This window comes from Gasterosteus aculeatus, chromosome 12 (assembly GCF_964276395.1).
Source record: "Gasterosteus aculeatus chromosome 12, fGasAcu3.hap1.1, whole genome shotgun sequence".
Taxonomy (NCBI): domain Eukaryota; kingdom Metazoa; phylum Chordata; class Actinopteri; order Perciformes; family Gasterosteidae; genus Gasterosteus; species Gasterosteus aculeatus.
The window spans coordinates 18,199,540-18,343,718 of NC_135700.1; the positions used below are offsets into that span (position 1 = coordinate 18,199,540).

Sequence of the window (144,179 nt, forward strand, 5' to 3'; positions counted from 1 at the left end):
GTGTTTTTTTTTACAGAAAATGCTATTGCACAGAAAACACAACAACTTTTCAAAGTTCGGAAAAGTTGAACAAACTGCTGTTTGAGATGGTGCTCTCAAACACCCGTAGGTATTTTTTGAAACCCATATCAGATGAATTTTGGTTGCTAGAGAAGTGACATCAGTTTTGCAACAACAGCCTAAGGGAAGGGGAATGGGAGGAGAGGGTGTGTGCATGTATATGTACCACAAATTCACACACAACATTTATATTACCATTACTGAGTTGTGCGATAGTATTACAATTTTCTGCAGGACTGTGGTGCAATTTAAATGGGCACATCAGCCATACTTTCAATCTCAACAAGCACTTGCATACACTGTCTACCCACCACCAATTTATATATATATATATACATATATATAAATATTTTATATATATATATATATAACGTTTGTTTTTACATAATTATAAGATGACCTCATTGGCCTGGAGAAAGCAGATTTTACGAGCTGCAGAACAAGTTGAGGAATAACCAAAAAGATCATTTTAATCAACCGGCAACAAAGCTATAGTAATACTTAGTTATTACGTAAGTATGTTATAGTACAAATACATAATCATCTACAGTTAACACCAAAACAAACCAGCAACAGCAATGTAAGTAAAGAAGTAATGCCCGTGCAACATTTCTCAAGGGAGGCCTGCACAGAGTATTCTGGGATTCATTAGCTGCCAGAAAGCGGATGACTCATTGTGCTCACCCTGACCTCTTCTTTGTTTTTCCCTCATTTATTCACCACCTCGCATAACTAGTTAACTTAAAAATGCAGCGAGAGGCCTCTTATCATTCAACATAACATCAACAGCGGCATAAACACAATCTCCCTCATAAAGGGAAAATAGAGATGCAATCCGCCTTCTGAAAACGAGAACGTGCAAAACTAAAAATACTAAAATCATTGTTCAGGACTACACCAACAATCACTCACGCAATTTATCTGCAGCAAAAAGGCAAATGAACTGGCAAGAAATTGTATTTTAAGAATAGTTATGGCTCCTGTGTGAGTGGTTCTACATTTTGCGGTATGTTATAGGGGAGGCGGCAGAAGGGGAGGTGGGAGGGGGGCGCAGGGGACCCCTCCCTCAGGCAGAGGCTGGTTCGATGCTGCTCTGGTATTAACATATACACTCACGGATTCACAAAAAAAATACTGTCACACCTCATACTGGTTGTGCCATGAATATCAATGGATGCTCCCCTTTTGGACTCCACAAAACAGACAGTGAGAAATGTTCATGCATGACTACGTTCCACCTGGCCCACTCCATATATCCAGTTTAATGGGATAATGAACACACAGTATAAAGGAATTGTGCATGACACCAAGCTGCTTTGCACAATGTATGACTTATGTCACTGATTTTTCTCCTTCAAGGGACTATATTTTTGGGAGCCGTTTCAAGTGGTGTGTCTGTGACACTCCAACAAGTCACCTTGACAGTGCTGTGAATAATTTTGGTAATAAAACATGGATTTGGCACTCGCTCAGGACTACAGTTATACTGTGAGAAATACTGAGGGTAAATATTTTTTTGCATTAGTCCAGAAAGGATTTTGTTGACACATTTACCGTGTTAAGGCCCCCTCCTGATTCCAATCCAAGTTGGCCTGTCGAGGGAAAAATCATCAGATACAGTTTCCATCCAGAGGTAAAAAGAAAATAATTTGAAGGGAAATGTGTCTCTAGGTGTGCAAGACCCTTAAGGGACGTCTATTCAGGCGTTATGTTCTTCTTGCAAGTTCATACCCACTTCACAAACACAGCTGGAACTATTCTGACTTCTCTCTTGTCTGAAAGGAGAGCAATCGTCAGAGGTGCCCTGTTCACCCATCCAGGTGCTGAGCTTGGCACAGACAAGAAGAAGAACCCTGTCAACCTTTCTGATACGCTTGCCTGTGTTCGAACAAAGAGGAATGCTTACAGACAGGCATAATTGAAGAGATCATGCGGTACCTGCATATCCTCCTGCCAGGCAGTCTCCAAATCTTCACAGCTGTGCAGGAGAACTATCCTGCAGAGAAACGACAAAAGCAAGGAAACTGAAATCGCAAAGCCAATAAGCGGCTCTGAAGCTAAATTAGCTATGTATTTGTGGGAAAGAAAGCCCCTGATGGTATTGACAAGGGAGACCTGTTGTGTTTTTACTCCCCATTCAGAGCAGTAAACTCTGCAGGATTTTTTTAAGATGGTCTACAAAGACATGATTAAATAGAAAATGAATATTCATAACAAAGCCAATGCAGTGCCAGATGCTTCTGTTAGTTGCTGTTATAATACAACCATCCCCAAAGAGCTTTTACTCTGACAGGAATCACGGGTGAACATGAACACACACACACACACACACATCTGTAAACAAACAACGAACAGCTCATAATCCATCAAAGATGTCTTCTAACCTACGTAGTGACCAAAAAAGTTGGATACACAGCAATAAAAACGTGCTTGTGATACTGTTCAATATTTTTGAAAAAGGTGTCCAGCCCATTTTCTTCCAAAGTGGATTCCTTTGATAACATGACCTGTTCAGCTCAATTACTGAGTCATGGGAGATTTGAATTTTGGTGAAGTGGTTTTGATAGATATTTTCAGTCATTTAATAAAATAAATGTAGAATAAAGTACTCTTAATTTGCACACAAATAGGCAGCCAGACCGATAGATGCAAAGATTAATGTATAGATGCACAGAAGGATCCAAAGATAGAAACATGAATTGATTATTGTGAGGCAGTTGGATTTTTCTAATTAGACGGAGCAACAGAACACAATAATCATTACTATTTAATTACGTATCTTTGCTGGCCAATTAATTCTGACCTAACAGAGGTGAGGCATGTTGGTTAAAAGCTTTTTAAAACTGGTCATGCCGTTTTCTTGCAATCTTCCCATATCTACAAGAGGATCAGAGGTCATGCTCAGTTACAGAACAACACGTCTGGAGCTGTCAGACACTCTATGTCTCAAAAAGGGGATATCCTATTACTACATATGCGAGTGTGTAGCCCTTATTAACAATTCTCACGTTGAATTCTCCACATGCAATCGATCAGTGACACACAATCCACATAAATGCAGTCATATCAAGCATAATTACTCATATCAGTGTAGATCTGACTGCCCTTGTATTGATGTTACGTTCCCATCTGCACTAATTAGACTTTTCTGTGTGCGAGTAATGTAACACTGGCAGTGCACAAGAGTGGCGTGTGAAGTAAGGGACAGCTATGTTTGGAAATTGTGCACAGCAGATAGATGGAGAGGGCATAGAGGAAGTTCTGTTGAAATTGTAGCCCCAACAATCTTTTGTGCGCTCTCTGAATGGCAGTGTTGATTCAGCACCACGGACAGCGACAAAAGGCAGCTGCGAATCCTGAGGGCTGAGCGGACATAATTTCAAACCACCTTTTACCCCTTTCTCTACTTATTTGTCTCTGTTTAAAATCTCCTCTTGAAGTGTAGCCAGATCAGCCAAAGTTAAATGATGCTTCACTCAAAAGACGGCCGCATGTTGCATTACCATCATGCTGCGATCTTTTTAATTATTCACCTGAATAGGCCTTTGATCCCAAAACCTGACCAAGCTTCAAATTTATTTCCAAATCATCATTTTAAATTAAATAACCCGGGGGTTGAAAAAAAAACAAATACATGTATGCTCTGAAAAGTAACATTGAACAAACTTCCCACTGATACGTTGAAGAAAAAAACATCAAAGAAATGTATATACTGTATACATATACACACAGAAAAGAAGATGGTTCTTAAATGGTTCTTTAGAAGGCAGTGTTGTTCTACAAAGAACCATCACCTTCTTAACAACACTTTAACCTATTAGATGGTTCCATGTGTTTTTCATATGGTTCTTTGCGATATTAAAGGGTTCAAAATTAATGGTTGAGTTGTTGAATAGTGGGGGATGGGAAAAAACACCTCCGTGCGGTGATCTGTTAGCTAGTTAACTGCCAGTTGATACATACATACATACATACACACACACACACACACACACACACACACACACACACACACACACACACACACACACACACACACACACACACACACACACACACACATCCACACACACATACATACATACATACATACATACATACATACATACATACATACATACATACATACATACATACATACATACATACAGTGGGAAAGGGGAAAGTCATGAATGACAACATAAACCACCACGCACGACCAAAATATAACTGTCCGCCCGTCTACTTCCATGACACACTCGTCCATCTCGACTGACCGACGTGTTTTCAAACCAGTAACCCCCGCTAACAGCAGTCTGTTTAAGGTAAGTGTTTTCACATTTCACAATATCGATTACTCAAATAACCACGAAGAACCTTTTTGAAAAAGGTTATTTAAAGGAACTTTTCTTCTTCAGGTTCTTCAAAGAACCAGAAATAGTACTTCAGAGAACCATTATTCAAAGGTTCTTGGAGGTACCTTTGTTCTTTGGCTTCTTTAAAGAACCGTGGTCTGAAAGGTTCTTTGTAGAACCAAAAATGGGTCCCGTATGGCATCACCTCGAAGAAACTATTTTTGGTTCCAGTTAGCGCCTTTTTTTCCCTGTGAGAATAGTCCTTCTCACCACGAAGCCCTAAACTTCTGTTTTTACTTTGTGAAGGGACAGTATGGCAGATGATTGTCCAGCAGCACTAGAAGTGTTCTGACGGCAAGACAATATAAATCCCCAGAAATAAGTGATACTTCCTTTAGGTGCACAGTTTAAAATTCACATTGTTATTCGCCACTCGAGAATCACATGGGCTGCAATTACAAAGGCACCATTCCCAGAAAAAAAGAAACCACGTTTTGCCTGCTTGCTAAAACAAAACTAATTGACCTGCTTAAGCAGAACATAAAACATAGCGAAAAAACTGCCTTTACCTTGTTTATATGCCCTAAGCTTTTCCCTCTAAATAAATGTTTGCTTATTCCACCCGGTGGGACCTCGCTCATCCTTCTCTGTCATTGGTCCGGGCCGCTCTCGTTATGCAAATTGGACCGTGGGCGTGGTCGTTTGATGAGAAGGAGTTTAAGTTTAGGGAAGACGGCTGGACGAGAGGGGGGTATGAAAACACAAAAAGCATAAGAAAATATAAATATGATTGATTCCAAAGAAGGAGGGCGGAAAGAGAAGTAGAGTGAGTAGGGAGGGGGAAAACGGAGGAGTTGGGCCGATATAACAGGGGCAGCGGGGGTGAGGGAGGGAGGGGGGGACTATGTGCAGTTGTCTAGAGAGAGAGAGTGAGAGTGAGAGAGGAGAGTGAAAGAGGGAAGCGAGAGAGCGTGTGTGCGTGTGATAGAGAGAGCGAGAGAGAGAGAGCGCAGCTCGCCGGCCCATTGAGGAAAGATGGCTACAGTCACTGCAAACGGAGTGCAGCAGGAGAATGGATTCAGCACCACGAACAGCGCCGGCAGGATGAACGGGCTCACCATCGGCCAGAACACCATTCCGATGAAGGACCACGACGCCATCAAGCTTTTCATCGGGCAGATTCCTAGGAACCTGGAGGAAAAAGACCTGAAACCCCTGTTTGAGGAATTCGGAAAGATATACGAACTCACTGTACTGAAAGACAGATTTACGGGAATGCATAAAGGTTGGTTGTTTTTCTTCAGTAAATGTACTTTTTGTTCCTTGAAAAAGGAGAGAGAATGAGAGAGAGGGAGAGAGAGGAGGAAGCGGGGGTGGGGGTGGGGGGGGGACAAATAAAAAGAGCGTCCCAATTCAGTTGTGCATGGAAAGTGTGTTAATTTGCAGATGTGCGTGACAGAGGGGGGGGGCACCGGTAGAACCTTCACAAAAAACACATTCACCCGCAAAACACACCCGCACCCATGCACGTGTACTGTACAGCGCGATACGTAGAAGTTCAGGGGCTCCGAAGTGGAGAGTTGATTGTTCCAGCGTGCAGCCAATCCACGTGAATCCTGCAGCCGAAAACGCCTTTGTGTGTTTACATCGACTCTCGTGGCGCCGAGCATCCCGGTATGAGGGGGCGGGACGGGGGGGGGGCGCGCGCGCGCCCGGTGCCGTGTTATTGCAGAAAGATCTCCACAACTAAAGAAGATAAAGAAGAAAAAGAAGAAGAGAGAATTGGTCTGTTCCTCGTCACAGATCGATGTGCAGCATATTTGGCGGAGATAAATGAATGCTTTCAGGGGAGCGGAAAGTGCAAACCATTATCAGGCAATCGGCATCCGTGATTAACGTTGGTGCCGGCACGCTGCTTTGACCTTTCAGCCGGATAATCTGCAGCCTAGTTTTCGGACATTATTATCTGTGGGGAAAGAAAAAAAAAACCCTATTTACACGGCAGCTGTATCGTGATACTGCTCCGTGGGCGGGTGGCAGTCGGGAAGTACAAAGCCGGGTAATAGTAGAGGCTGAGATCCAGCATGCATCGTCTTCTCGCTTGTTCTCTTCTCACCCTCATTGTCCGAAAGGAGCGGGATCTGTCCTCACTTGGTAATTAGTCATAGATCGGCAAGTTGTAATGATAGTGATGATGGTGGAAGCCGCGGAGCCGTTTGCGAGGAGGGTGTTTTAGTCACAAATAAAAAGTCAGAGTCCGGTTTAAACACAACGTTCATGATCTCTTTTTTAATTTTTTTTAATTTTTTATTATTTGTAGATTTGATGTAGAAGCAAATACTATGAAACAAACCAAATTTTGAAACGGTTAATTCCGTTTTGCATTTGATTTTCATCTTGTTTAATTTTTGTAATACTAACCATGAATTTCAACAGCCTTTTAAATAATACACGTTATTATTATAACCACTATTGTTTTCATTTCATGGTTTGTTGAGTTTGGCAATGTTTTAAGTATTCATTTTATTTAAAATGATCATTATTTTATGGTAATGAAAAACAAACACACTTCCAGCACCATCATTGTCAACCGAGAAGACTGTATGACAGTTTATTATTAACTAAAGTAGAGTATTATTATGTCCGTGCTACTGCTTTCTAATCTATATTATTGCATAGTTGATCGTTTTGTTTTAGTTTATATATATTATATAGATATATAAATCATTTTAATTTACACACACACACACGCATACACATACATGCATCAGTCATCAGTTCACTCTCTAAAAATAATCTATTCACAAGGCGGGTACATTATGTGCAATATGTTACTCCGTGGCTACAGTTCATGATCTTATTGATCACCGCAAGTCAAGCTCGGGAGAAATGAGCGTGGGCTCAGCACTGCTTTCCTCTGTGCGCAGCCCTGAAGGTCTCCATGCACCACCTGTTCCCCCGTCCACCAGTCGCCGGTGCTCAACCTGCTCCTTCGCTGCGCGTTGTCTCTCTTTGGAGCCCAGTGATCGATTAAAACAATATTTCTGATGTTCGTGTTGTTTACGCCTGTCCTCGACCATCCCTGAATGTCAACACTCCAGAGGATGGTCGCCCCCGGACGGATAATCCTGTTCCAAAGGCAGACCGTATTCCCGTTCAAATCATCCCCAAGGCCACTCTGATGTATGCATTATGCCCACTTCATCCTGCATGACATTCAAAGTCACTTTGAGAGCACAAGCGTGCACTTTTAATAAGATTCCACCAATGCATTATATGGATGAGTTTTTCTCATTGGCCACTTACCGAAAGCATGTTCATGCCTGGTGCTGCGTCGATGTGCGATACCTCTAGAACGAAGCAAGGGAGAATCAGAGTAGGAAAATGGGATTAGTATTGTGAACAAAACAAAAGTATGTTGTGTATCATGGGCTGTGTCACTCAAGGAGAGCGGTCCGTAGCACTGAATGACTGCCCACTCTGAAAACAGGAAAAGCTTTTGCAGGGTAATTAAAGGTAAATGTATTACTTGACGGTATAAGTCCTTGGGATTCTCCAAACTGACTTTGGTTTGTAAACAACACACCAAAGTCGGCACAGCAGTCTTCTATATCAGTATACTTAATACGAATCATTGTGTTGTCGTTACCTTAGAATGAGTCGTTCATATCTAGCAGGTATTCACACAGGTACAAAATGTCAACTTTAGAGAAATCAAGTGACCAAACGGAAACATTGAGTTCTTGAAAGTGAAGCTGATACAGAACTTCCTTAGACGCCTTCAAACGGCCAGCAGGGGGCGCTCCTCCGGCTGCAAAAATAAATCAGATTGTTTATAAATTGACAAAAAAATGATCCTTATTCTCTCTTAACGAATTACTGAAGTGAACTTTGTAAACAGAACTTCTTATTCTGAGTTGACAGTTTTGAGATTTCATCAATACAGCATGTTTACCTTTTCAGTCCACGAGTTAAATGTGACATTTTAATGCTCAATGTCAGCTAGATTTGTGAATAAACAACTGTTTGCCAGAACATTTCTGAAATCAACTTAATGGGCGACAGTATGGTGTGTTCAGCTTGTTTTTGGAGGTTCAAAAAAGTTCTCTAAAGAGGGAAATTATTCTAGTTTTCTGCTCCTTTAGTCCACATTCAGTTTGTCAAAAATACCAATTGGACAAAAAAAATGCAGATTAAGCTGAAATTGAATTACTGTATCCTTTGAACTGTAGTTAAAAAAAAAACTATTTTCATTATTTTAAGGTGAGGCCTCGACCTTTGAACTTTGAAACCTTTGAAATCTCACTGTCTGGCACCTTGCAGAAATCCCTCAACTTCACACATTATACAACGGAAACTCCACTGGATGCTTTCATTTGAGCCTGAGGACGTATTGCCTGGATGAATACTTATGCAATAAAAGGTCTTGAAAAGACTGTTGTTAAAGTAAATGTATTCCACAGCAGTTTCAAAAGTGGTTTGTGTTGTGTTTGTTTCTCAAAAATGCATTATATACCAATAAATAGAGGCCCTAAAGGGCTGTAAAACTTGTAACATCAATCCACATTTTTATCATAAACAATAAATCAAATTATTTTAAAGAAGACTTAAGAGGATTTATTCAGCTTGGCTAAAAACATAAAGTTCATAAATATTTAGTGCAGTGCCATGTATTTAGTTTCTGCTGCTTTGAAATCCCTCTTTGAGCTTAGTTTGTGGTTGAGAGAGATCTGATTTGTTTCGGATAGAGGATGTATATGGCTCTTGGCATCAGCTAGTAAACCGTACCTAATGGAGGATTTGCAGCACTACATTTTTTTCACAGCCAAAGTCCTGTGACAAAGAAGTGCACAATAATTATGGATTTAAGGACAGATCAAAATATGTCATGTTTGCTCATGATTAATTCATGCGGAATGCACTGCACCGCTTTGAACAGATGTTTTGGGCTTTTTGAATTCTGACATTGGGCATGGGGGAGTTCTCCGGGGACTCCGAATATCTGGGGAATTTTGTAATTCATATCTACCTATACGCTTTCCTCACAGGATTACAGTTTTTGCATGCAGATGTCCACTCAGGTGATACCGGATGATTATGTCCTTTCCGTAGTTGTTAAACACACTTGCCATTGATGTCGATGTGGTAGTTTTTTGTGTCGTCGGGGAGCCTTGTGCAGCATGTGGGATGACTTGACACTATTGCCGTGCGTGGCGCCTGTCGTGTGTCGTGCAGCCAGGTCGTGCTGTTTAACATCCATCATTTCGCTGAGGACTGCATTATCATGATACTTAGTGTCAGTGCCAGAACGCATGCATTGTTCAGACATGCTGAATGTCGGTGGGGGGCAAATCTTTTGCTTGAGTAGCGTTATCCATCAATCCGTCTGTGATGCTGAGAGCAGGGACTCTGAGTTGCACCACACAGCCAGGAGGAAGAGATACAAAGAGATGTTAAATATCCTCATCTATTCTCCTCTCTGTAGGTCCATGCAGTGTAATTGACTAAAAATAGCCTGCAAAATTGACACTAACCTCAGTACGGCACTAATATCTAATTGCAATTTTTTTTTGACTGTCCGTGAAGTTCAATTCTGTTGCTTTAAAAGTAAAGGTTTTGAGACTTTTAGTAACAGCCACAAGGTGTTACAGCTCCTGGGTTCTATCTCCAGTATGAGCGTGGTAGGGGAGGGGTTGGACAGTGATTGACAGTTTGTGTGAGTTGAGTGGCAGGTGCGGCGTAAGTCTACAGATGACCTCTTTGATCATTAGAATGGGGGCTACGTGTGAAGCAGACAGCTAACCAGTCGGAACAACCCGCTCGGAATGTAGATCGGCCGAAAGATGGAGAGACTCTCGGGCAGGTAATAGCGTGGTTAACGCAGAAACATGAAGCGCTTGATGAATCCTCACATCGTATTTGTCTCAGTGCCCATGAGAGGGTCAGGCTGTCACATTCAACAGCATCCAGTTGTTTTACATAATTTCTTTTTGCGCCTGTATGTTCTTTGGAAAAGGAATTTGCATTATTTTCCCACTTTAATGAACATTCTTGGATCAGACAGATTTGAGGGGACTGGAGGAGAGCAAATTGCCCATGATTCATGAATTCTCTAATTCGCTAATGAATTGAAATTTTATACAAATTTGTTTGGGAGTTGTTTCAATTACAGATACCTGATGCCTTAAAAAAGCACAATTTACCCTTAATGCCTGGATGCATGCAATTGGAAGTGCACGCTAATTTCCATTTTCAAACAAACTTTCAGAAGCATGGGGGGGGGGGGGGGGGGGGCTTTCTTTAAGTAATTACTTCAAACGTGTCTTGCAATCGCAAAAACCCATTTTATGGTTTTCCTTTGAACTGGTTTACAGGGTTTAGTTTTTCCTTTGCCTTCAATATAATTTGTTGAACTTTTGCCCCTCACTGAAATTATAGTGTGGTAAATTGTATTTGATTACCAAAGTATTATTTTCACCCCACTTAACCTGCTCATCACAGGAAGCCACCAGTCCTTCGGTTGCCACCATCGGGGCCACGTTCTCCGACTCTCGTTCTTCCCATTTAATGCTTACACCCCCCCCCCCCCCCCCCCAGTCTTAAGTTAAAGATTGAGTCAATTCAAACTTTAATTCACAAGGTTTTGAATGTCATACAAGTTGGTGCTGAAAATGAATACCACATCTAAAGTACCAGGACGGCGTGATAAGCACTGAAGTAACAAACCAGTATTTATTTGATATTTGATCCTAAATTGACATTACTGGTAAATACTTACAAAGGCTCAAGACTCAAGTTTCTTGGGTAATACATCACAGTGAACACAGTGTCTGCAGTTAATGTCCATGTTTGATTTTTTTTTGTGGAAATATTGTGTAGACAGTTTAAATAAATATGTACGTTCTGCTGCATTACCACCGAACAATGACATTTGTATGTTTTTAAAGCTCCATTTCATGCCACATACTACCAGGACGTTAACAACGGGGGAATGTATGTATGTCATCCTACGCCTATTAGTCAACTTAAAATGTTAAACTGGCAGCCCTAACCTGCTACCATCTGCTAGATCCTTGTTACCTCCCCTCAAAAGGTATCATTGTGTCCCTCCTCACGCTCTCCAAGCTCAATGCTCATCTGCTCCACAACTGGCCTTCTTAGTCACACTCCTTTGGGCTTAAGATGTCCCCTGAGCCAGCACTGTTGGATATGAAGCTTTTCCTAAAGCCACCCGGCGGTTCTCCACCACCACGAGGAAGCCGGAGCAGCCACGCAGCTGGCCTGGATATTAAAGGCTACACTGTACAAAAAGTCCAGTCCAACTAATAGTATCACAAGCTACTTTCTTTAAGTATCTAGAAAAATAAAGGAGTAAGGAGAGATGGCTTCACTTGTTTCTGATGCAGTTTTACTTGCTATAAGCATGTTTCTGAAAACAACTCAACAAAGGTCTGTAGATCTCAGGTTTACATCATTTGATCATGCAACGCACAATAAAAGCGTCCCATTACTATGCAGTATGGTGCACACGTTTTGCTTTCTAGTAGTTAAGTCCATGTTACAATGTTTTGTAGTAGTAGTATATAACTGTATTATTGATTACCTTTTACACGTTGTACAACAAGTAAACTACAGCTGCGTCAGAATTGTACTTATATCACTGAACTATTTTGAAGTAATGACACAAAGTAAAAACAGTTTAGACAAATAATATACATTTTTATTGGTGAATTAAGGAGTTTCTTTAAGTTTAAGTTCATGGCTCAGTGGTTAAAACATATTTTCCTGAGAAGAAAATGAAACAATACAAATTTAATGCTAAACTGCAAAATATAGCAAAGTGACACGGTGAAAAATACCAAAACGGTCGAGGCACTGGAAGTGGAGTCAGCAACAACCTGCAATTCCCTACAATTCCCATAAACCCTTACTGGGACTGGCTCCCGAGGGAGGCCCCCGGCCCATGTCCCACAGTTTTGTATTGTCACAAAGGATGAAGAGTGTTTCCCCAGGCTCGAAAACTTTTCTGCTCTGCTGTATGGCATGCTGTTTCATCAGCGTCGTTTAGGTGATTTTTCCTCTTGAGTAACTGCCTTAGTTGTGGAGGTGGGTGAAGGTTGTTGTGAAAGGGAGCTCTCTTGGCCGGGAGCCAGAGTGTGTTGCCGGGTTTTGGTGTTATGTGCTGCATGCGGGCTATAATCTGTATGTGTGTGTGTGTGTGTGTGTGTGTGTGTGTGTGTGTGTGTGTGTGTGTGTGTGTGTGTGTGCGTGTGTCTCGTTTCTCCCATGAGAATCCTTGGCAGCAGGTGTGACAAGCAGTAATGGGAAATTATGCTGCACAGTGCAAAACCTCTTTTGAACGGGGTCACCCACTGTCAGTTCTGCCAAGCGCATAACAGAGCAACCACTCACCCTTTAATGAAAGCTGTCACATTTTTGCAAAGGAATTATTTATTGATGCATATTCATTCTGTTTTCTTGAATTTTCAAACTTGAAAGGCACATTTCCAGCTCATCACCAGAGGATTTCAATGATTTAGCAGCTAAAAAAAAATACCGTTTTACCTTTTTCCTCGAACTAGGAAACCATTCCTTGGACAGTATGGATATTATTTTAGAAATTAAATAAAAAAACAACAATGCCTGGGGGACTTTCCGATATCCACCGAATGGAACACATTGGTTTTTCAACGTGTATGTTGAACGGAAAGTAGATCATGAATTCCATTCGAGTTGAATGCATGTTTTTGGGAATAGCTTGTACGGTCTTAGAGTATGGCTTGCGTAGATTGTAACTACTTCTCAAGTCATAAATCTCTGGGTCCATTTGGAAAGGTGCTGCGTGGTTTTTGGAAGTCGACTATAATGATGCCTATAATCTATGAACAAACATCAATGGAAAAGTGTTACACATGATCCGTTTGAAAATACACTTTGTGTAGTTTACATAAAGTTTAGGGAGAAAACCAAAGTGTATGTGTTTTTTTTCTCTTCATGATTGGTATTTTACAGGTTGTACATATTTTACAGGTGCAAAAGGCTGAAGTCCCGAGATGATTAAAATCACTACATGTTTTGAGTGTCATGTTTTGTCGTCTACTATAAAGTCCTTACCGAGCATCCAACCAACACAGCACGGCGTGTGCTCTTCCTTTCAACAACGCAATACGGCCTCTGTCCCTTTAACAGTTTCACTTCTTTTTTGGTCGTAAATGGTGGCTCATTGTGGATTAAACCCGTCTCTCTCCTGTCTCCCCGATAATGCAGGATGTGCCTTTCTAACATACTGTGCCAGAGAGTCAGCACTGAAGGCCCAGAGCGCCCTCCATGAACAGAAGACTCTGCCAGGGGTAAGTGCCCCCGATCTGCCCTCTGTCATAGGCTAAAGCCCCCCGGGGGCATCCAGCCTGGCATGGGATCCTACATTAACATAGGGATTATATCACACTTGAATACACCCACACACACGCGCACAGGCAGAGTCACATGGGGACACAGTATACATTAACACACTTATTCAGGCACACGCGTGGATCTGGAAAACAGCTTGAAAGAGTCGCTAGTACTTTCCCAGCCTCTTTTTCCTGCTCGCTATCTGGCACATTCTTTCTTGCTCACTTACCTACACACACCTGCACACACACACACACACACACACACACACACACACACACACACACACACACACACACACACTAAAAGAGTGTGAGTGGCCTATCTCACCTTGCAGTGTCTTATTACACTAATCACCCCGGCGGAGATATTTGATAAGCGCTCCTTCTAACAGCCTGTGCCGTCCTTCCCCTGTCCTCTCACAATATGGCTGCCGCAGACACTAATTGCCTCGAGGAATCCCACTCTCATTATCACATATAATCAAACAGTAAGTATAAACAATCATTTTTACCATGTATATCACCATCTGGTGTTTTTGGTTTTTAATTTTCTCCAATTTAATTTTTTTTCGTTCGCCTTTTGCGAGCCGGTAACTTTTTCAATTAAAATAATGGCCTCTTCAAACAACACAGGTAAAGCCTACCCAGGAGTGGGCTCTTAAGCCCACCCAGGGGGAGACCCTCAATCTGGGCTCAGCATGAGCTAGTAGTGTGTACCCGCACTTGACGTGCGTGAGGGGGGATTTGACTCTCACATTACCAACGTGAAACTGCTCTGGTGCCCAGCACCCCCCACGGCAGCCCCCCAGTTCCTTTCACCATGAACCAAGACACCCTCCTAGGGTGAGGCTTTAATCAGAGCCTCTGGATTTTCATCCAAATCTCTTGGGAGGGAGGAAGGTACAGAGGAACAAAATGAGATCGGAGGGGAAGTATGGAAAAAAGAGAGGAAGGAAGTAGGGAAAGGGATTGGTTCCAGGTTGAAGGTGGTGGTGGAGGGGGGGGGGGGGGGGGGCTTTATACTATTTCCCATTATTGAGATAATCAGTTGTTTTCACTGAACGTTATGCACACAGGTACACTGCGGAGAGTGAGCCCCTGGGTGAGCGGGATCCCTGGCTTGTTACGGCCTCCCGCAGCTTCATAATGAGATGGTTGTCATCATGGTCCCGGATAGGTGCTCCCGTCTTTATTGCCCCCATGGAGGGAGGTTTTTGTTTGTATTCTATCTAGAAAGAGGTTAATGGCATATTCTGTGGGGTTTGGGCAAACATTTCCACAGTACATCCCACAGCAAGGGGTCAGTCCTGCAATCTCTGGCTGAGCTGCGCCTGCATACAGGGGGCTAATGAAGATGTGCTTTCTCTTCTGTGTGTGTGTGTGTGGCCGTCGATGCGTGTGTGAGACATGCACACATGTATGTACAGAGAGACAGAGAGGAGGATAGAGAGGCAAAAAGGGTATATGTATATATGTTTCAAGTCTATCTCTCAAATGATGATACCTGAAACAAAATCAAGTCAACAATAAAGTGCTGGACGAAATGAAGGATTTGACACTAGAATTACATTTTTAATAGCAGTAGGTTGAACAGTCCTCGGGCAGTTTCATCATGTTTATCCAGCACGAAGTTCTTGGCTTCCTCACTTTGGCATATGCCAATGCATCGTTTTAGAAAGCTGCACAGAGAAGGCTGGATTTTACTGATTCATAACATTTTTGGAAAGATTTCTTCAAGAAGAGCGTACAGATGCGGCTGGTACATAAACAACAGAATAATCAAAGGGATGGAAGAAGGAGATGTGTGCATGAGAATTGGATGAACCGTTGTCTCGGTCACCATTTAGTCTGTGACAGACAAAGCTGAAGCTTAGTTAGCTGAAACAAGGAGACAGGTTAGAGTACTGTGCCTTAGTTATCAGACATATGGGAGAAATATAGGCGGAATATAATAAAGGCCTGGCCTCGAGGCTTAATATGTTTGAGTGTGCAGACAGCTGAAGCGGGGAATGTGAACTCCCAATGTCTTTTGATAAAACATGATATGTGACTGGTGTGGTATGAAAACTGCTGTGAATCACCAATTGCCTTCTCTTCTAGTGTTTGTACCTGCATGAAGGTATTATTTACAAATCCGCTAACAGTTGATACCTTCAGAATTTATACTGTAAAACATTTGGGGCCAAATTGTGAAGTAAAAAATTCAGATTTAGGTTCAGATTGTCTCTCACTGAGCCCTGATCATCACAGCTTCATCAGTGTCTCAGTCCGTGCCGTCTTTCTACTCCTTCCTTCATGTAGTACTTTAATTGTTACAAAGTGTCACTTTTTGTGCACAGTGATCATGTCATACAACGCTGTGTGCATTTGACCAAAGGAAGAGAGCAAAGGCTTAACCGTGTGGCAGAAAGGAGGTGGATATATCTGCGCGTGTAGTCTCAGCAGGAAGCCACCACTCTTACATCATCTCCAGATCGGCTGTGAATCTTGCATTTTTCCAGAAGTCTTGTACTGACTGCATCTACGGCATTCAACTTTCCACCGGAGAATTTGGCTTTGTGTGCCGTGGCTATGGCGAGCAGTGTTTACATTGTTTCATTAATTGCATGTATAATGAGCTTGTGATGTCTCATACACCCGAGCCTACTGCCACAAGTTTGTGCAGTAAATGTAATCAGAGATTCAGCCTCTTGCCCTTGGTGAGCCAGGGCTGTTGTGTTTACGTGCACATGCAGCATATCCCCCGATGTAGGGCAGCGCGGCGCCGCGCGGGGACTGGTTAGGTCATGCATGTGAATGATTTCTCCGTGATATGATTAATTCCTAGGGCGCTCACACACCGACTTGAGCTTGAGAATTGTCTGTGCATAATGATCTGACATTTCCTTTCTACATCAATTTGAGTTGATCCAGGTAAGTTGTTGATCTCTATGGACATCTGTCTTTTTCTCAACATCATCTGGCAATAAAAAAAATCTGAGAAACAAATGAATGAATTATAGTTTCTGTTGATGCATCAAAATATTTTTTTATTTAAATTTTTATTTTTTACAACTCTGCGCCAAGACGCCTCCCAATATACTTCCATTGGAGCCGGGAACCTTCAAATGAATCCTGGTTTTTCTTTCCAGGGCCACACCACTTTATCCTCGCAGGCCAATTAGCTCCTGGTGTTCACATGTAACAGGCATGCTAATTGGGTGCTACTGAAGCCCCAAAAGCCAATTAAAATCATCTTGGAAAAAATATCCAGTTTCTCTTTGTCTCTCATTTACTGGTGCTCTCTTCCTACCCTCCCCCAATGCCTTCTCCTGCCTAATCATCTTCCCGCAACTTGTATTGTCCCATGCTCTTTTTTTGACACTTTCTCAATGGAAGTGTTGAATTTCAATTGGCACCCCAACCTTACAACCTCACATTTTGGGGTTTTGGGAGTATGAGCGGCATCTGGCCCGTGAATTGATGACGAAGCAGCCAAGCATAACAGATAAGAGAGGGGAAAAAAAGTTACAAACTCCTACTTTCTGAAGTGTTTTTCTTCATATTTGACAGTGTGAGCTTGAAGATATCAGCTTCCCCCAAATTGAGTAGCAAAAGCTTTGGGCTTCTCTCATTCTTTTCTTTTTCTTCAGTGCGTGAAAAGTGCAGAAAATTGACTTGAATTGACTGAATGGGTCAGGGGAATATTGTGCAATGCCGGTATTATGTCTCAATAAGCACACTGACACGACCCAATGCATCCATGTTCCTGACACTCTTCCTGCATCACACCACACATGGCAGCCGTCAACCTACTATTTTTCTCTTTCTGTGAGTCAGAAATTGCTCAAAATAAGCAACCAGCATTTTTTTACTTTTGGTATTTTCACAGTTTGGCAGTGAGTGTTAACACAAAACAAAGAGTACCTTAAGTACTTGTTCCCCAAGTTTCATTCTAGTCGTTTTTAAAGCATTATTTTGTTCATGGAAAGGTGACTTCTGGGGGATGTATGAGCCGAGCACTAAAGAGACGCAAGCTTATAAACACATAAACACTCGCACTCAAGTGCAACACGCCTAATCCCTCTCCCTTATTACCATGTATTGAACTAAAGAGTAGTAGTAGCAGTATAGACTTTGTGTGGAGCTTTCCAGATGAGAGTTGTGTGTTGCAGTGTCAGGGCGTCATAAAAGGACACGCTGAGCCCCACTCCAGCGGGTCCACTCCCGGACAGACATGCTGCAGTTTAAACTAATTACCCAGGCCACACAGGGCCTTTACCCATTCTTTTAAGGGACAAATTGTGTTCTGTTGCTGATCAATTTGTCCTCAGCGCCAGATTTGTCAGCCTCCAGTGCCCCTGAGCCGTTGCCATTATGAAGCAAAAGAAAAAAGAACAGCCTGGGCACTGGACGTGAGGCCTCTGTTAAAGCTCCCGCTGCTCTCCTCATCATCAATTATGTCTATATCATTTTCTTTCTGCTGCCCGTTTTAGAAAAGAAATTAAAAAGGGCCATTGTTTTTCTAATCCCCTTGGGATGAAAGCATTTACTACGCTGCTGCACCGTGCACGGCCATCCTGCCGATTAGGAAGTGAATGGAACCACAATCGTGGGATGCACTCTGCATTGTCTCCTATTACGCGGTTGGTGCCCCTGAATATTGTGCAAAAATTAATTTTGTTCCATCTGATGGGATTTTCAACCTTGGAAAGTGTGAAATGAACTGAACCGTCAGGATTAACCTGACGGGCAAGCGGATGGACCTGGTGGAACGATGTGGACGGGGCGAAAACACAGATGTTGGTGAGAGAGCCCATAAGCAGCCCATGAGGACGGAAGGCCAGAGGCGCCAGACAAATGAGCAGGAGAGGTGGGGCTCGGGAGTTTGGGTGTTCAGGGGATGACAACCAGGCCCATTTGTCCTCTCGATCTTGAACTTAAACTGCGATATAGTACAGCAACCCTTTGCCCAGGTTACTCAAGTGAGAATCCCAGCAACTCAATTTATTGAAAGATGAATTCATGAACAAAGCTATTTGGAACATTTACTTCAAAATGAGATTCATGGTTTTTAAAAGTGCATTTGACTCGCACAGCGGAAGCAGTGTATCCGTGTGCCGTATCATTCTATATTGATTAAAAGGAGACAATTGAGCTCTTTTTTTTCCCCTAAATAACTTGCGATTATCTCGTCGGACAGAAAAATCGAGAGGCAATGGTTGCCAAAGAAGCTCCAGTAAAAATTAAATACGTACCTAAAAGATAATGACATGATATACTGCTGGATGTTTTACCCAACCGAGACCTCATCTCTCAGTCATTGTATTTTAATTGTGACACACAGATGAACACTCTGAAAAGGGTCATTATGAGAAAGAAGGTTCCTGGCAATGAGTAAATATTGCGAGTTAACAAATACATACTCAAAATGTCGTTACTTTACATCCTCCATAAGTATATCTTACTTATTTATTTTCTGCGCAAAACAAAAACGTCTTAAAGCAGCAAGCTGAATGTTTTAACATGACAAGTACACAAATTAAGAAAATTAATAAATACATTCTTTAACGATTGATATATTAGCATCATCCACGTTGGAAGTATTTTGTTTGAATATGTGTAGAAAGCCCAGTAGTTCCTTCACACATTTCCTCCACGTTGACATTCACTATCTTTCCCTGGCTGACAGGTGGAGTCAGACCCCGCCATGCGTGCTCTCCTGAGCTAATTTATACACTTCTATAGCTGTAATGAGGCAGAACTAGTGAATGTGGGGACACCATTGTTAACATTGCTGCTTGACTGAGGAAGAGGAGAAGACTGAAAAATAGCAAAGAAGGATGGAAATGAGGATCAGGGCGCTGTCATACCTACAAGAATATATACTGTTTTTACTCTAGCTGGGTGGGACCACTGTCTTTTAGTCAGGCTGCACCCTGGAATTTGACATTTTCCAAACCAATTAAAAATCATATTTTACTTTGGATGCAGAGCCGGTTGTCTGGCAATAACAATCGAGCACAAATACGGATAACAAACCAACAAATAGATAAGATATTTTTTTTCCAAATGATCAAAACGTTTTGTGGATTCTGCTAATTAACTTTTCAGAAGAGATCAATTTGAGAAGATCAAGGCTCGAATCTACGTTCAAAGTGTTGTAATATTCAAATGGCGCCTCCGCCTAGTTTACTTCTGATGTCTCAATAGGAACAGGTGTTGGAACCGTACAACAAGTTACTAATAATTATAGGTTGTTATCCTTTACTAAAACAGCTGCATGGGAAACTGAACAATTATTTAAGTTTGTACTTGTTTTCAATGTTCCCCTGCTAGTTTGTACCCTTTTCCTCTTTTTTTCTTCTCTCTCCTCCATGTCAAAGTTAAATAGTAGCCTTTCATTGCCACTCACGGAAGACATCTGGGCAATCTGCGCATATTTGTTTAAAGAAAAAACAACACCATGTTGAGTTCAGCAAATGAGGCGAGAAGCTCCAATAATTAAACACGTTAGTCAAACACGTCGACAAGTGTAAACTTTATTCTCAGTTGAAAATGATCTCCATGCAGACCGACAAATACTCACAGGGAGGTGCTTGCATGCGCCTCTACGGGCTTGTGATGTAAATGGAAATCTAACATATTTGGGAGGGTACAGCAACACTGGGGAAATGGGTGTAAGAAAGACCTGGGGTACAAGGAAGAGAGAGACAAAGAGGAAAAAGATGATGAGTCACCATGAGAGAGAGAGAGAGAGAGAGAGAGGGGAGATGCATCCTTGCATAATTAACACCCGAGCATCACCAGGACAAACTCCTCCATCAGCGTGTCCAAAGGATTAACTACGCCACGCTCCTCTTATCTCCCCCATTTCGTTTAAGAAAGAAAATGACCTTGCGCTTGTTTACATGCTGATTAAAGACAGGGAGGAGGGAAGGAGACATCGAGAAAGTCAAACTGTAATCAGAGGAGTTTGTTAGGTGAAGTATTTTTTGGGGGGGGGTTACTCACAGCAGCCGCACTGTGTCACGGCAGCAGCGCAAAAAAAAGGGAAAAAATACAACCGAGAGAAAAACAGCCGATGTAGCTGCAGCAAACGAGCAACGAGTGGGCCGGGACAAAAAGAGCGCGTGCACGTGCGCGTGTTTATTTGTGAAGGTGGTGTGTGATAAAAAGTACTTGGTGTGTGGGTGGTTCCATTAGTTGGTCTGCCTGTTTTTCGTTGCACTGGGAACAACTGCTGTTTCTAGGTCTCCTATGACTCAGTCAGTCTGTATATTATGAACTACTATCTGTGTGTATTTGTGAAGTGCATCTGAGTGCACTTGTATTTATTTTCTTTGAAGAACCATGTTAGAATTTTTGACTTCTGAAGTAAGGTAATTTGTGTTTGGCTTCATCAAGGCAGCTTGGGGTTCTTTTCTGCTTTGGTTTTAAGACAGCTTTTCTTTTTTTTAGATGTATTCCATCAACAGCTGAGACTGTGATTGAGATTCTCAAGTCTCTTAATCTGGGTTTTGCTATGGCAAGTGTTTCTCAAATTGAAAGCCACATTTCCTGTAACCGCTCCTGTGTTTTATCCTTCCCCTCAAAGGTTTTTTTATTTTGCTTTACAACAGGCTTACTAACAATATATTACAATTTAGTACTGGAACAGTTAACACCCTAAATCTCAGTCAGTGTGAATACAGTACAGACGCACTAGAGGGTATCAGTACTTTTGGCGATGAACTATCACCAGCGACTCAAAGGTGAAGCAAAGATGAGCAGAATCAAAATGTATTTGGTGGGATGATGTTATGGTTAGGACTAGTTTTAGACCTGGTCCTCCCATTTAATCAGTCATTAGAAAGGCTTATGTTCGGTAATCTGTGGCGAATACAACAAACATATTTTTTCATGTGGGTCTTAAAGATATTTTTTCTCTTCTTTCCTTTCCTCTCTCCCTTATTGCCTCGTCCTTTGTCACCCGTCTCCTTTCTTGTGTGTCACTTACATAATGGTCCTTTATTCTCGGCAGACTCTGACTCACCCGGACAGAAAAAGAAAGTTCAGCTGGGTGAGAAGGAAAAAAAAAGAAAACTGTGCATTATGAACATACAGATTATGAATCACAAGGTTTTATCCTTATCTTTCGCACGCTGTTTGTCCTGCATGTCTTAAGTGCTTGTTAAACGTACACTGAGCACAAATTGAATTACAGCAAAAAGAGATGGAACGCTGCTTGACAGGAACAACTAGAACAACATCAACCTTTTACCAACCCGTGCCTTGGTTCCACAAAATCAGATACAAAGATACCTAATGATCCAACTCAAAATGGTAATTTTCTCTTTTATTGTTGTAATAATATGCAATGCCGTACGCAGTTTGTGGGCGTAGTATTTCTCCTTTGGCCATCGAGAGTCAGGATTTTTATTATTCAAGGGAAAATAAATCATCCATATTTACAGGGCTCAATGATTGGGCTTAACAAGATATTAAAATGAAAAAGCACATTATTGTAACTAATAAGTACTCAGTAGCTCCAGTAAATTAATTATATTTTATGATATATCTACTATGCCTTACGTTAACATTACATGAATTCAATACATTTATTCAAAGGTAAAGTTCCCATATTGCAAGTGCATTTGTAAATGTGCGAAAGACAAGGAAAAGACAAGGAAAATGAGATGGCAAGATGGCGAAGCAGAGGAGGGAAAGGGGAAATGGGAGCGCACGGGCCCCCCGCTCATTTCTGTTTAGTCTGAACAGCTACGGCAGAGCAAAGCTCTGACAGTGAGGTGTTGGAAACAGCACCAAGGCTCACACCTCAGCTCTAGCTTATTAATTCGTCGCTCTCATAGACGCCTATCACACACACAAACAAACAATGCACAGCTTAGTCACTTGTACAGGAGGCTGATGAGCACATCTCTCGCCTCAACATATATACACACCTATGCAGGGACACAAGACACACACACACACACACACACACACACATACACCACATTGTCAGATCAATATTGCATTACTGCGGTATGTTCTCCTCTGTGAGGTTACAGTGATAGGTGTGGGGTGTGGGTAAAAAAACAACAAAAGAAAGCCTTCTCTTCTGTCTGTACAGTGGCCAGGCACATAGGGCAGATCTGAGGAGACTTCACATCTCTGACAGCCACTCTCACCTCCTGGCTCTCCTCCACAGCTCTACCTCGGGACTATGATCATCCACACAGCGTGTGTGGAGTGTGCTTCTGTGTTGGAATTTGGGAAATGTCATTTTGGGCTTTTAAATCCATTTCCGTACACGTCCCGTGACAACTACAACTGCATCGTTTCTTTTGAAGGGGCATTAATTTGTTTTAGCACGGCATTAACACAATATATTTACATTATATACAGGTAGATTTGGATTCATGATCTCGCCTATATTCTTTAGTACAAACCAGCAGAGTCCTTGGTGCAGCGTGAAGCTCCAGCTTTTCCATTTAAACTGTATCATTAAAACGGGCAGACAGGCGAGGGAGACGGCCCTTCCACACCTCATAAAGTGTGAGTGCCGTGCCAGGCGAAGTGCCACGCACTGCTGCGTTTACAGCCAGCCAAACGCACTTTTTTTTACACACCTTGCCCGCTCTCCCTTTCTCCCCAAAACGCTTTCACGGCTATCTGTATATGATATTACTCACTCTCTGCTTTCCTACCTTTTTTGGTTTTCCCCTGTTAAGTATTGACCGGTATTTCAACCCCCCCTGCCCCCCCCCCTTTTTCCTGTCAAATTTTCTCCAACAAGGAGTTGGAGCGTAACATTGAAAGGGTATAATCAATGGAAAAGCACCACTTAGGGAGCAGGTTTGATGCATACTGTAGGGCAGAGTTGATTCAAGGGTGTAGATTGAGTCAAGCCTCATTTTGTATCCTCCCCAATTAGTCATCCAGCTTGTGCCCTCTATAACCCCCTTTTCTCGAGAAGCACCAAGCCAGACGGTCTCTCGTTTCACACTAAACTATGGATGACTTTTTTTTTTTTTTACCCTCTCTCTCCCAGAGTTTTTTCTACAAGATTGAGCCATATCATTTTTCTTTTTTACAATCTCACCTAGCTCTCTCCTGCCGCTTCCCACCTTTGCTTGGATAAGCCGAGGCAGAACTCCCCCACCCTCCCTCTCCCTTAACCTCTGCAACTCTTGTTCCTCCTCCTCCTCGGGCTCGCACCTCTCCAACTTGTACACCCATCCGCCCATTTTCGCTCCACAATAAATCCCTACCCAAATCCTATTTAAACCCACATCAGCTGCTGTCCTTAAAACTCCATTATCCACAATTACTTCAGCATTAAGGAGCAAGAGCACACCTGCCCCCACACAAAAGTTGCCTTGCCTAAAAATGATTAAACTTGACCAAAAGGGATTTGTTCTATTGTATTTTCTCCTCATTTTGTCAGGCCTGCAGTGCAGCTGCCCTAATGGCAAGGCTTGTGAACCAAAAATGTCAGCAGTCTGGATTAGTGCTCCTGATCAGTGGGTGGGTGTTTGAGTGTAGGCTGTGTGCACCGTTTTTGCATGGTTGGGTTTTCCAACACGATCCCAGGTGGGAGGTCGCTGGGCCTCCCTGATTGGAGCTGAGCGTGTGTTCATTTGCGTGGCTGCCGTTGCCGTGCTGTTGTACATGCATGTGTCAACTCAGTTGACCAAACATTGAGAAGTGCTACTTCGAGAATATATTTCTCTATATGGTCCAGTATCAATCCAAAAACAGGCTCATTATATATATTATATCCCAAATGGGTTAGGAAAATGTACATTGCACAGTAATGCACCAATACAGATCAAACATATTATCTATATTAAAATCACTTGGAATTCAACCTTTAGTCTCTCAACTCAAAATGTCCCTCATCAAAATAATTCATTTTGCCATGAAACATATCGTCTGTTCATGTAGTTTTCTCGTTGAACTCTGGATTACAACAAAACGTGATGATACATTATATGTTGTTATAGTGAATATTGATATATCAACCAAAGCTAAATTTGTATTGCTCTTAATCTTTCTTCCTTATTGACCGATAAATTGCAAACTTGTTTCCATTGGAGAACTGCTGGTAATCACAAAAGAGCTTATGCCTGGTGCAATTCTCGATGCTGAATTACTGCTGCACTTTGGCTCTGTTCCCTTGAGGAAAATTCTAATCAAAATGAAATTTCACCCTGTTTTTTTCCAAGAGCTTGTACACAAACCGATCTGGTAATTAGCTGGTAAGGACGCGGAGTTTAGTGGTCGAACATGCTAATCAGGTTCTTACATATTAATCCAATTGAAGTGCACAGGTGTCCACCAAATGCCAGCGTTGAGGGCTTCTTCTTGTGGCTCTGGAGTTTGTATGTGTACTCGCGCATGTATGTTAGACGTGTGAAAAGTGCCGCGGGCCGGGGAAGGTGTGTTTTGCGAGTGTTGGTAATAAACATGTAGGGAAGCAAGGTTGGCGGCGGCGACGGGAGGAGGAGGAGGAGGAGGGCGTTTCGAGCAGACTCAGCTGTAGGTAGCCTGATCTGCTCTGATTGACAGCGATGGCAGATAAGATGCTTGTGGAGAAGGGAATGTGAGCGGACCTGCGGGCGAAGATAAGGGACGAGATTAGCACCTTGCCACGTCACACACAGAGAGACAAGAGAGGCAGAGAGTCCGGCAGAGATTGAAAAAGATTGAGATGTCGCATTGGAAAGGTATTGTCTAAGGTGAATACAATAGGCCACCATGAGTTTCTCTTGTGTGTGCGTGTGTCTTTGAATGAATATTCGGTATACGTGTGTGTGTGATATTGTTCATCAGACCGAGGCAGCATGCCCACACCCTGTTGTGAGAACAACTCGGTTCGGGGGGGGGGTTCAAGGAGGAGTGCCGCTAATCAGCTCATAATCCAAGCGGCTGCCGTTTCCAAGGCAACGCTGCCGTACATTCATGCGTAGCAAACACATGCACTCTATTACTTATTTCTGGATCTCTCTTTATGTTTGCTTTATTCTTTCCCTTTCCCTCTATCTCTCATGCTATTCCTCTTTCTTTATACTCTTCAGGCACTTCCTGTCAGTAAAGACTGATTTTCACTCCTAACTCCTTTCCTTCCCCTCTCGATCTCAGTGTCTCTTTATAGCCTTTTTCCATTTTCTTTTCTTTTCTCGTACAAACACACTCGGCTTTTGCTCTCTCACTCTATTCCCCTGTTTTTGACTCTTCCTAATTTTGGCCCCCAACTAACCCTTTAAAACCCTTACATCTATCTTAACTAATTTCCCTGTCAAAATAACTGTTCTTCCATTATCCATTACTTGTCTTTCACTTGTTTTGTATACTTTACTCCTGTCCTCCTTTTTACCCTCATCGAGTTCCCGCTCCTGTAAACACACTCTCTCTTTCAGATGTTTTAATTCTGTTTTCGCTTCTCTTCTTATTCTCTCTCTCACTTCATGTTCTCTTGTCTTCACCCCTCCTCCCTCCCATCACGCCGGGGGTCCAAGGTTGGTGTATTTGTGCAGTGATGTTGGAGGCCTTGATGAGGCCTTGATGATCCCTCATTGGGAGATGATTATGTGGTCAGAGCCCTGCAGCCTCCTCTCCTGCTCTTCCCTGCTGGAGCTCTGCTCTGCTTCTGCTCGTCTCATTGTGTGTGGACGGAAGATCACAATACATGCACATGAGACAATTTGCTGGACACTTGTGTATGCGTGTGGGTCTCTGTCTCATGAATTCATTAATATAGGATGCTGATGAATGTGCAGACTCTTATATTACATTATATTACTTATATTACATAAAACACATGCGTCTCCCACTGACCACATCTTTAAAGAATGCATGCATTTTTTTATTTTATTAAATAAGTTTCATTCACAGTTTGAGGATTTCAATATTGACGAAAGGCGCTCATCTAGTAAATCATTTCTTGGATAAGCTTTTGGAGCCCTCTCTCTTTGTCTCAGTCTGTGTCGGCCACATGTCTTTCCCTCACCGTCTGTCTGCAAGACAGCTGAGCTCTCCTCTGGAGCGGTGATGTAAATAACACAGAACTGTAAATAAACAACACTCACTAGCTCCCTTCCTGCTATCTCTTTCCTATATCCCGTTTCCCCCCCTCTCTCTTTTGACCTCTATCTCCTTCTTTCCCTTTTCACATCAGTCTCCTCTCAAGTAGAGGAGCCGCGCCCCAAAAGTAAACGCAGGCGCCCGGAGCTGCTGGCATTTTGACTAGCAGCTATATTTTTTACCAAACCGAAAGTGTGATGACTCTGGTGCAAATGGGAAAGAAGTGTCGGTCATGGTGTTCCAGCCGGCCAAATCACCCTCTATTTCTCCCACTCACTGCGGGAGTGATGGCCTGACTGCGCTCATGGCTTTCACCTATAAGAGCACAAGCACAGGTCGGGCTGCCGCAGACACAATCGATTGCTTTCATAAAATAAAATGGTGGACATGAAAGGAGCTTGATAAATGGCGGGCTATTTGGCCCTAATTGCAACTCTTTAAAATGTCTTAGTGATGATTTGAGCAAGCTTGGAGTGAAGTTACTCAGATCAAAGCGGAGAGAGAAAGATTAAAAAGCAGTGGCTGTCTGCGTCTTAACTGCATGTCTCCGACTCGTGACCTCACGGGGCCTCGAGCGCGGAGCAACAGCCAATATTACGCACCTTACGGCCAAATAAATCAACGTCTCCACAGAAAGCTTTTCCTATCATGAGTTACGCCAGCTCCTGGATCCTGTTGCAGTTTATCATCATCGACCTCGGCTTCATTATGGCTTACTGGCTCTGAATAAACACAGGAAGCCGGCAGTTCAGCGCTCACACATTTACCGATGACAAGTCGAATTTAACCATCGGACATAAGCTGGAAACGGGGTAACAGTGAGGCACATGAGCGACAACCACACACGGGCCAAACGAACAAACCACTAATAAAGACAGACGACAGTCAAACAAAGGGAGTATCACTGGTAGAGGGAGGCACAGAGCGGGGGTGAGGCCGTCTATGGGGTGTGTCTGTGTGGGGCGGTGATAGTGACAAATGGGGTTAGGTCAGAAGGAGCCATTAAGACGGTGTAGGGGAGCAAAGAGAGGGGAGGAAAGAGGGGAGACCCGGCGCTGGTCAGCTCGACATCCCCCGGGTCGACTCAGAGACGATGTTTAATCAGCCCTGGGAACCTACGCGGCCGAGGTCGCCCCGGCTCACTCATTAGACCTGGTGGGAGCACTGTACCACAACAGATGAGTGCAATCTTTACTCCGTTCATCCATCTCTCAAAACACACACACACACACACACACACACACACATATGATTACCCCCCCCCCCCCCCCCCCCAACCCCCCACCTACCTCGCTTACTCAAATGCCTCATCTCTTTTCACTATTAGTTGTGTGTGCATTTGCACTCGGGGACACACATTTTACACACATTCTGGCTTGGCCACTGCTTCATGGTTTGGCAGATGCACTGTATATAAAGCGCAGCTGGGAGCGGGCCAGGGATCTAAAGGAAAGATGGCCATCAAAATTGATGAATTGGAAAAAAGGAAATGGCATTGTAATGGATAACAGAAGGTTTGTAGGAATAAACAAAAAATTACAAAGCTCCAAATGCTATATTGGATTAATAGCAGGCTCAAAGCTTATTTTGCCACTGCTCTCCCCTTAAATACATTCGTGAAAACTAACCGCAATGTTTAATCCATAAGGACTGCGACCTGGAAGTGGCGCTAACTCCTCCGGGACCAAATACGTGTCGAGTCGATAAGGGCTGGAAGGGGATGTTTGCTGAAGCTATAGGCACTCGCTTCTGTGTGCTTCCCCCCCCCCCCCCCCCCCCCACACCTACAATAAGGAGCAAAGATTTATTACCATGCAAACGACAACCCACAGCGCATGCCAAGGAGTTAATTACATGCCAGGCTATCAGAGGAGTTACAGGACAAAATAGATTTGGCATTGGCAGATTAGGGTGGAATTAGGAGGGAGAAGAGTGGGTGAGAGTACAACAGAAAGATAAAGGTGGTTGCGTTGGTGCTGCGTCGATTGAGAGTGTCCCAGCCATGTGACAAACACTGGGAGTTTGTCTGGAACCCGAGCACACATCCACACAAAAGTAAAGATCAGACCGGTTAGCCTGCAGTATTGTTATTGCATCCAGTATTACAAAGAAAGGCAATAAGTATATTCAGCTTACTGTGTTTTATTGCCTCTGTTGCCTCTGCCTCGCTTCCCCAGTTGGAAGAATCCAAACTATTTGTATTACGGCGCTTCTTTCACTGAATGTCGGTTATTGAAACTGGCGAGGACAAGGACAGTCGATATAATGAGACAATATTCATACCCCGTGCACTCAGTATCCAATACAGAGAAAACTGGCTTTCACAACATCCCAGAGCGAACAAGAAGGTCATTGCCGTTGTGCTGAAGTAAATTTACCTCTGCAAAAGAAAAGATGGAATCAAGCATACTTGATTTTTCTCTTACAGGAAGAATATAGAATGTTCAATAAATCCTGATTGTGACAGTCGTGTAAATATTTATGTTCACAAGTCACACTGAGACTAACAGCAGAGGACATTGGGACTGGGGAACTGCGAATGTAGCCCTACTCTGCTCAGCGCGTTGACTCAATATTCATCTTTTTCCCTCGCTCTATTTCTCCCAGTATCTTCCCTGCTGCAGACCACACATGTATATTCATTACTGACCTCTGACTGTCTCAACCGTGAAAGCCATGAGCCCTGAAGGCCGGTGTGACAGCACCGCGGAGCCCGTCATGAGCGCACAACAGCGGCTCCGCGAGATGCTTTTGAACTCTGCAGCAATGAGGAGTAATGAATGCAGATGCGAGTGCATCTGGAGCGGCCATTTGTATTTCGGTTTGCTTCGCTGTAGTTCGGCCGGCGTTCCTCGGGGCGAGAGACTTGTGCTGTGGGTGGACGGAGCAGGGGGTGAGTAGATGGTAAAGTTAGGCTGTCGGGGATGGGGAATGAGCCTGTGGATACTGTTGGATGGTGGAGGGAGGAGGGAGTGGCTGTTAGTGTGAGGGCCTGCAAAACGGAACTATTGCTATCCTTGAGGAGGGGATAAAGGATGTGTGAGGCAGGGGGGAAGAGCTATTTGCAGCTTGCGTCTCTCTCTCTCTCTCTCTCTCTCTCTCTCTCTCTCTCTCTCTCTCTCGTCTGTGGATTGACACAATGGGGGAGGGATGGAATTAGGGACGAAAGTTTTAATCACAGCCAGGATAAGCAGCAGGATGAAAACTCCTCTCACGATCAACTTTCTTTGTTGCGTTTCAGTTCCTCAGAATAGCACAGCATTTAGTATGCTGTGTATTTATGAGCAAAAAAACTAGAAAAAAACACTAAATCAACATTTATTTAGAAAAGACATAATTATGTCTGATTCATATTTAACCATAGTTCCAATACAATCAATCAACAACTGTCATATGGACGGTCCTGACTGAGACATCCACGGTGCACGCAGGGTGAATGTACTATTGCATTGGTGAGGATTTATTAGAAGACTCTTAGTCTTCAGGTATATTTAAGAAAATTAGCAGCAAAATCAAATGCAGTGCATTGTAATTAAAACAAATTTCACTATGATTAGTTAGCGATGACAGAATATTTGCAAATGTGCTGTTTGTTTAGGTTTGTATAGGTGTGTGTGAGTGTGTGTGTGTGTGTGTGTGAGTGTGTGTGAGTGTTTGTGCATGTGGGAGATGAGGGGACTGTTGTGGCCCCCTGGGAGACAGGGGGGGTCTAACGAGGATGTATGGCTATTTCAACATCCAACTGCAGACATTTTTCTAACGTCATTCACTCCTTCTCATTCCACCTCTCTGCCCAAATAGATACGTGCAAAAACACACACACACACACACATTACAACAACAACCCTTCTTGTGCCATTACGTCCACTATTGCAGCATTCTCCTTACAAATCAGAGGCGTGCTTGGAATCCAGAGCTGAAACGGCCCGGGCCTCGTCTCAGCCCCAGTAATGGAGGTAAATCCTTTATCAGTGTTCTGAGCTGCCCAGGTGCGTTCTCTGCCTTACCTCTGCCTTATTTAGATCCACTTCAACATTCAGGCATAGGAAATGTCTTATCATCCCATTTGTTTTTGCAGCCAATCATTTAATATCCATGACGGAAAGTAAATTATACGTAATTACCAGGCTCAGTCCTTCAGGATAGGTCTAAGTACGTATAGTAGGTTTGAGGATCAGACAAGTACTTAGAAAAAAACAAAGGCTACCGTATTTGAGGGTTTTTAAACTGGTCGTGCTCACTTTGTGCTTTGTAGTAGATTAATATTTTCCGTTAAAACAGGTCATCCTTTTTTTTCCTATTTTTTCTAAAGCATTGTTAACATATTTCATTACTGCATTCCATTTGGCTTTGTGAAGTAGTGCAGTTGAACTGATGTGCTTTTTTTAAAGAAAAAAATGACCGCAGCATGTTTTTTTCTACAAGAGTCAAAAATAATTTGAAAACCACTTTCAAATCATCATAGTAATGCAAACAGACACATCTATCAATATAGTTTTGTACCTTTAACCGTTTTTTTAACTTGTCAGTGACAATCTATTGTATTGATCCTTTCAACAGGGTCCCTCGTGTCAGTGTTTGTGCAGGTTTCTGGTGTTATAAGGCAGGTTTGACAACTCGGACACTTGTTGATTTGCACTGGTTCAGTCAACTGTTTAGTTGTTTCCGCTGCATTGACTGATTTGCAGAGAAAGAACAGATTCAGAATGTCAATTTAATTTTCATTTTTTTACCTTCAAACGTTCATCAAATTTCCTTTTTCATTCAGCTCTTTTACGCACCTCCACCACATCAAGTCCTAAACACCTTTGCAAACACAATTTACCAGACTGTTACCATGTATAAATTATATAGACTGCTTTACTGAACATTTTAATAAAAAATACTTAAGCCAGCTAATCTTACTACCTACCCTATTTAAACAATATTCCCAACATCTTAATATGCCTGTTGCTGTTAATACACTCAACATATAACAGGACAATTAATTTTTTCAAATGAGTCAAACAAGCAGTAAGCGGATATGTTTACTTCATATGTAAAAAACAAATTTAACAGATTCAGAAGTACACTGAAAAATACAATGTAACTAATTGATTACATTTTAATCCTTAGATATCACCAGGCTTATTTAACTTTATCAGTAACTCAATGAGTGAAGACTAATATGTGTTTAGAGAGTAAGTCCTCTACACAACTTAGGAATACTTTAGATGGATAGAATATATCATAACTGATGAAATACAACTTGGAAACAAGGTTCATAGTTGTTGACCAGTTGTTAGAGCTAAGAAATGTAATCAAATGAAATTTCACAGTCTGACCTTAAACCTCAATTAATCCAAATATCGAGCTGAGGAGCACATTGTAATTAAAACACTGGGATCGCGGCCTGATTCAGGTGAAAGGTAAAAATCTCACCAAAAGACGCCAGCCTGCATCAGAAGTCAATAAACAGCCAGACAGGCTGATTTGCATCACAATCGGCCTCCTTTGCTAGTTGGGGAGAGGAACGCTGCTCTGCAGTACGTTCATTTGGTCTCATTACTCATAATAGTGCAAGTAAGCATTTTTTATCAGCCAAAACAACGCAATCCGATTAAAAACAAATCATGGCGGCACTTTTTGTTTAGGAGGAGAAGACATTAGGGAAACTAAGTCAGCTCAATTACTGTATGACTTGTCTGGTAATGAATTGAATTGTCAGAGACCAAAATTGTTTGTATTTGAGATGAATAACTCACAGGGGATTAATTTGTCATTTTGAGTTTCTGAAATATTTAGCGATCTTCTTGTCTGAAGGAAATTCAGGATGCAGAATTATATCCACAAAGACGTTATTTTCGAATATAAAGTTAAAAAATAAGGAAAATGTGACTGTGATTTGCCAAAACCTTTGTTTTTAATGTTGTGTTGCCACAGCTTGGCCCCACTGCAGCATTAATGGCACCGTATCTTTGTACCAAGAGACACCTCTTCGCCCTTGGCTGGGCGATGACGTCGTCGCCAATGAGCTCTGGGCACTAAAGTGTCAGCAAGATGCGTCAGCCTTCCACAACTCTCCTTTCCTCTTTTCTCCTGTCCTGTGTGGATCTCTAATCCTCCTTTCTCCGCATGTCAGCTTTCCACAAATTCCTTTTGTTCCACTTTCCTCCTCCCGCCGCCTCTCAAGCAACGTCCTTCTTTGATCCAAATGGTAGAGTAAGCCAGGAGAATAAGATGACTTTTTGGTCTTTGGGCATAGAGAAGCAGCATGCCTTGCCCGATACAGTATTACCGTTTTCACCTGCTTTTCCCCTCACTTTTCATCTGCTTCGCCCCACCAGACAGTTTAGATTCATTTCTCTCTGATCGCTCTATCCGAATACTGCGGAGTTAGCGAGGGCGAAACAGAAGCGATAGCAGGAGGCTTTCCTGAGGTCTTTCGCAGACGCCAGGTTGAATCAAACAATATCAGCCTGCAAGTGAAAGACCCCAGATGATAATGTAATATTTGTCACACACAGTTCATGCATTCAGCAACACACACACACACACACACACCAACACCCACAGGCAGCCTCTCAAGCCCCTAAGCTTCTTGCGCCCCCGGTGAGAGACAGTGCCTTGCTGGCAGTGGTGATAAAGCATTTCCAGGCCGTTCTGCCCCAGCCTCAACCTCCTGCCGGAGTCTCTTCCTGCTCCACAGACACAAGCCCCTGCTGGTTAAACCTATCGATCCCCACAGCTACACCCACGACAGAGCCTGTCTCTTTCCCCTCTCTCTCTCTCCCTCTCTCTCTCTCTCCATGACTCGGAGACAAAGTGGAATTTTCCGCCATGTTCATTCCCCTCTGGCGTGTCAGCAGTGCGGGACGGGAAAGATTTCCGTTTTGTTGTCAGCATGCGAGTGCGCTTCTTTTGTGCATCCCCGGTACAGGTTTGACACGCTTTATTTCCGTCTTGAAATGCGTGTTTTTGTTTACCCAAGAGCGCCTGTAAAAAAATAAAAAATAAAGGTTGGTGTCGGTAGACGACGGAAGGCCGGGACCACGTCTCCACCCTCAAAGTTCGAGTTGCAATTAAAAGGTGAGGGGAATGGCTGCGTTAAAATGGCACTTAAGGAGCAGGGAGCTCAGCTGGCTAGACCCATTTCAGTTAGAGTGGCCGCTGACGACTCCCAATTCTCTCAACCAATTATCTGAGCACTCATCTACGCACAGCGGGGGCCACTCCCCTCCCTTGACCAATCAGAAACCTGAGTGCCTGAGGTTAGCAACTACGGCAAAATCAGAACAAATCATCATAAACAAATTCAAACAGACACAGGAAGGGTGGAGAAACTTTATTTTGTTTCCATAAATACAGCTGCTCAACGGTTAGAGTGGTCATTGAATTGAAATATGTATTGAGAGCCAAAAATTTCAATACAGGGAGAAAATAAATATAGATGTGAAAAGAGCTGAACAATACAACTACATCTAGAACACTAGAACCGTTATTAGAATAATAACTGCAGCTGACACTGAAAGTTGAAAAACAACATGGACTAAAGGGAAACATTACGGAAATCATACCTACAAATTAACTCCAACTTAGAACTTGAAAAACAGCTACCCAAACAGGACATGCATCTTGTCGGCACAGTAGAACTATGTCAGTATCCAAGGAAGCCAAAATACAATGAAATACTGCCTACTTTTTTAGTTGAACGCCAGAATCCAACAAAGGATTGGGGAATTCCCAAAAGTTGGTGGGAATTGTTGAAATAAACGGCTTACTGGTATTTTGTTCCCTTACAGACAGATCATAATCTAGGAAGTTACTACATGGTTGATCGAGGCATTATGGATATATCGGTTGATGAACGTTCAGGCCACAGTGTGATCCAGATGTAATGTTGAATATGTAAATACAAGTGAGAGCTGATACACTCTACTCGTGAGGGAAAAATGTGAACCGAGAGCCCGGGGCTGACTGTCACTATGAAGCCTCCACATCAACTCACTTATGCATAGTACATGTATGGGAAAACACACCCACTCACATCTGCAGTGCATTTTTGCAGCTTTCACAGTGCGCTGTCATGCAAATCTTGAAGAGTTATTTGCTCATTCTATCTAGGGCATCCATTTTATTGGACACGTGGAATTAAAACTTCATCCGCTGGCAAAGAGGGTTCAGTGAGTGCCAATAATTGAGGGAATATTGCCCGTCTTGAAGAGCGAGCTACGCTTTTACGTGAGGGCCCGAAAAGTCATTTCGTTTCTCTGCCCATTACTTTTTTCTTCTTCGCTGTCTGTTTTTTTGAATCAAAGAGATGTTGAGCTGGCGCTTTGAGACTGGGGGATAGGGATGGAACATGGTTGGAGGACGGGCAGAGCGAGGAATGGGGGGAGGAAAAGCGCAGAGAGATGAGTAGGACTGATGCGACCGAGGGAATTACCTGAAAGAAAGATGGGGGTGGGGGGGGGGCAATGATGCGGGGAAAGCGAGAGCCGGCATCAGAAGAAGACGGGCCAAGACTGATATATATGTCAGAGTTGTGTGCGTCTGAATGTGTGTGTGTGTGTGCGTGTCCCTTCTCATCCCACCCAATATTCCCCACCCTCCTCTTTCCGTCCGTTCCTTTCCCGTCCACTTTTGCCCCCCTTCTCTTTCCTTTGTCCCCTTTCCTCCCCTCACCCTCCCCGCTGTTTACGCTGACAGTAATTTGACGGGCCCGGGGTTGACAGACTCGGGAGCTGGCAGGGTAAGCGATTGTCGGGCTTGGCATTGTTGGGCAGCTGCTGACTGGCTGAGGAACCGGCAGTGAGAGATCGGGGGGGGGAGCTGCGACCGGCCGGGGGGGATTGATGGGGAGGAGAGGGAGAACTGTCGCTACAGTGATGCGACAGAGTGGGATAGACGGCCCTTGAGAGGCCAAGAAGAGGTTTGAGGTTTGGGGGGGAGGAGGAGGGGTGTGTGTGTGTGTGTGGGGGGGGTGATAAACCCAAGATGTGCCACCTCTTTGATTACTCTGTAGTCTCACATAGACGGGACACCTCTCACACGTCGGCCTTCGCGCAAATACTTTTCCCATCTGTCGTCAAGCAGCACTGGTGTTCAGATAGTTACAGCTACTTTCCATCTTCTTTTGTACCGTGTTGACCACACGATTGAGCCATGCAGGCTGGATATAAGCAGATCAGTTTAGCAGGCCGCTACGACAGGGAACCTCACCATGAAAACACAGAATGCAAAAATCAGTTGTGGGCTTGTTGGTCCAGCTAAGCCCTGCTAATCATCCCAGTTACGGTTAACTAGAGAGCAAATACATCAAGTAAAAGAAAGATATAAATAAAGTCAGTTGTTTTAATAAATAAAAAGCTAGAGGCACTAGTAGCGGGTGCAGGTTGCCAGCTGGACCCAGACCTTGGGAGTCCCCTGAAGGGTTCACACATGCTTATGTAACCCGTGGAGGGATAGCCAGGTGGGCACACACCCATACGCACAAACACACGGGACGCGGCGGATAATCTGTGAGGTCCGGGCGCTACTCACATACATTTATGCGGCCTCACACTAGTATACACAGCGCAGCAGCAGATGCCAACCTGGCTTGACTTCACAAGTGGACAAACAACCACACACACATCAAGATAACACACAAATACACTGACACACTTACACACACACATACACACACTAGCACTCTGGGCAACCCAAAGCTAGTCAGCATACTTAGGATTAAAACTAAGGGGAATAAAGCTTTGACGCAACGCTAATGTTTTCTCGTCCAACCGGATGTCTTTTTCATTCCCAGGCAGTCTGCATCTTTATGTCTTCTTTCTGCACCCTGTGATCACCCCGCGCCGGTTGGAAAGAGGGGAGAACTAAATGTGTTCTTTATGTTGTCAATGTAGCTGTTTTAGTCGGGATCCAAAGGAAGGGTCGGGGCACTCGCTCACATGCTTGTAAATACGATGTAGCTACATTAGGTAAGCTCTCACTTTAAAGAAGGGGAAGACAAAATACCAAACATTCAGTTACGTGTTTTGGATCCGCCATCAGCAATAAACTAGTACTGCTGTACCTGTGGACACATCAGAGGGGTTTATGGGATCTTTATTCCGGATTGCACCCTTGTGAGCTGACAACGGCATAAATCTCAGCGGTGCTTTAAGCAGCAGCATATGCAGCTATGAAATGCTCAGGGAGGTTGTTACAGTGGAAAAGAGGGCGAGAGGAATCATTTTTCTTACATCCGTTTGGCCTACGTGCTCCTTTGGAGAATCTCCTTCGGTTCTCCACTGCAGAAAACGTCAATGTGAATATATGGTTTTTTTTTTATATCAAAAAAGGTCTTGCTGCCATACAATGATGATCTACCTACAAAAAGTGGTGCAAACTGATTAAAGAGCAATGCAGATCCAAAATAATATTAACTTATGTGTTCCCATGACAACCCATTTACTTATTGAATTGAGACATTTTCGCAGTAAAATAACTTTCAAATTAGTCAGTAATAGTGCATAGTCCATTTGAAGCGGTTCAGAGAGGGCCAGTCGAACTACTCATTGCTCATAGACCTGAGGAACAAGCCAATCAGAGTGTACATGTAATGCTAATACCTCCAACATCTAACAGTGGGAGTCAACTGCAGTGAATCTGTCTTCAGGCAAGACATTCTTTTGCAGTGTATGAACCGACACTGGACAACACCGTCATCACTTTGGCTCGTCCCAACCTGCACCTGCTGCTCCTTTACTAAACAGAGCTGAAACCTATTCCCATCCCAGTCTCTTAATCAACGCTGAAACACAAAGTACGGCTAACTCGTTTTGGCAGAGGTGCCGAGGCCCCCGTGTTAACATCCTCTCCAGTGCTCAATTGAGTAGAATTCCTCAGGCGTCCCTCCCTCCCTCGGCACATCTCCTTGCTTTGCAAACCAAAAGCATCTTCTCAAATAAAACTGTCACGGATAGAATTGGTAGGCGGAATTTAGTCAAACATAAAAGGTGGAAAAACTCAGAGGATATGAAACAGAATGGAAAAATTAAGGGTTTGCCGCCCAGGTTGCTCCAACTTTAAATGAGGGAAATAGAGACATGATCACACTGACCATGGTAGGGCGATTCATTAATTAGCTAAAAATCGTACCCACGTTCCCGCTCGACCATCTAATAATCTCTCCTCACACTGTGGTTTTTCTTTAACAAGGACCTTTCTGTAATGGACCCTTAACGAGGAGTAAGCCTCCCTGCCTGGCCCAGCATCTGTGCTCTGCCTTGCCGGGTAGATTACGACATGCTCCAGCCAAAGTGCCCATCACTACTCCCTCGCAGCCTGTTACTCCATCCATAATCTAGCCTGCCGAGATGCTGCACCTCCTTGACTCTCAGGCCATATGCTCACCCAAAGATCAACTGAGATGGGAGGGTGAAAAGGAACAGCTTGAGCCTGCTGCTTTCTGACTTAGGGTTTGAGCTTTTCTGAGGAGAGTGAGCTCTTCTTTCCTTCGTTGTGAAGCTTTCTTAGTGAGGGGAGTGAAAGAAGGAGGCCGCAGTAATACGAGGCAACAGATGGAGACGTCAACTCTTATTGTTCTTCTGTGCAAAGTGCCAACAGGACTAGTAAGCCACTGTTGCTAATCATAGCCCAGCACATGAATCCCAAGTTGATGTGGTGATTACCGGGGATATGGAGATGTCTGACATTATGGATCCCCCATGCTGGGACACCAGATTGGGCTTCGGGTCTTCAGGGGGGCCTAGTGGGATATATAGCTGCTCCGAAGCCCCCCTAACCCGGATGCAGAGCCTAATCCTATGGAAGAGGCCGCCAGGTACCCGACATTGAGCCATGACCTTTACATTGCCCGTCTGATCTGGCATACTGCTGAGGTGAATAGCCCTTGGGGGAGGAACAGAGGGGGGATCTGAAAAACAAATATAGAGATGGCACTGGAAATGACCAGAGGAATAGTGCATCCTTACAGCAGTCTTTCCTTCCTGGACAACGTTGATATTTGATTAAGATTTAAAGGATAATACTAAGAGTTTTTTTCCCTAAGAAAAAACTGACTACAAAGCATTGATCTGTTCTGACTTTCCTACTCTACATCTATGAATCTTGACCAAGTCATTGTTTATTCCTACTGACGATCTAAATCTTAAGAAACGGTTCAGCAATATATAGTTTATAGAAATACTTTTAAATGTTATTATAACAGCCCACTTTAGTTATTGAGCACTGGATTGATGCACTTAAAGAATTAAGACTCCAAATGAAATATAGAACTCTTGTTCACGGTAAGGAAGAAACATGTCAAAAAGCAAAGGTTTCATTAATTTATGTTTGGACAACAAAGGAGGTCTTTGATTAAATCAACTAACATTTAACGGTATGAACAATCCGTTGTAAGCTTTGGTCTTGAAAAATTTCACCAAGTTGAATTTCACCAAGCAAAAGAAGGCGCTGTGCAACATGTGCAGCTTAAAATCTCAACAGGTCTTATATGATCAACTCTGAAGCATGCTGTTTAAAGCTGCAATGCTGTCATGTCTATCTTGCCACAAACAATAACTAATACATTTCAGCCCTTATGAGATTTTGTTCAGCACACTCAACTGTGGTTTCTAAGTTTGAGTACCGAACACAGCCCATTAGTTCTTTGTGGTTCACAATCTCTTTGTCTCTAAATAAACTGGACATTCTGACTGGGAGTTCAGAACTGGGAAACGCAGGCAGTGTCAGCTTCCATTACAGCTCCTCTGTGCAGCGCAGCCACTCGATTACCTGGCCCGTATCCTTTCTCAGGGAGAAATCCTCACTCCGTTGTCCCCATCATTATATCCCTCTCCTATCTCGTCCCTCGCTTTACTCTTTCTGACAGTGTCTCTTTTTCAGGTTTTATCTCACTCCGTTAATCAAGTTATGTTGAGATGAAGCGACAAGGATAGAAACCGGAGGACCCACGAGCATGACTCAAGGATTAGATGTCAAAGACACAGATGGGTTTTTATTCCTCAGACTTGGTTGGGGACAAGGCGAGGTTCGGTACACACAATTCGTCGAAGGAAAAGGTACAACATGTGTAGGCAGAAATAGAATTCAAAGAACGCAACAACGGCTCAAGATTTGATTTAAAAAAATAAAAAAAACTAGGGAAACTGGTAATGGCGCGCTTGACCACAGTACAAGACAAACTGCCAGCAGGCAACACAGAGCACGCCACTTAAGTACACAAGGACGCAGGGGGACACAATCGGTAAGGGCAGCTGCAATCAGCACAAAGGGAAGACATGAGAGCAGGGTAGTCAAGACACCTGAAACGAGGGGGAGACACGGCGATTGTCAAAGTGAAACAGGAAACGGCGAAAACTGAGGGAAATAATAAAAAAAGTGCTTTGTTTCTTGGACGTGCGCTGACATGAAGAAATCCTCAGATGATTGCGGCACTTGCTTTTCAAAAGTAAGGATCCAAAAGCGTGTGAGTGGGGGAGGGGGAGGGATACGTGGAACGTTTTAGAGATTGAAAGGTCAGGATGGTAAATTGCCTCTCTGTACATGAGTCTCACTAGTCCTTTGACTATAATGTGTAGGATTACTCCATTGTGCTGCCCTTTGTGCTCACAATGAGCAAGAGACAGTGTAATGTGTGAGGGGCCGATTTTTGGAACATTCTGTGAAAATTTTCCCCTCCCTCTTAAGTGCCGTTTGAAACGGCATGCATGGCAAGGCTGAAGAAGGGAGATACTGCATGCTTGAAAGAAAGAAAGAAAATGGAATGAAAGTCTACTACGTCCACATTGATGAAAAAAAAATCAGTTCTGAAACATATATATTTTTATATACGTTTTTATATAGTATGTGTCCGTTCTTTCTTTTTCTTTCCTCTCACTTTTCTGTGAACTGCCGGGCTGATATCTGCCGCGGGCTTCATTTTCATTTAATTGAATCGAGGCCCTTCTCACTGCGAGGCAGGATTTGGTTAAGCTGAAAGTCCTCCTTGACTGCTGTTACCTCGGTGCAGATTCGGTTACAGCTGTTACCACGGCAGCAGCCTGCCAGAGCCTGTCTCCGCGGATACCTCCCCTAATTACTGTGTTTATTGGAAATTAAAGATATACCAGCTAATGAAACGTGGCAAACATTACCGGCGATGCGATGTCATTAATTCTAGCCTGGCTCCCATCTCCCATGTGAGGCGGGCGGAAAGAGGGGACACATATTAGCATAAATATGAATTTTAGGCAGGTGGAAAGCGCTTGAATGAAGAAAAAAATAATGAAAAAGGTGTGTTTTCATTTCCGTCTTTATTTTCAGGATCGGGATAAATAAATAGACAATGGCGGACTGGGCACAGGAAAGGCAGAGCACACAGATAAGAGTGTGAGGCTCTCTTCGGATAAGGCCCCCCCCCCCCCGGGCTCTATGGATGTCTGGCAGCCAGGCGGGAGGAAGACATATAGAGGGCCAGGGAGTAGAGGCATCTGTGGGCCATCCAGCAAAGACCTCTGTTCCCTGTTTGCCACCGTAAATTATGCCCCCAACCCCATTTTCACAGCCACCCTCTCTGAGGCAGAAGACGACAGATATAGGGCTCGTGTCATAAGCACCTTCGGGTCTCAGGAGATGGCCCGGACTCCCGTGGAGTTGCTGCCTGTGTATTGGTAACACGTCTATATCTATGCCTGAGAGATCCACAGCCTAATTAATCTGTGTCCTTTTTTTGTCTGTGTGTATTTCACATGTGATAATTAATTTTATGTGAAGTTGCATTTTGCAACAGCCAAAAAGTGTAATTTGGTGATCTAAATCCAAGAGAAAGATGGGCGTGGTTGCAGCTGCGTGGTATTTCTGGGTTTTTATCTTTATTTCAGTTCCATGTATTGTCCAGGACAGTACGCGCTGTTTTGAAATGTGAGAGAGTCCCTTTGCATTTAAGCCTGTAGCCTTATGTCCCGGTTTAATTCCCAGCCTGCATGCTTTACGACCCGGTTTTAGTGGTCTATCCGATTGATGTTGATGCTGCTATGGCTTGGTCTGAATAAACTATCGACCAGCCGAGACGATGCACTGCATCTGCACTGATCTCGAGTCGTTAAGCTGCTATCTGCATTAGCAGGAACCTCTTTTTTGTGTTTAGAGGAGTAATGAGTACACTCTTCAATGAAAGATATATGCAAAGAAGCAGGTTGAAGATGAATTGAAAAAAATATACAAAAACTTACAAGGTTACAGGCTCATTCTCTCCTTAGGGATGAAGTGTCAAATATTCTCTGTTTTCTACAGTGAAGTGAAAGAACTTGATGTAGAAAGAATGGACATTAGACAGCTGTCTATCTAAAGCAAGAACACACTACCCTGCATATCTTTATATCCTTTGTTGAGTCCACCTGCCCACTGCCTTCATTCACAGGAACTCTTGAAATGTCAGTCTTTTGAGTTTCCACTACCACTACTTTAAATTCGAGGTAAAGCTTGTTCACAGCCGTCAGCGCGGCTCCGTAGGTAGCTGTATCTCATGCATGCTCTCATATGTATGAAAGACACATTTAAACTCGCGGGAAAATAAGATATCAGGGCAAGGTTGTACTGTAGAGCAGCACATTAACAAGATATCCAAATTCCCTCTCTTTGGATTATCCCATGTGTACGAAAAGCTGTTTACTACCTTACCCTCTCCTTCCACCTCAGGGTGCATCCTCTTCCTCTGCCCACATCCTCACATATTTTCATTTGCATGGTGCTACAAAGAGAAAAGAGAGAAAAATCAGGTTTGTGCCAGAGGAGCATCAAAGAGGCAAGAAGAAAAGAAAGCGGAGAGATGTTTTTAGTTTCCTTGTGTGTTTTTTGGTCTTTTCCGCGGTGCCTCGTGGTGCCTCCCCAGAGAGCGGCGCTCCTGGCGTGTCACTCATAGTGGACACAGGAACTCTTGGGACTGTCTCACAGCTTCCAGGGAAAACTTGTGAGGAACTATTTTATCAGACTAGCCCCTCGGAGAATCCTTTTTTCCCTATTGCCTTTGTTTTCATTTTCAAAACATGTAGATGGTAGTGTAAAGGGAAAGAGATCAGAGGACATGAGAGACAGTGGGATCTTTTTGTTCTATAAAGATACCATCTCCTTGCAGAGAGTTCAAGGATACGCATCAGAGGAAGTTTCATGTTGCGCTCTTTGTTGTCTATTTGACGTTTCACAGCTAATTACGTTCGCCGTAGAACGTTACGGTCTCCAAACAGTAAACACAACCATCCTGTCCGTGCAGCACTGTAAGCTAGCCTCGCTGCAGTGGTGTGGGGTAATATCAGTTTTGTCCTACACTCATTTCCTTTTGTGCAAATGTCCTCTGCACACCTTGGAGCGGAGCTGTAATATGATTATCGCAGAAGTTGTCCCAGCAGTGGCCCGTGCTCTGCAGCATTGTGTCTGCCCTTTGGACTGTCTAACCAAACACATTTATCAGCAGCACTGATATTAAACTGCATCAATTGCATCATGCTACAGCCAGCAACAACATCCTGAAAAACTAAAAATAATAACAGTAAAATCCAATTTGATAAAGCAATAATTGGATTTACAAACATCTGAGGGGAGATATGATCCCAGATTATTTATTTAATGAAGTCTTGTGATATTGGCCGTATGTAAATTGTTAACCACGGGAAGTGTTTTTAATAAATCTCCCAGCACATTTGCAGGAAAGTAGGGAATATGATATAGTCTTTGGCTCTTGGATTGTCTTATGATGCCTTTCAGTCACGTGAGGTGCTCGGAGAAATTGTCATGTTTAAAAAGGATGCAAACAAATGCTGAGATACAAAACCCCAAGTTTGTTTAACTGCTTCCAGTTAGTCAGCGCAAAAATGCAAGGTCTCAATACACTATAAGAGCAGTCCGGGTCTGGGTCTCTGAGGTGAAGACGGGAAGAGGCATATAGAAAACGACCTTTTCTCTCTATTCATCTTTTCCACTTCCTCACTGTTTAATACCCCATTGCACCTGGGAGGAGTTGAGATTGCATGGCTCAGTCATTCTTATAACTTAACTCCCAATGAAATTGGTCCCTGTTGACTGTTGGCCCCTCACAGGCTTTGATTAAAACTATTCTGCCTTGGGACAGCCAGCGTCTATACCATAACGACTCATCCTAGGCGCAAAAACGCACGAGGACAGCGGACGTATCTTCAATGCAGTATAGATTAATTGCCCGGATGTCAGAGAACAAAACCCCCCGCAGTTTGTCTGGTGCGAGTCGCCTCGAGGGACTTATTCTCATACGCCCTCGATGGCGTGCTGTCTTGGAGCTTGAAGCCCGTCAAAGGTCTCTAAAGTGAAATTTTAATGAGCTCTAGTATGCATTACCCCCCGGTGTGATTCGTTCATTTGATTTTAAAAGTGGATGCCTGTTGATGCAGTCATTGAAATGATCAGCGGTGCAAGCGCCTGACCTCTGTGTAACAGCAAAAAAGTGGACCAGCAATCCTTAGTTTTTTCTAACTCTCCCATTCGACTCTCCTATAATCTCCCAGCAGGATGAGGATGATGGACAGACGGACACGTTGGTCCCATTTCCTCTCCTTTGCTGTGGTGACCTCCCCGCGATGCTTCCAGGCTGAATATCGGCAGTGTGACCTATTTCTATCAACATGTCCACATCCCACCTCCAGGCCAACTGCGAAATGGCTCTGAGGGACGTGGAAGGAAGCTCTGCTGTTTACCAAGGCTCCGTTCTCTCTCTTTAGCAGAGGTCACCACAGCATGAGCTCCCTCTATCCAACACAAACACAACGACACATTTATTCATACCATTGCTGAAATATTGAAAAGCACAGGTCCTCTACATTTATGAAGCTGAAGACCTGGATTTCACCATATGCTTGTACTTTAATATGAATTCCTTAACAATTACCCTTTTTTTTGCTCACAGCATAAAAGGGACAGATGCACAAATTGAATTGTCACTGTTCCCAAAGCCCTTTTGATTAGAGTCACATTCTTGGCATCTTCTGACAGGTAACTCTAAGTTTTCTATCAGTCAGGGTGAGCCTACCTTCACGTCTCTGTTTTTGTAACAGAGAGATAACTCATGTTAGCTCATGTTAGCGAATGCCCTCAGGCCAGTCATTTGCGAGTGATTACCCGGGCTCTCTTCATGTATTACATATTCCCAACACATCTTGTTAATTTGTGGTAAATCATTTCCCATTTTCTCTATAGCATTTGCAACTCTTAACTGTGATTCATAGAAATCCTGAAACAAACCACTCAGAACTGAGCATCTCATCATCATTTCCCCCCCTCCACCCTCTCAAACCCCACAGAACGCACGGTCCTGTGGTCCAGCACTTTATTTCCGAGGCCGACGCCGGTACGGAGACAGGCAGAGGGATAAGTCCTACTCTTACTTTACGGCACGGCCAAGTTGCCTGCTTTTGGAGGGAGATTTTTCAGCCTCCAGGTGTTTACCTGCAGGATACGCATCCCTCCTGAGAAACACATCAGTGTCACACACTAGCTGTGGGCAGGCACATCGCTCAGTGCTGAGTGAGCGAGTGAGCGAGGCAGCGATGGGTGGGGCCGGCTGTGGCAAACAAACAGAGAATCCAGGGCAGCGCTGCTTTGTGTGCAGCCCTGCTGGAGCTCAGACTCATTAGGTATGAAGCCATCTCAGAGCAGGCATCTGTATCCTGCGAGAGATCCCACCAGAGACTGCACTGAGAGAGCCATCAGATCTTCTACAGCAAGCCCCTTTGAACAGAAACTATCAGCCCCCACCCCCTCTCCCTTCCCTCATTCAAGCTCCCATCTAAACACAGAGACAAGATGGAAATTTAATGAGAATTCTGTGCTGCTTAAGCCTGCTGCAGCTGCTACATAAAGCAGAGATAGGAATGTTTTGTTCACTTATTTTGCCCCTGTGTGCAGGCTGTGGGGTGAAAGTTGCAAATGGAAAAGGGGAATAATAGATGAGTATCTGCTTGCATCTGATGAAAGGTCTAAGTGATACAAATGTGTCCCATTTCAGTGATCCATCCAGCCCTGTGTCATCTCGGTGATTTGTGGGAAAGGTCGTGCAAGAAATGACTTTGGCTGAGGAGGCGAATCCCCTGTTTACGTTTGTTGTGCTCGGTGTGGCGGCCCCGCGGAGCGATGGGCTGGGGAGATGGGCGTCTGGTGCAGGTGGTGTTTTTGGAGGATAGGCCTGATGTATCATTTGCCAAGGTCGTACTCAATTAGGCTATTTGTTGAGCATAGCTGCATGAGGTTGGTTTAATCAACCGAGGAATGGAGACAACAACGACAAAAGAGGAAATAAATTAGGCATGGCCGGGCCACACTCTCAGGCACGCTACGGCATGCCGGAGAAATGCTCCATTTAGCCGGCCATCTTCTTTCACCGAGAAACCCTCTGTCCTCATGCTTACACCAACCCGAAAACACACACATTCACACATAGACGCCTTTTCTTTTTCCTCGGACTTTCCAATACAATTGAAACAACCTTTTTGAATTATGACAGGCCACACAGAAAAGGTCAATTATGGCAGCTCGGCACAATCAGTAAATTCATTTTCAAAACGAGTGACGCAAGGAGTAATGTGTGGGAAACATAAGAAGAAGTGGAACTTTCGTGACAAAGAAACATTTGTTTACCCTGATTAATCCAAGACCTTGACGGGTGCTGAAGCACCTGTATAAGTGGGTACAGCGCTGGAGGAGAGGAGTCAGACTGTGTTAATGGTCGAGCAATCAGCGGCCATTCGGGTTAATGGGCTTTCAGCTGGTCGGCCCTGGCTAATGTGTGATTTGAAGGGTCAGCCTATAGCTCAGCAGCAAACACCAGTCACATTCATCCTCGCCGCACACTGCCAATGCATGTTGTTTCTTTCCCACCACGCCTCCAGGCTCCTTGGCTACTTCCGACAGTAAATATTAAATAAAATAAATGAAGGGTGATTGGCTCTCAAAGACCCGGCAATGGGCTGCATTGTGCTTGGACCTGGGTTTCAGTTTCCCACTAAGCGGCTGTGTTTCAATAACCCAATTTCTTCATTGTCATCTGTTCAGGCTGTAAACTAAGTTAAAGGGTAAGTGGGAGTATTGGAGGGCAATATCAGGCGATTAATATGATTGTACAGAAAGGCTGTAGATAATGTGACAGCCATGCTACAAAGATGAGGAGTAATGCATCGATCCCATCGCCTTGTTTTCTCGCACATACCTGCATCTTTTTCTGTCTCTCTTTTCCTGCTCCTTTCTCTTCCTCACTTGCTTTCTGTGAGACCTCTTAAGCTGTGACATTTCCGTTTCCCTGGAGACAGAGCGTGCCAGGCGGTTGCCATAGCAACTTGCTGCTCTTTAAGGCCCGCACAGCATTAGCCCACCTCCCCCTACCCCATACCGAGGATGGGGGGGCAAGGGAAGGGGGGCTCCAGAGAGAAAGCACACCTGCTGGCTTCCTGATAATTGGCTGTTTCTCTTTCGCACTACTTCCCGGTTTCGGCAGTAACTTTTTACCCCCTCCCTGGATTGCCTCTCTTTCTTTATCTCTGTATTGCTCCCCAACCACTGTGGATATGCTTTCTCACTCTCACTTGCTTTCTTTCTTTAACTCTTCCCGGCTCCTTGTTTTATAGACACCCTGGGCTCCTTTGTTTTGTAGAGCCCGACTACAACTCTAGCCTCCAGCATCTGGCATTTATCTTCATCTGACCCTGTCAGTTACTTCCTCCTCTCCCTCTCTATTTCACTTTCTTGTTTCACTTTCTTTTATATCGTCACCCCAGGGCCCTACCATATGGTTCTGACCCTTTGCAGGTCATGTTGGTGATATAACAATTTCAGCTTATTCCTGGCCTTGGTTAAGAGCATCAGGTAAATGTAAAAGGTCAAATGCAAACCTTTGTCCTTCCAACCAAACATCCTCCTAACATCACTAGACAGAGATAAATCTCCCCCTCATACATATTGTTGTGCATTTCACCTTCATTCAGACTCAGTCCTGGCGTGGATAAGTGTAAATTACCAGTGGGAGTGTGTATTAGGGCTACGGTTGGGTGGTTAGGGCCGTCTCCTACCGGGGACTGATCTTCTCCTTATTGAGAGACCTCTATAGATTAGAAATGATCATGTTTGTCTCACTCACTCCCAGCCTTCTCTCTATCCTCATCCCCACAGATCCTGGCAGCTGCACTCCCTATGCACACCTTCATTTGGCAAACTGCACAGCTAGTATTTCTCATCCTTCTGTGTATGCCGTGCTGCCTCAATGCACCTACTGATTGAATGACATGTTTGTTAAGTGATATTTATAGTGTGTAGTGTATTGTTTGTGCTACACTGTCCATTTGCACTAAATGTTATGTGCTGTTGTTCCTGTGCTACATCAGAAAAACGCATTTGTGCGAGTTGATAACGCTTTCACAGTGTCATAAAGAAAAAACATGTGTACTTTTATAGCAGGCGAATATAGAGATTCTGAACCAAATTTCCGTGCCGGCTTACAGGGTTATTTGGTGGCAGTTGTCGCAGGGGAGCATGACAGGCGGCCAGACCAACCTGTCACCCAATCGGCTGGTGACATTTCAGCAATATGAAAATGACTTTGCGTGCACGACGCCCGGCTGAGCTATTTCTATTCAATTAAGTCCGTGAACAAACCTTCTGTGTGTTTCCCTGCTGATAAAGTCGTAGCTATTGACGTGTGAGCAATGCGAGTGACGATTATGAAATCTGCTGGATGTTGAGCAGGCCTGTTTGTCTATTTGCCAGGAAGAAGATAGGCAAATAGATGGTTATCAGTTAAATGGGACTGGGTAAGATAAGACAATAATGGAAGAATCCAAAGGCTAAAACCCGAACAAACAGCAATATAAATGCCACATACTGGCTGGCATATCATTCGTGAAGATATATGTATTTGTTGCTGTCAGTTTCTGTACATGGTTTATGTTCCTTGGGGCACACTTGGCTTTGGATCTATCACAGCCGATGAGTCTACCTGAGCAGTGTGTCTGTGTGTGTGCGTCCTGGAACCTTTTACCTTTCAGTTCAACGCCCATGTAGACAGGAAAAGCCGACGCTCACATGGACATAATCTCCTTCAAGAGTCTTGAAGAGTGTAATAGCAAAGGTAATAGCAGTATTTTTCGCCTATAAGCGTCCACGCTAAGAAAATGTCTTTTGTGCCTTTTGATTACAGTTAACTGTTGAAGCGAATGAGGGAGGGACATTATTCTTCAGGTGCGCTCTGTCTCTGTCACTCAAACAGTTCGGGGAAAGAAAAGCATGTAGCGGTAGGCCACCCGGGCCAAACATTAGCATTTAGCTGCTCACACCCATAATGGAACATTGTGGCGGGTGACAAATAGAAAATAAAAAAGACTGAATGTAGCCACAAAAGGCTCGGTGACCTTTTTTACTGTGCTTTTGCTCGGGCCCAGTCCAACTGACCCATTTAGCTGCAGCACCTGGAGCTAACGTATTGATCCATTGACTTGCTGTGCTTCATCTGTCCAGCCCATCCACCTTTGAGCACTTCAATTATCAGAGCCATCACGGGCACACTGCTCCGAGTGGCAGCTTGTCCAACACTGTAATCTGTCAGGGAATGAGATCCCGACCACAACGTCACAGCGCCAGACGCCCCGACATAAGTCACCTTGATCGCGAATGGCCGTCAGGAGCTGACAGGTTTGTTAAAGGGCGCAACTAGCCCGAGAGATCTCTGCAGCTCAGCTGAGCCGCGCAGAACTAGAGCCAACCCAAAGGGTTGAGATTTTAGGAGGCTTGGAGGCAATGTGGCAACCTCAAAGTCCCCAGAGAGTGAAATCTACTTCATACAAACTGAAAGTAACTTGTAGCATGCTTGTTATTTGTATGTTCTAAGTTGATCAGGCTAAACTGGAAACCTCTTTTGATTTTGAACAGGTGACTATGTTTCAAAAGTAATAATGAAATAACGAAACATTGTGAATTGTGTAGTATTTTGTTGCATTATCATTTCATTCCGATGTTTTATTTATCTGAAAATATCTGTGTCAAAAAAAGGGTGATATATTATTCGTAATGCACTACCAAGGAAAAAAAAAAACACTCAACGCCAAGAAGAGCCAGACTAGCAAACAACAGAAGAAGAACAGAAGTCAGCAAGTTTTCAACACGAATGCAAGACAGTGCCTAACTTTAGAAAGTTACTTGTATGCATATTCAGAGTGGTTGCATATGACTTCAATACTAATTCACAAATAATACATGTGACAAAAATGGTGTCCCTTCAACAGGCATGTGTTGCTGGGCGAGTAACCACCAGACTTCTTTTATGAGAGACACCAGACGTGAAACCACAAGGACAGATTTTTTTCCGACGCAGTCCGTCCAGCCTGAGCTAGCTGGCTGGCGGGGGACCGGATATTGATCTGAGATCCAGTCTGAGCTCGGTGAAACAGCACGGCCGTACCGCCGCCCACGCCAGCATGCAGACGCTCTATAAAAAGATCGGATTCCTGCGGAAGCAAGACCGCGTGAGGGAGAGAGAGAGAGAGTGGCAGAAAGAAAGGAGAGCGGTTGTGTGTGTGTGATGGTGTGAGAAGTAGACAGAAAGTGTTTGTGTGCATGCAAGTACAAGTATTCCTGCCTGTCTGCGTGTTTGAACGACCCGCCCGCCGGGCGACTCTTGCTGATAGCCTCAGGGTAGAGGTTTGTGACTCAGAGCTGCAGTAATGGAAAGAGCTAAGCTCAAAGGGAGGCCAAATGGACGGCATTCAAGGCAGAAATTAGTCACCACACGTCTCTCGCTTTGAACACACCACAACGGCGCAACAACCTTTGCAGAGAGAAATGAGTAATCTACAAAGTAGCGTTTATTCATTTGAGGTTTAGACTAGATATTGACCTAAGCAGGATTTAAAAAAAATATGTTCAGTGCTTCAGTGATGAGATAAAAGCTGTTTTCAATGAGTGTGAAGACTTTTCAGTTTATCATCGTGACAGTGTTTACTTTTTAATAACCTGGGATGTTGCAGACCTTCGTGGGCCAACGTTTAAAACAATCTTTAGTCTATTTGATTTTTTTGGTTGTAATGCTTTGATTTGAATTCTGATGAAGACTGCATTTCCCAAGGTGCATTCTGAAATGTTGTTCATTTTTTTACTTTAATCCACATAATGTCAATGAGCTGTAATTATACAACAAAGATTTCATGTCCTCTTGGGATGTTTAGAATTTTTTATTTATTTTTAAATAGCTCTTAAATAACAATATCTAATATGCACAAGGGTTGGGATGAAAGCTTTATGACATCCAGCAGATAAGAATAAACTGGATTCAAATATTTTTTATAGCAATCTGAAAACACCAGAGAAGCAAAGTAATAGCAGGATCATCCTCGCCCTGTCATCCCAGTTATACCTGACCTTTGGTTGCTTACACTTCCTCATTAGACATCTTTCACATTGAGTGAAAAAGTTATCTCCTCATTAGGTTTTCCAAAGTGGCTCGTTATTCTTGTGGTAGTCCAGAGGACATCTGATCAATACTGACCTCAGAACATTATAATCATTTTCTTCAAATATATACAGAGGTATAGATCAATATATATATATATATATATATATATATATAGTGTGAAAAAACAAGCCGTTTCTGTACACTTTGTTTTCTGTTTAAATAATCCTTTAACACCCTGCAGTATTTTTGGTCATTTAATTTTTAAAGGATTTCGTTTTAAATTGCAATTTAACCTGGATTTTGGACAGAAGTCACAGTAAGACTTAAACCATGGGGGTCTTATTGAGAGCAGACATATTATACATGATATAAATATTTATTGATCGCCTTTATCAACAAAATAATAAACATTAAAATTCCCCTTTGCACAAGCATTGTATTAACAAGTGATTAAAAGTTCAAACATAGCGAACAAAAAACGGTTCGTAAATAAATCTCATAAATTTAAGACATCTATACGTTTATATGTGAAAAACATTAAAAAATGCCAGGAAACCAACAATAATGAAAGTTAATGTTGAGAGATTATGGAATTCCTTTAAGTCGTAAAGCTAGAGTGACAAGGCTAAGAAAGGTATTATCAAGATGAGCGTGGCCCTACTTAGCCCCGGTCGTGCTTAAACCGGCACTTTGCTGTGAAAAAATAGCTCTAAGCCACTGCATTACCTTATCTCCATATATGTCAACATTCCAACCGTTTTCATTCGTATATTTGAGAGCCAGTGAAAGGATTGTTTTTGTAAGGGTCCAAAGTCTTTGCTTGTTAAATGATTCTTGGAGTAATTAAAAAGTTGGTAGACAGAGTGGCTCACTAGTCAGGATCTGTTCCCCTGCCGTGTTCCCTTCTGTGCGGGACTTTGGTTTTGATTGTGATTTGCGACGTCATCTCAGGGTGCTGTGGCTTCCAACCGGTCAAAGATATGCATGTTTGGGTACACTGGAGACTGAACAATTTGACTGTGTTTCGACAGGTTGTGTGGTTCTCTAGTTATTATAATGTATTACTCTGTGCACTCTGTGTTACTCTGTGTTTGTGCTCGGGAATATTGCTTTCTGGCCTCGGATGTGAGTGACGGCTGAGAATAACTCGTCCTTGCAGTGCCAAGCCCTGTGGCCCGGCTCTGCCCGCGGTGAGCCCCGCTCAGGTGTTGCAACAGATTGTTCTCACTGTTTCACAGGAGGAAGACTCCACCCTGTTCCCCTCTCTCAAAGTAACTCAGGGATTAGTATCTGTGCATCCCCTGCAGCCTTTTATCCAGAAATAACACCTTTACCATGACACAAGTCGCACAAAACAAACGCCGGCTGAGCCTTGTAGCACACGCGCGCGCAGTGCGTTCCACAACATGGGCACTCTGACTGCGACCGGGTGTCAACACTACCCAACTCAATTACTTTAGTCTGCAGCGCACCGCTAATCCCCCCCCCCCCCCACAACCCCCTCTGCCCCGCCACCATTATTCCTGTACATCAACAGATTTGCATGTACTTTCACGCCACTATTTAGTTTGCTGTTTATTTTTAGAAACCCACGCCTAATTAGGGGGAGCTGGTGTAGAACACAAGAATAAACGGCAACATTAGCGCTGGAGCTAACGAGAGACGATATTGTGGATAAAGCTCAGTAATTTCATCCCGTACTCTCTACTATTATTATTCTTTCATTATCATCTCAGCAGATGGCCGACTCTTCTACTTATCTCTCTGTTGCCCTCCTTCTCTTACTTCTGGCAATGTTGGGCTCTCCATAACGTGTCTTGTGTTGGGTACAGACCCTTTTATGTGTTCTTGCTCATGTTGGCATGTCTGTGTGCATCCTTGTGCATGACATGCTATTCTGACAAACAATGATGGGCTACGGGGGAATGATGTGAGAAAACCACTGTGTCGTCTCCCGCGCATCAATTTTTCATACCAGCCATTCAGACCCTCAGCACCGGGTTCCAACCCCCTCCCCCGTCGTTCCCCTCATTGGGAAAAGAAGACACAGCAGAGAGAATCCAAAGTAATCAGTGAACGTCAGGGACGCTTCATGAACCTGTGTTATGGCGACGATTCCCCCAATCACTGGCTGATTTGCGTCTCTCTGGCTTTATTTTGTGCCGTGATAACGCTCATCAGTTACCATGATGCACCTGGGCGTGTTCCACGGAGACACTGATGATTTTTCATGCGGGCTGGTGCAATTATACGGCATGGTGGGGTGAGGTGGAATGTGGAGGTATTACGCAAATTATCCGTCACACTGGCAACGTGTCCACGGAGGCAGAGCAGGGGATGCATTGCTGTGGGCAGTCAGCTGTGCTGGGCTCGGTGTGAGCCAGCTTGTCATGGACTCATTATCTTTATCAATTTGTTCTTACCATAGGGACAGAGGTGAGCAGGCAGTGTTTCAGAAGACAAATTACTCAAAAGAAAAATAGCTGTCCCCTCTATTAGCATGCAAATATATGCATTAACGCTTTGATATTTACATAGCCTCTGTAATTTTGCATTATGCAATATAAATACAGATGCATTGTCTTTTCTGCAGTATTGCGACCAATTTCATTTAGACTAGACAGTTGTCTTGCACACAATTTTATCCCATCAATATGATCGATAGATCAGAATGTTAAATGCACATTATCTTCGCTGCTTGATAAACGTCGGGTAAAGGGAAAGTTTCGACAGACCCAACCACAGTGCACGGCGAGACGGTCCCTGCGTTGTTATCGGTTACTTGGTCAGTGGGGGCATGAAGCTGCAGGACTGTGTACCGTCACGCCTGTCTCCCCACGTGCCCTCACAGGCCCGGAGCCCCTCTGTGCTCCTGTGCCTAATCAGGCTGCTCAGTATGCAGAACAATCTCCCTGACGGCCCCAGTGCTTCGGCCCCCAGTCACTGACCTCCCCTGAAGCTACGGAGCCAGACGTGGCGGAGATGTGCCCAGTGAGCCGGGGCCAGATGTCGGATGCGATGGATGGCAGAGATGGGTGCAAAGGAACAAGCAGACCTGGATCAGGTGGTGCTGGCAAAGACCTTTTTACAGTTTGCCTACTGGGTAGCCAGACTACTGTTACTACTGTGTTACATTTTCAAACATCCAAAGGAAATTATCTAACAAGCAAATGTAAGATGTTTATGGGTTATAATAAGCAGTTTGAATAGTCTACATTTTTGTCTGGACATAAAGCACCACGATCAACGGTTACTTAAAAATGTTTGTATCCAATAAAATATTATGTATCGTTTCAAGGGGTCAGTTGTCCCTTAGCTAAGGTTAAAGGGAGCGGTGAATTCGGCCGCCTTGGTTTGGATCATGGTGTTGTCTGTGAACCCGTTCTATGCGCCGCGATCGGATGATGCTGTGTTATTTGAAGTTCATAACCTTTTCTTGTTTGTTTGGAGTTCTGGGAACGGCCAGTCCTGTAAAAAATGCTGCCAACACCATTCCACTGTGATCATAGGGAAGTGACTTCCAAAACCCTTTATAAAAAAGAGTGGCCTTCAAAAGCAGGGATTCCAGCCTATGAATTCCTAGGTATTGGCAGGTTGCGGTTGAAAAAAAGCAACATTTTGAATAAAAAAAAATAAAAATTGTGAAAAATCTGAAAATCAGAGAAAAAGAAAAACTAAAAGACAAACCAAAAGGGCAAGAACAAGACTGTCCCCCTCTGTGATTCAGGACGATTCCTTGTCTGCCTCTCAACACGCTACACTTTAAAAGGAGTCTGGGTATTGATCTCTGGGAAGATGGTCTGTCAGACTTGCCATACGCCTGCCCCCGGCCGCCGGCTCAGCCAGAGCCCACAGAGGATGTCATCCCTCGGGGCTGATTAGGGGCATTTCACTGGGAGACTCCCAGGTCACTGTTTAAACTGCTTCCCTCTGCTTTAAGCCTGCCATGTCAGACACCCGAGACGATGACCGCTGAAGAAACAAGACATATTTTACATACTAGACATAATTGAATGCACTTTCCTTTTAGTTACTCCTTTTTTTTGCCTTTTGTGGTCTGTCTGTGTGTGTGTGTTGCAGAAAGTGCAGACATAATTATTGCCGTTAGTTTCAGGTTTTCCACTATATGTGTGTAGTCTTTCACCCATCAGTCCTCATTGTCACCGATGTGCTCTGATTGATAACATGGTCTGATTCTGTCAACGTCGGTACCAACGTACTCACCACCTTGAGAGAGAAAGAAAGACCATGAGAGAGAATATGATTCTTTTACTGACTTTACAGTGTTTTTTGTAATTTTACAATTATCATCAAATCTTCGTTGCATTGACGGCTACTTCTAATGGAATGTTATATTTTTCAAAACTGTTTTGTTGGTGTATTTTATGTTTCACACGCAGCCTTTATGAAGCACAGCGTGTGAACAGTGTCCATATGTGTGTGAGAAAGAGGGATGCGCTATGGGTGGAGAGATGGGGGAGGAGGGGAATAAGGATGGCATTTCTAATGGAAAAGTTCTCAGAACAAAGTTTTCCCAATTTTTCAGCTTCTTTCAACCAAGCAAACAAAAACTCGCATAACTTTAGTAGCTACAAAAAGGCAAACTGTCAGAATGCGGGGAGGGCAGGACTCAAAAGCGGAGTTTCAAAAAAAAAAATACTTAGTAGTCAGAATGCAAAAATCAAAATGCCAGGAGGGAAAACGCAGACAGGAACTGAGAGAGTAGAACATGACAATAACAATGATGCCACAAGAGACACACATGGCTTAAATACACTGCGAGGTGCAGGTGATTGGACACAGGTGGAAACAATCAGACAATCACAGGGCATGACAGGACAAGGCAGGAAGTGAAGTTGCCCGTTTCGCTGGGTAACTTTATTTCCTGTCTTATTAAGGCAGAACACTACAAAATAAGACAGGAAATAAACCCAAACCGTGACACAAACCAAAGAAGCCTTTTGTAAATGTAGCTTACTGAACAGATGACGCAGGCATGAAAACGTCAGTCTTATCTTAGTAATACAAATTGTGCACCGATAACGATCTTAACGTAATAATGATCCTGATATATTAGTTCACTTATATAGTGGAGCGGAAACAAATAACATACAATAATTTGTATAGCAATAAGCTTTAATCCCCATATGAAATATTTCTTCTGCACAGCAATTTATACAGAATTAATTAGAGAGAAATCCCAGCTCCTCAACATCAGATTTGCTTTCGTTCCTTTGTTGTTCTTTTGAATATAACTCTTATCTTATGAACATCAGTTTGTCTTCGGTTTGCTGAGACAAAAAGAAGCAAAACGGACAAAGCTTTGAAGGGAGTTTGTAACGGAATAAGTCTTAAGCAGTCTAAGCAGCCCCCTTCTGCGGCCCTGATTCCTTCTGTCTGAAAGCAGGTCAAAGCAGGGACGGGGCATCCATCGAGGGGCAAACTGACCTTTACTTTATTCAATTAAGTGTGATGCGATTACAAAACAAACTGAACTGCCAGGCCCATTACCACCCTGTTCTCCACTAGTGACCTCTGCCTGGGACTAGATGTATACAGTAGTCACATCCAAACTGCACACAGACACACATCTGGCTCCAAAACGCAGGGTCACATGTAATAAACCCTGCATGTACTGTTAGGGATTTAAGCCAGAAACAGTACTCACGAAAACACACACAAACACATGTGATCAGGTCTCCATCCCATACTTATTGATTTTGTGCTGTTATACGTGTGGACAGTATATAGAGGTTAAAGTGCATACACATATACATGTATTTACGTGTCCATGTATGTGCACCTTTAGTACAAGTCTGCATTTATAGTGCAGCAGAGACAGCCCGCCGGGCGAGCATGCTCTCTCCTTCTTTTGCCTTGTCGCGTTTGTCTGTTCCTATCTGCCTCACAGCCTCCTCCGCCTCCCCCACTCTCTGCCTGGGGAGTGATTAAATCAGTATACGACTGTTCACCATCCAAAGAGATGAGGCCTACACACACCCACACCACAAAGACCCGCTCAGTCACCTAAACAGATACGCAGTTACACACAGTGGCAGAGTACAGACTTAAACATGTGTTTACCTACATCCCGCTGACGAGCATTAAACACACGGTCCGTCACGTGATCACATGATCTCTCTGCCTGTCACGTGAGGCCGAGTATGGCAGCTAAGTTGTGGTACTTACGGTGTAAGTGTGTGTGTGGGGGGGTGTTTACAGCTGTGTAATTAAAACCCTCCAGAGGAAGGTCCTGTAAGTAATGTGCATATACAATATATCTTCCCAAATTGCAACATTGTTTTGTTGGTTGGAGGGATCTCAAAGCAATGTGATACATCTTCTGTACCCACTTTGCCTCCTTTGTATGCCAGGCCGGGTAGTGTCTCCATCACCTAGTGTGTGGTGAGGCATCTTGATGTATGCACAGTTTCATGTTGGCTTTTACATGACGGTTAATCCCTCTGTGTTTTGTCCTCGGGTGTGAGCGTCCTCGGGTGTGAGCGTGTACATGTGGTGAGGCGTCCCTGTGATAAGTGACTCTCTGGATGATTAAAGAGAAGTCTTTCTCTCCATAATGAACACGGGAGATCCATCAGGCAGTGCCTTTGAGGAACGTTGGGCGCGTCAGCAGCTAAAGTGCCTGTGATCTCTCGGATTTCAACCAACGTTGATTAACTTGGCAGCACATTAAGTGGAAAGGTATTGAGCTGGCTGGATAAGAGAAAAAAAAAACATCACTGGGAGTTTGTCTTGTGGACGCGGAAGTCATATTTGCATATCCAAGTTAAGTTAAAGTGCTTATGTTTGGGAATCAGTGCAAATATGATTAGAGTTTTCCAGGTCAGCCGAGTGGGTCAGAGAATTACTCGGCTTATGTCTGCTCAGGTCTAATGAAGCAGAGGGGATGTGTTCTTGCATTTGCACTGCGTTGCACTGAATTTGCCTATTACATATGTTCAACAGCATACTTAATCATCTTGCCTTTCTTGTATCTATGTAATGTTAAAAACTAAACTGATATAAACGTAACTGGTTGAAAGGGTGTCTGGTCCTGACCTTTTTTTTTTAATAAATGATGGTCACAGCCATCATCAAAAGTTGTGTAAATGGCCATCTCATTGCATTCAATACATTAAATATTCAATATTGAAAATATTTCCAGCAGTTAGTTGTGTCATGAAAACGATAGAGTATGTGATGTATAATGCTCAGTGATGTATAATGCTTAGTTCATTGAGGGTGAAAAGCCATTGAACAATTATTTAATTAAATAACGTCAGCTCTTGATTTTAATAACAAAAACGATGATAATCATTTTAGAGATGTTCAAGCTAGTTTGCATATTGTGCTAATCAGAAAGGCACAGAGCACATCAGGGAATCGCTGTCTGCTGCTTCCCTAAAGTTAAGACTAATGGAAACATTGAATCCATTGCTTCTAATTGTACCTATTAAAACTGCATAGGCTGTGACCCCAGTGACATAATGATTATTTAAAAAGTGTTAATTAAAAATATAATCTAAAAAACAATTATGCCACATTAGGAACAAATTGATTGAAAAAAAGTTGTTAAAATTTGGAAAGATGTAATAATGCACCTGTGGGATACGACAAAAAAAAATACAACTAAAGAGATTAAAAACAACGTAGGCTATACCACTTAATATTGTACCAAATATGTGTCTCTTGTGAAATGCATTGCTTCCAGAAAGTTGTAGTTATCGCGGGGCTCAGTTTGATCTAATCTTCACCGTGACAAAGGCCAGTCAGGTAGAACAGTTGTGGACGTGTCTGACCGTCCCCAGACTCCCAGAGGGAAGATGGTATGAGTTTAAAAAAAATGCATGCAGGGCAAATTGGAATTCAGAGTAAATGTACAAAGCTAAACTTCAAAAATGCAGTATGCGGGGCTGGTCCTGCTCTTTCATCATTTGTTGGCCAGTGCTCTCACAGCCTGCCGGGAGTTGTCCCAGTTATTCCACCATACAGACCCTGCTAGGTAGGTGAACCCTGCTAATATGGGATAGGCCCATGCCTTTCCTGCAGCATGATCTCATTGCCAGGCCAGTGGGAAGGTTTGTTCGGATTTTCACTCCCACCACATTTCCCACAAGGTCTGACTTTTGGCTGCACTGAACCCGGGGGCACAGATATAAAGAAAGCTCCTCAAATCTGATACAGGACTAAGTGGGAAAAAAAAAACCCATGAGGACCGAATAAGCCTTTGTGCGAGCTCATATTTCATCCCAAACACTTCAACTGTCACAAGCTGTCCTGTTTTGAAGTCGGGCTGCGATAGAATTCTGAGGATGTAAAGGCTTTCTAATATCTCCAAGTCAATTTCATCCTCCTATTCCTCTAGTCGGTAATGGATCGTCACTCCCCTGCCATTGTGCCTAATTTGTTTCCTCATGTTTACAACATCAGACATGGCTTTTGATTTTGCATTCTGTGCTTGGAAATGAAGTCATCATTTCGGCTGTAGATTGCATAGAAGTTGGATGACATGGAGCTCTTAGCCGGCAGAAATTGACCTAGTTATCGGGGACTTTTGATAGCTCTACAAAGTGACTCTGCCTGACCTCTGTGAGGAAGAGGGGATTTTTTTCATATTGCACAGCGCACATCCTAATCGTCTCCTTCCTTTCAATCCCGCCCTGATAGGCCTAATTTTTCCTTTGTTATGTGGCATTCCGCTGACACTCTCACCCCGGATTAAAATCTCAATTAACTTGAGTGTCAGTCTGCCCCTGTGGATGAAAAAGCAAAGACGGAATACTACAGGGGAGAGCGTTGCGTGGTACATAGCGTCATGGGCTGCTCGACAGTCTACTGTAGGGGGAGCCGTTAGTGTGGCTGGGCTCCTTTCTGTCTGGCTCCTTCCCCCTCAGCTTGCTCTGACCCTCAGTTTGTTTCTGTCCGTCTCTTATGAGTCTCCATGAAGCAGAAGTTAGGGTATGTGAAAGGGGAAGATGTAGTAAGAAAGGCTTTGGTAATATAAACTGATCTCTCTCTCTCAGAGCATGACCTCTGTTAAAAAAAACTCTTCACTCTTACTTGGGAGGGTGGATAGAGAGAATGTATGTTACCCATCGTTCGTTTCCACGGCTGCAGCCATCGGGCTAGTCCTCACGGTCTGATCGCGTGGGTCACCTTCGTGACAGAAATGACACGCCTGATCAAAGGCTGGCCATTTGCCGCTGGGATGCCTCAGTCTTTGCGCCCAGCTGTGCCTGCCTGCTTGTCTGACCTTGGCCTTGCATCACGAGGGTTTGTGTGGCAAATAATGGCTAATCTGGCCTCAGCTAGTGCTCCTTTGGTGTCCCCTTCATCCCTCTTTTCATCTTCGCATTCTGTTTCACAAGGCTATATGGACTGCGGCCTTCCCAGGAAGCCCTGAAACAGCGTCAGCGTGGCCGATCGAAGGACGCACAAGCATCTCAGAGGCGGCAAAGATGGGTAGTGGGCGGTGTTGGTTGGAAAAAAATGACATCATTGCCAATCATGAGCTTTTTATGACAAAACGACAGCTTGGCTCAGCCTGGCAAAGATGTCCCATTCTGTCTCTACTTCTCTTGAGGAACTGGGTGAAGGACTTTACCTGAAGGGGGCGCTGTGTTGTGGGCTTATGTTGGGTTTTTTCGGCACAGCGGCCATCTGCCCGTGACGGCTGCATCAGCCATAGACATTAGCAACATCGCTGCCACAGTGACAACTCTGACACCAGCTGCCTTTATCTCTGCGGCTTTGTTTCTTTGTCAGTGTGAAATACCATTTAAATTCCAAATGGAGCATAAACAACCCATAATCTGAGTACAGAGAATGGTGTTATTTTTTTCTGCCCCACTATGACAGAGCTTTAATGTGCCGAGGCTATTCTATCTGCTCCATATGAAAGCCTGACTATTTTGTTCCCCTCTAAGCCCTCAGCAAGCGATCCAATGGGCCTCCCACTGCAAATGGCAAATGTCTCTTCCCATGTAAAGTACTCATAGTGCTTTATTGAGGATCATAACGCTGGCAGTATCTTTCAGCCAAACACCATCGTTACCATTCAAATACAGAAATGAATTCTGCAGCCGGGGTAAAAAGGTGAACAGTCATAATAGTCAACCCTCTTGCGCTCTGTTTTTTTCCTTTTTATACAGCCGGGAGCTGTGTTTTTTTTTTTCTTCCCTTTTTTCCTCGCAGGGCGAAAATGTCTTTGCATCTGAAATGTGCATTAATTCACCGCTAAGGTCAACTCGGCTCATTTAAAAAACAAAGCATTCAGTGAGTTGCAGATCCACGGGTCTGCTGGCACACAGGAAAGATTTATCGTCTGCCCTGTGCATCTGCGGCCGTTCCTTGTTACGGGCCAACTCTGACCCCATCCTGCCGACGCCGCAGAGACGCTTAATCACAGACAACTTCTGTGTACATTTTAGTCGATATGGAGCTTCACGGTGCCCCGGACCCGTGCCCTGGCATCGGTGGATGCCGCACAGGACCGGGAGGGTTGGGTAAGAGAGAGACAGAGGGGAAGGGAGAGACATCTGCTCTGGTCACCAACCCTGCTATGGGGCTATGTGGTTCACTCTACTCTTTTCCTTTTGAATGCATGACTGTGTGTGTGTGTGTGTGTGTGTGTGTGTGTGTGGTGGAGAAGATCAGGGATTGGATGGAAAGCATGCAGTAGTGAGGGGAGGCTTTGCCATATGGCCGATTCTCTGCTACGGATGATAGAGAGAGAGAGAGAGCAGCAAAGGGAGTGTTGGAACGAGGAAGCACTCTGAAAAATGTTTTTTTTTACAACTCATTTAATTTTCCATTGATTCTAAAATCTTATTTTCCTCAAATTCAAGAGGAAAAGTTTCAGCCTTTGTTGGGAAGTAATCTAAGTGGATTTCAATACATCTCAGGTCTTTTCTCTGAATAAGCTGACGGTGTACTGCCATATTTCACGTTGTAATTCACATCGAACTCCAGTAAAAGTGTGCCGTTAAAATTATACGTTTTTACAGTTTGGGTACAAAAGGCCAGCAGACGTTGAATGACAAAAATAGCTTTTTATCAATACCATCTCTTTTCCAAAATGTGCCTTGAAGATCTCATGCCATCCAAAACCTCTTCCTCTATTTTGGCCTTTAGTAAAGCAGTGGAGCTTTGAGAAGATTTGTACTTTTTAAACAGATGGATCATTTCTGTGTAATAGTAGGAGAGGAACACAAACAATTCACAAAAGAGAACACACACACACACGATGGATGATCACCGGCCCAAGTAGCTGAATGACCATCCAAACTGACCGTGCAGAGTCAAAACCTACAATCACTTGCTTTGGCAGCTGGATCCTTCAATACCACGACTTACATTTTAGGGGATTGTTTACTAAATCTCTTCAAATGTCATTGATGACAGTGATGAACAAATAGACATTTTGGTGGGAAGGAAATAAAACAGTTTTGGGGCTAATACTGTAGAGTTGAGGCTGGAGCCAAAGAAGAGTCGGCAATGAAGTAATGACACACACCGTAACAAGTGTTTTAGGGGGACTCTGTTGGTCTAAAGTGAGAACACACAACGGGGGGAAAACATTTTCCCGATTGTTTCAAAAGGAGCCAGGACACACATCCAAACATGGAAACACGTAGTGCTATCCCAATTTAGCACGGTGAGTTCGATGGACTTTCATGGCGAAGTACTTATTGTTTTCAGAATCGTTTGAAGTCACATGTCAGCAGAACAGGAGCATTTGTGCTCCTACAGGACATCAGGCAGCGTAGCTTGAAATATTTTAGAGCAACACACAAAAGCTGTATTTTCTGTTTTTCCTGCACTATGATGTACAGCATTTATGCTTCTTCCATGTCTTTTTTTCTTTTTTTGAGGGATATCTTGTTGATTATGTCGTCATTTGAATCAACTTAACTTAAGAAATTACAGGGCATGCATAAAAGTGGCTCGAAGAACTCATTTAAAAATGGTGATGATGGGCTTTAAGAGGGGGCGGAAAATCAATTGCTTGTTGATTTGTAAATTTCAACTTGGGGTTGTTACTCGTTTTATGTTGATTTTGCTGGGGGGGATTTGCTGTGACAGCAAAATACGTCACTGCGGCAGCTATGGATCAATGATATCAGCTTAATGTTTCCTGAACTTAACCAAAAAACTAAATCTAGAAGTCACTCGCACACACAAGGCTTCATCTTGATCAATCTCAGCATGTTTAGCTGGAGACTCTTATCATTGTAAAGTACAAATATTAGTTCGAACCTTTTCCTCTATTCTAAGAGGAAAAGAATAGAAACCTGTAGTCAATGTATTTTAATCAAACAATTAAAAATAAACAAACCATCATCAGAAAAACATACTCAAACCACAGTTACTGTATATTCATATGTGAGCTTGTAGCTCATGCTCAATAGTCGGTGGTTGGACCTTTTAGAATTGTGTACTTCATTAAAAGACGGTTACCAAGAAAAGTACGATATATGTTTTTAGCAAAAATGCTTCGGCAGTCTCACCGATCCACTCACTCAGCCTGACTTGCTACATTAGGTCTTCACAAAGTCAGGATACCAACATGGTGAAATACAACATCTGATGCCCGTGGGCGATACCGTTCAGACTGGAGACTGATCAGATTCACGGACGGACACACAGGGGATATTTCTTTTGAAAGCAGTAAGGTGAGAAAAGAGGAGGAGACAGAGTCACTCAAAGAGAGAGAGGCCCATGATGCTGCTGATGCATCGGGATCGCCGCGCCCACTGAGCAGCGGCTCTTGAGTGAAGGAAGGATTTCATCTGTTTTATCTCCTGCGTCTTCTTTTTTTACTTAGGTTACACGGAGCACGTCCCCCTTTTTCCCTATTCCCCGCTTGAGCGAGGCAGAGATCTTAATCGCCCCTGACCGTAATCTACCAGAGTGGAACGCTTTTCTTCAATAGACAAAGAAGGAGTTTATAGATGCTGCACCCTGCAAGGGTGTAACATCACAGGGTTATCCCGTTGAAAAGGGGGTGGATGTGTATAATGTGTGAGTTGGTCCCATTTTCGATGACACGCACAATAGACAGCGGAGAGGCTGTAGTACCAAAAGAAGGAAATATGTGACATAAGTCATAAGTGTACATCTTATTTGTACGTGTCCTTAAGGAGGACGCAATGAATTGCGAGCAGGCCTCAATACTGATAGTGTACAGTGCTAAATCTGTACTTCCAAGAGCCTAAAAAATATTAGTTTTCCTTTTAATGGTTGACATTTGACTGTTTGGAATATTCGAAAGGGCAACGTATTTTTTTCCAGTTGATATTTTCTTTTTTGTGTGAAACAAATACATCTACCTGCTGCTTGGAGCTGACTAAATCTGACACTACATGTGACTTGCAAAGAGAGCGGCTATCATAGAGAAATCGCTTTTGTTGCCGCAACCAATCTCCAATCTCTGTCTGAAACTGTGTCCACCCTTCTTCTCTCTTTTCCTCTATTATTTTACTTTTCGACAAGCCTTTTATTTTATTATTTCTGTGTGTTGGCTCATTTTATTCTCTTTGCCTTTGTCACTTTCTCCTTCTCTGTCCTCGTCTTCAGTTGTTCTTTTGTTTTGTTGTCACTTCCTCTCACTGAAGCGCTTTTTTCTTTTTTCTTCTTTCTTCGCTTCTGTCTTTTTGCACACCGTCGGAGACACAGTGACACGTACAACACACACAAACACACGAGCACACACAGAAATACTCTTTCTGTGAAGTCCCTAAAGTCACAGAGAGAATATGATTTCCAAAATCCACAAAAAAAGTAACTCGCACATAAAATTCACAGTGAAAAGTAACAATCGCCCATCCAGCCTGGAGCTGAAAGCTGGCACATCAAACTTTTCAAGTATTCATTTGAGGTTTATGCTCAGTATTTAGGAGGAGGTGTACATAATATGTGGCTCCGGTGGCTCTTTAATGGGGGCCTGATACATGGCGAGGAGAAAACTTTGTGTAGTTCTTATCTCGGTGTAGATATTGTCTCTTTACGGGGCCGCGTCAGTTTGCCACGACTCCCCTGAATGGTGACAAAGCAGTGGGGGACATCAGGACATCGGCTGTGTGATTTTGGTATAGCAGCCAATATATTGAAATAGCTATTTTATTTATTTAAACTGGTAATGTCCAAGTGCAAGAGTGCAAGTTAGTCCAGAGGCGTGTGTTCGCCCCGCTGTTATTCAGACGCAAATATACAAAACGTTCTTTTGTGTTTGTTACATAGCAACCAACGGTTGTCATATATGTTTCGGCCAATTCCAAATCGGAAACCACATGCGGCGGGGTGGAATAATTTCTTGTTAAGCGCCTTTGTTGTCGGTGTCTTGGCGGACAGTGTGGATTGGAAAATTGAATAGAACCTCATCAGGTAAAAATAATGGCAGCGAACTGTAAATAGCGTTGGAGCAGGGAAGTAACAGATGTTGCTCCTGGTGAAGGAAAAAGTCTGCCCTCCTCCACCGAGCCTGCTCTCCACATGCTGCCACTCACAGCTCCCATCTAAACTGATCTATATTAATTCCTTGGAAAAAAAGGATGAATAAAGGAAGTTGATTAAGGAAATGAAAATCTATTATGCTGAGACGAAGCTCAATGTGTTCCAGTCTGTTTCACACTCTGGGATTTTTAAAACCTTAATGGCTATTCAGTTAGTCACAGATCAGCGAAGCAAAGTTGGGAGACAATGTTTATTTATCCATCTACTTCTTTTTTTTAAAATGCTTAACCCATCTTCCTCAGGATCTTTGTAGGCTTATCGGGCTATTGGAAGAAAAACACTGGAGTCATATCCCTACTTGCGAGAATTAATATCTCTCTAAGCAACTACCCAATCTCATATTCCACGCGAGTACAGTCAACACGAAACTCAGTGAGCTACAGTGCTTTGATGAAATGTACCTGGCATTCATCAATAGCTGCAATGAGAGCTAACGCCTTCCCGTGTCCACCGAGGCTTGTATCCTCCCATTGATTTCCGGCCAGGCATTTTCTCACCCCAGCCGAGGTCCAAATGCAATTTAAGTGTTGTGTGGGGACGCATTTCTAGCGTAGAACCTGACATGGTGTGGTCAATAGCCTCAGGCAGTGAATGAGGTCTCAAGTGGCATGCAGCAACAGAAAGATGCATTTCCTCTTCCAGCTCACCTCACGCCCCCTCGTCAAATTAAACGATAGTGGCTGCAGGGATTTCTGCGGGCGGCCAGCGCGCTTCCACCCTTCCGTCTCCTAGAGAACAAAGCGGGCCGACGACCAACGCCGCTGCTCACACACGCAGGCAGAAAAATAAAAAACACTTCAATTATTCTACTTTAAATGGCATCAGCTCTCGACCCTCTGCCTCAGGAAATTAAATTTCAAAATGGACCACAGTTACGGCGGCAAAACAAAGGCGCTTGATGATTAAGTGGGGGATTTTAATAATGCCAGATTTTCAACACTGGTCGGCAGAATATGGGAAATTAATATAATAATTTCCTGGTCTAGGTCCAGGTTAGTTAAATGAACAAAAAGCCTTCAAAAGTACGGCGCACAAACTTTTTCCGATTTCACCTATATAATTGAGTTATTGGAGTCACTGCCATTTCCTTATGTTCTCTGATGTTTTGTTGTAGTGTATCACTATGGACAAGAGATTTTGATCGAATTTTTGCGACAGGTTTTTTTATCCATTGACACTAGCAGTAAATGTTTGCCGACACGAGTTGCTATTAAACTGGCCCGGGTGAAAAGAAAACAAAATGCGCAAAGACATGTTAAAAATGACACATGCTTGAGAGCGTAGACACACACGCGAAATAGGCCGTCCCCAGCCTCAGCATCCAACCTCTCAGCCGGGAGAATAATTGCCCCGTAAAGCCGACGGACTGTCAGGAACAACACACACTTGTTTCCTCTGTTCTCCCCTTTTCTTCCCCTCTCGCCTGGTGACACAGACAGACGCTACGGAAGCACATTATGTTTGCCATGCATGGAGATAAGCTGCATATTGCATTCTGTCTCAAGTGTTACAAATCTATTGCAATAATGTAATGAAAGAATGTATTATTCGTTACTTCTACTGTGACTTTTGGGGCGAAATAGGCATCCGGGCCTCTGTGTAATTTCGAAAAGCCAATGCCGGGCGGCGTGTGGCGGGTGATGAGGGAAGATCACATTGTTTTTCTGGTGTCATCAAAAGGTGGAAGAGGGGAGATTAGTTGCGTGAGGACGACATGGGCAGATACGGGGCCACTCTATGGCTGGCAAAATCACTGTGATATTTGGGATGAGAGGGTTTCTGGTGTAAATAAACACAAATTTTCAATCTACTGTATGATGTGAAATCCATTTGTGGTCCCCAGGTGCGACAAACAAAAGGTTCGGATGTGTTGGTTCCAGATCTGTTTAAATGGTTTTGCTTTATTTCCCATTGAGATAGGGTGCACTGGGAATGTGGGATTGAGGTGCCAAGCGAGTAATTTTGCTGCATACACTCTGCAGAGAGTATAATTGCAGACTTTAAAAATAACCATCCTGCTTTGGCACGGGTGAAAAGATGGGAGATGGAAGCGCGAATTGTTTGTCATGTACACAAACATGTGGTGTGTGTGTGTGTGTGTGTGTGTGTGAGTGTGTGTGGACAAGCACGGTAGTATTTTAGAATGAGATGTTTTAACACACATGCATTAGTATTTTCCTAGATTCATACATCATTGTAGAGAAATAGTGAGAAAAGTGCCCTCTTTGTTTCATTAAAACAAACCTCATCATGGCAGAGTGTATTTATGAGGTAGCATAAAATGCACTGTATTTTAGGGAACATATTCTATTTTATGTTGGTGATTTCCAAGTGTTTTTGTATTGGCCTGGGGGCCTGTGTGAATGAGTAATAGACAGAGTAATGGCTTCATCTTCGCCCGACTAAATTTGTTTTTTTTTTCCTCCTGCCTTGCAATACAAAAAAAACACACCAAAAAAGATAAATAACAGGAACCCAATTACTCTAGCATCACCTTTTTCAGGAATGTATGTTTACATTATCAAGATGTACCACCATTCTGCATGACAAAACCTTGCAACCGAGACAAATGGCATTTACATTCCCTCTGGGTTGCAGTAGGTGCACGGTCCTATTCATTTAGCCAGTTTGCCTCCTGAAGTAATGGGAGGCCCTGACCTAGAGCCTCTCTGTCAGCCCATTAGTGAGCGTGGAGAGCATTGCATCGGCGCCTCTGCTGTGCTGCTGCTCGCACACAGCCCCCTAGAATCAACACAAACAAGCCCAGAACACTGCCCCCTCTGCTTACACACACACACAAACAGCCGGGCACGATGAAGCTGGGGCATTGATTTTATAATGATGCCCAGGCGGCTTCCAGCCATGGAGGAACTGAAGATGGCTGAGCTCTTGGTGTGTGGAGGGTTTTTTTGGACGGAAGCCCTGCTGGTTGCTGGGACTAGTCCGAAAGGAGAGGCGAGGCTACAGACGCGTGCAGCCGGTGGATCCGGAGCATGTAGAACATGGAGAGGAAGCCGTGCCCAACTTCACAAAAGCACCCGGAGCCAAGCGTCCCTCCTCAGCACACACAGACCTGCAACTGCCAATCAAAGCAGCCTCGGGCGCTGCCACTGCCTTGTGTGCATAAATTAGCATGTATTTGCATAAGAATCCACTCGTTTAGCAGACCCACTTGGCTCTCCCCCCAAATGGCATTTTCCCTCTCTCCCTCCCTCTTTCTCTCACTTTTCCTCTCCTTATCCTTTTACAAGTGCCGATAAGTGCAGGAAAATAGTATTTTAACCCTTTTCACGCCAAACCTCTCTTGACACAAATTACATGTGTGCATATGCTTGTTTGTTGTGGGTCTGCAAATGAGCTAAATTAACCAACAAGTATGAAAAAACAAACACTAATCAGTACGTACCACACCACAGTTTCTTTTGTCTTAATATTGCTCTGGGTTTGATCCGAGAATACTCTGTTGTAGGGGAGAGAGTTCTGTCTTTGCCATTACCAACCTCTTTAAAATGACTTGCACTTGAGCGTTTTTACCACAGCTCACATGTCACATAGCATTCACCAATACGGCAACATTAAAGCCTGGTTTCGCACAGTTCTGCCTCAATAGCCCGCAGAGCGGCGGCGCATGCATGCCCTTCTAAATTACAGCTCAGAAGGAAGAAGAAAAAAAAAAGTTACTGATCAGCAATGCTTACAAGGGAGGTGAGCAACAGAAGGAAGACAATGAGATAGCATGCGCCATGAAGAGCCAATCAGGATACTATACAGCAGGCCTGGCAGCGATTAATAAGTAAAGAACAGAGAGGGCAACACGTTGCCCTGAGCACAGATTTTGGAATGCAGTAATTGCCCGGGATTTTCAGAGTTAACCTGAAGCTGCGCGTACAGTAGGAGTCTAATGAAGGACTTTGTTGCACTTTTTCTTGCCCGTTCTGCTTACTGTTAGCGCGGTCCAATGCTCTCATTTAGTACATTATTGGTCTGTGGTCCTCAAAGCTGGCTATAAATGCAAAGTTCTTTCCCAACACTCCACAGGTGATTAGTAACAATGGATGAAGCGCTCAAACACAGTGCTCGATGCATTCTTCTTCTTTTCATCTAGTTAGTTAGTCTTGACTATAGAATTGCTGAGATTTTGCTAACGCTGGGTAAAAATGACACCACCCCCGCTAACACTTTCCAGATCAGTACTGCACACGTGTAACTCTCAAAAGAGATAAGATAAAAGAGAGATGGCTTACTCGTTAGCTACATCCCTCATTGATCAGAGAGACAGCAATTGTGTTGTTCCTAAGCGAAAGCTCGTGCTTTATATTTCGGCCTCTCTGTTAACATGACAACCACACAGCTCGCCTGCTTTCCATTTCAACGGTTTGAAGCCTCACCTACTTTATAGACTTTATAGAGTAGCTTGAAGTTAATTGCTTGTATGTCTATGGGGCTAATGTGCGCCTTTCACATGGACTCTTCCCCCTCGCTGCTGACTTTTCTTCAACACAAAAACACCCGTGCACACAATTCTGAATTTTGCGAGACATGTGATGCATAAAAAGTAAACGTGCATATTTGTGGGAGGTGGGATTAATTACGGACAACCACACATTTACATGTTAGAATGAGGTCGATGTGTAGTCAGCTGTGAGTCCATTTTGGTGGCTCTTTGAGTGTGCGTGCGTGTGTGACAGTGTATGTGTGTGAAAATCCCAAAGTGATAACATAGACTTATAGAAATGAGGTTTGTTTTTTCCTGGGGAAATTCTGGCAAATATGAGATTAGTCTGTGTATTTATGTGTGTGTAGTTATGTGCACGTGTGTTTGTGTGTGCTTAATTCTGCATCCAAACAGCAGCTCTCACCCCAGGAGGTTGTGCGCTCGCTCGGGGAGCCGTTCTCCCGTTTCCATACTCCCTGCTGGTCGAGGCAAGCGGCGGCGGTCCCTGTCACCATCACCTGTGTTCCTCTCCTCATATCTAATATGAGTCACACACACCCAAAGAAACACATACACACACACACACACACACACACCCAAAGGGCTTAGACCGCCCTGTCTTATCCCATTTCCACAGGAGCCTTTGATCCCCCAACCCACCCCAAAATACGTTGGCCCCATTGCAGTGTTAACTTTCTGCCAATGCTATTTAAGCTTCCTCGTCTGCCTCGAGCAACCCTGAGTTTTTGGCACTCGCCGCGGCCGTCCGCTAATGACAGCGCTGCAAGACGAACATGCTGGGAGGGTGTCGGACAACAGAAGCAGGACAAAAAGCCCGAGGTGCACCACAAGATGAGGGTGGCTCATTATTGCCATGGAAGGGTTAATGTTCACAAACGGCTGTGAGGGACCCCTCCCCCAATGCCGTGCTTATTATGAGAGCTAATGATGTCAGCGGAGGGCCCTGCTTGTTGATTAGCCTAAACGGAGGACTAACAGAAGTGCGTGAGCGTAATTAATGACTGAAGGGGACCTTAACGAAGACACGAACGCACCACTGTGGTCCCGGGTGTTCCCGGGTTAAGTGTGTCCCCAGACAACATTGCAGGGCACCTCATCAGCTGGCCATGCTATCCTCGTGCGATCCCATGCCATGCCATGCCCTGCCCCGCCATGCCATGCCATGCCATGCCATGACACCCACTCCAGCACCCAGACAGGCCGGGCTTTGTGGCCGGGCCTAATTAGCTGTCACAGCAGGTGGAGCAGGGACCAGGGACCCTCTGTGGTCTGCTCTCTGACAGCACGGGTCCCTGCAGAGCTCCCCCAGACACTGATCGCACATGGACACGTGTGTGTGTGTGTATTGAGGAGGGGCCAGGCGGGTTGTGGGCTTCAGTTTGACAGAGACAAAAAACGACGTGATGACGGGCAGAAAGTAGCTCATTCTATTGTAAATGTGAGTAGAAAAAGTTAAATTGTGGGAGTATGAATATATGTCATGTGTCTCCAACAGCTTTAGAGACAGTCAGCATTCACCATCTCAAACCTGAACACTAGACAATAGAAATGTATGCAGCTCTGCATTGTATATTTACAGGTTAGGTCATTATGCAGACAAAATTAAGGGTAAACGGTATGTGAATGGAGAAAATGGAATATTCAGGAGATAATATAAAGTCTTTCAGGGAGCGTACGGTGTCATCCTCCCATATTTACAGGTCGGAGCCGATGTGTGCGTGATTTACGGCGCATGTGAATTACATGAAGTGAGTGCCATAGAAAAAGGCGCAAAAGGTCAATAGCCCATTCCAGGTGCTGGGAGCGTTTCTCGGGGCAGATCTGTGCCATCATTCAGCCGTCGTACTCCTGCACAGCTGTCCATCCTCTGAATCATCAGACCCCCCCCCCCCCCCCCCCAGACCCTGCTGCGTTTGTGCCTCTTCTGTTGCTTTGTCCATGTGTGCGCAGGGGGAAGATACAGTGCATTCTGATGCTCCCTTCAGTTCGCTACGACCCGTGTAAGCTGCATTAATACTGCTTCACCGATAGCTACGCCCACACTTGCACACATTCCCACTATGGCCTCATACACTCCCTCGGTTTAATCTATTACCATTTTTATGCGCCTCAAATATTCCGGTCCTGTTAACCAATGCATCATTATGAGGCGTGTAACTGCAAAAGCGAAAAGATTTATAGCCTTACAAAAATTATGTGATACGATAGTGTGAGTTTTATGAGTTGCAACTTTGCAAATATTCTTTTAAATAATAATAATAAAGCAATGAAATTTCCGGCGTCGGTGGGAGATGTAAAAAAAACAACTCCTCTCTAACAGTTGTTATAGCCCGCCATTAACTGCACATTCATACTATAGATTTTGTCATCCTACACAGCTGATGGGTTCATTTGTGGCTTTTAAGCATCAGGCATTTTTCTCTCCTTGCATATATCTAGATGTATCATTTCCATCTACGTCGTACTTGTGCTCTTTTAATGTACCTAAAATCATTTCTGTTGAGCATACTCATCCATGGTGATGGCAAACACTACACCCAGGCACAGGGGAACATATACAATGATGTATAGAGCATTTGCAATGTAATATGTTTTACACGCGGTCACTATACATCACCTCTGATGTTGTGTGAGTAGGTCTATTTGATCCCATTTGGCAGATGGATCCAATTGTCCGGGCTGATATTGGGCTGTGACAGAAAGCAATCTAATGGCAGGCTCATTGATGATGATGAGTTCTGTTCCATTGCACTTGAGATCCAGTGCAATTTCAAAAGCAAATTCAGCCATTCATCTTCCAAATAATTGTGGCACTTTATCAATTGCTCCCAGTCTTTTATCTATCACTTCGATTGATGTGATCATTTTCTGAACAGTCCTCTGTGATAACAGCGTCTTGGAGCACACTTGCAAGGTGTGTTGTTTGTTTGTGTGTGTGTGTGTGTTTAGTATGTGTCTTAAGGCATCTGTGCACATGTGTGAGTTAGTGTGTGTGTGTGTGTGTGTGTGTGAGTTTGTGCAAGTCTTCGCACAATGTTGAAGTTGGAACGTTTTTAAAAAATGTAATTAATATCTAATTATGGCACCTGTTTGACTTGCTTTACATAGAATACCACTTGCGTCTGCTTTGTTAAGGCTTTTTGCAAATGCACATGTTACAATGGAGAGAGCTTTCAGAGTGGCGACACGCTCTCTCAGGTAAACACAAGCGAATGTCTTCATTATCAGCCTAACAGTGCCTACGCCTGTTTGCTTCTGTGACCTGATCTGATCATTGGAGTCTAATATGCTGCTAGATGGCTTCATTCATTTCGGTTATGTATTTGTATTTGAATGTTTGTATGACTGTGATGGAAAAAGCAAGTGTGTACGTGTGTGTGATCACAATATCGCCTGCTGTTTGTGCTGTGCATGCTCTGTTGAGTTTAGTATGTGTGTGCACGTACGCTACATGATCCCCGGCCTCGCACTTCTGTCAGTGTTTTTCTATTTTGATTTATGTTTTTGTGTCATAAAATCTATATGTACTGAATGCAAATACAATATATTTTCCCTTTGTGTATCTGTTTTAAACAGTAATTTACTAATAATTAAAGAAATTAAAAAACAACAACTACTCTTGTCTCAATATATTCAGAACAAAAAACAAGCACAAACCTGTATATCTGACCCAAGATAAACCTTTTATAAACAATATGCTGTTTATGTAGACATCTGCCTCTGGCAACATTTGAAAAACTCTAGAATTTTTCATTTTAAACAATACTGTTTTATTTACACGTAATACTTATCACAAGAAATGTAGTTCATTATGTGTATCTCGAGGGCTAAACAAAAGCTTTCCAACTTCATAAAACTTTTTGGAATTTGCATTCATGTACCTTTGCAATGATGCCAGCTTTTACAGCAGAAAACAAACTAACGTGGCATGTAGCATGATGGAAAAAAGTGCTAAAAGCACAGTTGCATTTTCCAGGAACAGAATTAACATTTTCGTTAACGTTTTACAATGCTGCCATCTGTATTTTACCATAATGATGATTGAATATACATAAGCATTGCATATTCAATATATAGATCGCAGGCTCTGTCATCTTCAGCGCCGTACCCGCCGCCCCCTCCTGGCTGCCCGTTTCTCGTGTCCTCTCTTTCATTCTGAGCGTTTTTGAGGGGCATTTTGACTATTTTGAGTGTGTTAGCGTGTGCTCTGTGTGGCAAAGCGAGTCCAGCTTCCTTCTTCCCTTCGCTCTGTGACTGCACACAGCTCACTCCTCTCATCAGCATTTCGGTGCGTAAAGCCGGCCCGGCCGGCATCTGAGAGGAGCAGAGGAGGATGTGCGATCATAAATCTGACGGATGCATGGTGTGTCGTTATCCTCCACTTATTATCCTTCTCCCACACCTCTTTATACCGTGAGCCACTTCAGCGGCTCTCCCGTCTAGCTACGAAACATTTGTACTGGGGCCTCGCAGAGTGACAGATGCTCCTGGGGAGGGACCGGGTTATTGTTGCGACTCCTGCGCTGACTTTTTGTCTTGGCATTTAACCTTCTGTGTTGGGGTGTATGCGAGCAATGCTTCTTCTACTATCACGTGCTTGTTTTGTTTTTGCAAAACAATCTCATGCAAACACATGTTCACTTAAAAAAAACAACTATAATTATTTCATGTCTTCATCATTTACTTCATGCAAATGATTCATGGAGTTGCTGCAAAATGAAAAGCACACGTCAGAGAAAAAACCTCTTCTTCCTGCTCCCACAGTCTCTTATATCCACTATTTCTCAATCCTTTTTGTCTCTACCTAATGCTTGCTGGTCCTTTCTGACTTATTATTTTGCTACTTCCTTAATTTTTTTTTCCTTTTCAAATGCACAACTATGTACTACACACACACACACACGCACACACCTACACACATTCCCAGACACACGCGCATTGATTAACACACAGCACAGGTACAGTGTTCCTGTGGTCAGGAAAAGTGAGACAGGAGACAGTCGCCTCACAAGAGCAGACCTCATAAAACTCGACACTTTGACTAATTTGTTAGTCCGGTGTCACTGTGTGAAATTGTCAACCCGCCCCGCTTCCCCCTGATCCACCTTCCCGGACCCCTCCTCTCCTTCCTTCCATCCACCCTCATATTCACATATAGAAGAGGAAGGGAGGTTATGACGGGAAAAAGGGAGCAATAAATGTAATATAGTGCAATGGCCATTGTGTAATCTACACAGCAATCCACATACAGTCAGAGGAAGAATAAAGTTTTTATGGAGAAGATGATAACATGATAGCTCGATTTCTCATCCACTTTCTGTCTTTGTCTGCCTCTGTCCCGCCTCCAGAGGACTGTTGGGCACCGGTAGAGTGAAGGTACAAATAGGATGGGAGAAAAGGGCTATAACGGCTACGGTACCTGAGACTATATTAAGTTGGACTGGGCCAAGAAGGGCAGAGTTGTATATATAATTTGATCAAATGCTCAATTGGGCCCCCTCCGAGAATGAAAGAGCCAGTTCTGGATTTATAGTGGAATTAGAAGTCTAAATACTGGTCCAGGGGGGGACCAAGTCCCGGACAAATAATGGAGAAAAATATGTTTTCCCTATGATGCTACACACCAGGGTCACTGCATTAACCAAGTATAAAAAGTATAAAAACTAACATTTGAGTACTATCCAATAGTTAGCGCCGATGCTGAGGCCCTATATGATACCATCACAACAATAACTTGGTTATAATAACTAATAAAAGATATGGTGTTTTCCTTTAAAAACACTCGTAAACCTTATGCCATCTTGGCAATGGATTGGTGGAACCTCTGACGGAATGGTCCACGGTTCCATCAAAGTACAATTCCGAATATGAATACATGAGAATATCAGCGCATCATTGGATTGAACCCGATGCTGGTATCGGTTTTGCTTCCTTTGTGGTTACTAGCTGTTTGTTTTGCTGTTGACGGACCGCTTCCCTTAACCTAGCCCCCGGTATCCAGTCCTGAAATAGGAGCTCAGGCTCAGAGCTAAAAATAGGCCGCATTTCACCACCAGCCGCCCTCTGCCGAGCTGTCAGCGTCCCTTCTCCCTCTTCGTCACAGTGGGACTGACGCGGCCGTCCCGCATGCGTTGTGGAGGGAGACAGGCAAAGTGTGATCATAGCAGCTCTAACTCATCTCCTCTAACAGACACGGCAGGCCCGACCTCTCCTGACTCGCCGGGCCTCACGGGGAGGCTGCCGTGAACTTGCACGCCAATTTGGGAGAAAGTCTCCTGCTGCGCTGGCCCCATTTCTCTTCCCCACAGAAGGGAGGGGCAGGATGTCCCGACGTGTGAGCGATGGGTGATGGAAGCAGTAATTTGGGTAGGTACAGTACAGGCTGTCCACCATCCGGTCGCTCGCTCGCCAGTTAGATTGGCCTAAAGTGAGATCATTTTTTTCAACAGTACAATCTAAATTCCTCAGTTCATAAAGGATCCAATTTGGACAAGTGTAACATTTCCAATACATTTTTTGCTTCCTGTAGTTTTATTTAATGTGGGTGGGTTTGATACTTTTTAGATTTCTTTCTAAAGTGTAAGTATTGACAAAAATTTTGTTAAATGCAATATCAGGACTCTTAATTACCTCAAGCTCCAAAGTTACCGTTGATAATGGCAGAGGTCGGGTCACGTATAATGACTTTGTTAATCAAAGTTCAGGGACTCCTTAAACCTGCTTTAGGAATGAGCCACAGCAATGGGCTATTTTAGAAAAGCCAGTCTGCAAAAAACATCTTCAATTGAGCTTAAACGGTTGTAAATGGAGTTAACAGCTCCAATAAATCCATTGATGCAAAACTGCAGAATGATAATGACAGGCATCAAACAATGGCTCAACAAGAGTATGCTACCTAATGAACTGAACACTATGAGGTTATTTGATGCGTGAGATACAATGAAAAACTAAAAAAACTAAACTAATCAACCGGCACCGTTATTACTATTATTTTTTTGGTCTTCGTTCATAACGTGTCATTTTGAAAGGGCGAACATCCACTTAAACTAACCTCGTGATAAATCAAGTGAACTTCTCACCACGTCAGAATACTCATTTCAGGAGTTCTTGTTCAGAGTGACGCCACAGGAGCTCTGCAACAGGTTTCAATGCAGTCCATAATTGAGGTAGATCTGTAGCTGCAATGAGCCACACGAGCGCAGAAACATGAGTATAACTGATTCAGTCAAATTGGACATTGACGAGTCAAGAAACAAATTATTTGTTTTGGAAGACAATACCCTAAGGAAAGTCGTGTCAACATAATTATTTTGGAGAGTTGTGAGTTTATACACAGCTCAAACACAGCAATGCTCAATCACAGTTTTGGCAGTAGCACCTGTGTTGTTGCATCTAAATGTAACCAAGACTAAATTAGTCAATCTGTATCAATTTCCACAGTGCTGCAAACTAAAGGAAATGACAATTTAACATCTTATGTATTCTACATTGAAGGTAATTACACACCAGGGGAGGGTAACATGCAATACAAAATTCATATTCGAGATCTGTATATATATATATATATATATATATAGAAGAGCTGTATTGTTTGAAATATTGTTTCATACTGATGACGTGATAGTTATTATACAACCAGCACTTTGTTTACATGTTTATATATCAGAAGACTGCAGCAAACAGCATAAATATGCAATAATCAGAGTTGATTAACATGGTCCTAACATTGAGAACTAACCCTTAAATAGAATGTAAAAAGTGGCAAGGATTCAGAAAAAAAACATCAATTTTCCAATGAGTATTATAATTTATTCTGTCCGATTTAACTCGGATAAACAAAAAGTTGTGTAAAAAAAAGAAAAAGAGTTACAACCACAGAGACTCAATAGGGGAGGAAGATATATAAGTACCCACTCTTCTGTTATTGTCGTCGGGGAACGTTCTTTATGTATTTAAGCGTCTGGTAGATTGCATTTCCCCGTGGTGGCTTTGTGATTGGAGGTATTCACAAAGCTTGGTCAAAGGCCAGCTGTGTACTTGTGGCTCTCTTTTTTCTCCTCTGCTCTGTTGTCAATCAGACAGACTAGGCAGAGAAGATGGACTGAAATAAATGCATACTCAAACGCACATAGCCATACGCTCTGATGCTTACACGCGGTCCCTTACTGAAAAAATGTAAGCCAGTTCCTCTCTTCCACCCCCTTCTGACTTTTAGTCATCATAACTTAATGAAAAATATAGATTTGCTCATAGAGATTAGAGCAAAGAAAAAAAGATGAACAGACATAAAGGAAATAGAGCATGAATGATGGGAGAATATGGAGAGGGGGGAAAAAAAGCCAGCAAAAGAAAGACGAAGACAGAAAACGGGAGAGATGTGGAGAAAGAGAGATGGGCTCTCTAAGTGTAGCAGCACACCAGCACAGAGCTGTGAGTTCCCAGGCAGGACAGCATGAGCTGCCTATTTGTCAGCATTGATCAACCCATTAAGGGGCTGTGGTGGGAAGCATATTGGTTTTGGAGGCCAAAGGGGCAGAGAGAGACAAAGATAAAGCAAGACGGGGGGTTGTTGAACTCCTTTCAGCCTCAGCAGCCACACGTCTATCGGATGAAAAACCCTGTAGTCCTGCTCTCCAATGTCTGTGCAGTTCATTTCGCGGGGCTCCAACGGGAAGGCGGCACATGCCATTTGTCTTACGGCCTCTCTGGAGGCTCAACTGTAAGCGCTATCCTAGCTTTGAGCTACTGCGATGCTAATACGCTACTAGCTAGCTCCTCAGAGAGACGGCATGTCACTTCTCCTCTTCGTTAGTGTGTGTGTGTAGGCAAAGGTTGGGTGGTGTGGTAATGGGGAGGGGTCCTGGCCCTAGGGGAAAGAAGGCTTCCTCTTTGCCCGGCCTCCGATGAATTCATATAATTAACTCTGCCTTGATCTGTTGGCTAATCCTGCACTCAGTAATAAGGGATTAAAATGTCACCTAAGCCACCTGCTGTTATTGAGCCCCCCCCATGCCTGTGTGTGTGTGCGTGTGTGTGTGTGTGAGAGAGCGAGCGAGATGGAGATGGGGGTGGAGGGGGTGTAAAAAAGTAAAGTTAATTTCAAGATATCGTTGCAGTAAGCGTACGTGCTGGAAGGTTATTTCCTCTGTTTGCACATGGAAATGTATCTAGAGGAGACTATAAAGCAGCTCATGGAAGCAGTGTTAGTGTGACTCACAACTCCATAGCTCGGCATCAAGCTGAAGTCCATAATTTGGCGGGAAGCTGTAGTCAGACTTGCTCTAAAAACTCATTGTTACAGTCACTAAAAAGGTACATGAAAGTAGGACAAGCTGGAAAGAGGGAATTGAGGAATCTCACTGTGACCTCTTTGGCCCATGTAAAGAAAAAAAGAGAAGAACGAAGGAAGAAAGGAGTGCTCATTGGTTGGCTAACAGCCCGCAGACAAACGGCCAGCTTGCCTTCCCTCCCTGCCGGCCTCCTCCGTTTGGTTGCCCGGCAACCACAAGTGTACTTTTGGGTTGTCTAATGACTCTTGTTGCTGCAGTGGCTCAGGGGCTACTAATGAAGCCTCCCGACCAATCACTGTCATTTAAGACCTAGAAGCCAGCTGATCACTGGACAGGGATCTTGGGACTTCGGGCTACTCCGAACCGCTTATGTGAGAAAATTCGTCCCCCAACCGGAGCTGCTGCCGGGACACACTCTCACTCAAATGCACACACACACACACCTACATACATCTACAATATGTACACTGAAATCACCTTGAATATAATCATGCTTAGAATGCATAACTCTCTCTACTCATATCAACATATTCTAAAAAGGTGCAAATGATATCAGAAAGTATATTTCATATATATATATCTTTTTTTTTCTATTGTGTTGGTTAAAATATGTATATATTTTTAGTAAATATAAAAGTGGACTACAATTACATGTGTTATAAACAAATTATAGTGCATTACTTTTCATGGTTAGAAGTACAGAAAGTAAATGAGAACAGCTATAAATGCCTCATCCTACTTTTACTTCAATGTACTAGTAAAGAGAAATACTTTCCCTGTCTTGCTGCTTAATGTGATACAAAGATGATTATAGTGATGCTTAGGGCCCTTCAGCCACAAACACCAAAAGGATGCTTGTTTTTACACATTATCAGCATAAGAGATACTTAGCTTTTACATTTATATGGATATGACTGCGCTTGTTTTCAGAATGTGTGCGTGTGTGCGGCTTTCTTCCATTGTTTTTTGTTTCTCGTTATCTCTGTAAGCTTTGTTCCTGTGTCACAGCATGTTGCTCGTCGGGTACATGACGTCCCCAAAGGTGTCACCATGTATATGCTTGTCTATACATGTCTCAAGTCTATATTTGGCCGTGGTCAATGGCTGTCAAGTGATGCGTTGCCTGAGGGTCCAAACACCAACTGTGCCGCCCTTGCTGACTGATTGTTCACTGGCACTCACATGTTGGACCTGTCTGCGTGGCCTAGTTAGAAAGCTAGGCCCACTACTGACTGAAGGCAGAACAACCCCATGCTTAACATATAAAACACCAAATATAACACGGGTGCGTAGCCTCAATAGGCGAGGGTCTTCGAGGGTTGCTCATAACACCGTCCCTTTTAACAAAGGATAGTATTCCTGTTTCAGATAAGTCACAAGATCAGGTATTTTTTGCTGTCTTCACATGCAAACTCTAGGGAGTGAGAAAACAAACAAACAAAAGAACCGTAGAAAGAAGAGCAGAGAGGGCCGGGGGAGTTTTTATTCACGGCATTTTTTTTTTATGTTAGCTTGGCGACGGTTTGCTTTCACCTCACCATAAAACAGTTCTTCAAAAGGTTGTTTATCGATTCCCCACTGTTAACCTTTCACAAGCTGTTTCACAGCCACGCTGTTCGGTGGCTCTCCATAGCTTCCAGGAGGAGCAGGTTGGGTCAGCGTGGGGTTGGCCAGACCGGTGTGCTCATTGGTTGTTAGTGGCAAAAGGGATTGTGGCTAGGCAGGAGGGTGTGGAGCAAGGGATGGAGGCAAAGAAAGAGGGATCGCTGCGGGTCAGGGACGAGCAGTAAATAGCTGGTGACTAGGAGTCTGGAGCCAGGAGGGGACAGGAAGAGCAAGGGCCGGCCAAAGAGGACCTCTCCCTGTGTGCTGGGAGTGGCTGATGTAATGGCATTAAGCTCCAAGTGCCATCTGACACCCAGTGTGGCTCTATCATTGAAAAGTATTAATTCTGCTGAACTGTGAGGGGAATTCAGGTCTCTCTCGAGGCAGCGCCCTGGATTTAACACCTTGGCATGGAGAATCGAACGGATTGATATCTTTCACGGTATCATCACTGCTGATTTTTGCCTGAAGCTCACATGGCCGAACAAAATCAAGACATTAAAGCCAGGAACACTGCTGCATTTCGCTTGTCCTCTCCTACTATTTTGTGCTAACCTGGGATTTCCCATCTCTTCCTTCTCTCTCTTCCACTACTCCTTTCTCCCTCCAGATGAACCGACCCATCCAGGTAAAGCCAGCCGACAGCGAAGGACGAGGAGGTAATTAACCTTCTCCTGGTCTCCGTTGCAAACCCCCCACACCTCCCTTAAAACACACACACACAACACACATAAATACACTGGAACAGCGTACACGCAATCCTTAACATTCTGCTCTCACTTGAGATACACTGGGAGTTAGTAGAGTAGCTCGTAATATAGGTCACTTGCTTCTATTGACTTCCCATCTGTGCCAGCAGAGGGGCTGTCTCAGGTTCACAGTCACTGGGAGCGGTTCAAAGACAAGACAGGGAGACATGGAGAGGAATATAAGAGAGACATGGAACGGTAAAACAAATCCCCTGATCTCCATAGAGCTGCAAGGCAATGGAATAGACCCCAACTGTAAGATAAGGAAACACACACACTTATATAACCACTAGGTGGGCAAGGGTATCCATTTGACTCGGTGTATTAATGAATAACTTAGTGAAGAAAGAGTATCTCATATTGAACGTTATTCCAGGTAGAAAATCTTTGTAGTATTTCTTTTTCTAGTTCCGGTTCCACTCCTTTAAACTCCAATATATTTTTCCACATAGCCTTCCAACTCATCCACTCAAAATGCCCATTCAGCTTACTATCTATCAGTTTACCTAATTTAGAGTACACTACATTACTTTATTCTATAAATTGAATCGGAACATTTCTTTCTCCTTTAAAAAGCAAACCTTTAATCGTGACATTGAGATGTAGTGATTGTGCTTTGCCATAGTACTGTTCTTTTGCATGGCCTCCTGCCTCCATCTTTAGACTGACTGACAAGGTGATTGACTAGATCATTCGGAAGCCATTTGTGACTAACATCACTGAGGTTGATGCAGATTAAGCCTGTTAAAGATTTACACGGGTGGAATTCGATCTAATTGGACCAGCCTGTGTCTGCCCTGTCTTTGCATTCTCGAGTGGTGATTTAGACTGCCTAGGTCAGATTAGACTAAGCCACTTTGCTGATTTATGTGAATCACATGGACCATTTCTATTTCCTCACAAACCTCTGTGTAGATCAGATTTTTGTCGGCGCGGAACTTAAATTAATGGCCATCTAAAACAGGCAAAGTTTGACCGACAAGGCATGGGCGCGAGCCAATCAGCATTTTTACCAAGATAGATTGGATCTCTGGAGTTAAAAAAGGGAGGATGGATGGGTCCCAATATCAATTACAACCCTTTTTTTTCTGCAGAGAGCAAAGGGAGATGAACCGGCAGTGTGAATGAAAATACAGAGAGCTTTTAGGCTGGCAGAGCCTCTACCAGTCTGTCAGATGGACTTTCTATATGGGAGGACAGGATGGGACACCGCACAGAATGAAATAAGACCAAGCAGACAGGCCACAACAGAGATATTGAGCGTTAATGGCAACAGGAAGTCAGCAGACAGGCCAGGGAAGTAAACCACAGTCACGGCTGACAATGAAATGAGATTTACTATGAAGGCCTGTGGTTAGAGTAAAATAGACAGCCCAGCTAAGTCTGACTAAAGGAGAGAAAGTGGCGAGGGATTCTTCCGTAGAAGGCTGGAGAATAGTGACGTGCCCCAATCCCAATGGGGTCTCTTGATTGTCAAACCCAGAGCTGCACCAGGACATTTGTACCTCAAGAATGGAGTCACATTTATCACTACCAAGACATCAGCAATTATCTGTCACGGGAACTTGTGCAGAGGTCTCGATTACGTGCCTGTGCAGGCATTAGGGCCCATTACTCCATTCGCAGACTCCAGTAGGTCCTTGCTGTGTCCCTAAGAGACGACTTGTCTCTGGGGGTATGGGAGTGTCAGGAGGAGAATAAAACCACAGCTCAGAAAATGACTAGGGGGGCCTTGGCGTCACACAAGCCTGCCGCTTGGCTGCCATTGTGGATCACAGAGCTGATTCTCTGGCTGTCTATTGCAATGACTCACGTCTTATTCTATTTTTTACATGGATTACCCCCCCCCCAAAAAATGGAGCATGGGAGGGGAGCTCCACAGCCCTGGAATCTATTTATGTTCCTTGAGTCAGCCGACCTCTTCCACACAAAGTCCACATTTATCTGATGTGGTTAACACCACTTATTTTTGCGGCCCAATTCTATCAAACCATGATTGTAACTCAGAGATACCAGGACACCATCAAGGCAAAAGTCTTCTGCTCACTCGCTCTGTGGCCAGGGCAGGAACAGACATGCTAATATAGCTCCACTTCAAACCCAGGCCATTTGTTTCGAACCAAAAGAGACTGAAATGAGGAAATGTAGACGTTGCTTGTTCTCCCTCTCAATTTTTTCTCCTTTCTTCTCCCTCACTCCATCTCCTTGGTAGCACAGTGCAAAGGGAGAGATGGAGCGAGTGATGGTGAGGAGAGGTGGGGATTCAGTACAAGGCCCACGGAGGAATGCGAGAGTGAGGGATTGAAGACAAAAAGAGCGAGAGGGGAAGAGACAGCAGGATGAGAAAGTTAACGGAGGGTGATGGAGGCAGCTGAGTGAATCTCAGCAGTAAATCATTTCAGAGCCGCCCCATCCCTATCTCCTCCTCGCCTCGCCAGGAATCTTTTTCCCCCTGACCTTGTCTGCCGCTGTGTCTATGAAGAAAAGATGGGGCCAGATTATCTATGATTGGAGATGGCCATTATCTAAACACAATCTTGGAGCCAGGTCCCACTTCTCTAGCCAGTGCTGTGAGACTGGAGACCACACTGATGAGAAGAGAGATGACGGGTCAGCCGGCAACACCCTCTCCTTTTATTAGCTTTGATAAGATGGTTTCAACACTCCTCTGAAATGCCCAGCGACCTCAATCAACATCCACTTTTTCACAATGTGTCCTTCTTTGTGCATTTGTCCACACACAGTCTCTTTACCTTTCTTGTTTATTAGCTCCCCATACTTGTGTTTTATTGGCGACTTATAGAGTGCCAGAGGCCCTCTCTGCATTTTATACTCTGCAGCCCCGGGTGAGCCTTTTTAATATCTTATCCAGGCCTCTTTGTCTGTCTGTCTGAGGGGAGTCTTTGTAAATGGGTCGCGTTTGTCCTTGCCAACCTGCTGCTCTTCAGATGGGTGACCCCAGTCGGAGCAGTGAAGAGATTGACAGGACCTTAAGATGTTGCGCAGTGAGCTGTCATGCCCCACCCCCAGCAGGTAGGGGAGAGTGAGGGCTGCTGGCCACAAGGGAGGGTCTGTCTGGAGACACCTCACGCCCACAGAGGAGCACGCTCTACTTTACATGTAAATGAAGCAGGAGGATCCCTCTGTGCCTCTGGACACAGTCGTGCAAAACTCCAAAAATATCAGGAAGAAAGGTTGATAAGCGTGTTAAATAAATAGAGATGTTGCATCAGAAACTTCGTCTTTTGTTTTCCATTTGTCAATTAGTTAGTTATAGTTCATTCTCATGTCCCTATTATAGATACTGTTCAGTTACCCTTTCACACTCATTGCAATTATAGCTAGTAATTGTCCGATTCTTACCTTGCAACATCACCATATCTACACAATCCCCTTTTCCTTCCCCTGTTAAGCCAAAAGAACCCTCCAAAATCCTAAAAATGATTCTAAAGTCAATAAATACAACGAGAAACGTGAATGTCAGTCTACCTAAATAAATCTCAATTAAACACTATGTGGCACATGTTGCAATTTAAATGAAAAAAGAATTTGCGGATCCAAAGTGGTGTAGCAATGTCTTCTGTTTGGTTCTGTTCTCAGAAGGACGGAAAAGTCGCATGGCCACAGGACTCTTAACATTATAAATTACATAACACAAGAATGTTTTGGACAGCATTTATCCCCAAAGTGTTGGTTTTCTTCTTTTCTCTCGATAGTGTGCTAGTTTATAACGTTCATTATCTTTCAAAGCCTATTCTGACACCATGTGGCACTGCTCGATTCCAAACGGACTCCTCCCTTTACACAACTGGGTGAAAAATAAAATATCCCACGCAATATTAAGATGCCGTTCTCAGATGTTATGTACTGTAAATTCAGTCTGTACGCCTACGTGTGTGAGCATGTCTTGTGGCAAGCCTCCCAGGCAGTAACGCACCAGTATCAGGCTTTTTCTAATGAGACAAGAAGAAGCACAACTTCTCTGTTGTGCTGCCTGGAACATTACTCTGCATTTGAAATGCACCCAGCGGCCTAGCAGGCATCATTTATCTTTAGATGCAGCTGTCCATGCTTTCTGAACACTTATCAGTACCGAGCTCCTCTGACTGCTACCAGCGGGCAAAAAAAGTAATACAATCGTGAAAAAACGTTGTATATATTTGCCACAACAGATTAGTTAGGGAGTAATTATTTAAAGAAAATATTCCCATTATTGCCAAACAAAAGCAGAAACTTTTTCAAAAGTAGACTTCACAGCATCATCACAATAAGGCGAGGGGTGTCATTCAAAGGGTGAAGAGAAAGATACAGAAAGCGCAATTGAGAGACACAAGGAGACGAAAGGAAGAGCACACTCTATATGCATATACTGCAACCTACAACACAAGTAGCACTTTATTCCATAGAGCGATCAATCTTGACAGCATATGGCATTTGTGCAAAATCCATTAATTTTTAATATACCGGGTGCTGAAATGAAATGGCTTCCTGAGACAAGCAATTGTCAGATGTCAGTAGTGTTTTGATACCTTTTTTGATCCCCTTTTTTTTCTATTTGCATTCATAAAACGGGGCGGTCTACATGCCACCTCGGCTTGGACATGGCAGCAAACTGACATGGAACCATTTTTCCAAACAATTGCTTCCATCTTCAGTCGTAAGATGAGGAAACACAAAAAAAAAGACCTGTGGATTACTTTGTGTACGGGAAGAAGAGTGTGTGCACTCACAAAGGCCTGAAATAATAAAGCAATAAGCATTTTGGCTGCCACACACACATGTGCACACATATTATCATTTTAAAGTAGTGGCAAGGTTCTGAAAGTGCAGATTACACAAGGTCTCTTCAAAATAGGGCAGAGAAGTGCAGTAAGGCTCAAATGTTCTCCAGCGCTGTGACTCAGCTCCGTTAGAGGGATAAGATGAGCCCCTCTCAATGAGAGATAAGTAACAAGAGGTCAAACAGTCGGCTCAATGACTTCTGTCTTTCTTCTGTTTCCTCAGACAGTCCCATATGAAGGTCCTCACCCCTCTTAATGCAAATACATGACTGTACTTGAGAAGCTTATTCTTTTTTTTTTCATTACTCTACCTACGTTTAATGGATAACACTTTGGAGTCACGGCGTCGTTGGGCAGAGGGTGCGTTACAAGATAGTTATTCATATTCATAAAATGCCAATTTAAAGCTTCCGAGTGGCCATACGCGACCGGCCCGAACATGCAAAAATCCAATAAGAGCGGCTTTGAAGACAGGTGCAAAGTGGACTAATTAATAGCAAACTATACAGTGGCCAGGGCATGCAGTGGGCCGACTGAGACACTCTCAGGTCAGGCAATGAAAAGATAGCAGCTCCAAATTCATTTTCTCACCGTGGCTCTCCCATAAGAAGGCTCCCAAGTACACTCACACTTCCTTTAATTCCTTCACTGGGGTTTAATTTATTTCTGCGTTTGCCAGCACATTTGGAAAGTTCATTACTTTGCTCATGGCTTGTTAATTAGCCTTGTAAAGCCACCATTAGATCTCTTTGGGCCAAGACCGAGAGGAGACTTTGGTCGTGAAACATTAACACACTGCAGGAGGCCCGCAGAACTGCGCTCTGCTCATTCCGGCCGTAACAGTGACACCTCGCTTCAAATCTGAAAAGATGGAGGGACAATCATGTCAAAGTCATGTGTCGCTGTGTCGCCTCATTTCATGATTCACCTTTGCTGCCACGGACAAGGGTCAGGCTCATTTCTCTCCAACACCTGTTCAGGGCTGACTTCACAGCTAGAAAAAGCTCCTCCATTGTTGCTCAGTATCAAGCTAGATGTCTGTCCTCCATGTCCGCCGATGCTAAACCCCAGTTGATGGTATAAGCGGCCGACTCCCTGTGGATCCCCGCAGGGTTCCCACTCACGTCCAACCCCCGCAGCTCCGTAGCTCCTAGCGGCGGATGGGTTGTAATGAGCAGTCGTACCAGGCTCGGCTGTTGGGTTTCAGAACCCTTGTTGTGTTGGGTGTGACAACAGTAACATGGAATGACACCACAGCTACAAAAACAGCAGCAGAGACCGTGGCAGCGCGGCCTTATTGATTATTCAGTTGCTCATTTGTGTGGCCAAGCGGGTAGCAGGCACGTGTCTCATTTGGACTTAACAGGGAGGGAACAGCATCTGATTTCCCCGCTGCGAAGAGGAAGCCTCGGTGGTTTATTTTTAGAACAGCTGCGTCTAATGGGGCCTGGCAGGTACAGGAGGCGTCACATCTGTCGAGGCCCAGGTGATGCTCGCGCTCTCCGCTCATCGCCCACTCCCTACCAGTCAAATGAGTCACATTGAAGATCAACAGTGTCATTTCCAATAAACTCTTCTTCCTCTTCCCGCTAGTTTCCATCAGTTCTGGCGATGGGTTCTTGCTAGGAGCCATTTCATTCCACAACTCAGCGGAATAGGGGATGCATAATGAAAGAGATGTAAAGAAGATGAATCCACTGTGTAATGCCAGTACACCGGGAAGATAAATTATAAAAATCCAGCTTTCTGGCGGGCCAAAATATAGTGTTATAGAGCCCATACATATAAGCAGGAGTGCTTATATCTCTGACACGCAACGGCAGTGAGGACTTTGGTGTAGGAGGAACTTCCTTTCAAAGCTAATGAGGAGCAACACTGGAAATGTCACACTGAATATTTTGTCGGGAGTTTTTTAGAGATGCAAGTACTCAATGTCATCCCTAAAAAATAAATGAAATCATACCAGGTTGAGTTTACATTTATACACCGTAATTACCCGTTAACATTTGTCTATTTACTATTGAACTTTTCATACTGATAAAATGTACAAAATAATTTAGTTTGATAGTTGGAATACAACCTTGATGTATGATTTTACTTTAACTATATTTAAAAGTGGACTTATTGCATAGAATTAGTCACCCATAATTTACTATTATAAGTATAATTAAGGTTGATCAAATACATTTACCTTCAACTTGATTGAAAGTCTGCAGCATGTACGCAACATGGGATGTAGACAAATATTTTCTTTGAATGGTGAATTTAATTTCCTTTTTAATTAAAAAAAAAGATAGATCTTCAAACCTTTCGCTTAGAATTAACATATCAACTTTACAATAAAAAGCTTCATCTGTTACTTCAAGGAGGCCTAAATTAGGCAATGCGCAGCATCATTAATGATCGTTAATATTTTTATTTTCCTTTGATCCCTGCCTTTAAGCATACTGAAGAAATGTAAATTTCTCTCTCATACAACGTAGTTCACGCTGTCCGCACAAAGTGCAGCAGATACTCCTATTTTTTTTTTTTTGAGTAGATTGCGCAGCAGAGTTCCCTGTTGCTCATTCAAATCCCTACTCCTCTGATCACGAGTAAAGGTAACACCGTGTTCTTGCTCCATGTTCTCTCTCAACTTTGCGATTTAAGCATCCCGACAACAGTTTGTCTACCTGTGCACAAAAAAATGTGCGCTCTCTTTCTACCTTCACCTGAAACCAACAGCGCTGCAAACAACATCCGTATCAAACGTCACCGTGGCAGACTTGAATAGCTCTCTGGAAACAGGAATACATCTCTCTCATACCAGGGTGGGGTGGCACACCACACATCAACAACAACAACAACAGCAGCAGCAGCAGACTGCCAACAAATACGGGTTTTTTTGAGTTGCACAAGTTCCTCTCCGCTCAGCAGAACGATGCCATCAGATGTAGCATTTGTCTGTCTCTCTCCTTTCTTCCACCCTCCTTCCCTTCCCCTTCCTCTCTTCCTATCCAGAAGACAGGAAGCTGTTTGTCGGAATGCTTGGCAAGCAGCAGGGCGAGGACGACGTCCGGCGGCTGTTTGAGACCTTCGGCCAGATCGAGGAGTGCACCGTCCTGCGAGGGCCTGACGGGGCCAGTAAGGGTCAGAGCCCACACACCTCCCACTAATCCCCCCCCCGTCCGTCCCCTCTTGTTCCCTCCGTCTGTCTCTGTGGACGTGGGATGTCTCTCTATCTCTTTCTGCTCCTTACATTTCAGAACGGTGCTTCACCTGCTTTGCACTCGCTGACATCATCTGCGGTCCACTCGGCTCTTCTGAATAACTTATCCTCCCCCTCAGCAATTCGTTTTTTTTTTTCCACCACCTCTTATGTGTGTCTCTGGCAATTCTTTCATACCTCATTGTCACCGTGCTTCGACACTTCCCCTCCCGCTTTCCTTTTCTCACTACTCTCTGTATTCCCCTTTCCCTTTTTTCCCCCCTCCCTTTCCGAACTTTGTCTCATATTGTCGCTTCATCAAGGCAGCTCCTCTCACCATCGGCTTGTACTCTACAAAAACATCACACAACACCTCGTCTTTCAGTGCACCTCTCTCCTCCTCCTCTTCCTGTTATCTGAAAAGCGGAGGGGTGTAATCATGTTTGTTTCCCACATTCCCGTCATCCCTCCCCAGAGACATCGCTGGACGATAATGTCCTACTGTAAATAAAGCGACCGGGCTCTGGGTTTTTACTGCCGTCACTCGCTGTGCGGTAGATTTGCCCGCATTCACTAAAAGCTCATGCATTCATGTTTGTGGCGCATGTGCTGTAAACAGTCAAATTAAAGATGGCTGTGAAATGTTCGATGCAGGTGGAGTTGTGCTGAGCGAGTGAGGCACCCCCCGCCGGCGTCCTTCGATGGGTTTGCGTCTCGGAGCCGCAATTTGAGCAAATTACGCGAGTGATATAGCTTGAAACCTTCCGTTCTCTTTGTTGAGTGTGTTTTATTCTCCCATGTGAAGCGTATGGACGTGTGGGCGAAGCAAGGTGGAGGGGTTGACAATGTGCAAGCCTTCCGATTACATGAGAGAGAAAGCCGGGCTGTGCTTAAACCACACGCCTATCTGCGTCTACATCGGTTCCTCTCACCGTTAATCCCGGGGGTCTATCGCTCTGCGTCGCCCCACCTGCGCACTACACCTTTCTTTCTCCCTCTTCCTGTCTGCTCAGAGGCCTCAAGTTGATTGACAGCACATGAAATGAAATAAGGCCGGTGCCGCTGTGCAGGAAACCAGTATTCTCCCTTGTTCTCGCTTTCACTCCTTTTCACCATCATGCAGCTTGCAACTCATCGCTCTTTCTCCTCTCTTCAAATGCGTTTCTCCTGTTGGTATTTGTCTCCATTATCATTGGATTGATCATTGCATCTTCTTCAAGTTTTCACTGCCATGAAATGGAAACTGTAGAGCCGCGTCGACTACGAATGCTAACCCCAGACAAAGGTCTCACATATAGGTATCTGGTCCTATCACTCACCGCGCAACAGTCCCACGTAATCATTAAGGGATGTTACGGCAAATTATTTTGCCAGCCGCCTCGCTTGGGATGAGGTTCCCGTAATTTGAATGAGACAGACCTTGAAATTGACAGTGCTATCTGTTCCATGATGGAGGCTTTGTCCCCTGTTGATGTAAATTTATGCTACTCAGAGGCTTTTCAGCGCCCCTCTTCACCCAATAAAAAGGCCGAGAAGTTTAACATCCATCTCTCCATGGCGCTGCTCCTCAAAGTACTTTCAAAGTGCAACACTTGCTGCCAGAGTTGAATAGAGCCCTGAATTGTCAGGGAAAAATAGAGAGATGGCTTTTAGGTCTATAATTAAGTTGTGTTATAAATGTCACCCATCCAGTGGGATGGAATTCATGCATACATATTATTACCCCGGGAATTCAAAAGGCTGTGCAGATCCTCTTGCTTGAAAGCAATACAATCTATCTTTCTCCTTTTCCCCCCAAACTCATTCCAAGCCATCAAATTCAAAAACTTAAATATTCACTATAATTTATGAGGCTGTAGAACTTCTCAATCTTTCTGAGATGTTGTGCTCTGAGGTGCCGTAGGACGTTTTTTCCTCGGTCAGGATAAGCGTGGCTTAAGCGTTTTGTTTTGTCGGTTGTTTTTATTTGGAGGAGACGTTTAAAGGACATTGCGTATTAATCGTGCCAAGCCCTGCGGTTTTCAGGGTCTTTCTGGGTGGGTTGAACTGCTTGGGGTCAAGGGGATTCTGGCACAGAATCTGATCGGCTTGTTAGGAAACCACCGGCAAGCAAATCTCGCTTTACAAAACAAAGAGACATTTGCGAGGACAAATTTCCCTTTATTATTTTAACTGAAAATGGTTAAATGCATTTGTTCCTTCAAAGAAGGACTTGCGGTCAAATGGCATTCAGTAGGCTGACACATTTCACTTGGACAAATGAAGACGTTTCCTGCCTCCACCCAGAGAAGCATTCAAGTGAAATGAAAGGGTTCCAGAAAGCTGTGACACAATCAAAGGCTTCTTTGACTTATCAGTTTGCTTCTGTAGATCCATAGAGCTTTTGGGACATTTGACAGTACAGAAAACACATGGCCTTTACAACTCTCCACATCTGGGAACACACAAATGTTTTGCATTCATTGTGCGGAGGGAATGTGTGTGGAAAGCCTCATAGTGGAAGTTATCTTCAGTCTTCTTTAGTCAGTAAATTATGAAGCTGTGGGAAGTGAATGGGTCAAACGTCCCCTGAGCCGACCCATCAGTGTTTGTAATTTAAATGAATCATCAAGACTCCTTTGCTAATGCAGAGTGGATAAATGCATATGAACATATGTAAGCATTTAAATAGGTGTTAGCCGTTCTCAGGAAACCAGGGATTGAACGCAGGAAAAAGCCTGCCTGGTTCTAAGACGCTGGTGCTACTCGATTAATGAAAAGGGGCAGAATTAATCCACAACTCTGTTAATTAGGCATCTCTTGACTTAACACATGAGCTACCTGAAGGCAGGGATAAGAATAGGACGTAACAGAATACCTTGAGCAGTCTGTGATGACCATAAAGCTTAGAGAAATTGCTGCTGTATAATTGAATGGGTTTTGAAAGACTACCACCATTCAGTTCCAGCGTATCTCCCTTCTCTTAATGTTTCACAGGTTTAGTGCCTGTCCTTACCTACACACCATTTCATCATGCGATTAAGATGTATAACCCTAAGAAAAAAAAAATGTGTAGGTTATTATTAACTACTTAAATCATTTTTAGCATGATTTGACAACGGCAAAGCGCTTTGGCTCCAAAACAAAGCTGCCAACACCAATTCCCCTGTCTTCCGGCCAACTTTTCATGTTGACTTTCCCTTTTGTGCGTTAACTACACAACAGATTTAAGATGATTTGAATGCCCCTTGAGCAAAGCCCCCCTCCATCTAAAATTATGTGCGAGCAAAGATTCGGTTAGATAGGCAGATTATACTATGCCTTTGTCATCATAATCTCTTTCATGAGTGACTGCACACAAATCACAATGTGTAAATATTAAACAGATTAATAATCACAAACAAGTCAGGATAGTAAATGCCTTGGCTTCAAACTCCAAAGCGGAGGGGGTGGAATTAGAAATGGGCGAGGGACAGGATGTTCCTCGCAGCTCATGCTTTCACTACAATTAGACTGATTTATTCAGAGTTATGCGCTGAACACACACATGGCAGAATATATTTACAAAGCAGATAACATGAAAACAACGGTAATGAATGGTGTTTTCTCCCCACATTCAAGGCCCTTCCCTGATGGTGTGCCCCTCCTCTCTGTTTCTCTTTTTCTGTGTACACAGGCTGCGCCTTCGTCAAGTTCTCCAGCCACGCAGAAGCGCAGGCCGCCATCAACAGCCTGCACGGTGGACAGACTATGCCTGTAAGTCACTCACGTATACAGAGACACATTCACAGCAGTGCTGTATTCCAACTTAGTTGTAAACAATTTCACAATCAATGTGGACAGTTAGATAAAAAAAGTTTAGCAAGTGATATCGGATGTGTGTGCCAGATGTTTTTGCCCACGGTCCCACTTTCATGAAATGTAGGAAGTAGACTTGGATATAGTTTATTTTTAATCATTTTTTTTTCTGCCCTGCAGAGAAATAGCTGCCTTTGCCTAGCTTTAACGTTTTCCATTCCACGTGCATACGTCCAGTTGGCGTTGTACAAGATGCACCGTCTACCAACAATTTAGGTTGAGAGTGAATAAGCCCCGGAAGCTGACACAAGACCTCTGGGAGCAGTTTTGAAAATATTGTAATAAGTTCCGTTCTAAAAATGTCTCTCTGAAAGTGTGAAACAAGTGCAAGGCCAAATTTATTTAGCTAAATAAAAAGTAAACTACAGCATGTATGACTATTTTCTGATTATGTATGAAATATAATATTTATTTTATAGGATTATAGGAGAAAAAGGTCCTCAAAAGTCAATAGTTTCAACAGCTCACTTAACCTTTTCCTGAATTGTGAAATGTGTGTGAAATTAGTTCCTTTGCATTGAGAGACAGCGTGTCATCTTCGTGGTGAAGCAAATAAATTGAAATAGTCGTCCAAAAAGATTATTTAAGAATTGGTGTAATTAACTTTTCTACACTTTGCACGCTGTCAAGGCCATTCATGGGAATGGATAGTTAGAATTCCTAGATATAAGTGTGTTATCAGCATATCATGGGCATTCATTTTAATATATCCCCCGAGACGATCATGCATTAGACCGCATGTGCGTCCATGTTATCAATCTCAGTTTCTGCTACGGTAAAGCCACTCATGTCGTCACGGTAACTCACGCCTTCTATTGCCTGCTTTTACTTCATGCCGACGCCTTGCTCGATAATATTAACCGCCCGCCGGCAGGATCCGTTATGCGATAACAGAGCTGAGTGTGTCACCGACGCAACGCTGTGCCCAGAGACACTTTTACTATTTACTTATAATATATATATAAAAATACAGAAAACTTGAATACACTTATCAAGTATAACAGTGACTAGGAGGGAGGTTAAGAATTCAATAATATTGAAAAGCACCCTAGAGTTATGATGGATCTTCAAAATAAGGTTGGATTAATGAGCCGCGTTTGCTTCCTTAACTGCGTCATGATATTTAATTCAGTGATATTGTGGGACAGTTTATCAGCCTCTCATTAACCTGCAGCTTTTCTACATTTATTCTTCACACAGTGGGTATAATCTTTCCAATACCGAGGTTTTTACATTGGTATGTTACGGCATAATTTAAAGCCGTGAATAGTCTTCATATAACTGCTCTTCCCAATCGTTAATCCGGTTGCAGAGGGATCTCTTCACTCAAAATACAGACCTACAAATACAAATGGAAGTGTTTCTTCTCATGCCCCACATACTGCATGTTACAGACAATCACATCAGATGTTGAGATATAATGAGATCTGTAATCCTCCAAGAAAACAGGAATCACTACGATCGGTGGACAGTATGAAGCACTAAATAGAGAGACAGTAGATTTCAATGTGCAGATGTTCAGATGTAAGTACACAGAGGGGATAAAGGTTTTTAGGATACAGCAGCGCATGAGACGCATGAAATAGCATTAGTTGGGGTTGATTTGTTTAGTTGGAGAATGAGGCCACCAAACATGTAACTCTGTTGCAGTTAATTACGAATTGGATATACTTCTGTCGGTCTTGAACTAGGCCACCGAAAATGCTTAAGTAAAAAAATATCATGAATTACGAAGCGTGTCTGCCAGTGCTGGATGTATGTTGGGTACTGCACAGCTGGACAGACACGTGAGCACGCGTTCTTCCTGGCAGGCATCCATACCTTCACAAACTTCACTCACTGATGTTCACTGCAATAAATATTTACGAATACTTCCTGGCAGCCGGAAAGGGTCCAGGATGCCACATGTAATTTACACATCGTTTTGATGCCATCTCATTTATCAATACAGGGAAGTAGTGCGGGGGGAGGGGGGGAAATAAGTGGAAGAGTTGCTTTAACTGGGTGTCTGGTTGTTGTGCAAAATAACCACCAAACTTTTTGGCAGCATTTAATAAGAAGGGGGCTGTGAGCCAAAGAATAATTATATGGCACATGGATCGGGCACAATTATGGAAGGTCTCTTCCTGAAAATTTGCTTATAATCAAGACATTTACCTTTTGCTCGAAATATCGTGTAGACTCAATCAACTGAATGTATTTGCATTGAGAAGATTTACATAATTCCGCTCCACTTGTCTTTTAGTCCTTCTTTCACAGATTTGGTTTTCTGCAGACTGCCCTTGTGCTCTTTGTGTATGCTTAAGCTGCTCTGGCCCAGGCACAGTGGCATTAGTATGAAGAAGTGAGCCACCTGAGGTCTGCTGCGGATGAACTGTCCAAGGCAACATATGGAGCCACAAACAGACCCGGGGCAGATCAAGAGCCATCCAAAACTTTATTAATAATCTGTATTATCCGTAGCTCGTTGCCTCTATCCCTGCACCTGTTATCCTTCTCTCCTCGAATCAAACTTCCTCTCAGATTAATAGGCAAGGTGGCCATTAGTATCCAACTAAATCCTTGGTACCGTTGGGGGATGCAGTTAATTTGGATAATATCACTGCCACATGTCGTCAACAACAGACTAACAGGAGGCAGGATTCAGCGAGTAGGCTGCCCTGCTCTCTGCCTGCTGCCAGCTGTGAGGTTTGAATGAACCTTGAACAAAGAGTTGTCTCTCACTCCCTCTCTCTCCCTCTTAATGTGCTCCCTCCAGCATCTGTGTTACCTGGCACGCGCACATAATAAATAATACCTGCACCAAAATACGCTGGCACAAAATGAAAGGCTCTAATGAAGCTTAAGAGAAAGGTATGGCACCGAAGGGCATGAGCTGATAGATTGGGTCATAGCTCTAATTGATGTTTGTTTCAGATTGCAGCTGCTTTCCAAGATTAAAATGAAGTTAAAAAGGCGATTGGGTACGGAAGAGGCTGGATTACAGCAGTGCTGCGGAGGCACAGGTGGCAACACTTCAAATGGCAGAGGCGGGGTGCAGGAAGACAGCACCTAGCAAATTGCAGACGTTGTCATGTTCGGTGTCACGGCGTGGCTGACGGGGCCCGCGGAGCTCGCCGGGGTTGGCAGCAACAAGAGAGACCATGTGTGAGATACTATAACTCCGGATTAATGAGAGATAAAACTAAGCCAGAGAGCGTTGTCACTGTAAGACACAATTCATAAAATGCCACATGAAACTACTGTAGAAACCCAGCAGGCTTCCAGCGGACATACAATACATGTTATTTACAAGCCAAGGGAAAATGCCGTTATGAATGACGGTATGTTATTTGGTGCGTTTTGGCGTGATGCAGCGCAGCAGAAGTGAACCATGACAGCATCCCTCGCTGCTAATAGGGGGCAGGACTCCCATTGGGCTAACAGAGAAGTACCGAGGTTCAGAGAGTAGAGCATGACGCCTACAAGGCTTCATCCAATAACAAAACAAGCTTGTTATGGTGTTTTCAATCAACAATCCCAATTAACACGTTTTAGTTTATAAGTCTGTAGAACATGAGACAATTTGGGAGGTTTAATCAATATTGGTTGCAATGTTTTTCTAATTGGGGAACAAAAAAAAGGTGGTTTTCACATCCGGGCTTCTTTTCCCTGGTGACAATCGTTGTATTGTGCTGCTGTAAGCCTCTGTGGAGGATGGAAGACGAGTGTCTGTTTACCTGTTGGTAAATACTCAACACCAGTGTCTTTGTATCACAGTAAAGCAGAGATGAAAGCATAATGCCATTTCACTGCCTAATCCCTCAATTACCATTGTGTATTTTTCCATCTATGCGTTTGGCGGCATATACAAAATCCAATTTGTGAGATTTTCACAAGTCAAGTGCGTTGTTCAAGAAATTTGATTTTTTTTTTAACCTGTGACAAATTCCTTAGTTGTACCTGTCAAAAGTGAAGGCTCCCCGTTGGCCCTTATCAAATTCAGCAAATTCATTTTCTCTCCAGGTATAGGAGTCATGCCGGTGGAGGTTATTATTCTGTTTGTTTGTCAGCTTGCGATTTTCTGCTACCAGTGAGGAGCGGCTGCTATGCATCCAGCGCCTGTTGTCTGCTGCCACCTGTTCCTTTATTACCCGGCCACATATTGCTCTTTCCTTATTTGGATAGAAACACTTGATCCGTAAAGGGGATCCCACTCTGACACCCAGCTTTTCTGATTAGGCTGGATTTAGTCAGAACGCCTTTGCATGAGATGCGAGGGTGTGAAGTTCACCTGTTCGGAGGCGAGGAGGAGAGGAAAAATGTTTTTATTATTTCAGAAGTGGCGACGCTGACGACACCTGCAGAGGTAGTTGTAGTGCTTTAATGTTGCTGCCAGGTCTGTTGGGTGTAGGCCGTGCAGACTGGTTCTCCTCCCGCGCCCGTCGTCTGCAGCAGAGAAAAGTCAGACCACGCCAAACTCGCCTCATCTCGAGTCACGGTGCACCGAGTACAGGCAGCCGCGGGCATTCACCATCCCGACGCTCACGATGCATTCTTCATGAGGTATTAAATGAATATAGGAAGACACGCGAAGCAGGAAATGAATGTGATCTAAATGCCAGACTCCCGTGCTGTGGGCAAGCTTAAGAAACAACGCTGGAGGAGGATGTTTGCTCTGCGCCAGCCTCATTAAATGCAACCGCCTAGTCCCTTCAACTGGCCCACAAAAGTTGAGACTGAACTAAAAAGGTCAGGAGGTGGGCTGCAATGAAATTAGAAGTGGAAAAACTGTGCCCGTTAACGCCGCCACGTCGGAGTATTGATTTAGTTAATTGAAATGGCATCGAGGGAGGAACACCAGATGGGTCTCCTCGGGCCTGAGGTGGGGTGCTGGCTGGCTGTGATAGGATCCCATCTGAGACGCACTGTCCCTGGGGTCCATTCCGAGGCCTTCCTTCATTCCCCAGCCTCTTTGTCACAGTTATCTACGGCCGACACAGTCTCTGGCTTGTTTTAACAGAATATTTGTTAGACACTCTTCACATGAGTTGGTCGAAAAGCTTACTCGTAGAGCCAATGATCAGGATTGTTTGTTTTGGGCAAAAACAAAAATGTATTTTCATGACATCAACGAACAAATAGATGACAAAAAAACAGATGAATGGGGGTAATGTGGGGGGAAAAAAACACACTTCTGCAGGATTAATGAATAACTAAATGGTTTGTTGCAGCAGCAATAAGTAACCAAACCACAAAGCACAAGACCCCCCTGGCAAACTGCCCTCTCGATGGCATATCGCTTAGCTGCTCCTGTTCAAAATTTCATGAAGCGCTTTTGAAAATAGGACACACTTTTTGTATGAATTACTATAAAATGGCATAACAGTAAGACAGTGACTGTGTTTGCGCAGTGGCAGAATACACATAGATATACACGCATACACACTTTTGCAGCTGCCCTCTTCGTGAGGTTTCTTTCCATGATCTCCTGTTTGCGTAGCTCTGCTTGAGTAACATGCCTCATGGAAGTAGCACGTGTGTGGTCTGTGCTTTGTCATTTCCAATGTGTTCGACGGGAAGAAAAACAGGTGCATCACTCAAACTGGTCAGTCTAGTCCTTGTCCTCTGTCACTGTGTCCTCTGGACTCACATTTTCTCTTTCGACAACTAAAGAAAATATGGAAATCTAAATCAAAGCCTGAATTTGTACTGACCCTGTCAGGATGAGACATTTTGTGAATGATGAGTCCAAGTTATGATCATGGAGTCCTTTTCTTCCTATGTCTTTGCTTTTATGATCTTACTAATCATATCCTGAATGCCCCCTGGCTGCCTGTGTCCTTCTGTCCTGGTGGTGCTCCGTCCTCTTTCCCAGCATGCATTGCCTTTAATTAAATAGGAGCCTAGTCCTCTTGACAGGGTCTGTGGCTGCTTTCTCTGCCTGGCAGACGTCTCTCTGTCTCTGTCTCTCGGCCTGTTTCTGTCTGTCTGTCTCTCTCTTTCACTCAGACGGGGACACCCCGCCTCTCTCCTTGCATGGATGTCACATGAGGGACAGGCTCTGGTGTCTGTCTCTCAAATGGTTTAATTGGATGCAAACTCAGGAGCCAGGACAAGGACATCAATATGGAACTATATCTGCCGTAAGGCAGAGCCATAAGTCAATACTTCGCCCCCCACATGCCGACGGCTTTTGTCAGACATAATTACCTTGTACTGTATTCAGTGGAGCTTCACCACTGGGGGACCGGGACTCCTGTGGGATCTGGTTAGGTCGCGGTTCACTCACAGTGTATGCAGCGGAGTTGGAAAGTTCGCGAAAGCAAATATCACTCACTATTTTCCATTTCCATTTAAAGCTGACGGCTAAATGAGAGTCGTGAGAAGTGCACATTCACTTTCACTGGCTTCCTTGGCTTAGACTTGTTAGCTATCTAAGGCTTGAGAGTTTACAGAAATGAACCACATGCTTTTAAATAACAATAATACACTGTAGCAGATCAGCTGAATATCTTTTTTTTCAAACACAGTCTGTATTTTATTGTAGGTCATTTCTGGAAACGCCAAACAGCAAATCGGAGACATGGACTCAGCAACCTCGTTTCTGAATGGCCCATATTTAGGTTATGGTCGGACTCATAATGTTCACATATTTACAAGCTTCTATATAAAGCATCACATATTAACTACAGTTGTCCTCTTTCAGTTTTTTTCCCCCCTAATTGCTTTTTATTCAGCCTAAAGATGTGCACGGACAGTTGTGGCCAACACAAGCTCATTAGCTGGTTGGCCAGCTGAAGTGGCAGGTGGCAGCAAAAGGTTTTCTAGTTGCAAAAGTTTGTTGAAACTTTGAAACAGCCCAATCAACTAATTATGTTCTTTGCTATGAGATATATTATCAGATTTATTGCAAAATGTCCAATAAATAATTTACATATACTTTACAAAACCTTTAGTTGCGCGTTTCACTAACCTTGTAAATGTACGTGCCCTTCTAGGGTGCCTCGTCCAGTCTGGTGGTCAAATTTGCAGACACTGATAAGGAAAGGACCCTGCGCAGGATGCACCAGATGGCAGGCCAGCTTGGCATCTTCAGTCCCATGACCATCCAGTTTGGGGCCTATGGCGCCTACTCTCATGCTGTAAGTCTCAGCCCGGCGGGGGAGGAGACGGTGAGCTTTAAAAAAAATCAAACAAAAAACTGTTGTGTTTTGAGGTTTGAATTCATGATTTCTCCCAATAGGCACGTGACCCTCCCAGAGACGGCTCCTTAAGTGATTAACAGTGTTAAATGTGTTAAAACACTGTTAAAGTCCACATTTTCAGATCTTTTACAGGGCATGCACTTCTTTTTGCATTTTATCCCTTCATTTGTCCAGGGAAGCTGCTTATCATGCACGTTGATCAATACACCGTTTTACTCCCGTACAGTTGTGAGCATCTATTTCATGTTCACTTTCCGTTCCCACATTTACTGACATGGTCTGTGAAATTTAAACTGCCAACCCAAGCTTGCCTTTTTAACTTTTCATCTTCTTATACATATTATACTTTCACACTCAAACAGAGGTGTACTTCATTATCAATAACCCACACCTGCTCACCCCACAACCCCTTATCCCTGCCAGCCCAACCGTTGCCTATTTCATATTCACACATGAAAGTCACAGCCTGGGTTACGAGTGTGTGAGACTTTGCACTCACACAGTAGCTAACAACTCACCCTGACAGGTGAGAATCGCCCACACACACACACAGCTTTCCACTAACTCTGCCTCAGACTTTGACTTATACGTACACACATGAATATATATATATACTTATTTTGTGTCATATAATGAGCACAAGGCCAGAGCGGTGTTATACTCGCTGAAAAGCAACGCTGCAGGGCAACACGGACCACTCCGTACAAGAGCAAGGCACGGCCAAAACAAACAGCGATGTGAGAGTTAACATGCTCTGGTCCTGCGGCTATTTTACCCTCCTTTCCTTTTCTGTCCTTCCCTCCATCCCTCCCACCCCTACGCCTCCCCCCCCCCCCCCCCCCCCCCTGCGCCGCTCCGTAATCCTACAGCAGATGATGCAACAGCAAGCAGCCCTGATGGCGGCAACACAAGGGTCCTACCTGAACCCCATGGCAGCGATCGCTGCCGCGCAAATGCAACAAATGGCAGCTTTCAATGTCAACGGCCTGGTGGCTACTCCCATGACACCGTCCTCAGGTAGAAACCACGGCAGACACACACGCACACACACACACACACACACACAGACTCACTAACTGAATCCGGTGCAAAGGTATGTGCAAACAAACAACACAAACACACACACTCACATGCTAGGCTTCTCCCTCCACTGTTCAGCACTGCGCTGGAACATTGTCATCATTAGCAAGAATTATAGAAGCAGCAGTAATGTATTCATCCAAGGCCTTTCTGCTTTTGCCCTTGTTACATGGTTTAACATGCAGGCCCCATTTTTCTGGGCATTGCCAGTGTTAAACTAAAGGAAGCTGAGGCTTATACGGAATGGGACACGATAGGACGAGATAGAGGCATGCCTTGACACTCGTTGGCAGACACATTATAGTGTCTCTCTCCTTCTCTTGCTCATTATCTCTATTTCGCCCGTCTTGTCTGTCAGTCGCTCTCTCGCTCCGTGTCTCTGTGGCAGTGTGTGTTTTCCGGGAACACAGCCAATCCAATGACTTTGGATGCAGAGTCCTTGGCTTATACAATATAAGAGCAAAGATTTGTGTGAGATAATCCCGCACCCTAGTCTGAACTATCTTTTTGGCCCTTGTCACGAGGAGCTTTGATCGACACTAAGGAGGCAGGCTGCCTGAAGGCAGGGTCATCGCAAATGTATTAAATAAAGTGGCTTGCCGCTGTACCTGGCATTTGTAAGCCACAAACCTACATATACCAGGTAATACCTATCAAACATAATCCTACATGACATAAATGCCCTTCACCTGGATTAGAAAAATAGTAAAAATCCATCTGCACAAAAGGGCACCGACAAGGAGACAGACTTGGAATCTGGCCACAAGGGGTAAAGAAGCGGATGTCCCCATATCAAATATTCACCACATCAGGTACATCTTCTTGTGAGTCAGTTTGATCCCATTATTTTTGAACCTTTTTGTCCCTGCGCCACCTTTAAACATAAACTTGTAGTGTGCTACCTTGACTGATTTAGTGCTCGTAGCTTTAGTTCAGGCTGAATTTGTGCTAATTTCAACCAAACTACACTTCACCGCAATTATGGATCAAAAGGTATGAATTTGTGCTCGTGAAGGCCAATTATACGCCTGCTATGGACCGGTACATTTGTAAAAAAACAAAAACGAAATGATAAAAATACACTTCTCTTGTAGAATTCGAAGAGTGCACCCTGCAGTTTGCGTAATGACTCCGTATCTATTCGCAGGCACCAGCACACCCCCTGGCATCTCTGCCACAGCTGTGCCAAGCATAGCCACCCCTATCGGGGTCAACGGATTCAGCACTCTCCCTCCTCAGAGCAACGGGCAGCCCAACGCTGAGCCCATCTACACCAATGGTATCCACCCTTACCCAGGTGAGCCAATCAGGTCCACCCAGAAAGAAACAGGACATTCGGCTAACAGCTAAAGTCACGTTGGCAGTCGTTCTGACCCTGACCTTCACAATTACCTGCTTTTACTAATGGAGGTATATGACTTATTATAATTTTTAAACAATCTCATGTAATTGCCAGAATGCCAGTTTGACACCTCACGGGGGAGTAATTTAATTATATCACATGGCAGTGTTGACAAGAACCCTTTTCTAATTCACACTCTCGTTACTTCTTTTTCTGATCTGATGTGAAGCGTTTAAGGCCTGAGGGCTCAATCAACAGTGCCAGCTGCAGACTTTCTGAGCAGATATCCCTGGTATCATGATAAATCCATCAGTCGACACAACTGTCCATTATGGTTGATTTGAAGCGTATCAGCTCGTCCTCAGCTTCTCAGTGTTGCCAGGGACTGATTCCTGAAGAATTGACATCAACACTCCCCTTTCCTGCATTATGCAAAGGCAGCTGCAACTGTAATGAACTACAAAGCGGTTTGTTTGGCATGTTGTTAATATTTGATGCAAACATCTGGGGGGAACAGGCATTTTGAAGAACGGAAATATGTCAACCCAAATTTCTCCCGCTCCCCGTGTCACCTTACACACAGGGATGGTTCTCCACGACTAGGCTAACTTCTGTCTCGCTTTTTAACGTTCTCTCAATGTCTTTGTCTCTGTGTCCGTCTTGACCATTCTCCATCCTCTCTCTGTGTCTTCTGCTGTCATTTTCCTCATTGCCATCCCCCTTTTCTCCGTCTCTCTTTTTGTCTGTCTGCAGCACAGAGTCCGACAGTGGCCGACCCTCTCCAGCAGGCTTATGCTGGCGTCCAACACTACGCAGGTGATCCGTCTCTCCTTCCTCCATCTGCGCACTTCTCTCTCCTCTCTTCTTTTCTGTTTGCCACATCAGTAGACACTATGACAGGTAGAGATAGCCGGACGGCCAGCCAATTTCCTCCCGGATTAGGATGCTTTACATAAGGATTTTCAGTTGACTTGATTATACGCCCACACAATAAAAATCGTAATTCCAAAAGTACACCAAGTGCCGAGGATCTGAACCTGCCAGAGTCTCCTAGAGGAGAGATGACAGGGACCTCTTATTATCGCTGCTTTCTGCGGGACATCAGCTCTCATTAACATGGTGTACGGCTCCCTCTCTTTCTTTCTGTGTCTGCTTAGTTGAACTGCACTCTAGTCCTCTTTCGCCCATACTCTTTATGTAGTGATCCACCAGCCAAGTGAGCCCAGGCTCCCAGTCCTAATGCAATTTCTTTGTGCAACAATAGAATAATGATTTGAGTTTTGTTGTGTCAAATATGAAAATAGAGATGTGAAAAATTTCACTCTGGCTCTCTCTTTGCAACAGCAGCCTACCCTGCCGCCTATGCGCCAATCAGCCAAGCGTTCCCCCAGCAACCAACCATCATTCCCCAGCAACAGAGGGAAGGTAAGAGCGAGCGAGCGCGACCACCCAAGATAAAAGGTGATAATTGCCATGTTCCATTCTAATGTAGCTGTGCTGCTTTGAATTAGCGAGGGAGGGAAAAAGCTGGCTGGGGAAAATGTGAGAAAAAGGCTCCCCATTTAAGGAGAAGAACATTAGCAGTGAGATGGAAAGTTACTCTGTCATTATTCAAAAACTGCACTAATTCAAACTCGCAGCGTTAGACTGCTTAATCAGTCCATTACAATGTGTTTAAGTGGTTATAAATATTCATCAGATTAATTAGCTGCATGTATAATCATTTATTACCTTTCCTAGTGTAGTGTTCCTTCTTATGCCACAGCATCAGATGTAATAAAGCATAGGATATACTGTGAAGGTAAATCACTCTATCTGACTTCATCTGTCAGTTTCAATTATTCATCCATATGATTGTACGAGACGGCATAGAGTGGCATGAATATTCAATATCAATAGTGTGTTTCAAGCATGCCAGGGACGCAGTGCAAACATGGACGAAGAAAGTAGACGCTTATTTGCCGGCCTAATTTCATCTCGCCGCTAACTTTTTAAAAAAAAATCATAATTTGTAAGAACTACATAATTCATGATTACCCCCCCCCCCCTACACACACACACACACACACACACACACACACACACACAAAAGCCATTTTTGGTTGAGCCAGTGGCCTGTCTCCCTGGCCCCCTCTGGGTTTTGGCTGCATTCCCAGTCTCTGGGTCCGCTGTCACAGTCTGCAGCTTTGCCGTTTTACAAGAGGCACCTAAACCTGAATACATAGGCGCTGTCGAGCCTCGGCTTCACCCTCCCTCTGAAAGCTAATAATTGCAACAATGCAATCTATCAGTCTGTGTCTGTGTCAGCAAAGATAATCCCACCAAATCCCCAAATCGTATTCTTACCAGACACATTTTACTTTACTCTTTGAAAATATGTGTCCTTTTCACTTCAGCGGAGCATCTTAGGGAGACAGTAACACTTTGAGACAGACAGCAACACTTTCTGACAGTAAATGCCTGATGATAAACAACATTTTTTTAAAGCCTTTAAGTCAGTGCAGAAAGGAGAGTGGTTGTACCTGATCATTTTGAAGTTCCATGCCAACTTTACCACATCTGTCCGTGATGGCAATAATAAGAACCCTTTCAAGAGCACTGTGTGGAATGAATCACTGCCACCTGTAAATTGCACGAATAGAATAATTTCAGGGTGATTCTGGGCAAATTCCACACACTTAGTTTTTTGTTGAATCCTAGGACTACTATTTTCCAAAATGCAACACTTTCGGTCAGAGATTCTGCGCTAGTATGATAGCAGCAGTTAATCTGGCCTCAAGCAGAGATGAGCGGCAGTCCACTGAGGTCAGGTAAGCTCACTTATTTAGAACTCCACATATTTTTAAAACTTTTAGTCTTCAGCTCCAACTGACGTGTGACATCACAAGTTAAAACTTCCCAACATGCATACCAGAGCATTTTGCACAGGGATAACTCTTTAACTATACAATTAATTACATAGGAAAAATAAATGTAATCATCTTCTTTGATCGGACAATAATGTCAAAGGTCTTCTTTGCATTATTATTTTTTGATATTTTGTAGACATACCAAAAATGCTGATGACTAAATACTCAATTTCATCATACCATGTTGAACTGATCTCTACTGGTAAAATAACAATTAATATAATATGTATTTAAAATGTATGAGATCCTGGTATTTCTCAACGTTATTCTATGGTAGATTGCGTTCTGCAAGATGTAGCATTGTAGGATTTAGTCCTCATGCTGATATCCACTCAGTGTTACCAACATGCAGTAGTTCAAGGATGGAATCCGTCTTACAGCTAAAAGAAAAGAGGAAAGCAAACATGGAAAAGGCAGAAATGTGCCATGAGAAAAAGTGAGTTTATGTCTGAGGAACCTCTAAATAACTATGCAGTTCATCCAACCTATCAACCATCACACCCACCCGTTGGGGACTCTTCTTTTCTCCTTTTGTATTCAATAAGAAACCTAAACCTAAACAGACAGAACTGAGATTCAGTCTTTAACTGTAAAAAAAAACAAAAAATCGCCACTTTGTCATCCCGTGGGTGTGCGTGTGTCCTCTATCTCGCCGAGGGACAGCAGCAGCCACCACTGCAGCCTTCTTATCAGCCTTCTCAGCAGCCGCAGTCTCATCTCATCGAGCTATCACCCGCAGCAATGAGACAGGAGAGAATGCTAGCCAGGCGGCCGGCTGCAAGCATACTGTCCCCGAATCCATCACATCTCTCTCTCTTGGTGTGTCCACGTCTCTCTCTGTGTCTCTCCAGTTCATGCCTCCCTCGATCCAGATTGGCCTGTACAGTGTGTGGCAGCTGGGTGGATGAGTGTGGAGGGATGGAGAGAGATTGGAACAGTCCTACTATCACAGAGTAATTGGGACAAAAACTTGGCTCTGCCTTCCCCTCCCATCTCTTTTTTTTTCGTCCCTGTGTTTCTCTTTCTCACTACAACCGTTTTTATCTTTCTCTTCAAATCAACCTCTGTGATTTTCTTCGCCCCTTTTTCATCTTTATGTGCCTCTTTCTTTTACTTCTATACGTGCTCCTCTGAAGCTGTTTACATGTGCGCTAAAACTGCCCCCAAAAATTGTCAAGTTGTAAGTCAAGTTTAAATCTTTTAAAATCTCACATGTACACAAATAAGATTTAAATGGCAACAATAAAAAAAGAGATTAACAAACAACATCCTAAATGCTGAATGGATATCTAGGGAAAATATATACATTGCACTGATATAATAAATAAATGTATGAAAAATAGATAAAAGTAAGATCTAAATGAAGCACATACTGCTATAATATGCAACACAATATACAGCAGAGAAGTAAATAACAATAAAAACAACAAGGAATGATAAATACGAGTTATAAGCATAACAAAGCACACCATTAATATCTATATGAGCTATATTATGTATAATAACATCTGGGAACTTATACTTAAAGAGGATGAAGTTGTTTACTCTATGATATAAAAACTAATATTTGTGCTGCAGGTAACATCATCAGTATGTGGTGTTAATTGGATTTTTGTCTTGATTGCTTTATTGAGTCATTTTTCCATGTGTGTTATTATGGTCAGCCTTCTCTTTTGCTCTGTTTATGCCCCCATTTAACCTCCTGTTGTCCTTTTCTCATCAACAGGGCCAGAGGGTTGCAACCTGTTTATTTATCACCTGCCGCAGGAGTTTGGGGATGCAGAGCTCATGCAAATGTTCCTGCCTTTCGGCAACGTCATCTCGGCCAAAGTCTTTGTGGACCGAGCGACCAATCAGAGCAAATGTTTCGGTGAGTGAAAAATCGGAAGGGCAACAGAAGCAATGCACAGGTGCTCCCTGGATATATCACACAGGCAAGGTGATGGGGGCTTGAGTGTGGTGTGAGAAGGCGGATGCTCTAATTGCCTATAAAAACCGGTCAAACCCACCTTGAATCCTCCACACAGCGACTGAGCCATTGTCTTTGGACACATCTCCTCATCTCACTCTCGCAACACAATCAGTGTCCATCTCTCCTTCTCTGCGATTCCCAGAATCCTTAACGGAGGCGCAAAATCATTTTCCCAGACAGCCCCAAAATCTCTAGCCGGGCAACCAGCAGCCCCCTCCTCTCCTTTTCTCTTGCCTCCCACACGGAAAACCAATTCATCAGGGGGGAGGCAATGCAGGTGGAATCCATGGGCTTAAGGAGATAATAATAGACTGGTGTGGGCCTTACTGTTGATTCAGTTGGACAGTAGCACCCTGGAGACGGGCGGAGAGAGAGAGAGAGAGACTCCCAGCATTGGCTTTTAGTTTCTCTTCAACATGGCACGCCTGTGAGGCTTTCTCTTCCTGTCTCCCCTCGTCTGTGTTGCTGTGTCTATCCCAGGACTCTCCCTCTCTCCCTCTCTGCGTGCTCCGCTTAAACATATGCCGCTTGCTATTGGTGTACATCAGTCAACAAGGGAGAAGGACAAAGGGGCGGTGACCTCATCAGTCTCACCGGCTTATTGTCAACGGCTTGTAATTAAGATCCCGGCTGAAACACAGCAATTTAACCAATGATTCTTTTGTGGGGACGTTTTTCTTCACTCATTTCTCCTTCCTTTTTTTATAGCAGAAGCCTCGGGGCTTCCTTGTAAGACATTAACAAATTAGACACGAGATGCTGTGCATTAAAGGGGATAAGTTATTAGGTTTGTAAGTATGTGGAACACTTCATCTTAAAAATGTGTGAGTTTAGCCTGGCTGATGTGGTAAATGGGCAGATTTACACACTGTACATGTGTAATCACACGTCAGGTAAAGTAGGAAAATAGATGGACTGCCTGATGAATTTTACATTGATGACATGTTGCAATAGGCCTCGTGCACATCGTTGTGAAGAAAACAGGCTCAGTTTTCAATGCAGCACTGGGAGTAACGAAAAAAAAGAGAGAAGCCAGTAGCCTCGTTGTTAGTTGGAGACATTTCCAAAGCATTGAAGTATATATTCAAAAAGGACTAAATGAAATATTTATTATTCAAACAATCAGCATCGATGGCCATCATGCAATTTACCAGGATTTAATCTAAAAATTGGACTATTTTAAAGTGCAGAATGTTGAATAATATTTTGCAATGAAATACTTTCTTTCATCATTCTTGTGAGTTTAAACGTTGATGCGTAGATGAGCACGTTTCTCGGCAGCACAGGTGAACTGCGTTTTGAGATGTCGAGAGGAGACAACCAGACATCGCTCGCTGAGACCGAGTGTTTACATGGAAGCTTAGAAACATGAATATGATGAAAAGGTCACAGGAGGAGCTCTTGAAGCGTGTTCTAATAAAAGATGTATTTCTGAAGTAGGGATTTGGAGTATGCTCTTAAGGGATGCATCGCTGTCAATTTGGACGGATATCTCTTTAGTCTGGAATGTCTATTTGATTTGCAATAAACTGGATATGAATATTTCACGTGGCGTGATATCGAACACTTGCGCAGATGAAATGAAGGCAAGCTTAGCGATTTATAACAATTACTGAAAAAGAAGATGAAAATAAAGCATCGTCTTTGTTTAGTCCCCCATCAATACTTGCATATGTAAAGTGAATGGATGATAATCGATCACATGGAAGTTGACCACCTTGTTCCAAGTGCCTTTGGGTGGTGTTTGAACCAAAGCTTTGCCTCTAGACTGCAGCCACCTCTGCATTAGGGTTTGAGTGAAAACAGCATCACTGCACAGAATCCCCAACAGGTCCTTCTTTCAGCGAAAAGTGAGACTTATGCGTTGCAGCATTCTCTGCTGCCAACCAATGATGTCTGCAACCATGTATGTGTTTTACTAAATATGCATGGTATTACAAAGCATGCAGACATTCTGCTACAATGTATGGCTAATGTGAGAGCCGCACAGCACCAGAGGCACAGTGCAAAGACACGTAACATCAGCTAGTTACTTTGTCTCGAGAAAACTCCTTGTTCTGATTTTTAGATGATTTAAAGGTTCGTGGGTACCAGCAGTTTTCAGCAGTTCGTGGGTACCAGAAGTTTGAGGTGCATGCTGCGTCTCCTCTTTCCTTACTTTGACCCCAAGCATCCTGTCTCGGTTTTGGCATGTGGATGTAAATGTGAGGTATGGAGATTCATTAAAGCCAGGGATAGTGTGCGTGTGCGCGTGTGCTTGCCGGGATTGGGAAGGGATCACTGCCAACTGACAGGCCCTTCCCTGCTCAGTTTGTTTAAAAGGTTTGTAAAAGCAGCAGCCTTATCTTACCCCCGCTGACAAAAGCCAGCCCTCTCCCCCCAAATTAAATTGGACCCATAGCGGTGTGATCAAATCAGCTGGCAGGCGGAAAATTCGGGCCGTCAATCACAGAGGTGTCTGATAAGAGCGGGCAAGGAGTCCCGGTGTGTGGAAAGCTGTGGGCTCATTCCGCCTCGACACCCAGGTGATAACTCAGAGCGGCAGGCACCTCCGTCCTGCACACCTAGCTGCTAGCATCTCGTCACGACCCCCCGTGCCCTTTACTTTTTACTCCGATACAGGCTCAGTCACACACACGTACATGCACCGCTAAAACACACAGGTCTAAAATCCACACACCAGCCTCCCTTTTTCTCTCTTATCTTTGAACACCTTTTCATGTATTTTTATTTTTTGTTCTCTCTTCAAGTTAGACTCGCGGCTCGTCCTCGTTTGATTTTTAATATCTGTGTTATGAGCCTTTGTGGTATTTCATGTAATCTTTTTAATTCAAAGATTTTCAATTAATCCATGGAAAAGAGAAAACAAAGAGCTATTGTTGTGTCATTGTTGAGAGTTAAAAGGGTCTTCTTCTCCCCTCTTTTTTCCCCTTTCATCTCACCTGTCTTTTCCCCGCTCCCTTTCTCTTCACTCTCTTTCTCTCTCATCTCTTCCCCATTCTTCTCCCCTCATGTGTTGTTTCTTTTTTTTTTTCTTCCATTTTCCCATTGGTTTCTGCCCCCGTCTCCCTCCCGTTCTGTGTTCTTGTCTCAGGCTTTGTGAGTTTTGATAACCCGTCCAGTGCTCAAGCCGCAATCCAGGCCATGAACGGCTTTCAGATAGGCATGAAGAGGCTGAAGGTGCAGCTAAAGCGGCCAAAGGATGCCAACCGACCTTACTGACTCGCCTGCTGTCCGTACCCAGGTATAACTACACCCGTGCCATAATACACCGTGCCCTGCTTTGCTATGTCTGTTGCAGTAGGTGTGACTATCTGAGAGTTCACCGGCTCAATTCCCAGTTTAAATATTTTGCTAAATCATAAGAATTAACATGTCTAAAATTATTTTAAAGAATTGTATTCAACTATAAATAATTGAAAGTTTAACTCTATAAAACACAATTATATGGTATTTAAATACCTTTAGGACTTTTTGTGTTAAGTGGACAAACCTGAAGATGAATCACACAAACTGTACGTAGGTTTCTAGTACAAAATTGTATCACCAATGATGTTGAAATATAGGTACGTGACAGACTAGTTTAAATGCACAATTCAATAAAATGCACAGACTAATACCTAATGTGAACAACAAGGGACATAAGTAAAGTAAAGGTTTCACGTGAGGCGTGGAGGCGGCGGGGCACTGCGCCCTGCTCCATAGAAATGTTTTTCTTCTTGGGTTTGAAATCTGATTTGTGCAGGACGCTCCGGTACAAGTTTATGACATCATGAATACCCAGCTGTCCATAAATAAAAAGCCACTGAGGATGGCGTTGAGAACCGAATCATGAAACCAAATAGAAGATTTATAATACAATAACTTTTTACATGAATAACGATGAGCATGATGAGTAAATAAATGTTTAATGAAAAAAAAATGTGCTCACAGAAATAAATCAACATAAAGATGATTAATGGAAGAGCACTTACTCGGTCTGCTTGTATAACGGTGGCACCGTTTGGTTAAAGTGATGCTTCATAAAATTCTTCTCACCTGAAATAGTCATAGTCCTTTCTCTCAATCTGTCATCTATTGTTTGCCAACAAATAGCCAAAAGATCATTTCAACGTGGTCCTGACATGTACTCATTGCATTTTTATCAACTGTAAAATAAATAGCTAGAAATATACAGCCAATAAAATGCCAATTTAAACATCCATGTTTTACTGTGTCCAAACAACGCCAGTGTTTACGTATACAGCATACGCTAATTTAATATTGAAAAAATGTTTATTTTAAATATGCTCTACTAAAATCACACTTATCCACTTTGCAATAGTTGGCAACTGTGCCAGTCTCCTGTTTAAAACGTGTTTTTTTTTTGCAGTTGTAAGTTTGTATTTACATAGTTCAGCAAACACGAGACGATTCACATGTGTAGTCGCCTATATGTGCTGATAAGATATCCAGTGCCAGATATCTTCAATATCTAAAAGTTCCTCGTTCGGGCCCTTAAAACGCAGAGCTTTCATCCAAATAAATAAAAAATATGTTTCACTTAAAGTGTCACCATCCTTCAATAAAGACTAATTTCACAGTGTCGGGCTTGATTTAAAGAATCATCACCCATCTTTTACAAAGTGCAGCTGCCAGTGAAAAATAACACGGATGTCTGCTCTCTCTGCACAATTGCCAAGACAACTTTTCATTAGAATAGCATACGCCTGGATTATATTCCTCCATAAATAAAAGCGGGGTAATACCATTTGTTTTTTTTAGAGTTGACTCTTTAAAAGCCACAAGATGGCATTAATGGAAGGTGGTATGCAATACAAATGATAGATGCTCCTTTTATCTCTTGCCTGATAGCATTTGAATAGGGCCTTGTCCTGCAAATTGAAGAGAGGCTTTCAGAGCAGACACCCTCAAAAGGGGTGTGTGTGTGTGGGATTGAGGGTTTGGACTTTGATTTAATATTGAGCATCAATGAGGGACAAATGGAAAATATCCTGCAGCAGCATTGGGTGACCGTGCAGTCATTGAGATGTACTCAGACATTGCGGTCAATGATATTCTCTCACTTTATGAGGAAGCGTGTGCGTGTGTGGTGCGTTAGTGTGTTTTTTCATCTCCTCCTTCATCTCTGGTCTGGTTCAATCTATATCTGTAATACATCACTTCTGTTGTTGAGTTGAGGGAAACCTATAGCCCAAAACCAAAGAAGAATTTGATGAAAATGTTAAGAAAAAAAATACCCCTGGGTTTCCGAATCCATTTCTTGGTTTGAACATTTACATAAACCATGAAGCAGGTTGGACTACTTTAAATAACTTATACACTGTTTTGTATTTCCATGTATTGTGAAAGACGGTACATTGAGTTCTTGAGCAAAAGTAAAGTTCAACTTTAAGCGTATTCTAAATCCAACCGAGTTAGAATGATGAAAAAACTTTGATGAAACCTGAATGATGAATTGTGTTCCTTAGGTAAAAAACTTCAAAATGTAGATAACTCCAGAAGCCCCCTTTGAAGTCGAATTAAAAACACGATCAGACAGCATTCTCCCCTGCTGGTCTCAGGAGCCCTGCTCCTCTGAAATTGCGTTCTGTGTCTTAAAGATAAACTTAATGCAAAAAAAGCTGAAGCATTCACTGTACGGCCACCCTCATAGCAAACAATGCAAGGCAAATCCAATTACTGTAGACAGGACACGTTTCTGAAATATGCATTTCTGCCTTAAGGGTTATCTTTGTGAATACAAATCCATCAACTCAACCTTTTAACCTGCAAATTGTCAGCCTGCGAATATTTCACCACCACCTGGAAGCGCAAGAAAGGGATCCGCTTTGAGCAGTGTTGAGGATAATATTTTTCCTTATTTCTGTTTTACCTGTCAACTATTTTCTGTATTCTTCTACGGTACCACCCATGCATTAAAACTTCGTATTACTTGCCAGGCACAATATGTGAGAGTGTGGTTCAGGGTGCTTTGAATTCTGACTTAAGGCAAAGAAAATCCCACTGTTTCTTTCCTTCTTTTGCACCCCCACCAACCTGGCAACCTGACATGGCCAATCACAGTGGGAGGTGGCCTTTCTCCGCTATAGCCACCCCTACCCTACTCACAACCCCCCCCCATACCCGTCATGGGGCCAGGTTCCCACAGCTGTAAGTTGAACCCATGGTGTCATTTTATTTTGGATGACGTCATGTGGTGGGACTGTGACTGCGTTGCATGACGTGGCGTTAATTGATGTCTCTGAATCTCTTGATATTCTGCCCTCCTTTTTATATACTGTACATTGTATATTGGCAATTTGTGGAGTGCAGTAAAGCGACCCATCTCCTCGCTGGTACCTGTTGTACATAATGTAACGGTGTGATGACTCGTTGGTTGGTTCTTACTGGAAGTGGCCTTTAACCCTTTTGTGCTATTGTACCGTGTGCCCTTGTGAGTGTTTCACTTTCTCTTGTGGGGTTCATGTGTATCGATGTACAGTATTTTCTTTCTCATTTCTCCACATTCACATCAACGGTGTTTTACTTTTCAGCAAACTTTGATTCCTAAAAAAACACAAGTTTGAGTCTTGGCGGAAAAAAAAAGAGCTTTTTTTTTTCTCACTCCGACCGACAGCTGTTTAGCTTGAGAGATGGCCAAGATGACCCTACGTCTGTTTGACCAATTAAATCCCCAGCGTTCACGCGGAGAGCACAGGCAAATATTGACACTCCACTTCTCCTTGGATTTCATCTGCGCAGGGAGTACTTCTGCAAGATTGTTTTGTTTGCCGAACATGAGAATCACTTCCCATTTATTTATTTATCAGGGTGCAAACCAATTACGCTGCGATAGCAGAGCTGCAGGTAGCGCTGCAGGTAGCGCTGCAGACCCACACGGGCATAATATGCCCAGCATACAGCCATACAGTACGCATAGATGTATATGTAAGCAGGGCGCAGCAATAGAACAAAACACAACTACCTGGTTGTTTCTTAGCAGGATGATGCCACCGGATCATTTTGCTCTCTCATTTTTTCGGCCTGTAGCAGAGATAACTCACTCACTCGGTACGAAGAAAATGCAGCAAACATTTTCACAGTGAAAGTGAGGCCGTCGACATCCCTCAAGGCCAAACCCTGATAAGAGTCGGTCGTTTTCATCGAACTCGTGCTGCTTTATTCTTTCAGAAGCCTCTGCCTCCCGGAGTCCGTCCAATCAAATCAAGGGCTTGTCTAGTCAGTGAAAACCGTCTTTCTTGCATCAACTATGTTTCTTTACTGCCAGGTGTCTTTTATGAGTTTTTTTTTTTTTTTTAAGTAGGTAGCGGTGGTGGGAGGACGTCCTACTGGGATGAAAAGCTTGTGAAAAAAGGAAAGGAAGTCTATGTTTTCTGGCAAAGTTGGATGGTGAAATAGTAGTGATGTTAGAAATAAGCTGTTTACTTGAGGAAGGGAGTGGGAGGGAGGGGTGTGGGGGGGGTCTTTTTTAAAGCCATTGTGTGTTTTTCTGCTCTCCGCTAGTATACAGCGCCAGTGGCTTAGAAGACAAAGCATCTGTAATACCGACTGTTGTTGAGTGCTTTATGGTGCTAATGGCTGGGCTGCCTTTGGCACACATAAGGGGAAAAAAAGACCTATGATGAAATGGTAACAAGCTCATTTACAGGGACAGAAAGGTAGAACAAAGAGAGTGTGGTCAGCGTGCTCCCGTCACAAAGTCAGTCCCTTTTATGTCCGCTCACAGAGAGCGATTTGCTGTGATTTCGTAGCCTTTATTCACCCACATCAGGGTTCACAACATATTAGGGATGATAAGGCTGTAAACTAGGTCTTTATTTAGCGGCCATGCAGCATTTCAAGTCAACACAAAGGCTGGGTGGATTTGAGGTTGGCTTTTTAATGGGATTCTAATTAGAGGCCATTTGTTCAAATATGTCCTGTTTTTATATTAGGCAACCCATGTTTTTCCGGCATAATAACAAGCCTATTTCGACCCCTACTCTTCTCGTCTTGTATTCTTCTTGTTCCGATGGTAGTTTGTTTGTAATTAATTACCTGCAGGATGAATGACAGCAACATCTCAGACAACATTCAGGTGTATTGCTTTCAAGCAGGGGGATGAAGTCAGTTTAAATGAGGCCGTCGTTACATTAATGCTGTCACAGTGTAGATGTCTGCTCCATATGGTTAAAACACAAATTTCCCACCCCACCTCTTGCCCACTTATTTCTGGCTTTGATTGACACGCTCCTCTTTTCTTTTTTTTCCTTCTCCTACCCGTCTGTTTTTCATGCTGTTGGCTGTGCCTGTCAGTCTGTGTGATAACCGGGAGCCAGCAACCCTGAGCATGTTTCCGGCAGCCTCACTGAATCCACTCTCCTTATCCCCCCCCCCCTCTCTCTCTCTCTCTCTCTCTCCCTCCTCTCTCTCTCTCTCTGTCACAGGATGAAGGGCCACAACACCTTATTTCCACAAGTGCAGTAAAAGTACAAAGACTTCTTGCTCTGCTACATATCATGAAGGAAGGGTGGCCCCTTGATCCAGCTGGAAACCTGCTGAAGGATTGGGTGACTGAGAGGAGGATCCCAGAGTTTGTGTTTTTGTTTTTTTTTCTCCTTTTTTTTGCAAATGCCTTTTTTCCCTGATTTGCTTTGCCGTCTGTGGAAGAAGATATTTTGCAGAGACCAACTTTTTGCTGCTGTTTTTTAGACATGATGGGGGAAAAAAAACAACCTTTATAGACTCATTATGCTCAAAGCATGCATACTGACACAAGATATAGATAAACATTCATGAACACAGATAACAAAACAAAAACACACACATTTCAAAATCACAAAAAAAACGAAAAAAACAAAACAAAACTTTGTACATGTATAAATACGTGCAAATGCCAACTGGAGTACTGACCCAGACACATGCGTGTGCATACACACACATACACACAAACACACACACCAGCCTGCTGCCATTTTGGTTTTTGTGCCTACACAGGTGTTGTGCTCCGTGACAGGGCAAGCTCTGGATCAAAGAAGAAAACGAAAAGAAGAAGAGGAGAATGGAGGAGAATCCAGGATAATTTACATGCATCATTCCTTAGGAAATAGGGACCAAAGGACTAAACGCTTTTTAAAAGAATATAAATATATAAATATATAAATATATATTTAAAAAAACTCATACCGTGTAGCTGCAAGTATTACAATTTACTCGTAGTAAGAAAAAAAAAAATCATTAAATCAATATCCAGTGGCCTACTGTACGTATAAAAGAAAATGGAAATAATGTATAAAAAGACATGGCATCGTAGTATAAGGGGTGATCTTTTGCTCTGGATGCAGATTTAGCACCAGGTTGTAGATTAGTGAAATAGTGTAGAAAAAATGTAGATTTGGTAACTTTTGCTGTTGTTTAAAAAAAAAAAAAAAACTTGAAGTTGTAATGAATAATGGGAAAAGGGGGATAGGGTGGTCGGGGGAGGGAGGGGGGGTGGTGCGTGGGGTGGGTTGGGGAAGCTGGACATTAATCTGCCCCTGTGAGCAACGACTCTCTTTTTCTTGGATGTTAAGGTGCCACTGGATATCTCGCTCATCATGATGTATAAGTCACCGCGCTCTCTGACAGCTACGAACAGACTGTTCTGGAAAAAGAAGACAAAAAAAAAATGAAGAAAAGACAGAACTTACTAACGTCTGTGCTGGACAGGGTGCCGGCGTTTAAGGCTTCGCAGCAGCCTTTGTGTTCAAGCGACAATCCACTGTAAAGACCAAGCAAAATGGACATGGGGAGTCTTCTTTTCTTTTTTCGTGACCTTTTTGTATTGCAACTAGGAGTGTGAATTATGAAGCCACAAATTGTTTGAAAGGGTGACGGTTCCACAAAGAGCAATGGACAAATGGATGGTCACGAGGGCAACAATAAGGGAGGAGAAGGAAGATGACAGCTACTGAAACTGCCAGCAGAGTGAACTCAGTATATAAATAAAATGACCCTTATGGCGTTGGAATACTGTCAAAAGCAAAGCATTCATGTTGTAAACAACCAGGAGTTATATGTGTGCGTCCACTGGAGCTGCTGCAAAACCCCAGAATGAGAAATCACCTCTTGTCTCTTGGGTAGATACAAACACACACTTCTTTAAAGACAAACTCGATTTACTGTATCGATGGCAATGGAGTGCAGGCTTTTAGAGCTCATCTAGCTCTGTCGGATATAATGTTAATTCTACTATTAACATGTTCCCTGAACTGCTTTCTTCATACATTATACATAAAGCATATGGAGTAAAACGTGAAAAAAAGGCTCTGTTTAAACAGAAAAAGCTAAATGAAATCTTACAGTCGCCCTTAAATATCACTCAGCATGTCTGTAGCCTCTTTGACACTGACGCCAAACAGGACAGTGTAAATATAAACTGTCATTTACTTTGGCTGTTCTGGGAGCACGCTCCTCTCTAAAAGCAGATCAATATATTTGAAAAGATCTTAGAGAGAGAAGCAATCCCGTATCAGTCGCTCTTTTTCCTTGTTAAACACCAGCTCACGACTGTACACCAGCTCTTTGAACGCTGGCAGCAAGTAAGCATGGCAGGAAAGAAAAAGAGAGGGCGGTAAAAGGGAGGAAACCAACGCTAATACAACGTTGAGATCTTTTAAATTCATGCTCCGTTCAGCAGGATGGCCAATGACTTAATCCAGGAACAGGCTCCTGGTGATAAACGCCATGCGTGTGCCATATGCTTTGAAAAAAACAGGATTAAAAAGTTAAATATACCAGAGTTTGGTCATTTAGACTCCGTTCCAAAAAGGTCGTGTTCACGCATGAGACTCCTCTCCTTCCCAATCCTTCTGTCTTTCTCTTTCTTTCTTTAGAGAGAAGAGCAGACCTATATTTCAAATCACTGAAGAAAGGACTGTTGAAATGCAGCTGCAGGTTCACCGCACTACTAATTCTTTGTCATTTCAATGAGCAGAAGGTCTTCATTTGATATCCGAGTGCCATGAACCGCCTCTCTTCCACTGTCCTAAGAGCAGAAATGCCTTTCCAAAAAAAAAAAACAGCCCAACTGTTCAGCTGCCGTCCCATTGGAACAACATTTTAAAACCTGGCTAATGTCTGTACTCACTAGCCTTCAATTATCGCCTGCACCGTATTAGACATGCTATTTCACCTTTTCCTCTAATCGCACTGTAATCACCAGCCTCTATACATTAGCTGCAACCGAGTGAAAAATCACAGCGATAATTACTTGGACCAAATGACGGGAGAGATGGTCCCCTGAATGCACATGGATGACAGAAGGAAGATTAGAGAGAATTATGTTTGTGCCTACTCCCTGGCAAGGCTGCTGACAGCTGACCTGGCACCAATAATACTGTCGAATTCAGCCGAAAAGACGATAGAGGACGTGGGATAAAACCTCCCATATCATCACATTAATATTGCAAAGCGGATTGACGTTACCCCAAAAAATGTAAAGAGATACGTCGATGAATAAAGGTGTGAAACGGTTTTGCATTTAGAGCGAACGTTGCAACAGTAGCTGCTTAACAGTTGACAAATGTTCTGCAAATCCTTAAATTCCGTAGAAGGACCTGCACTTTGGCCTCGGTTATTGGGCTTTTTCGTTCAGCATGCAATTGAGTCTCAAATTATTTATTAAGTAGCCACACATTTATACAATAAAAGTACAATCCTTTCCTTCCCTTGCTCTTATCCTTGCTGGGACACCTGCGAAGCACACAGCTGTAGATTTAGAAATTGTGTGAGTACGGTAGTTCTTCAGATTCAATTCAGATGGGCATCAAAAGTTACAACTTTAAAATAAAAGTAAAACTGCCTTCAAATAAAAGTAGGGTAGAAGCCTGTTGTCCTTCTCAACCATTAATCTGATGACAGTTATAATACCTGTCAGGCTGGACATGAACCGTATCTTATATCACATAGTGTACCAGTTCCCACTGCTAATGGCAGGTTGAGTCCAGCGGTGAGTTTAAACCCAGCCAGTATCACGCTGCCGCCTCGGCTTCCAGTGCAGTGTTCATGTAGCTTCTCTGCTATGCCAGGGCTAAATGTAGGCAATGCGAAACCAGCCCTTCAACACTTTCAAACAAGGGTGCTGTTATTACTTTAACACTCCGGGGAGGTTGTTACTGGAGTGAAGTGCATTATGAACAGAAATAGCTGTGAAACATGCATCAGAGCTGCCAAAACAAAAACAAAAAAGAGGGTTTTTAGATATTTCCATTCCCCCCGTGTATTGGCACAAGTGTATGCCATCCCAGCTCACAGCCTCTGTCCTGTCTGCTCTTAGCCCAGGTCATGTTTCACCTCCAGGAGCCATGACACACCCATCGGGCACCAGCCAGGCTGCAGCCCAAATGTTATTGGATTTTTGTCCTCGTAACTTGACATTTTAGCCGAAAAGAACTAGAAGAAGTCAATGTGAGGGTGCAAAGCTTTCCCACACAACAAAAATGACAATGGCAAAGTCAAACATAGTGTCCTTCATCTGCTCAGTGGTCATACAACATCTAACCAGTGCAACCAGTTCTCTTACATTCAGCATTTCAACCACTTATTCGCTTCTCTGACTCTGACGCATGCACTCACTCGGACCCCGCATCGTTAAATTAGAAAGGGGCGGAGTTCTAGACTGTATACACATAGTGCACGCACATCCTCGGTTGCAACTACGCCGTGAGGTCAGTCCTTTAGACGCCCTGCACGAGCAATAGAACTGCTAGAGCGCGTCTATGAGTCTCTAACCCCCTGGGTGCATAACACTCACCCTAAAATAGCAGTAATTGTCAAGGAAAGGAAGTGAAATGTAATTGACTGAAAGTGGAGAGATAATTAAAGGAACCTGTTGGACAGGAGGAAAGAAATTAATGCCTCTCGTTTAATGGCTGCTTTGGGAGTGAGCTTTTCCGTCATCTCACTTCGGCATACAGCAGGTTTCGCTGTGGAAATCAGATTTGGCCTAGAGAAAAAAAAGGTGGAGGAGGAAAGGGCACTGGGTGGTGGGGGTTCTGTGAGCTAAACCGAAACAAAAATCACTCCCAATACTCAGGGCGTCGGGCGCTATGATGTCATGATCAGTGGAGAGGATCAGAGCCTTGCCTTACCCCTGATCCCGGGAGGTCGAGCAGAATTACCAATATGAGGTCAGTGTTATAAGATTGTGTAAGAATTGTTCTTTTGGATTTAGAGTATCACCCCCAAATTCCACCAAGCGACCAACAAACAACAAACATGCCATCAGACACACGAGGACGCACAGTGAACCGCTGGCAGTGCGCAATTATGTTTAACAGCATGGCTGACAGTGATGAGGACAAATACTTTTTTTTATCCCTTTGTGTAAATAGCCTATTAAATGAAGAAAAAAATAAAGAACAGTTGAAGCCTGTATAGCAGCTTGTGTTGAGAAGCCCCAACTCTGTGGGACAATGATGTCACTATAAAATGTATCCACAGCAGTGCAGGGATCAAGGAGATTTTGGTTCCTTTAAGCCCCTTAAGTTCGGCCTCTGAACATGCATCCTACAACCCTAAGAGTCGGACCAAGGCTTAGAGAGCATTTGCCTTAGTGTCAAACTTAAGCCACAGCCCCGAAGTGATCCGGTAATTAAGATTTTGTGTACACCGACATGTCATGATGTTTCTGACAGAAGAGAGATCGCCTGTGCAGTAATTGGATTAGTCCAATTGGGGCTGATGAACAGATATGACAGTGACAGTAGAGTTCATCCATCTGCATGCTTTCCGCTTGACAGTGCGACAAAAGAAAAAAAAAGGCTACCAAAACACTTTTTAAAATTCCGCAGTTTCGCAAAAAGAAATCTCCATGTGACAGTTTGTTCAACATGTACATAAATCATTTAACACATGGTGGAACCCACATGTAAGTAGTTAGGCTGAGATCGCAGGATGGGGAGGAACAAGAGAGCATTTTTTGGAGAACCCAGCAGAACCCTCAGCCAGTTTGACCACACCTGATACGGCACCTGTACATACAATAAAGCTTATTTTTCAATTCTGTTGAACCTTCTTTACAGGCCATACAATAGATCATGTTTAAACCTAAAAAAAATAAAAGTTTATATATTTCAGTGAAACTAAGAGTGGAAAACTATGAAATAACACTTATTTGGTGAAGCACTGATGTATAAAATGGGATTTTATACTTATGTTGGTAAATGGTTCTTCCTTATCTCTTTTCTTTATGGTATTTTCTTCTGAGGCTGGATTTGACCCAATGTCATGAGGTTTGTTCATATAAACTTTGCTAACTGAAAGATGTTAAATCAATACAATAATTAATAACTGCACTGTAAAAGGGTGATTGGTGGTGCAAGTCATGTTGATTCAGAACAAATCAACACAATCAAAACAATTTGATTGCATGTTACAAACAGATCCCATTAGAGGCTGTTTTTTTGTTTGTTAAAGGAAAAAAAGACATAGAAATACAAAACAGAAATCAAACTTTGCAGCCAGATTGGTTTTGAGAACAATGCTGTCATATCTCATAGTGGTGGTTATGCCATGGATCATTTCCTCTAATGTTTTTCTTCTTGTCTTTCTCTGTCACTGTGAAATTGCATTGTTTCATTTTAGCAGCATCTTTTATTTATTTTCTAGAAGGGTTGGTGGTTCTCATTGTCATATCTGATTTGAACTTCTCTGTTTTTACTTATGGGAAGCCTCCACAGTTTGTTATCTAATGTGACTCAATCCACTGAAGGCGTTGTACCAACGGTAGATAATGCCACTTTGCTTTACTCCAGTCAGGTTGAAATGTTAATGTGAGAAGGGAATTCTGCCTTAAACCCAGCCTGTTCCCTCTGACAGCACTACCTGTGAGCAGTGGTCATGAACACATTTTTGGGGATGCCAAATGTTCTGTCTTCAAAAGTGAAGAAACTATCTGTTGTCAAGACAAACACTTTGCCGGGGTCAGATTTTTGCCTCAAGCCCATTCTGACACAAAAAAAGAACGAGGTCTTCCACCTCCATTTCCATTGGTTGCCAGGACCAAAAAGTAAACACACTCGGCCAACTGAGCGGTTTGCTCCAATCAAGCATTCAATGAGAGCCTTTAAGGGATTCACATTCAGTCACAGGTGATTTTGCACTGTGGACCTTTATGTCATGAATCATTACATTCCCAGCTTCGCTACCTAATTTCTACTTGTCCGTTTGTTCCCATGCAAAATGAATTAATCACAACATATTTGGGTATTTCTATTTCCAACTGATGGAATAATCATATATTTCATTTTTTTTCTTGAACAAACTGTTTTCTTTTTGTGTCAAACAGAGATGTAATTTGAAATAGCGTCGGCGCGGATCTGTTTCCTTGATTCGGGGTGATCTTCCCATAGTGCTCCTGAACTCTGTAGTTCTCTAGTTCATTATATTCTGCTTAGACTAAAATAAAGCACAGTCCTGTAGAAGATTTGGCCTGTTTTGTCCTTCCTTTTCTTATCTGCTCTCAGAGCTCGACCGGATAATTCCTCCAGGTGTGAATCTATCGTGGCGTGCATGCATCACGCCGTTTGCAAAGATGTGAATTGTTCGGGGTCCTCTTGTCACTTGGACTGCGGAGGGAATGCATTTAGAACATGCCATTGTATTAATTGAGCTAACAGCACTAACCATATCCGAATACCAAATTAGATGAGATGGTTAGTGGAAAACTGTTTAAAAAGGGCGAATAATGCATAATAAATGGAAGGGAGATTGGAATAGGGAGGGGAATAAATTGTGAATTGATTAAAGGGAAATGGATATGCAGCTCTTGTCTCGAGGAGCTGTTATAGTGGAAACAAAATCAGGTGCAATTTGTGCTGCTGGTTATCGTCTGTGAATAAGAAAGAGGAGGTCAATCAATTAATCAGAGGTTTTCCTCATGCTGCTTTTTATTGACAGAGACGCTGCGATAAGAAGGGTCAGGTCACATTGGAGCCTATATGGTCAGTGTCCTTTTTTTGACCCGGAGTCTCCTCAACCCTCATTAATGCTCCGATTCAGCCGTCAGCAACCATCAGATGCCACAAAACCTATTAGAGGGGAATGAAAAGTCACATTGTGTCAAACAAACTAATCCGAACCCGCTGTGCATAGCGGGTGAGATCATTTAACTTGTTTCTTTGCGAGTCAACATGGTTCAACAATTTCCAGCATTCGTAACTGTCCATCACAGCAGAGGGAAAACATCAAACTCCCTGACAGTAATTGTTCCCTGAGCGCAGCACGACACCCCGGGGAACATCAACGACCAAACCATCCCGAGACACCAAACATCATTTCTTGTTTATGGGCCTCTCCGACACGTCCGCATAGAGGCATCGGTGTGGAAACAGATTTACGGTTGCTAAATTTGCGGGTGATAAAAAAGGCAAAGAGTGGCCAGTTGGGGCACTAACTCTTGGCTATTCACATGTTGACTCCCGTGCCGAGTCCCCGGGGACCCTTTCTCATTGTGCGCCAGACACTCCATGATTCCACATGACAAACTGGATTGTTCCTCGAGTGAGTCCCGCTGAATTATTTTGGTCCTTTCGATTGCATCTCCTACCCCTGAGATTTCCCCCTACTGTTGCCTTTGAGGCATAAGCCTCGACAGCCACCATTGTCGATACTCAATCTGTTCTGTAACCCCTGAAGCTAATGAAATGTGCTAACAGGGGTTTGTTTGTTTCTCTCAAGGAGGGGGGCCGAGGGAAAGAAAATGGAACAACAAGACTCTTTTGACAGTTCCATTTTTTCTAATGTTTTGGAGTGAGGGATAATCATGAAGTATGGATTGGATAGGCGAAAGTTATTACATTTTCTTGTCTTTATCCTTAAAAAAAAAAAAGGTCAGTTTGTTCCAAACATGATTCTTTGCTGTTCCCGGATTTATCCTCAATTCTGACTCCCCTACGGAGTGTGAGGAAGAAGAAATCATTTTTCTTGCTTCTCTCAACCTTGTATCGCTGTAAATCTTTGGTGAACATTCGACAAACACACCTCCTCCTGTCCGGCTGGAGTGTTTCTTCGTGTGTGTTTACATTACTGGGGATTGTGTTTGGGATGAAGCTCACATATTACGGCTGACAAAACAAAAGATGGTGATTAAAAGATATATCTCATCCTGTCTAAAGGCAAGTGTCTTATTAGAGATAAATCATTCACATCAACAACTGTATTTGTGTGAAGGGCAACATCCAATATCATGTAGTACTTTGGATTTTCTAAAGTCTGCTTTGCACATGTAACCAAATTTTGATTGCTTTGAACTTGCATAAATGTGATTAGACAAAAATATTTGTGATTAAATATGTCTATTTAATTAATTGATTTATTATGCACATATGGATTTATATAAATATATATATATATATATATATATATATATATATATATATATATATATATATATATATATATATAATAATGGCCTTTCAACTTCTTCCAACTGTCATACACCTACCATGCATTTAGCATTTGACTTCTGTCATCCATTAATCTATCAACGCATCCATTAGGGACACTCAAGCCATCGGGAGCCTGTGAACACTCCAACGGTCCTATTAGCATGTTCTTTATTGGCGAAAACATCGCAAACACAAAGCATAGCGCGCTGCACTCAGAAAACAGAAAGTGCTGTCAACACCGTCTTTAAATCGCAGATTTACATAGTATTAATGCCTCCGCTCTGACCCGTCTTTCTTTATCCTCAAAAAGAGGTCCCTGAAGGAGGCTATGACAAAGGGTGGCAAATTTCAATTGGATCCCTCTTAACATTCAGATTCCGACATAACAAAAGATTATAACTAAATGAAAGTGTGAAGCAGACCTGGGTAAGCAAAGCGACACAATCCCTTTGATCCTATTATGTATTACAAAAGCTTAATCAATATCTAATCAAGGGGAATACAGCACGCCGTGTCTTACAGAGCTCTTTGCTGTCAGAGGTGAGGTTGCCATGGTGACTGGACAGGTGTGGAGAGCTTAGGCTGCACTGGTATTGATGGAAATTAAGAAGCATTGATGAGCGTTGAAGATGCTGGGATTGAAAAGGGAGATAATTAAAGAGAAGGCTGCAGTGGGAGGTGGGGGGGGGGGGGCAAAGACAAAAGAGATTTCGGTTGGATATACAGGAGGCGATGCAGACAGGTGTAATTTGGACGTGCAGCCCTCTCTTTGTATTCCACAAGAAGTGCATTTGCTTAGACCAACCTAAAAACTATTGGAAAGGAAAATAAGCTGAATGCTAAATTAAAGTTTCATTATTTTTTCAAGAGTTTGCAATTACATGGATTCATTTATTTGCACTGCAACAACTGACACTAAATTTATTTTAACCAACCTGAAAAAAATCTACAGACTGAAACAATAACATTTGCAGATAATTACCTGTAAAACACATGTCAATTTATCAAACAACATAACAGGCAAAGCTTTAAAAAAACAACACAGACCGGTTTCTTATCGATTGTTCCTTGAAATGCCCCATGAAGCCACTTTAAACAAAAGGAAATGTGAAATTGAAGATACGGTTGACCCCAGTCAATACTATACAAATACTCTCATTCCAAACTACAATCAGAAACTCAACTTAAAGCAGCAGGCCTTATGCCTTTTAAAACCACTGGCTTTTTCAATGTCTAATATTCCACTGGTTTAATTCAAGTAACTAGATTCCATCGATACTTCCGTTAATGAGAACACATTGAGGCCACGCACAGGCCTCCATTTTTATACCTCAATTCCTTTCTGTCTCATTTCGAGGTAATTTACAAGGTGGTAAAACTGCAACAAGGGAAGATTACAAAAAAAACCCAAACAAAACATCTGAGTCATAGACGACCCCCGGCGGACTGAACATGATGTCACGGCGGAGGGGGAAGCTTGTCGAGCCGGCGCAGCTGCGCGTTGCTGTTCAACACCCCGGACCCATTCAAGCCGGCTGGAGTCCAGCAAATTCCGTCCGTCCTGGCCTTCAGCCCTGCCCAGTCCCGCAGAGAGCTGTCTGTCGACACCTGATTAACACTTGAGATAATAGGTCATTAAAGTCCCACTTCAATCAATGAGTCCAATCGAGTAATCAAGGCAGAGATTGAATGAACCCCGTATACAGCGTGCAGCCCCGTGGGAGCAGAGAGCCTTTAATCGGTACGGGAGAGTATTGCTTTGGTCTGTAGACGTAACGCACAATAATTCTGTTGGGGTTGAAGCCACCCGACTCAGACTTTTGGGGGGATTTGAGTTTCATGCCCCTTCCGACATCCAAATCGAGCGCTTAAGTTGAATGAACCAAGATAATAAAACGAGACAATCATCCTTCAAAAATCACTTAATGGTTTGTCAGCCGTCAGAAGCTAAGATCGTAAACCTAATCATCCCCTTGATGACCTCCACACACCTTACGCTCCAAACCTCTGCTGCACACACGCTCCACTCCCCTCTGCAACCCGCCTTTGTTGCGGCTGATGTATTAACTCTGGTCTTTGTTTAAGTCTCTCTTGGTATTTGGTGGGTCAATGTTGTTTAACCTGCCACCTTTCGGCCGCGACATTTCATCCGTTCCCATAAATCACACTGAAGTGTCATTACTTTCTGATTACCGTCTTAATCACGCAAATATACAATTATTGCTGCTCATAAGCATCCAAATTGACACACATGGAGGGCTACTCGTTCCTAAAATCCGATACACACGCACGTGTTCTTTTATTGGCCTATCGTACCGTATGTTTCCCCGCAGCTTGTAATAATTACGGACAAGCGTGGACCCAGCAACGCTCACTTGAGTGAGAAGCCGATGCCCGCGGACAGCCGAGCCGAGCTGAAGTGAAAGCGCGAGGCCCGTTGGCGGAGAGAACAGAGGGATCAAGAGTTATCATCAAAAGCGACTCCAGTGCTCCCTGCTGCGGCCGCGCGGCTTCCTCCAGCCGAGCCGCCCGCCTGTTTGTTCGTCTGCTGTGTCAGTGTGGATGGTCCCGTCTTTTTGAATCAATGCACTTCTGCAGCCTCTATTACTCGATCGGGGGGGGGGGGGGGGGTGGACACGCGAGCAGAGGACAGAAGAACAAAAGAAATTGGGAGATCAACAGGAAGGTGACGACACAAACCCACTTTTTATCTTTTCAAATCTGTGCTGCGGTTGTCTATTCCGATTTACAAATATCTGTGCGTATTAGGAATTCATCGAGCAAGAAGTTCCACATCTAAACTGCGGCTTTGCTGTTACGTTACTTTTCGAGGACTCGGGGCATCCGGACATGTGTTTCTCCGAGTAATAAATCTGCAGCTCGTCCCCGTAGGAATCGGCTCACATGATGCCAGTGTGGTTCATAAAAAGACATCGCACTGCAGGGGGATGTGCCTAATTCTGCTCTCGTAAAGAGACATTGTGGCTAGCCTACTAATAGAGCTCTGAGGGGAGAATGATGCAACTTGGAGGCAATGCTTTAATTTGCCCTTGGTTTTGCACACGTATCTAGGAACAGCCACCGTGTTCCAGATCTGATTGGCCCGTTTACCTTTAGACACGAGCCAACCGGTAGCCTCTGAGGTATGAGGTAGCTGGATTTAGAAAGTGTTCAATTTTGTCTTGCTGTGTTCTTTTTTTGGGACTGGCTAGGTCAAATGTACAAGACGCAATCTCCACGGTCGCAGGTGTAATGCCAGGAGTTTTTTCCTTTGCCTCCCTTCGAGCTCTTAGCCTTCCACATTACTTTTGAATGTTTAAAGTTCATTGTTATCAAAAGAAGGTTCGCCGTACAGTCCACCGAGTCCACAATACTATTTGTATCTTAGCAACATGTGCCGCAACAGAGGAAGATCAGAGAAGCTACTTATTAACCTGTTGCTATGGCTACGGCTGTGGGCAATAACTCAGAAGATGCTTTAACTCTTTCGATCTAAACTGCCAACCCCGATCAACAGACAGACGGATAACGTTCAGAACATTTGGCGGAGGGAAGAATCAAAGACTTCATTTCTATTTCCTCCGACTGTACTGAACTGTGTGTGTGTGTGAGGGGGACGGGGGGACGGGGGGTTCTGTTACATGCCAAGCAGAATATATCTGCTCTAGAAACCAAATAAAGCCGTAACCTGAGTGAAAACAGAAGCAAAGAACAAAGACATTTCTCCTTTTTGTTTCCCCTCTCCGTGTGTTCAGAATACTTTATTGCTTCTGCATAGATGTGGAAGATTTGACACAGAGTCTCGCACAAGCACAATCATTTTTGAGGTACCGGCGTGACAGGGTGCAGATGTTTCCATTTTTTCTGTATATCTCCAAACGGGGACAGTGAGCAGTGACAAATGCTTTCCACACGCAGGTTGAGGCATGAGCATGAACGGATTTGAATTGATGTTATTCCAGCAGAAATCAATGCAGTTTTTTAACAGCTGCAATTACGCCCCTCACGTCAATTCATCAAGAGATTTGCATGAGGTAATTGTTGGCGCCACGTCTACTGATGCATTTTTATTACGTTTCAATTAGGAATTGAATCCAATTAGGGAAGTCATTCCAATCAACCAACAGGGGTCTCTCCTCGGAGCAAAGCCTACATTATGAAGAGGCTGCCGAGCTGAAGGACAGATACTGAGCCAGAGGTCCGTCTTTAATCCAAACTCATTTGCATTATCAATGCATCTCAACAGAGGGTTGGAAGAAAGGGCGGTATATCTAAACGTGGTAAAGCAGTGTTTTGTTTAGCTTGTACCTGTATTTTATTTACGTAGCCTCTATGGTAGGGAGCTTTTTTTAATTTGACAAACCAGTAAGCACTTAATTAATGTAACCTGTTTGATTATTCTTCTGTTTAGTTAAGCTACATTTAGATCATCGATCATTTAGATTAATTAAATTTCATGAATAGTAACAATGTGTAGAACGAATGTACTTCTCAAATGCCTTGTTTCTCTAATGATTAACAGAGAACAATAAAGTAAAACAGTACCTTTAACATGAAGATCATTCGAGTTATTCGAGCAACTCTTTCAGGTGTTTATTTACTGCAAATTCAAGAATTCAACCACTGCCGAGAAGCGACAAATGAAGGTGGTTTTTCAAACTGAATGAAAAGAGTTGCTCAAGATCATCTATAAACCGTCTCTATTCTCAAAGGACATCAGAAGACAAACCTTTAACTAACCCTGATATTCGCTCCCTCGCCGGATGACACAATATCAGTGAAATACACTGACAATAATCCAACCTAAAAGGAAAATTCACAGGGGTGTTACACACTGTTTATTTGCTTGTGAGAATTATCTTTCTCATAACATTGTCAGAAGCGATGGGCAGAGCTTTGCCTTTGAGCTCGACTTCTCCTTCTATGACGCCATGTTAATATACTTTTATTTTTTTTTCATAAAACTACTGGAAACTTGTACTGAGGTTGGCGCGCGAGAAGGGCGACGGCAGTGGCCGTTTCGGCTCGCAGAAGGTGCTGTGCCTTTGATTTGAGATGGGGGGGGGGGCAGATTCCAAATGGCCGTGTGCACGGTGCTACTGCCCCCTGGGGGGCACGCCGGAGATAGGCAGATGGCAGCGAGGAGGAAGGACACTCTCCAACAACTAGAAAGCTTGTGAGGAGCGAGCGGGCTCCCATCATCACCATGCTGATCGGATCAGCCTCGGAAGAAAGAAATAGATAGTAAAACGACAGCCCATGGAACTCAGGTGGTTATGAATAAGGCTATGAGCACTAACGGGGAGCTGTTACCGTCTGTGTGAGCATGTATCTGTGAAAATGTCAAACGAAAACAGGTGAAACACGTCCAACGCACCTCAACAAACAGTTGAGCGGCCGGGATGCACAGTGGAAATCCTGTGATTCGCTCCTCAGGCAACCAGCACAAATTGACTTTCTAAAAGTAAGGCGAGTCATTTCTCTAACATCTCTAAGTTCCCCTTACTTTTGACTAATATTGTAACTTGTAACATAACTTTTTTTTGTGTGTTTTTTTTATCTTGTGTGTCTCGTGTTGTTTTTTACTGCTACTGCAGCAAGAACAATTGGCTCTCGGGGACCAATAACGGTCTCCCTCAAGTCAACTTGAACACATCCAAGAAGTACATACTGTTAAGATGCTCAGCATCATCATTTTAGTTAATGAACATTAAAACATATTCTTAGACATATTGTTATCCTTGTAATAAAAATATTGGGGATAATGCTATTATTTTTCTCATTTATGTCCAACAGACGACACCTATAACTTAAAAAGTTACCATTTTATTATGTTTTTGCTCCCCGACTCCGAAGGAAAAAACAATAGACAAAGGATTCAGTGATTCAAGACGTCAGTGCACCTTTTTATCCTTCTTTTTTAATTTAATATAACAGCAAGCTTTTCGAGGAGTCAAAGGAGGTGTTTTCCACTCTCATTCTGTCGATCATATGCAACTCAAAACGCACACAAATAGATGCTCACGAGAGCACAAAGGAACCAGAGACACTAAAATGTAGCTGTGGCAAATAGGGCTGTGCAGATTGCCCACTTAGTCTGTTAGAATACCCTTTTGGTGTTTACTTTTCATTCTCTACTCTCATTTTCGGCCCTTCGTCGGTGCCGTCTTTGTGCCTCTGCCTCATACAGCCTCCGTCAGGTGTGTGTGCGTCCATTTCCTTTCCTCATTGTTCTGTCTCCTGTCATCTTTTCACCCGTCCCTCATCTCTCTGCCATCATCAAGGACCCGGTGGCCTCCTACGTGGCACCAGTGGGGAGAAGGGTCCGTATCTCAGCAACGCACCTAGCAACCGCTCCTCGTAACTATGGATTATAACCTGTTGCCAAGGGAGACAGAGATGGCGGATTGATTTTTTTTTCTTTTTCTTTTTTTTAAGGATGGAATTCAAAGTAAATCAGATGCACGAATAAACAATGAATCAAGACAGGGCACACTAACACGTATATGTAGTGACTTTATTCAGTCACTCTTTTATCTGTGAGCTTCACACTCTCTCTTCTTATAGATCATAAAGCAGCCTACGTGTAACAGATTAGCAAGCGTATTATTCATTCCATATTCATCCTTTATTTGCAATATATAAATAATCAAAACGAGCTTTGGTGAGTACGAACTAATTTGATCATAAACTCGTGACTGATTCTTTAGTTTTAACGTTAACGCACCAAGTTCATGTGGTCTTAGAATAATGTGAATCGAGTTCATGAAGTAACATCAGTCATATACTTTAGTTATGGATACAGACCAGATCTACAGATCTTTGGATTTAGATTCATCTCTGAATTGAGCCTTTTTCAAGCCTTTTGTTTTCATCTTGGTCCACCTTTGCTCCTAAATTACAATATTAGTAATTTGTTAATAATCATGATATAAAATGATAAGAAAAACAAAGGAGGATTTATGGTTCAGAAACTATTCTTAACATTGTGTTGATTTTATCTATATTCAATAAACACTTAATGGTTTTCAAATTGGCATGTAAGCTGGCACATTATTAGAAACCCAAAACTCCCTAATAAGAGAAGGGGACAAGCGCACACACACTTAAAACCCCTCCGACTGTCCCTTCTCTTCGTTTTGGTGCTTCTCGTCCGTTCTCTCCATCGCCCACTCCCTGATGAGTGCTTTTACATGGCCGCACAAACTTGTCATTAAACTAACCCACTATTTGCCATCACCTCTGAGCTAAATTACCACACTCTGCCTGGCATCCTGTGGACAAGTTTGTGGATATGAAAGCCCACAATTCCCCTGCTATCACCTCTCTGGGCTCTCGCAAGCGCACTAATGATAGGCTGCCAGTGGAGAGCGGCTGGAATGGAGCCGTAATGTCCTTGGAAAGTGCAGGCTGGTGCGCATGCTGTGGGGAGAGCGACCTGCTCCGTTTCAGGCTGGCTCTCTCTCTCTCTCTCTCTCTCTCGCTCTCTCTCTCTCCGGGTGTCCGCATTCTCCAGCCTCCGAGTTAATGGGCAGATCCGGCTTAAACCCTGGTGGCCGGATGCTTGTGATGGGCACCCGAATCTGACAGAGGTCCCCGCCGCCAGCGCGCCAGCATTGAACCGCGTACTGATGCACACGAGTACGCGCATAAACATTCCGACAGTGCTGCCTCAACTCTGTGCTAAACAAGTCAAGTCTGTTGGCACTTTTAATAGCTTGTCGTCAATGCTGGTCATTACTGCCTATTAAGAGAAAATGCAATGAACTATGGCAACAAAATTACAGCATACGGTCAACTTGTTTATTTCAAAACTCTGTTCTACCATTTGGTAGAGCACATTTTGAGTCATTATATATTATTTAAAAATGTACTGATTGTAACTTATCCTGACTAAGCCACACTTTATTTATTGTTGGCTTAATATGTTGTTGTAAAAAAAGATAAGATTATTTTTGCCCAGAAAGTCAAAATACAAGGTCATCATTTATTTGTATTTATAAGTGAGGACGTTAAAAGCCTCCGGTCTGTTTTACACTTATTTTGAGAGCTTTATTCAAACACTGTAGTACATTAAGACTCGGCTGTACAGACACACTATACTATTCGATACATAGGAGGTTGCAAATTTTTGCTTTAGTTTTGCCTTTATTCATACAATACTTTGTTTATTATTTTCTATAATTACTTAATGATCATTCTAAATGTGAAACAATATCACTGAATATGATGACTAATATAGTGTCCCATGCCATATTCTATTCTAAAAAGCTTTACTTTACCATGCAACAGGCCTTTATAATGTACAATCCTAATCCTTAGTTCCTTAAACTGAAAATATGAATAACATGATATCAACTGCTTTTCTCAATTTTGACATGTTTATAAAGATGCAGGTTTACATGAAACTGTAAAGTCTTCATCCAATTGAAGACCCAATGACAGATTTGAATAAAAACATTCACATCATTTATTCTCTGAAAATAATTGTATGTTTACGTAAATATTTTTTCACACTTTTACGTTTCTATAAAATATTAAACTAAGTTATACAGCTCGTACCATGTGTTTTCATTCCAATGCAGTGCATGATTCTATATGCACGTGGTGTGCTATTTTAGAATGTTCATCAACACATCAACAAAGATCCCAGCTGACTTGCTTGTGTATTCGGGAGACTGAAGAGGCGCTTCGGTCCGAGACAACCTGAGTAGGTCGGCGCGCGGCGTCTTGCTCAAGAACACTAGGATGTGAGTGGAAACTTGACCGTACACAAACAGGATAAACTCCTACAACCCTGCTGCACTTTTACTCAGTGAGGGTATTTAGTTTGTGAGGAACAAACTGATCTTACGTTTGGGGTTTTCCCTTATGTCTTTAACTGGCAATTTGTGTTGTTGAAATAATGACTTGATGTTTGTTTATTGCATACACAAGCAAACTCTAAGGAATGGGTGAAGGGCGGGGGTCTTCTTTTCTACCAGTGAAAATAAACAAACAAAAATAATTTCCCTTTCGGCATGCAAACTATTCATAGTCTGTTGGGTGTAAGGTTTTTGTAAAGAGCTAAATAACATTAGTTGATGTGTTTATTTTGTGTTTCTTACGTAAAGAGAGCCGCGTATGAGAAAGAAGACTTTGCAATCTGTTGAGCTAGTGGAGAAGATGAGGCACATAAAATCAAGTAACAAAAGTAACAAAATTCAAATTAGGATCCAACACTGTCAGAAAGTAGCTAATGTAGATTTAATATATATATCCTTATTTTCAGTGAAACCCACATTTTCGCTCTTGCGTTTCAGAGGGCTACGGTCAGTTTTGTAAGAAAGAAATAAAAAAAAATTGGTTGTGATGTACCACCACCTTGTGGTTGATAAGTGGTATTGAAACACAAAAATATAATCAAATTTTAAGAAAAAAAAAACATTGTACAGGAGTTGTCTGTACGTATATTAAAACAAACGAATAGTATGATTTGTCTAATAAAGATATTTCCAGTCTTTTAGATAAACAAGTTGAGTTGCATGCAGGACAAGTTTAGGAGTCCCTTAACTCATTATCAGCACAGTATTGAATTTATATACATTATATACATAAAATGGATTTAATTAATTGTACTTTGTATTTTGTTCTGCGTCATACAATGGAGTAACATTTACTGTTTGAGATAATTGAAAATTCTTGAATAAATGCCATCCGCTCAGCAGATAGTATTGTTTTTGGATTCCAGGATGTAATATGGCCTTTGAACACTGGAGGGCAGTAACATTCTATAACAGACACAGCTGACAAAGTAAAACCAAAGCCTCCCTGGGAACAAAGGATTAGTTGGTGGTCCAGCACAATCAAAAGACTGTTTTATGTAAATCATGTAAATCCACAATTGGAGAAGAAGGGTTATGCCAGTCTGATTTAATGCCCAGTCGACCCACTGGAGAAGAACCTCAGGCCAGCTGACCTTTGGCTGAGTAATCATGCGTGTAAAAAAGGCATTAACCCAAGTCCGCCACAGACACAAAATCCCTTTCCCCTGCAATGTTTTGTTTTTGCATTTCTCTTTTGGACTGTGGTCACATGTGTGTCCATGATCGAGACTCACTGTGATTGTATTTCAGCGCCGTGTTAAAACAAGAGTTGGTGTACAATTTGTCAGCTGTGTAGTTAGTGAATCTAGGAGGTGGCCGACCTTGGCTTCAACATCCTTTCCCAGTAAAAATCTCAAATTATGATCCTGGCAATATATTGCCATTTCAGTCAGACGATCAGTCACCGGGGGACAATGGGAGCTCGGCGGCGTGGGTGGGTGAGGAGGTAAATAATTTGGGAAAGGAGATAGGCACGCAATTAAACTGACACATGTAAATGTTGGCTAAATGGGACGAGTTGGGGCGAGGGAGCCTTCTCATGCGGCTAATTGATCAATTAAGTAAACAGACGCCGCTCCTGGAGGGGTGTCGTGGCTGCACTGGAAAAAAGGGTGGGAGATAAGGTAAAGTGCTAATGACTCATCTGTGGCTAAAATGTGAGTGCAGAGATGAAAATCTAGCAGTGGTTGTAGTGAGGCGAGAGACCCTGGTGGTGGGTAATATGTGAATATGAGTATTCATGCAGCCGGATATTTTGTGCGTACTCAGTTTTATACTTTACATTTTGGCCCAAAAGAGAAGGCTTGCTGGCTGAACAAGGAAAGTTCTTCCCACTCCGGACTACAGCGCATGAGAGTCCGTAATTGGTCTAAAACATCACAATTTGCTTCTGCTGCGTTGTGGGAAAAGTATGTTTATTCTGCTGCCTGCTACGGAGCTTTAAGTAAACCAACAATACAAAGCCTTAGTGACAAAGTACAGGGGGGTACACACAATACCAGGAGCAACTAACAATTATAGCCAATCCAGCTAGACACAAACGTACAGTGGATAAATTACATTATTTTCAAATGGTTGGATTTTGTTGCAGGGCTATTACGTTGGATTGGATTTTTCAGATTGATTTAGGACCTCTCCTCTTCATTGAGTACCTCAATGTCATCCTGTAAGCCCCGTAACTTTGGATGTGTTGAGTGATCTGTGTTTTAATGTGAATGCTTGTCTACTTGTCCCTTTCCCACGTGAAGTGTAAAGCACTTTGTCGAGCCCTTTTGCTGAAAGTGCCGTGTGAGCAAAATTGACTTGATCTGACTGAAATTTAAATGTGGATAACAGTCATTTCTGTTCCAAATTGAAGATTAAACGTCTTTGACTTTGGCTTACTTCGATCACATCTCGCCTCATAATGGGGAGCAGTAAAAGTGCATTATCCCCACGCCTGGGAGGAGGGTAATACATCGACAAGAGACACGCTCTGATGTTCCAAATGTGCGGAGTAAGTGGCGCTGAACGAGACAGGCTCCAGTGGTGACAACCAGGTGGACAGGTCCCCACCCTCATTCCCTTCGTCTTTCATTTGAATAATGCATGCTAATTACCTACTTGCCGAGAGCGGAACTGTCACCCCGAAGGACCCGATAGACATTTGCTTGCACATACAAGCAGAAATACACGCACTGCCATGCACATTTGCAGGCACACACACACACACACACACACACACACACACACACACACACACACACACGTACAGTGGCTGTCACTGCTGCAGTTCTACTCCCTTCCTAAACAGTGGCGCACTTAGAATAGAGACTTTAGAAGACCTAGTTGATGAACATGAGGGAATTCCTTCAACAAAAGCATCAGTCAGGAGAGTATGTAGGCTAATGATGGACGACATCTACCACTCTGCTAGAAAAGCTGAGCGTGGCACTTCTAAAGCTTTTCCAGAAGGAGATCGACTGCAAGGGTAATCAAATAGTAGTTCAAGTGGTTCTGGAATTTTATATGTGTTTGCAGTAATTCAATTTTAAAATGTTACGGAAAAAATAACTCATTTGTATAGTCCAAAAATTCTGTTGTATTTTATTTTGAAAAGGTAAACCAGCCTTTGTGTTTGATAAATCCCAACATAGGTTCATGCATGTTTTTGAAAATATGTTGTTCAAAACCCAATAAATGCATTAAGGGAGACTAACTAATGAGAGCGGGCGAAAGCATGAGATAACCCACATACATCCAGGAGGAATAAACTTATTTTAATTATTTAATTTTATTTCATCAGTTAAAAAAACTGAATGTCGGCTTTCCTTGCTGTTATTTTCAATTTCCTACATAGAAATATTCAAGCTCCCTCATGGTCTAATGCAGACTTACATATTGAATGAAAGACCCATTACATTACATTAAAAAAAAAAGAAAAAAAAAGAAAAGTTAACTAAAATAAGACAACAAATGTTCATCTTGACTCAGGAGGTATGAATTTACACACGCACCCCACATGCTAACGTGCACTTACACGTCGGGCAAAACTCCATATCACGGTTTGTCTCGCTGTAGCTTGTTAGCATGTTAGCTTGTTGTGGCTGCTAGTGTTGCCACCAGAGGCTCGACAGACTTTGCAATGAATTGTTTCCTAATCTAACGTAACTTAAGTCGGCTCCTCTCTTGGGCACAAGTTGTGTTGGTGCATCTGTGGGCTTTTGTTGTTTCCCTGTATCGCTCTTTTCCGTGTTTTCATGTAGCAACAGAGTTACTTCTTGTTGTGAGCTTTACCCAGTAGGCAGTCCGGCGGGGTAATTTTTATGAATGTACAATTATTAGTGTTACAAATTGTTTGTGTGTCACAAGCTGTTGTGTCATGGTGTTACAGAGTGTTTGTTGTGGGGTATTCGTCATTGTTATAAAGTTATAACCACGACTCAATCTCAACACACGTAGCTAAGCGCTCTTCGATGACGTGTAAAATAAATTCTGCCGCCAAAGAGCAACGGTGAGAAACTCATACCGGTGTACCATCTGAACCGGCGTCCCGGCCAGCCCTACTTACACGCATCCATTCCTTTAACACACAGGTGTCAAACTTAAGACCCGCGGGGCCGAATCCGGCCCGCCGGGGGGGTCCAGTGCGGCCCGCCGGGGGGGTCCAGTGCGGCCCGCCGGATGACTTATAGAAATTACAGAAAGACATAAATTTGCATTTCTCTAAAAATAGCTGCTATTCCAAAAAAGTCCACCCAAAAATCAACCAAGGTTAATCAGCTGCCATTGGAAAAAAAATCACCTCAGGTCACCACACATGCGCGCTTGATGAGAGGCTCTGTGTTTTTTTTGTTTTTTGTTATTGATTCGTTTTGCGCTCCCGGTATGCAGCGCTGTTGTTCCATTTGGTTACCGCTACTGCTCGTAATTACTATCATTTTCACGAACTGCATGAGCGGGAGGGGGGTAGATGGCCATGAGTTGGATTAAAAAGTTGAGTGAAAAGTAGCTCTCGCAAGCCAAAAAACATTTCGACCACGGCGTTACTCAAGGCGGCAGCGCCCACTTTAAAATCACTGTGTCCGCCCCTGTTGACCGTCCGCAGCCCCCCCACCTCCCCTCGTTGACCGGACCATCCGCCAGGCACACCCCCTATGATTTTTTTATAGTCTGGCCCACTTCAAAAATCAAAGTAGGCAGTATCTGGCCCAAACCTAAAATGAGTTTGACACCCCTGCTTTAACACATGCAAATTCTCCCTCACATGAGCAATTGAATACACACCCGCTTCTATGTAACGTGGGCAGCGCACGGGAACAATGCTCGTACCTCTGCTGAGTCCCACACCACTTACAATATACCCAGGGAGCTCAGAGATTTTTTTCATCCAATTCATTTGAGGCTTGGTTACACAGAAAAATCCTCAGTTGGCTAAACCTGCAATTTCACTGATGAGCTTCCTGGCCGCATACCCAACACGGAGGTAAATCCGGTACACTATGTGTGGGTGCGTTTCCATGAATCCGCCGTGTGCACGTGTGTGTTTAAGCGTACGTATAAGTGTGTGAGCTTCATGACAAATCTCCAAACAAAGGCTTGCTTCTTCCATTCCACTAACAAAAATTGTGGCAACTCTGTGTATAATTTGACCCTCCGGCCCGTCGGCCCGTGAAAGGCCCGCCATCGGTATGCACGGCGCGGCGTGTCCTCGACAATCATTTCAGGGATAAAAATCGATGATGCCGCCAGTGAACGGCCCGTGGTTTTTACGGTCTCCGTCGGGGACTTCTTGGAGGGCGGGTGTGGCTCCCTGACACGGAGGTTTGACGGATCTCCAACAGCTGTGTTGGTGGAGGGCCACGTGCGAGTTGGGACGAGCGCGCCGACAGGGCCGTTCGTTAGAGCCGCGTATGAGACACGGGCGAGTGGCCGCGCATCTGGTCCGTCCCGGCCCCCGTCGTCGCTGTCAACAGGTCGCCGCTGCAGAGGGCTCCGGCTGCCGTTAATGGATTCCTACGTGACGGATTCGACTTGATCACATCTCACTTGAATCCCCATTAAGATGTCGAGGCAGTTGTTAATGTATTTGAGATTTTTGCCCTCGTCCTGCTAAACTGTTATTTATGACACTTATTAGGAAGCATAACCCGGCCATCAATTAATGTCCTGCAGGCATGCTAAGCAATTGGGTCCATTGGCGTCAGACCAAATGTACTGGAACATCCATTAAAACAGCAATCCACACACAAGTGCTCATATTCAAATGAGCACATTCCAAGACACACAAATGCACTCCTTAAGGCAAGGCGATGCATACATGCACATTTGCAATTTTCTTGAATTGCTCTGTGAGAAAAGGTCTAATATGTCATGAAAAGCAGACAAATTGGTCTTGTGCTCATACTGTGCATGAGGCTGAGACACACATTTAATGTGTTTTCCCTAAATAGGTTGATATTTTTTACTCAGTGCTGATAGAAAAATGTTAACATACTGTGTAATTCAATGAAAGTTTTCCCTTAAATTCACTGCAAAAAAAAGTGTCCATTTCATTATTCATAATGGATGCGTTTATAAATAATGTAATTTACATCACAATCTAGCCAGTTGTAAAGGGAAAAAAGTGTAAAACTGTAATCGCATCCTAAGAGTAAAAGGTCTCAATAGTAAAGGTCAGGTGATGACATTGACTGTAATGAAAGGCCAAAACACAGAATTCCAGTCTAGCATATAGTGCACAGTGCCACTTTGACTAACTTGCAAGATCGGTTAATAATCCTAATTAGAGGGACATTTTAAGAAGATTTGATAGTGTATTATTTCAGATTGTTGGCAGAGCTAAATAAAAAGGGAATTCCAAATACTTCAAAAATGTATTTATATATATACACACAATTATTTAAGGACCTTTACGATTGGCCAAACTAAACTACAGCTTCTGTTAATTTTCTTCAAGATGCCAGAAAACAATAATAGCACTTTTCATTGAGACTACTTTGTAGGATCACTGTGTAGGATCTAGACGTATCCATCGCTGAGTTTGCAGACTGCAATCAACTGAATACCATTTACTCAACACCACCCAAACTATGGTGGCCCTCAGGTAACTTAACAATGCAAAAGGCCCTGTCAAGACTTTTTCCATTCTGGGTTACTGTAGGAACAAGGCGGTGCAACATGGCAGACTCTGAAGAGGACCTGCCCCCTATATAGATGTAAATGGCTCATTATAAACAAACAAATACAGAAATTTATTGATGGCATTAAAATTCAATGCTATCATCAAATGATGAATTTGTACATTCCAAGCAAAATGAGGACTGGCTGTGTTACACATGAATCAAAGGCAATGTACAAATATGGCAGCATTAATTTGTGTGAAAAAAAAAATGCTTGTAATCAAGAGGTTTTTGATTTCAGGCAACAACAAAAAGAACGTTGGTCACGAAGGCATGTGGAAGGTTTTGAGAAATGATTCACTCCAAATCCACTTTGTTACTGCAAATGGAGCAACCTACCATCATCTGTTCTAGAGACCCCAGTGCCCGTTGTTTCATGGCCATTCTTTCTCAAGTGGACAGCAGCAAGGAACAAGTTATAAAGGTGACGCTGCCATAGCTCATGTGAGACGGCCCATCACTCATTTGATGTGTGCTTGTGTTATTAGCTAAATTCGCCTCCCTGTAAGATGAAGGACGGGAGTAAACACATGCTGCGTATCCAGCAAATTGTGTTTGGTGCCTTTGAGAGAGTGAGTGTGTGTGTGTGTGTGTGTGTGTAGGAGAGCGAGAGGCTGAGTTAATGTACCTGTTTACTGCCAAAAGGTTTCTACCATCAAATGTTTTAGTGAAATAAAATCCAGCATTTAAGCCCATTTCACAGCAGCGATTTTGACATGTCATAGTAGGGAACACGCAGGTGGAATTGATTGAATTAATCATGCTTCCAATTTGTTTTGTGCGCCTCAGCCATTCCAGTGAGCCAGCATGCACATTACAAGGGACCTGGCCCACGTGAATGGAACAGGGCCATAATTAATGTTATTAATTACACCTCTGTTTACCCTGCAATGACGTGGAAATAGCTGCTGTGAAAATGCACCAATACACAATTAGTATATTCTTGAAACGTCTTAGAAGAAGGGGTAACTGATAAATGATTTCAGTATTAGTTTCATTAATGCTAGCTACTGTAAATAATTTATATACGGCTGCAGATTTATGACACGCATAGTCCTTCGCCAATTCCTGGATGTGTTTTGATGGTGTCAGGCACAGCGCTCAAAAATATTGAAGTTTCTGGACAGTTCTTTTCTGTAAAGCAATCTGTCATTCCTCAGAGTAATGGCAGCTTGTCTCTTCCTCTGTTGTGAGATGACATTTGTCTCCTGTGATGCCTGTTGAAAGTCTGCATCCCCTTTCACACATAAATCACGGCTTTGCTGCAGACTAACGAAAGTGTTCTACCTGCCCTCGGATGTCGATTCCTGGTCACTGCCTTTTTACATGTGACCTTGCTAAGTGCAGGTCAACAAACACGCTCCCGAATTAAACAGGAAGATTGAGATTTATTTAAGATTCAAGGCTGGTGGAAAAGTGGGAGCTTAACGCAATTTGTGTTTGACACACTCAACAGTAATTCTAAATTGGTGGCAATCCATCGGAAACCGATGGATTGCCTACTCCAGGTAGGGAATGTGTCCTTACCCCAAGTGAAGGAGTTCAAGTACCTTGGGGTCTTGTTCACGAGTGAGGGGAAGATGGAGTGTGAGTTTGGCCGGAGAATCGGAGCAGCGGGGGCGGTATTGCACTCGCTTTACCGCACCGTTGTGACGAAAAGAGAGCTGAGCCGGAAGGCAAAGCTCTCGATCTACCGGTCAATCTTCGTTCCTACCCTCACCTATGGTCATGAAGGATGGGTCATGACCGAAAGAACTAGGTCACGGGTACAAGCGGCCGAAATGGGTTTCCTCAGGAGAGTGGCTGGCGTCTCCCTTAGGGATAGGGTGAGAAGCTCAGCCATTCGCGAGGAGCTCGGAGTAGAGCCGCTGCTCCTTTGCGTCGAAAGGAGCCAGTTGAGGTGGTTTGGGCATCTGGTGAGGATGCCCCCTGGGCGCCTCCCTAGGGAGGTGTTTCAGGCACGGCCAGCTGGGAAGAGGCCCCGGGGAAGACCCAGGACTAGGTGGAGAGATTATATCTCTGCACTGGCCTGGGAACGCCTTGGGATCCCCCAGTCAGAGCTGGTAGATGTGGCCCGGGAAAGGGAAGTTTGGGGTCCCCTGCTGGAGCTGTTGCCCCCGCGACCCGACCCCGGATAAGCGGTTGAAGATGGATGGATGGATATCATTCTAAAGATCATAATATATGGTAGAGGAAGGATGCATGAACTTCCAGTTAAATTGGGATGAAAAGACTCGAGCAAAATCCAGAAAATGTGATCAAATGGCTCCCAAACAGGGCAAGTGACTCCAATCAAATGTTACCCGAGTGTGGCTTGCTACATGCATTAAGACTTTTAAGACTGAAGTCTGATGTCACCCTGTAGTTTAGATTTGATAACATTTGGGGTTTGGATAACAAGAGAAAGCGTTTACATCCTAACATCACTATGGAGTCTTGTGCAGTTCTACCATCCATGTTTACGTCCACATATCTGGAGCCTCGTTGGCACGGCAGCAGGCGGAGACAGGTGGATAATGTGTGACCGTGGGTGAGTGTTGGAGAAGGAACCTGTTGGTACATTGAAACTTTCCCTTACTGCAAACCTGGACCTGGACTTTTACTGGTACGGCGCGTTTCTAGTCACAACATGTCATCTCCCTTTCACACACTGATGGCAGGGGGGCCGATCGTCTGATTGTAGGACGACTCTTTTCACGGGCGCCCCCAAAAAGTTAAATCTAATTGGGCCAATAGAGGCTCATCGTGATAAAATGAGTCAAGTTAAAGGTCACCATTCCACACACAGAGCTGAACACACCCACTGAAAACTCATACCATAGCATTCATCTCAGGTCTGCATGGTAAATGTAGGGTTGAGCCAGGTCAGCAGAACTTTACACTTTTATGAGTGAGCGACTGTTCGCCAAATTGTGTTACTTTTCGGATAGAAACGGGTTTGCATGTGTTACCCCGTTTTTAGTCTCGAGCTTACACACTTACAGTTGAGTGATTCATCTGAAAATGCAACGGCATCTTTGGAAATGTGTTATTGACAGTGAGCAACAGCATTAGGGTGTTTGTGTGCTGCTCTCTG

General features: G+C 43.4%; 1 protein-coding gene across 32 annotated transcripts; it reads left to right on the forward strand.

Moving 5' to 3' along the window:
- The first annotated feature begins 5,306 nt into the window (after positions 1–5,306).
- celf6 (CUGBP Elav-like family member 6) lies at positions 5,307–117,433 on the forward strand. Of its 32 annotated transcripts, none has more exons than XR_013451577.1 (14): positions 5,318–5,679; positions 13,662–13,744; positions 81,733–81,781; positions 89,653–89,781; positions 93,495–93,574; positions 100,657–100,830; positions 101,733–101,880; positions 103,091–103,240; positions 104,039–104,101; positions 104,633–104,710; positions 107,921–108,064; positions 111,261–111,410; positions 114,233–114,319; positions 116,596–117,196. XR_013451577.1 is itself a non-coding variant. In XM_040201252.2 (13 exons), the coding sequence occupies exons 1-12, from the start codon at positions 5,430–5,432 to the stop codon at positions 111,386–111,388; spliced, it is 1,443 nt and encodes a 480-aa protein (XP_040057186.1). In that variant the 5' UTR covers positions 5,307–5,429; the 3' UTR covers positions 111,389–111,410; positions 116,596–117,433. The 32 variants fall into 32 exon arrangements, 27 of the variants coding, with proteins under 27 accessions (XP_040057186.1, XP_077941606.1, XP_077941608.1 ...); XR_013451578.1 differs by having other exon boundaries at positions 101,736–101,880; XR_013451575.1 differs by having other exon boundaries at positions 5,319–5,679; positions 104,630–104,710; positions 116,596–117,015.
- Positions 117,434–144,179: the final 26,746 nt, after the last annotated feature.

Coding starts and splice junctions, on each gene's coding strand:
- celf6 (XM_040201170.2), top strand. CDS start 5,430: ATGGCTACAGTCACTGCAAACGGAGTGCAGCAGGAGAATGGATTCAGC. Junction 104,711..107,920: donor TCCCCAGCAACAGAGGGAAG/GTAAGAGCGAGC, acceptor TCTCATCAACAG/GGCCAGAGGGTTGCAACCTG. Junction 108,065..111,260: donor CAATCAGAGCAAATGTTTCG/GTGAGTGAAAAA, acceptor TTCTTGTCTCAG/GCTTTGTGAGTTTTGATAAC.